General features: G+C 44.5%; 1 protein-coding gene and 1 non-coding gene across 2 annotated transcripts; one reads left to right on the forward strand and one right to left on the reverse strand.

Moving 5' to 3' along the window:
• Positions 1-3,154: 3,154 nt before the first annotated feature.
• LOC130359856 (U2 spliceosomal RNA) lies at positions 3,155-3,343 on the reverse strand. Its single transcript, XR_008890484.1, has one exon. It is a non-coding gene; the product is annotated as a U2 spliceosomal RNA (small nuclear RNA).
• An 11,778-nt stretch (positions 3,344-15,121) lies between these two features.
• On the forward strand, positions 15,122-63,089 carry LOC130357709 (aquaporin-2-like). Its single transcript, XM_056560437.1, has 4 exons — positions 15,122-15,499; positions 55,997-56,161; positions 61,780-61,860; positions 62,816-63,089. Exons 1-4 carry the CDS (start codon positions 15,140-15,142, stop codon positions 63,014-63,016), a joined length of 807 nt encoding a protein of 268 aa, XP_056416412.1. The 5' UTR covers positions 15,122-15,139; the 3' UTR covers positions 63,017-63,089.
• Positions 63,090-144,179: the final 81,090 nt, after the last annotated feature.

Here is a 144,179-nt window from a genome sequence, read left to right on the forward strand (position 1 = left end):
CGGGGGTCACTACGAAAGCAACTGAGCATACATCGTGGCATTTGCGCCAGTGACTCGGAGGGACTACCTGCCTCCATCTCCACTGCATACTGCCACGGTGTGTCTGGGTCCTCTGTCTCGACTTCCTTATAACCTTCCAGCTCCTCTGGCTGCTCCTGCTTCTCCTCTCCTGTCTGAGGCTAGAAACACCGGCCATCTCATCCAACCTAAACTGTGCTCCGCTCTGCCCCTCATCATCCTCCTCCTCCAGTTCAGCCCCCACAGGGCTCATGTAGCCTTGAGATGTAGGCACAACATCTCCATTGCCGTGACCAGCCATGGTTTCAATCATTTGTTGTAGGAAATGTAGGAGTGGAATTACGTCGTTCATGGTGTAATCCAGGCGACTCAAATAATGTGGCTTCCTCAAAGGGCCTCAGCAAACGGCAGGTGTCATGTATGAGCTGCCACTGGTTTACATTGAAGTTACACAGGGGAGTACTCCTATCTGCTTGGATCATCAAGAAATCGGTGATGGCTGTTCTTTGTTCGTATAGTCTGTCCAACATATGGAGGGTGGAATTCCAAAGTGTGGCAACGTCACAAATAAGACTATGTTGTGGGATACCGTTCTGACGCTGCAGCTCAAGGAAGGTGTCCTTGGCGGTGTACGAGTGGCTGAAGTGCATGCACAGTTTCCTTGCCATTTTCAGGATGTTTTACAAATGGGGTGAAGACTTAAGGAAGTGCTTGACAACCAGATTCAACACGTGTGCCATGCAGGGCGCATGTTTCACACTTCCTTGTCGCAGCGCGGACACAATGTTCTTCCCGTTATCGTTCACATGGTTCCCATTTCCAGATTTCGTGGAGTAAGCCATACTCGAATTTCTTTACGAATGAACTTTAGCAGTTCCTCCCCTGTGTGACTCCGTTCGCCAAGGCAAACCATGTGAAGAACAGCTTGACACCGCCGTTCCCTACACACATGGTATGATGAAGGGCCACAGAGATTTGGCCGTGCAGTGGAGGCCGAGGACATGGTGGAGGATGAGGAGGTGGCGTCGCACACTGTAACAGGACCAACTGCCTGGGAGCGAGAGCGTGGAGGAGGAAGCGGTGTGACCTGTCCAATTTGCTGTTGTGGCTGTGCAGGAACCACATTTACCCAGTGGGCCGTAAAAGACAAGAGTTTTGTCCCTGCCTGTAGTTACAGCTCCACACGTCGGCGCTGCCGTGCACTTTTGAACACACAGACAGGCTCAAGGACTGGCCCACCTTCTCTTGTACAAACTTATGCCGGGCTGGTACTGCCTTCTTCTCAAAGAAATGACGGCTTGGGACTCTCCACCTCAGCTCGGCACAAGCCATCAATTCTCTGAAAGGTGCAGAGTCCACCACTTGAAAAGGGAGGGACTGCAACACCAGAAACTTGGACAGGAGCACATTCAACTTCTGCGCCGTTGCATGAGTGGGCGCATACTGTTGTCTCTTGTACATGGCTTCGCCGATGGATTGTTGGTGGAATGGCTGACTAAAAGCGGGAGAAGCAGGTGCGACAGAAGGAGGTTTTGACACAGCTCCCTTCGGCTGAGGTGTTGGAGCCTTGGCTGGATGAAGGAGGGAGCGGATAGCCACTGGGTGATGCAGCAGGCTGGACCACTACATCAGAGCCACGGTTCTCCCAGGCCGCTTTATGGTGGCAAAGCATGTGTTGCCACGCTTCACCTTCTGCCGACAGATCTTGCATGTGGCTACGTGAACCTCCTCTGGATGCCTTATGAAAAACTTCCGCACCGCCAAGTAGCTGATTTTCCCACCCGCAGTCCGCACTAATTGACTGCTACTGGCGCCGTTTCCAGGAACCCCTGTTCCACTACCTCCCGGAAAGGTAGGTTGCCGCGAAGCAGGTGGTCTCCCCCGGGCACGTTTGGCTCCTGAATTTCCACTCCTGCCACCACGCTGACTGCCAACCGTGCTTCCTCCTTGCTGCCTCAAGGGCAACCTGCAACTCTCTTCTCCAGATAATGATGAAGCCCCTTTTGAACCCGGCTCCCAATTGCGATCGGCTTCATCATCAACAGTTGTGTGCACGTCACTGATGTCCTCCTCAGGTTCCTCAACAGTGTCTGCTTCAGGACCCTGAACACTTGCAACATTGCCTCCCACGTCACTCTCCGCAACACTACTTGGCCGCCTAGCGGAGCAAGCAGCGCATGTCTCCTCCCCTTCTTGGCTGTCCAGTAGCTGCTGACTGTCCTCTATTAGATCGTCCTCAGTAAATAGTGGAGCTGAACCCACAGCATAAGATACTTCTTTAGGAGAGGGAACAGCATAGGACAAAGGCAATGGGAGGACACAGACTGCTCCCGGGCAATGCCAACTGAGGGTTGTGTCTGAGGAACCCACCGACTGTTGACTGGGGGTGTCAGATGTCACTTGTGATGATATTTTTTTTTTTTTTTTTTTTCTAAAGCCGAGGAACGTGCTTTCGATTCACCCAAAGTGCAAGAAAAAGTGCAAACGTGTTACACTAAAAAAAACGTGCACAAAGGATGCGGTCTATCGCAAGCCCTTCTCCGATAGGAGAGAGGCCCCCCAACAAACCTTACCCTTCGCCTCCGGACCAAAAGGTACCTGCGAGGTTCCAGGTTCGATGTCCCTTTTCGCCGAAGCTACTAGGGGACCACAAATGCTCCCGGCATCCCCCTTGGCGTTAGCCAAGGTATCTGCCCGCAGAGCCGATTACGGTAGGTACCCTGCCAAAGCAGGAGTACCTGGGGTGTTTGCAGGGAGGTGCGGAACCTAATGGCCACACACACCTCCCCTAGACCGCCAGGAGGGACACCCAGAAGGGCTACCGCATCCTGACAAATCCTGTGAACACACAACACGCAAAAAGTGACACAGTGAGACAAAAAAGAAATAAATAAGTGAATGTGTGCAGATATACTGCCCGGACATCCGGCCGGATCTATAAAAATTTCTCTGATCCTAGCCAGAAGGCCGGGAATCAAGAGGTGAGTGCCACAAGGTGAAGAGATTATGGTGCCCGTGCTTCAACTCAGTGAGTCTATTCTCCCAGTGAGTTTCGGCACCTCGGGGTCACCACTCCCCGAGGCACAAAAGTACCTCGGCTCTAGACCCTCTCAGCCTCATGGCGAGACCCGGAGGGAACAGATCACATCGGGGCAGCCGTCGAGCTGATTCCTCAGAACCAGCCCCGGAAAGCCCTGGTACACCTGCATCCTCCATGCAGCACCCATCCCCACCAGCCCCATATCGGCGTTACTGTCCACCGGCATGAAAAACTGATAAGAACAGATACTACACTTGATCTTAGCCAAAAGGCCGAGAAAGCGATGTCACTTGTGATGATATGGATGAGCGTGTTAACCAATCCACAACAGCAGATGGGTTGCTGGTGGAGACACGACCGCTGGCTGATAACGGGAGCTCATGCCTCTCGCTGCGACTCCTGCTGCCACTCGCCCCAAGTCTGCTGCCAACTCTGCCTGAAGTATTTAGGCCTCTACCACTCCTCTGTGTACGTCCTGGCACTTCTCTGCCTGACATACTTAGTGCGTTTATGAGGGTATTACAAAACGCTACATTACTCTTTAAACAGTATTTGTCTAGAACAGCAGCAGGTGATTACTTACGGCTGTCCTTTCACAGTATGTAGGCCCTTGACAGATTAACAGGTACTAAATGGTACAATACTTGGATTTACCTATGCAGTATGCACTGATGAGGGCAGTAATATGCCTAACTATTAGCAGAAAAAAAATCTGTATTTTTATAAAACACCAGCCGGTGGATACTATTGTTTGGACTTTGACGGTATGGAGCACCTTGACAGCTTAACAGGTACTAAATGGTACAATACTTGGATTTACCTATGCAGTATGCACTGATGAGGGCAGTAATATGCCTAACTATACGCAGAAAAAACTCAGTAATTTTGTAAAACACCAGCCGGTGGATACTATTGTTTGGACTTTGACGGTATGGAGCACCTTGACAGCTTAACAGGTACTAAATGATACAAACCTTGGATATACCTATGCGGTATGCACTGATGAGGGCAGTTATATATGCGTAACTATACGCAGGAAAAACTATTAAAAAAAAAAAGCCGGTGAATGGTATTGTTTGGGCTTGCACAGTACGTAGCCCCTTGACAGATTAACAGGTACAAAATGGTACAAATGCACTACAGTCCACTGAACAATCACGTATTTCTGAACAGAAGCAGGACCCAACAGTGCAGCACCACAAAAAAAAAAAAAAAAATCCAGGGATTAAACCCTAAATTGCACTCTATCACACAATTCTGAGCAGCAGAAGATTTGTGGAGCAAATAAAAATAAACTCAATTGGGCTGAAAAATGAGGAGATAAGATGCTTCAGAAAGTTCAGGCAGCTTGGAGATCTGTATGAGGCAGCTGACAGCTATCTTCCCCTCTCTGCTGCAATGCTCAATAACGTGAATAGGAGGTTTAGCTATCAATGATCCTTCTCAGAGTAACAGCAAAGCACTCTGCACTCCTGCCTTTCCCTAATGCTGATGTAACTAGCAATTGCAGTGTAACGCTGTGGTATGAGCTATTCACACACATGCAGTCCCGTCCTCTCCATCTGAGTGCATAGATGAAATGAAGAGAGGCAAGATGGCAGCCGATTATATAGGGCCTGTGACATCACAGGGGTCAGTGAACACTGATAGGCTGCATCTCACATGTGATTCAGGGTCAGCCCACCTACCTTCATTCCCGCCCTCCCATAATCCCCTGCCCCATGTACTCACATGTGGATCCACCATCTTAGGTCTCCAATAGCCTGGAACTCTGTAAAATTGAGTTTAATGAAGTGATTCGCGCGATAGAATCGCAGCGATATTCATATTCATTGTGAATCAAATTTTTCATGAAATTCAAAACGAATTCGGGTTCGTCAGCTTCGATTCGCTCATCTCTATTCAGAACCTCTGTAAAATCAGCCACTCCAGTGCAAATCACCAATTTAAGCCCCAAATGTACATAGTGCACTCTCACTCCCGAGCCTTGTTGTGCGCCCGCAGAGCATTTTACACGTACATATGGGGTATTTCCATACTCAGGAGAAATTGCGTTACACTTTTTTTTTTTTTCCCTTTTACCGCTTGTGAAAATAAAAAGTATGGGGCAACACCAGCATGTTAGTGTAAAAAAAATTAAATAAATTACACTAACAGGCTGGTGTAGACCCCAACTTTTCCTTTTCATAAGGGGTAAAAGGAGAAAAAGCCCCCCAAAATTTGTAGTGCAATTTCTCCCGAGTACGGTAATACCCCATATGTGGCCGTAAACTGTTTCCTTGAAATACGACAGGGCTCCGAAGTGAGAGAGTGACATGCGCATTTGAGGACTAAATAAGGGATTGCATAGGGGTGGACGTAGGGGTATTCTATGCAAGTGATTCCCAAACAAGGTGCCTCCAGCTGTGCTAAATTCCCAGCATGCCTGGACAGTCAGTGTCTGTCCGGAAATGTTGGGCTTTGTTGTTTTGCAACAGCTGGAGGCTCCGATTTGGAAACCCTGCCACACAATACACTTTTCATTTTTCTTGGGGGGGGGGGGGGAAACAGTGTAAGGGGGTGTATATGTAGTGTTTTATCCTTTATTATGTGTTAGTGTAGTGTAGTGTTTTTAGGGTACATTCGCACTGACTGTGGTTTACAGTGAGTTTCCCGCTAGGAGTTTGCACTGCGGCAAAAAACTTGCCGCAGCTCAAACTTCAAGCAGGAAACTTACTGTAATCCCGCCAGTGTGAATGTACCCTGTACATTCACATGGGGGGGGGGGGAATTTCCAGCTGTTTCAAAACTACAACTCCCAGCATGTACTGACAGATCGTGCGTGCTGGGAGTTGTACTTTTGCAACAGCTAGAGGCACAATTGTTGGAAAACCTTCGGTTAGGTTCTGTTACCTAACTCAGTTTTCCAACCAGTGTGCCTCCTGCTGTCGCAAAACTACAACTCCCAGCATGTACTGACCACCAAAGGGCATGCTGGGGGATGTAGTTATGAAACAGCTGGAGGTACGCAACTACAACTCCAAGCATGCCGAGACAGCTGTTTGGGCATGCTGGGATTTGCAGTTTTGCACATCTGAAGAACTACAGTTTAGACACCACTGCACAGTGATCTCCAAACTGTGGCCCTCCAGATGTTGCAAAACTACAAATCCAAGCATGCCCAGACAGCAAACTGCTGTGTGGGCATGCTAGGAGTTGTAGTTTTGCAAGATCTAGAGGGCCACAGTTTAGAGATCACTGCACAGTGATCTCCAAACTATAGCCCTCCAGCTGTTGCAAAACTACAAATCCCAGCATGCCCAAACAGCTGTCTGGGCATGCTGGGAGTTGTAGTTTTGCAACATCTGGAGGGCTACAGTTTAGAGACCACTGTATAGTGGTCTCAAAGTTTAGCCCTCCAACTGTTGCGAGGCAACTCACCGGCTTCCCGTAGGAACCAGGGAGCCGGATCGCCGTCCTCTTCTCCGGCTGATCCTCGCAACCGATTTTCACCTCCACCGATGGGTAAGTGGACTTAGTCGCCTGTCCTCCTCGATTTCCTCGTTCTGCCCGGCCTATTGTGGGTGGGCAGAATGGGGAAACGGGGAAACCGAAAGTTAACCCCCCCGCCCCCGATCTGCTATTGGTCGTCGCTTCTAGACGACCAATAGCATGGATAGGAGGGGCGGCACCCCTGCCACCTCACTCCTATCGCTTCAGGGGGATTGTAGATGTCATGGACAATAGACCCAATACAATAGTCACCATAGACCCGTATGACCCGGAATAGCCGCAGATCACTAGTGTGCATTCACACGTCGCGTCATGGGTCCTTAACCCGTTAAGGACACGACATACTGGAACGTCATGTGTCCGCTCCCAATCTATAACGCGGGGCCACGGCGTGGCCCCGCATCATAGCGGGTCGGGCCCGACCTCTAACAACGACCGGGACCCATAGCTAATAGCGCGCGGCATTGATCGCAGTGCTGCGCGCTATTAACCCTTTAGACGCGGCGTTCAAAGTTGAACGCTGCGTCTAAAGTAAAAGTGTGCCGGTTAGCTCAGTGGGCTGTTCGGGATAGCCGCGGCGAAATCGCGGCATCCCGAACAGCTTACAGGACAGCAGGAGGGTTCCTACCTGCCTCCTCGCTGTCCGATCGCCGAATGACTGCTCAGTGCCTGAGATCCAGGCATGAGCAGTCAAGTGGCAGAATCATCGATCACTGGTTTCTTATGAGAAGCCAGTGATCAATGTGAAAGATCAGTGTGTGCAGTGTTATAGGTCCCTATGGGACCTATAACACTGCAAAAAAAAGTGAATAAAGGTCATTTAACCCCTTCCCTACTAAAAGTTTGAATCACCCTCCTTTTCCCCTAAAAAAAAAAAACCACAGTGTAAATAAAAATAAACATATATGGTATCGCTGCGTGCGGAATTGTCCGAATTATGGTCAATGGCGTGTGCGCGAAAAAATTCCAAAGTGTATTTTTGGTCACTTTTTATATCATGAAAAAATTTATAAAAAGCAAAAAATGAGCCCTCATACCGCCCCATACGCGGAAAAATAAAAAAGTTATAGGGGCCAGAAATTACAATTTTAAACTTATTAATTTTCCTGCATGAAGTCATGATTTTTTCCAGAAGTACGACAAAATCAAACCTATATAAGTAGGGTATCATTTTAACCGTATGGACCTACAGAATAAATATCATGTGTCATTTTTACCGCAAAATGTAATACGTAGAAACGGAAGCCCCCAAAATTTACAAAACGGCGATTTTTTTCCCCGTTTCACCGTAGATTTTTGGGCAAAATGACTGACGTCATTAAAAAGTAGAATTGGTGGCGCAAAAAATAAGCCATCATATGGATTTTTAGGTGCAAAATTGAAAGAGTTATGATTTTTTAAATGCAAGGAGCAAAAAAAACGAAAATGCAAAAACGGAAAACCCCCCAGTCCTTAAGGGGTTAAGGGGTTAATACAAGTCAAGTCCAGCAAGTTAGTCAAGTCCAAGTAACTACAGTCTAGTGCAGGCTGCATACAAGTCACGTCAGTCATATACAGCATAATCAACTCTAAGTCCCAGCAAGCCGATAAGCTTCCCAAAGTTCACCCTGCATCTCCTTCCTACTAATCTGAGCTGTAACAGATTGTACCATCTTTCTAACCTCAGTAAAGCAAACCAGTTATCCGTAACCTTGCGTCGGAGTAATTATTTGCCCCGTGCCTGGCACAGCAGAAGCTGGTCTACCTCTGGTGGTGTATAGGTTAACCATGCCCTGGCGTCATGAAATGGTTAATTGCCCTCATACTCCACCACATATGTAAAAGGGGGAAAAGTCTTGGGGGTATATAGAGCAGTCTGTAGGAGAAATGGGGGCAGTCTGTGACAGAGAGTGAAGCATAGAGGCAGTCTGTGGCAGCATGGGGTACAGCCTGGCAGACAGGAAGGCATGGTGAAGTATTCTGTATGAGAAAGAGATGCCCTGGCATGGGATACAGTCTGGCAGACAGCGAGGCATGGTGGGGAATTCTGTATGCTAAAGAAGTGCCCTGTGGCATAGGGTACAGTGAGGGAGAAAGAGGGGGCATCAGCTCAATAGTGGGTAGCACCTCTACCAAGAAGCACAGTCTGCTTATGACAGATTGGAAATTGCAGATTTGGGTCTGGGACAAGGGCACAGGCATCTGTGAGGTGGCACCAAAAACGGTTGCATTTAATTACCTATCTCTAGTCTTGACACTGGTCAGCACCAATGATTGCTAGACCTAGATGCTTGCCCTTGTAGTCAGAGTAGACTGTTCTACTGCTCACTAGTCATTATCTATGGTTATTCTGCTAGTACGACGAACCATTGCATGAAACATTTAGCATTGATTCACTAAGGGACTTCAGGTGAAGTGATTTAATATAATTATGCAAAACTGATTATAGATTGTAGTGAAGGTTCCAGTGAAATGCGCGATAATCAGGGAATTGTAGGTGAGATTCATTTACCAGCATCGCAATCACAAATCAGATTACATTACATTTTACTCTTTGGTAATTCTGAGACACATCATTTCCATATGCTTGATTCAGACTAATACTATATTGTGCTGGATATCTGTCCTCTGTGATACTAAAACTTGCAATGCATATTTTTAGTTAAGGTGTTGCTGTTCAGGATAGTTAACGGCGCTGTTAACCCTTGTCACTCGTGACGCCAGGGTGAGGGTTAAATACTGTAATCTTGACAGGCCTATTGCCACCCTTCCCAAGAGCAATAGGTGATGCAGAAATAAAGGATTGTCCACAACCACTGTTAACTGAAAACTTGCAGGAACTTTTACTGAAGAATTTCTGTATATGCAGCAATAGTAACAGTCCAGATAACAGAGTCTGACGATTGGCAGTTGGTTGTGATCAAATAAGCTCAATTTAGCTTCTTAGGGATTATATAGCACAGATCCGCTGGATTTAAGGGTGCGTTTAGGTCCAGTGGTCTTGCGGTGAGTAGCGGGGAATTGTTTAGTCTATCCGCTATGTTAGAGGCAGAGGCCGCAAGGCTTTGGCCTAGTAAACCGTCTTGTAAGCTGCGGAGGTCCTACCTCTTCCAGAGTCAGCAACCCAAGAGAGGGATCAAGATGGCTTCAGGTCCCTTATATGGGCAGGGGCTGGCAGTTTTGGATTGGTCCATAATAACTGTCACTCACAGTTACAGTGCATTGTGGGTGAACACATCATGGGAACCTCCAAAGGTCCTGTAGCAAAACCATAGAGTTCTCATCTAATCACGTGACCCGCAGGTCCTGCTACGCTTGAACAGGTAGGCAATTAAATATATCCATATATCTATACTTATGTGAACTTCTATATAGTCATTGACTAACTGAGGGGTGACAAAGGGATAACTACAGAAGAGGGACCCCAACATTCTAGGGACTCTGACTATGGGGACCTCTGCAAAGGTAACGTATGAAATACGGTACCGGGACACCACATATATATTGTGCTTAAGCCCATCATTACAGTTTATCCGTGGAAATAAAGCTGGTCTGGGCTCGCAAAACTTTAGGGAGCAGAGCAATGATGTCAGCTGTGTCAATGATGTTGGAAAAGGCATGAATACAACCAAGAGCACAGTAACTATGTGAGAAGAATGCCCCAGGACTACTTGCTCCTAATTTACATACAGAATGGGACAACTTTAAAACTAATTTTATCCAGGATCACTGTCGGCACTCGAAATTTTAAGATATGGTAAGAAAGCTGATTTTACCCAACATAACATGTTGCCAATGGTTATACAGTAAAATCTCCCAGAGCAGCTGGAACCAAGGTGATTGGGTGATTGGTGGGGGTCCCAGCAGTTGGACCCCCCACAAGAAAAATGGGCTGCTTATTCTTAAATGTCTGTTTTGTCTGTCTGGCCCTGCCTGTTAGTCACTTATATAATTGTGTATACTTTTGACTATGTCCCATCAGTGCTGTAGCACTGATATCTTTGTATGGCCGAGTAAGGGGTCGTCTGGGATTGGGGAAGCAGGTCGTCAGGTGGTAGGGGGGCCCAGGGCAATTTTTTGCACCGGGGTCCCCAGGTTTCTAGCTATACCCCTGCTGAAGGGAGTACAGTATTCATCATTTAGAAAGATTTTTGAGACTTTTTTTCCCAATAGTGGACATCTCTCAATAGCGGAAACTTTTTTATTTCCCAGATTTGGGATACATAAGTATCATTATCTGTGTCACCCACACTACACTCCTGTATCAACAGGTTAGTGCGGGTGAAACTAATAAAGGTTCCCCTTAAAATCTCTAGAAGAAGTACATGATTTGTTGGTTTATTGTTATCCACCTTCTACCACAGCATGATCCGGCCATGGATCCCGCTGAGGTACCTCTGGCAGAAGTTTCAGATCTTTCCTTCGTCGTGGCTCAACTGTCGCAGCAGTCAGCCCATCAGGCGCAACAACTAAATCAATTGTCTGTCTTGATGCAACAGCTTCTTGCCGTACAGCAGCAACAACAGCAACTGCAGCCGCAACCTGCTCCTGTTTCTCCACCTGCTCCTGCAGCTCTCTAGGACCCTAGGTGTGAATTCTACTTCTCCTTGTTTGACCACTCCGGTCCAAGTTTTCACTCCTACCAAGACTTCTTTTTTTGCTTTTGCCTTTTTAGACTCTGGTTCTGCTGGTGACTTCATTGATGCCTCCCTGGTCCATAAACATCTGCTTCCAGTGACTCGCCTTTCTAAGCCCTTGTATATTACCTCTGTTAACGGACAAAATCACTGTTTTCTGCCTATCCAGCCTATAGCTGTCTCTTCATCTCTGCCTATGCTTGGTCTGCCTCTTCCATATCAAGACTATTCAGACCTATTCTGCGAACAGCAGGCTGAGATCTTTCTACCGCATCATCCCTACGACTACCCTATTGACGTACAGCCTGGAACCACGCTTCCTCAAGGAAGTATCAATCCATTATCTGTTCCAGAGACTCAAGCCAAGGCAAAATATATTCAAGAGAACCTACAGATGGATCCTGACAAACTGACTGCAGTATTGGTTTGGTCTCATCCTGCTGGTCTAGGGGCTAGTCAACACTTTTTGGGATTTGCCAATTATTATTGTCAGTTCATTCCACATTTCTCTTCCTTGGTTGCTCTGATTGGGGCTCTCCCTAAGAAGAACTCTAACCCCAAGGCTTGGCCTCCTGAAGCCGGTCTGTATTTATTCAGATCATAAGAATCTCCTACATGTCCAGTCTGCTCAGCAATTGAACCCTTGCCAGGCTAGATGGTCTTTTTTGTTTTCCACATTTAATGTCTTCATTCATTTCCGCCCTGCTAACAAGAACATCAGAGCATATGCTCTTTCCAGGTCTTCCTGGATTGGACTCCATGCCAAGGCATATTATTCCTCCTGAGCGATTGATCTCTGCAGCTCCTGACGATCTTTAGCAAGTTCCCCCTGGGAAGTCCTTTGTGCCTATTCAACTGAGACGTAAAGTCTTGAATTTGGGGCATTCTTCTTTGCTGTCTGGTCACACTGGAATATGAATGATGTTTCTACTAATCTCCCAGCATTACTGTTGGCCACACCTTGAACACGATGTCACCGATTTTGTCCGTTTCTGTGTTACCTATGCCCGTGACAAAACTCCTCGCCAGAAACCTGCAGGACTCTCACAGCCTTTGCCCATTTCGGAAACTCCTTGGTCTCACATAGCTATGAACTTTTTGAACTGTAACATCCAGTGCTGGCCGTGAGCGCTCTCCTCACCAGCCGGTGGGGCCCGAGATTCACATCGCGGGACGTGCTCGCATGCGAATCCCAGCCGGTCACTCACCTCTGCCCTCTGCTGTCCTGTCTGTCCTCCCTCAGCACTGGCGAGCATGCCCCCACCTCCTAGGGCGCACGCACACCGGAGCTCTCTGATTTAAAGGCCAGTACACCCTGAATTATTAGTTACACCTGCATCTCAGTTATAAGTTTCTGCACCTCCCATCACTCCTTGCCGGATCTTTGTTTGCCCTAGTTTCTGAGAGAAAGCTATTCTGTGTCTTGCCTTGCCATGTTCCAGACCCCATTGTTTCCGTGACCTGACCTTGCTCCTGTTCCGCCTGCCCATTGACCTCCTGCTACAATCCTGACTTTGCATCTGTGCCGCCTGCCCTGACCTTCTGCTATCCTGACCATGAGTTGCCGTATCCCTCCTGTGCCTCGAATTCCCTCAGCCCTCTGTGTAGTCGAGTCGTGCCAGAGGTAGCGACCTGGGTGCCGCCTGCTGCAGCAAATACATCCTGCTTTGTGGCGGGCTCTGGTGAAAAACAGCAACACCTTAGACTCCACTCCCTGGCACGGCCCATGTCATCTACCACACAGGTCCAGCGGATCCACTACTACCCTGAGTGCTACAGCCTACTTCCGTGATTCTTACAGACATTAGAGAGCATTGTGGTCAGACTGGAAAGAACTCAAGAAATACTTCCTCTAGAGCATACAGCAGCTGATAACTACTGGAAGGATTAAGATTTTTAAATAGAAGTAATTTACAAATCTGTTTAACTTTCTGGCACCAGTTCTTTTGAGAAAAAAAAAAGTTTCCCACCAGAGTACCCCTTTAAGAACATGTTTGTTAGTTTTGTATAATGTAGGCAATTTGAGCACTATGTAGGGGTTAAGGCAACTTCAGGTTTACATTTAGACTTACAAATTTCTGATTGTGAGCTGAGCAATTAGCATTTATTTCAATTATGCAAATGAGCATTAAGTGTCCACAGGGTTGGGCTGAATACAAGTGTTCTGCATTTACAGCCCCTACAGCACAGCACAGCGGTTGCTGATGACATGCAAGAGGAGTGTCACGATGCCGGCTGGCAGGAGGTGGATCCTCTGTGCCAGAGAGGGATTGGCGTGGACCGTGCTAGTGGACCGGTTCTAAGTCACTACTGGTTTTCACCAGAGCCCGCCGCAAAGCGGGATGGTCTTGCTGCGGCGGTAGTGACCAGGTCGTATCCACTAGCAACGGCTCAACCTCTCTGGCTGCTGAAGATAGGCGCGGTACAAGGGAGTAGAAAGAAGCAAGGTCGGACGTAGCAGAAGGTCGGGGCAGGCAGCAAGGATCGTAGTCAGGGGCAACGGCAGGAGGTCTGGAACACAGGCTAGGAACACACAAGGAAACGCTTTCACTGGCACAATGGCAACAAGATCCGGCGAGGGAGTGAAGGGGAAGTGAGGTATAAATAGGGAGTGCACAGGTGAACACACTAATTGGAACCACTGCGCCAATCAGCGGCGCAGTGGCCCTTTAAATCGCAGAGACCCGGCGCGCGCGCGCCCTAGGGAGCGGGGCCGCGCGCGCCGGGACAGGACAGACGGAGAGCGAGTCAGGTACGGGAGCCGGGACGCGCATCGCGAGCGGGCGCCACCCGCATCGCGAATCGCATCCCGGCTGGAGACGGTATCGCAGCGCACCGGGTCAGTGGAGCTGCCCGGAGCGCTGCGGTAGCGAGAGTGAAGCGAGCGCTCCGGGGAGGAGCGGGGACCCGGAGCGCTCGGCGTAACAAGGAGTCATAGTGGATGGAAATTCCAAGGAGGCTATGGGCTCCGCTCAATGTGCTCATCTGCATATATGAAAAAAATGCTAATTGTTTAGCTCTGCTGGAGCCTTCCCCTGTTGCTTCTAGCAAGAGAACAAAACTGTTGCATCAAACCCACCCAACCATTATCATAAGTTCTGCTGTTTAAGCACATTTCTTTATACCACCCTCCTCGAGGTGTAAGTTGTGCCAAAAATGTGTTGCAGGATTTAGTAAAGAACAGGTGATGCTCGTAAAAGAGTTGCAATTTTGACACATCTACTTCATAAGTGTTGGCATTGAAACATGCACCAGATTATGGCACAACAAGACACAAAATTTTAGCACAGCAGCCTTAGTAAATCTGGTGACTAACCTCCATGGCAGCTGAACAGAGTTGTTGTTGATGAAAGAATTTATTAGTTTAGCATTGGACTGTCTAGCATTTTTATAGACAATTCCAAATACAGACAGAATGAGAATATCCCAATGGACGGTATTGTGTACATTGCTTACAGACCATTTAATAGTCAGTAGATCCATGTTCTGATGGACTGTAATTGTCATGCATGTGCTCTCACTCAGTTTGTGTCTAATACTTCATACACTGTAATATCCATGATTCACATGAATCAGTCATATTACAACATTTACTGTGTAATGTATATCATATTCCGAGGATTCAGAGTCATCATAGAATTGTGTATAAGGAGGATGTAGTTAATATCACATGGATTGTTATATCCATTTCTTTTTATCCAGCAGAGCAACCGGTGAGTTATTATATCCATATAAATACAGGAGGAGTGACTATTGCAGCCTGGAGCTGGAAACTTTCTGCCTGCCATGGATAGGAGCTATCATTTTCTGAGGACTGGGTGCCACCCCTTGTAACTCTTGCAATCTTTTTTGCCTTGTATATAATTTGTGCAGGATTCGTGCACATATCATTTATTGAGATCACAAGAAGACAAACATTTGAAAAAAGGAACAACCAGGTCATCTTTCCTCATTTGTACATTAACCATTCACGATGAAAGAGATGTGCACTGGGCCCTTTACCAGGGCATTTGCTGGAGAACTCATTGGTACTTCGATATTTGTCTTTTTTGGCCTGGGTTCTGCAATGAGTTGGCCGTCAGCACTTCCAACTGTTCTGCAGATTGCTTTTACTTTTGGCCTGGGCATAGGGACTCTTGTTCAAACCTTTGGGCACATCAGTGGTGCCCATCTCAACCCAGCCGTTACTGTAGCTTTCCTGGTGTCATCACAGATCTCCTTCTTCCGTGCAGTTTGCTACGTTTGCGCACAGTTGCTGGGAGCAGTTATTGGAGCTGCTTTACTCTATCAGTTCACTCCTGAAGATGTTCATGGTAGCTTTGGAGTCAATATGGTAAGTTTTTTCATTACTAGTTTACCTCTGGGGGGGGTTAACAAGCAATATGGTATCATCAAACATAGCAACGTATCCTATTAGTAATAGCTAGTCTTTTGCGTTAAATTTGAAGCGACTTTGGGTTTTTATAGATGCTTCTTCACTTTTAGTCAATAGGAAAGGGGGCGTTTATTGTATATTACCTGCATTTTATATTAATAACCAGTAATTTATTATTTTAGTACTTTAATTGTCTGCTACTGTTTATGTATTTTATTATCTAAGATGCATGATATAACAAACGGAAGAGCGGAGAGCACTTCAAGTGCAGATTTCTATATGAAACAGCAATTCCTGTCACAACACAACACCCACCTAGTCAGATTGCTCAAATTTAGGAAGCTTCCGCCTGGTCCTCCCTGAACCTCTCACTGCTTGGAACGGGACACAAAAATAGCGTGTGTGCAGAACCATCTGCACCTGGAAGAACTGGATCTTTCCTGCATGTATGGCCTGATAAAGGATCCAGTATGGGTCCGAAACAACTTGCTTGATTTTGCTGTATCCATTAATTAATGGACTTCTGTTGCACCTGTAAAGGCTGCTTATCGATCAGATACATACATAGATCTAGATCTAAAACAAACTTTATGGATGAAGATTAGGTAAACATACTAGCCCCATACTGGCATAGTTTGAAGAGTTGGGACCAGTTTAGTGTTTACCTTGGACTTGTCTACTTATTTGTACTTCTAGAAGGTTTATAAAGCTTCTTTAGATGGCAAGATTTACAGGGTTGTATATATCAATTATGGGGCTATGGCTGCTGTTTGTTAAGGTTAAGAGTTAAATGCTCACATATGTGCCCACATATATAAGGACTAATAAATCTTCGATGCTACTTTGTTATTAGACAGTTCCCTAGTATGGTCAAAATGTCCTTTGCAAAAAACAATGGAGTGTGATGTGCACAAAAGGATTCCTACTTTGGGGGGCTGTTGTGGTCCATGTGGGAACCAATGACAGAATATATGGTAGGTGGAGGTCCCTAAAGAATAATTTTAAAGAATTAGGTGCCAAGCTGAAAGTAAGGACCTCTAAGGTTGTATTCTCTGGGATACTGCCTGTGTCATGCGCATCACAGGAAAGACAGCGGGAGCTTAGGGAGCTAAATGCATGGCTTATGTCTTGGTGTAAGGGGGGGAAGGGTTTTGGTATTTAGAGCACTGGGCTGACTTTTCATTGTGGTAAAATGGATCTGGTAATTTCTAGGAAGGAATTGTTGTCAAATACGGATACAGATGATAGATGGGAAATTTTCAAATCCACACAATGACTATACAGCTAAATTTAATTTCTGTAGGGAAAAGTATAAACAATGAATACTTAATCCTTAATTATAGCTGACAACTGATGTTAAAAGACCAATAAACAAAATTGCATTTAAAAAATAAAAATTTGAGGGGTTAGCTATAGTATTTAAACATTACAAAAAGCTTAATAAAGTCTTTAAAAGTGTAATAAAACAGCAAAAATTCACAATGAAAGTGCGATGGCCAAAGAAAGCAAAACAAATCCCAAATATATTTTTTTAAATATATAAATGCAAAAAAAACAATGACAGAACATGTAGATTTATATACACCTGAATAATGATAATGGGGAGGTGGTCACTGGCGATCAAGAGAAGGCAGAGCTACTGAATGGGTTTTTTATTTCTATATACACAAATTAAGAGAAAGGAGCTGACGCAGGACGAGCCAGTGCTGGTAACACATCATGTAATGTACTCAACTGGCCTAATGTAGATATGGTCCAAGGTAAATTAAGTAAAGTAAATGTAAGCAAATCTCTAGAACGGGATGGATTACACCTAAGAGTTCTTAGAGAATTAAGTTCAGTAATTTCTGTACCCTTGTTCATAATATTAAGCGATTTTCTGGTGCCTAGTATTGTGCCGAGGGACTGGCGCAAGGCGAATGTGGTTGTCAAACCAACCTAATTTGCTTTTATGAAGGTGTGAGTAGAAGCCTTGATAGAGGGATGGCTGTGGATATAGAGGGAGATTTATCAAAACCTGTGCAAAGGAAAAGTTGCCCAGTTTCCCATAGCAACCAATCAGATTGCTTCTTTCCTTTTACAGAGGCCTTGTTAAAAATGAAAGAAGTGAGCTGATTGGTTGCTATTGGCAACTGGACAACTTTTGCAGAAATTAGCATAAGCAAAAATTAGCATGCCTGTCTCACACAGTAGTATTAGAGCCTTCTTTACACCACAGAAGCTGGAAGCAGAGAGGGATGATCACTGTGATGTGTACTGTGAAAAAAAAAAAAAAACAAATATTCATAATTGCGAATATATAGTGCTATATTCGTGAATATTCGCATATTCGCGAATATGCGATATTCGCAAATAAAATTTGCATTGCGAATATTCGAGAGCAACACTACTGTTCAGTTTTGGTCACGAGTTCATAAAAAGGGACGTTGCAGAGCTGGAGAAGGTGCAAACATGCACAACTAAACTAATAGAGGCATGGAACACCTTAGCTATGAAGACAGATTAAAAGAATTACATTTGTTTAGTCTTGAGAGGAGACATTTAAAGGGGTTGTGCGCTGCCCTGCAGTTCGGAGCTCCGCTCACAGCGTCCGGAAGTTCATTACTTCGAACTCTGTGTGCGGGCTTCCGTGTTCGCGGCCGGCAGGCGTGACGTCACGCCCGGCCCCTTCATGACGTCTCGCCCGCCCTGTCAACGAAAGTCTATGGGAAGGAGGCGCGACGTCACGAGGGGGCGGGCGAGACGTCACGAAGGGGCCGGGCGTGACGTCAAGCCCGGCGGCCGCGAACACGGAACGCTGTGAGCGGAGCTCCGAACTGCAGGGCAGCGCACAACCCCTTTAAGGGGGATTTGATCAACATATATAAGTATTGTAGGGAACAGCTCACATGGTGGGGGTCGGCAATGATAATATTTACACAAGCAGTTGGTTTCAAAAGGATGTTTATTTAAGTGATTTTCAGAACAAAGCACAGTGCAAACAAAAACAGCAAAACCTAAGCCTGTCCGGTTCTAACTAAACATCAGGATACCCCATTATCCTATTGTGGGCCTAATGTCTGTCTCCAAGCAAACTTACAAAAGTGTCCATAGAATAAAGTTCAGACCTGGTGGGTTTTTAGCTGCAGTCCTGTTTGTGTCTGTTTCTCCTCTGTCTCTTCAGCAATCAGCAGCCACCCAACCTCACCTGCGGACACCTTGAAATAGGGAAACCCATAGTGGACCAGGGGTGTGGACTGGAGCACTCCCACATCCAACCTGTCATCCAGTCCAGGTAATCCAGCCCATGAAACTTTGCACGAGCCGTAGCAGACTCTGCTAGAGCAACATATATCCTTCGGAATTTCCTTTATCATGCCTGTCTGAGAAAACCAGGCAAAATGATACACCCCATCCACCACTTTCCCGTACACTTTACCACATATCTTCCCCTCCCCCTCTTCTTCAGACCAAAGGTCTGGGGATTTATGGTGAACACACAGTACACCCTGGACAATGCATCTGCATTCCTCTGTAATTTTCCAGGTCTACGTTACCACTTTAAAACTGAAATTTTGTAAGGATTTTTTTTCATCCAGGCCAGAGGAGCATGGTCTGTCACCAACACAAATTCTCTACCCAGCAGATAATATTTCAGGGACTCCAATGCCCACTTGATGGCAAGACACTCTCTTTCCACTATGGCATAATTTTCTCTGCCGGGGTCAGTTTCCTACTCAGGTACATTACTGGGTGTTCTTCCCCATTTATCACTTGTGACAGGACTGCTCCCAAACCTGTATCAGTCGCATCCATCTGGAAACTGTTTGCTGAAATCTGGGGAAACAAGCACTGGCTGTTCACACAGGGCAGACTTTAGGATCTGAAAAGCCTGTTCTGCCTCTGGGATCCACTTCACCATTACTGACCTACCACCTTTTGATAAGTCTGTCAATGGTGTAGCAATTGAGGCAAAGTTGGGCACGAACAGACGGTAGTACCCGGTTATGCCAAGGAAGGCCTTCACCTGTTTCTTTGTTAATGGCCTGGGCCAGTTCTGTATCGCCTCAATCTTATTCTTCTGGGGTTTAACCAGCCCTCTACCAATAATATTTTTGCTTCCTCCAGACCCACTGCACATTTCTTAGGGTTTATGGTTAAGCCTGCATCACTGATGGCGTCTAACACTGCCTGTACCTTGCAGAGGTGACTTTTCCAGTCAGACGAAAAAATGACCACATCGTCCAGGTAAGCAGCGGCATAATAACGATGTGGTCTCAAGATTAGATCCATCAGCCTCTGAAATGTCTTCTCTTTAGCCTCCTTAAATAACAATATCTGCCAATAACCCTTTGTAAGGTCAAGTGTTGTGATGTATCTTGCTCTCCCAAGCCTCTCAATAAGTTAATATACCCGGGGCATGGGGTATGCATCGAATTTTGAGATCTCATTTAATTTTTTGAAATCATTACAGAATCCCCAGGACTGAAGACCCTCACCCTGGCAGATCTGTTATAAATTATGCTCTGATCCTCTTGAGCTCTCTGCAGATGCTCTTTAACTATAGGCATCACCTTCGCTATCTGGTCCTGCATCTGGGCCATATGTTCAATAAAATGTTTATTTGGGGTGGCCTCGGTCTCCCAGGTTTCTTTGACAACATCTAATAAACCCCTTGGATGCCGGCCATAGACTAACTCAAAGGGTTAAAACCAGGAGTCAAGTCCTGGTGAAAAAAGTGTGGGAACTCACCCTAGATTTCCACTTAAAGGGGTACTAGACATCTTATACCCTATCCAAAGGATAGGGGATAAGATGTCTGATCCCAGGGGTCCTGCCGCTAGGGACCCCACGTTCTCCCTGCTGCTCCCGGCGTTCGTTTAGAGCATTGGGTGCAGCAACAGAGGCTCATGACTCACTGTCACGGCCCTTCAATGCAAGTCTAGGGGAGGGGGCGTGACGGCCGTCACGCCCCCTCCCATAGACTCGCATTGAGGGGGCATTACTGTGATGTAATGAGCCTCTTCCCTGCATCACCAGTCATCCGGCACGGAGCGAAGTTCGCTCCATGCACCAGATGTCTGGGATGCCGCAGCAGAGACCCTGTAGATGCCTGGGAAACTTCCCTGGTAGAGAACATGAGGTAGGGTAATAGACAGTCCTAGTTCCGGCCATCCCTTTTTACTACCTTTTTCAGCATATGCTTTAGGGTTTTGTTAAACCTCTCTACTAATCCGTCCATTTGATGGTAGTACACTGAGGTTTGGATGTGAGTGATTTTAAACAACTTGCATAGTTCTTTCATGACCTTTGACATAAAGGGTGTACACTGGTCAGTAAAGATTTCTTTAGGGATCCCTGTGTAAGAGAATATGTAAAACAATTCCCTAGTGATATTTTTGGCCATATTTCTTAAGGGTACCGCCTCTGGGTATCGGGTAGCATAATCCAATACCACCAATATATATTGGTGTCCCCTAGCAGATTTGACAATGGGCCCCACCAGATGCATGGCAATTCTTTCAAAGGGCACTTCAATAATGGGAAGTGGCACCAAGGGGCTATGGAAGTGTGGTGTGGGGGCACTTAATTGGCATATGGGGCATGACACACAGTCCTTTTCCCTTCTTCATACACCCCAGGCCCAAAAAAATCTTTGGAGGACCCTCTCTTGTATTTTGTTAGTCCCCAAATACCCACCAAACACATGATTATGAGCTATGTCCAGCAACATGCAGCAGTATGCTTTAGGCACCAGAAGCTGTTCCACAGTTTCATTGTTAACTTTGGTGATCCGATACACGAGATCCCCATTCATGGCAAAATGTGGACATTTTTGGTCAACTTCTGGTTCCTGTGGTACACCATTTATTACCATGACATTTGGCCAGGCAGTTCCCAGAGTGGGGTCTCCCAACTGTTCCATCCCAAAATTACCCTGAGTCACTTCTAGATCTAAGACCTGTTGGCCAGGTAGGGAGGTTTCTTCTTCCCCAGCTAACACCTGCAAAGGAAAAAGGTCACTACACATTTCAGGTGGACCCATATTTCCATTTTGCCCCTCATTGTTACCATTTTTTTTTCACTGGTTGTCTTACATGACCCATTGTTAACAGGGAGAGGAATAGATTCTGCCGGAGTTTCTTCTCCGGCTGTAGAAGTACCACCCTTTTCCACAACTCCCAGAAAAATGGGAAATCACGACCTAATCTAACTGCATACATACGTTGTTTTACAACCCCAACTTCGTAGGTCACAGTTCCTGAGGGAGTCACCAACTTAACAGGGGCCACAGGGTAAGCTACAATATCTCTGTGAATGCATAGCATTCTTATGTGTTTGTTTGTCACATAGTCCCTAGCCACAAGGCTGACCCGAACCAAAGTTACCAGGCTACCCAAGTCCAAAAGGGCCTTCACGGAGCAGTCATTTATCTTTACCATACATACATGTGGCTCAGTCTCTGACCCTGGAACGGCTACACAAGCAGGCCCCGCAAATAGCGACTGTCGCCGGCTAGCTTCACACTCCATGGGCTCTGAGGCAAGAGGGCAATAGGCGGCTATGTGTCCCCACTCATGACACCTCCAACACTGGGGGGGCCCCTGGTCTCTTTAGTATGGAGTCCTTTCTAGAACAGGGAAAAACCTGGGGTTCATTATCAGTCTTTTGCCCTCCCCCAAACTTTAGAGCCCTGCTCCCTTTCACACCCTTCCACACACCTCCAGCTGGAACTCTCTTACCCACAGATGTCACAGGCTTGACGGTTCTGGAAGGCGATTGTGAGGTAGTCCTCAGTCGCTATGAACCATTCCACCATGGTGACAAGCTGCTCAGCAGTCTGGGGGTCTTCTTGAGCAACACACCGTTGTAGCTCTGAAGTAATGGTCCACTACGATCTTTTCCACGATCTGGGCGGGTGTAGAAAATTCTGGTTCCAGCCACTATTGTACTAGATGAATAAGATCATACATCTGTGACCTGGCGGGTTTGTCCTTGGCGTAGCTCCAACTGTGGACATTCCTGGCACGAACAGCTTGTGTAACACCAAGGTGAGCAAGGATCTCCATTTTTAGTTTGGCATAGTCCTGGACTTCCTACTCCCTGAGGTCATAGTAGGCCTTTTGAAAGGGCTCAATCACTTCTGCCCACTCTGCAACTGGCTCTCCGTCACTCTCTCAAATACAGTGAGGTAGGCCTCAACGTCATCATCAGGTGTAATTTTTTGTAAGACCCACGGACGGCCCTCCTCACATTCACAGTCTCAGGGGGCTTCTCTCCACTTGTGAGGTCTTAGCCGCAACAGTCTCTCTGAACGCAGCAATCTGCTCCATTAACAGACGATTTGTTTCCTGCTGGTGTGCCATGGTCTGATGTTGGTTTGCCATGGTCTGCTGTTGTTGCTCCTTGGACTGCTGTTGTGCCTGTTGCTAGAAACATTTCTGCAAAAACCTTTTTTTGCTGTTGATTAGTCTGTATCAGCTGCTTTGTCATCTCCTACATTATGCCGGATGGGCCTTATGCCAGGACATATGCTTCTGGCCCTTTAAATGTCTACAAAATTCAATTGCAGCATTTTGTCATGCCGTTACCCCTAGCAACAGGGTCTGCCCACATCCTCTACCAATTGTAGGGAACAGCTCACACAGTGGGGGACGGCAATGATAATATTTACACAGGCAGTTGGTTTCAAACGTCCAAGAGGATGTTTATTTAAGTGACTTTCAGCACAAAGCACAGTGCAAACAAAACAACAAAATCTAAGCCTGTCCGGCTCTAACTAAACATCAGGAAATCACATTATCCTACTTTGGGCCTAATGTCTGGCCCCAAGCAAACTCACAAAAGTGTCCATAGAATAAAGTTCAGACCTGGTGGGTTTTTAGCTGCAGTCCTGTTTGTGTCTGTTTCTCCTCTGTCTCTCCAGCAATCAGCAGCCACCCAACCTCACCTGGGGACACCTTGAAATAGGGAAACCCATAGTGGACTAGGGGTGTGGACTGGAGCACTCCCACATCCAAACTGTCATCCAGTCCAGGTAATCCAGCCCATGAAACTTAACAAGAGAGCCGTAGCAGACTTTTCTCTGCTAAAGCAACATATATCCTTCTGGATTTCCATTATCGTGCCTGGCTGAGAAAACCAGGTGAAATATACACCCCATCCACCACTTTCCCGTACACTTTACCACAGTATATAAATGGCTCATTCAAAAAATAGGGGGAAAAACTGTTCCAGGTTAAACCTCTCAAAGGACAATGGGCACTCCCGGGTGACCTGCCTTCTTTACCATAAGAACTGTGAATTTATGGAACAGTCTACCTCAGGAACTGGTCACTGCAGGAACGGTTGAAAGCTTCAAAATAGTTAGATATATTATTAAAAAAAATATAACATTAAAGCTTATGCAGAAATATAAAATCTCATGCCTTCCACTTTATCCAGCATACCCCTTCCCTTCAACTCTTTGGTTGAACTTGATGGACGTATGTCTTTTTTTAACCATACTAACTATGTAACTATGTAATTGCCATTTGTTGAAATGCTAGTAAACTGTATTTGTGGCCCACTTTTAACTTTAAAGTCTAGTTGACCATGTAGCAGCCATTTAAACATACATTGCTCAAAAAATAAAGGGAACACTTAACCCCTTAAGGAACAAGGACGTATGAGTGCGTCCTTGGTCCGGCTCCCGTAATATAACGCGGGGTCCCATGGTGACCCCGCATCATATCACGGCGGGCCCGGCGTCATACTGATCGCGGTGCCGCGCGCTATTAACCCTTTAGCCGCGCGCTCAAAGCTGAGCCACGCGGCTAAAAGTGAAAGTAAAAACTGCCGGTTAGCTCAGTGGGCTGTTCGGGATAGCCGTGGCGAAATCACGGCATCCCGAACAGCTTGCAGGACAACCGGAGGGTCCCTACCTGCCTCCTCGCTGTCCGATCGCCGAATGACTGCTCAGTGCCTGAGATCCAGGCATGAGCAGTCAAGCGTCAGAATCATCAATCACTGGTTTCCTATGAGAAATCAGTGATCAATGTGAAAGATCAGTGTGTGCAGTGTTATAGGTCCCTATGGGAGCTATAACACTGCAAAAAAAAGTGAAAAAAAAAAGATCATTTAACCCCTCCCCTATTAAAAAAACACAGTGTAAATAAAAATAAACATATATGGTATCACCGCGTGCGGAAATGTCCGAATTATAAAAATATATAATTAATTAAACCGCACGGTCAATGGCGTACGCGCAAAAAAATTCCAAAGTCCAAAATAGTGAATTTTTGGTCACTTTTTATATCATGAAGTCCTATCAATGCAAAAATGGTACCATTAAAAACTTTAGATCACAGCGCAAAAAATGAGCCCTCATACCTCCCCATACGCAGAAAAATAAAAAAGTTATAGGGTTCAGAATATGACAATTTTAAACGTATTAATTTTCCTGCATGTAGTTATGATTTTTTCCAGAAGTACGACAAAATCAAACCTATATAAATAGGGTATCATTTTAATCGTATGGACCTACAGAATAAAGATAAGGTGTCATTTTTACCGAAAAATTTACTACGTAGAAACGGAAGTCCCCAAAAGTTACAAAACTGCGTTTTTTTTTCAATTTTGTCGCATAATGATTTTTTTTTCCGTTTCACTGTAGATTTTTGGGCAAAATGACTGAAGTCATTACAAAGTAGAAATGGAGGCGCAAAAATAAGCAATCATATGGATTTTTAGGTGCAAAATTTAAAGAGTTATGATTTTTTAAAGGCAAGGAGCAAAAAACAAAAGTGCAAAAACGGAAAAAACCCCGATCCTTAAGGGGTTAAACAACACAATGAAACTCCAAGTCAATCACCCTTCTGTGAAATCACACTGTCCACTCAGGAAGCAACACTGAATGACAATCAATTTCACATGCTGTTGTGCAAATGGAACAGACAACAGGTGGAAATTATAGGCAATTGGTAAGACACCCCCAATAAAGGAGTGGTTCTGCAGGTGGTGACCACAGACCACTTCTCAGTTACTATGCTTCCTGGCTGATGTTTTGGTCACTTTTGACTGCTGGTGATGCTTTCACTCTAGTGGTAGCATGAGGCGGAGTCTACAGCCCACACAGGTTGCTCAGGTAGTGCAGCTCATCCAGGATGACACATGAATGTGAGCTGTGGCAAGAAGGTTTGCTGTGTCTGTCAGCGTAGTGTCCAGAGCATGGAGGCGCTACCAGGAGACAGGTCAGTACATCAGGAGCCGTGGTGCAGCCCGTAGGAGGGCAAAAACCCAGCTGCAGGACTGCTACCTCCGCCTTTGTGCAAGGAGAAGCACTGCCAGAGCCCTGCAAAATGACATCCAGCAGCCCACAAATGTGCATGTGTCCACTCAAACGGTCAGAAACAGACTCCATGAGGGTGGTATGAGGGCCCAACGTCCACAGGTGGGGGTTGTGCTTACAGCCCAACACTGTGCAGGATGTTTGGCATTTGCCAGAAAACACCAAGATTAGCAAATTTGCCACTGGTGCCCTGTGCTCTTCACAGATGAAAGCAGGTTCACACTGAGTGCATGTGATAGACGTGACAGAGTCTGGAGACCCCATGGAGAATGTTCTGCTACCTGCAACATCCACCAGCATGACCGGCTTGGGTGTGGGTCAGTAATGGTGTGGGGTGGCATTTCTTTGGGGGCTGGATAGCCCTCCATGTGCTTGCCAGAGGTAGCCTGTCTGCTATTAGGTACCGAGATGAGATCCTCAGACCCCTTGTGAGACCAAATGCTGGTGCGGTTGGCCCTGGGTTCCTCCTAATGCAAGACAATGCTAGACCTCATGTGGCTGGAGTATGTGAGCAGTTCCTGCAAAAGGAGGGCATTGATGCTATTGACTGGCCTGCCTGTTCCCCAGACCTGAATTAATGCACATCCGGGACATCACGTCTCGCTCCATCCACCACAGACTGTCCAGGAGTTGGCGGATGCTTTAGTCCAGGTCTGGGAGGACATCCTTCAGGAGACCATCCACCACCTCATCAGGAGCATGCCCAGGCATTGTAAGGAGGTCATACGGGCACCTGGAGGCCACACACACTACTGAGCCTCATTTTGATTTATTTTAAGGACATTACAAGAAAGTTGGATCAGTCTGTAGTGTGGTTTTTCACTTTGATTTTGAGTGTGACTCCATATTCAGACATCAATGAGTTGATAAATTTGATTTCCATTGATAATTTTTGTGTGATTTTGTTGCAACTATGTAAAGACAAAAGTATTTTATACGATTAGTTCTTTCATTCAGATCTAGTATGTGTAATTTTAGTGTTCCCTTTATTTTTTTGAGCATTGTATATTTCCTGGTATAAAATAGTGGTGAATTTTCATATTTAGTTATAAAACTTGTATTCAGAGAGATAAAATTCTTTCCACTGTTACAAGAAGATGACAAATATATTTTTGGTTGAGCTAATAAACTGAGCCTATATCCCTCCTCTCATGCGTCTGGAGGTTGGAAATAATGTGATTTGTTCATAAGTTAATGTCTGTGAAAATATTGTTAAACTAAGAAGAAATAATAAAATCCTCACTATAAAAGATGGGAAAGAAACATTGCTGGGAGCTCAGTCTGATTATATCTTGCAGTTTTGTAAGACAACACAATTAAATCTTCTGCCGCTGCAGAGGATGAAAAGATCATTTTTAAATGCTGAAATAAAATGTGAGAGATTTAAGCAATTTTCACAAGAAAAAAACAAAAGCTAAAAATACACATAGAGATTAATTCATATATATATATATATATATATATATATATATATATATATATATATAAAAACAATCCCAAAATAAGCAGCACATCGAGGTAATTGAAAAGATGTAGGTAGGGTGCACGCATGCTGGAGCCACGGTCCACTGGTTCCTTAATGATAATCGTAGTAATATGCAGCACACCAAAATCAAGTGCAAAGTGCTTTTTATTCCATGAGGTACAAAAGCCAAGTGCAAAGTGCTTTTTATTCCATGAGGTACAAAAGCGACGTTTCGCCGGCCTCACGCCAGCATTCTCAAGTGACAATGAGTGATACAAACGGGCTTATATACACACCGCCCTTCATCAATTAGTGACATCATAAGTGTATTAACATAAATAAACAAACATCGAGAAAGACATGATCATACTTTGAATCACAAACATCGCAACAGAGTATGACATATATTCACTATTACAATCCCTCCCTGGGTGTATAACATATAGTGTACTGCTTACTGTAAAATATACGTATAGATTGCCTCCCGGGTACAGCCACGGTGTCCATAGCCTCACGCTGTGAATCTCGTGGAACGCCAGAGTCAGCGCCATTCGCGCTGTCAGCGGAGAACAACATCCGGTACGTCACTTCCGATGTGTAGAAGATCGCGATGTACGCGACGCTAGGCTTGGTGTTGCTTAGTAACAAGGTTTGTTGATCCCAGAATCCATGGAAATCAATGATAACGGTCAGAAAAGTAGCATATGTATAACGCAAACTGGGGCATCAGGTATATATAGAGAAAGATAGTTGTATAGACATAAATGGGGAATGTATCTGGAGTCACACACAGTTACATACAATGGGGATGTGAGCGCAGCATTCCTCCTGCTATTGAGGGTAAGGGTGAGAATTGTGGGACTACCCGAGTAAATCGGGGTACCCACAGTATGTGACCAAGGCAGAACCGCACAGAACTGTTGCAGGGTCTGTCCTGTAGTGCACAAATTCACCCCCCTATTGTTGCTGGTGGAAGCGCTCAAATTTCCCCCACACATAGATCCATGCACACTGACCCACAGTCTCATTACCCCATGTAATGTCTGAATAATGTCCAAGACTAAGCAGAATGTTTCTTATGGTGACGGAGGATGTATTGACGTCGTGTTCTGGCTCGGCACCGTGGCTGTCACCCAGACAGAGAGCAACCTAAATAAAAAGAGAATACATAATTAAGAATAAAATATAAAAACCAATACAGAAATAAATAGAAATTGTATCACAAATCACCCCACAAAGGGAGGTACGTTATACCCCAGCCGGGGCTTTTGTACCTCATGGAATAAAAAGCACTTTGCACTTGATTTTGGTGTGCTGCATATTACTACGATTATATATATATATATATATATATATATATATATATATATAGGGGAATATGCAAAGCAGCTCATTACACCACCTTTTCAGGTAGTGCTCCCTGGTATCAGCTTGGCTCCTGTTAAGGAATATAGAAAGCTGATCGGGATTTATGCCAAGCCAGACTACTCCCCAAAAGGGAAGTTTCTACCCATCTGCAGACAGCTGTTTCGGGGTGTTTGCCCCTCGTCAGTACAGAGCAGGGTGATCTTGCTTGGCTGTGGTGAGAGGCCTGAGGGACTGATTACAAACGGGGTGCTGCGTGCATGATCGCGGGCGTCCCCAGCTGCAGGACTCCCGCGATCAGGCATCTTATCCCCTATCCTTTGGATAGGGGTTAAGATGTGTAAGCACCGGAGTACCCCTTTAAGAATATCAGTTAATTCATGTGTATAAAGAGGCATAACTTGGTAAAATCTGTAACCAATTCCTCCCATCTACCTGAGGGGATTTGCGGTCCCCTCAGACACCAGGGCATAGGGACGATTGTTACCTCTGCATCCTTTATAGTTATTGCTAAGTTTGTTTATATATAATGTACATTTAGGATAAAGTCACCTGTGCTTTATTTTGCTACATATTTGCTTATGCATATTTACTACTGTTAGGAGTCGCGCCGTGGTCAGACATGCTGGTCGCAGATGCACTCCTCCTCCGCTTCCCGGCATACCCCATACTGTTACTTGCATCCCGCAATGCGATCGCAGCCTGATCACTGTCTCTTACCTTCCCTGTCGCCTCTGCACGCTTCCTGCTTGTCGGCGTGCGCGCCCCCGCCTCCTTGGGACATGTGCTGGCCAGCTCTGTGAAATTTAAAGGGTCAGTACACATTTAATTGGTTCTTGCTTTCCCATGACCCTGTAAGTACAGGCACTTCCTTTTGACCCTTGCCAGATCGTTGTGCCTTATTAGCCTAAGAGAAAGTGTTCTGTTTGTGCCTTGCCTTGGCGTGTTCCAGACCCTGTTTCTACGAACCCTGACCTTGCTCCTGTGCTGCCTGTACTCTGACCTCTTGCTTTGTGACCTGACCTTGCTACTGTGCCGCCTGTCCTGACTACGAGTTGCCTTATCCATCCAGTACTGCGTTACACCTCGGCCACCTGTGTGGACAATCAGGGGTAGCGACCTGGGTGCCACCTACCGCTGCAAGTCCATCCTGATTTGCGGAGGGCTCTCGTGAAAAACAGCGGCACCTTAGACTCCGCTCCGTGATACGGCCCAAGTCATCATCCCCACAGGTAAAGTGGATCCACTACACCTCAGTCATAACACCTACCCAAGTCAATGGGTAGCAAAGTCAGCTGCAGAAATTAGGAGACATCAAAAGCGGGACTTTAAACGTTGTAAGCAGGAATCAAAAATGGTGCTGATCTAAACAGTCAGGATAAAAGATAAAAGCAGTAATTATTCCAAAGACATGCAATGTGTTTTACTGCACATGGGCAGCTTCATCAGGTGATGCCTGATGAAGCTGCACATGTGCAGTGAAATGCGTTGCATGTCTTTGGAATAAATACTGCTTCTATCTTTACATCCCTGACTGTTCGGATCAGCGCCATTTTTGATTCCTGCTTACAACTTTTGAAGTGCCGCTTTTGATGTCTCCTATATCCTGGGCAGGAAGGCTGCATATCTAAACCACATCATTGTTATACAATCTCCATTGATGTGTATGTTGGTATACAACCTTCCTGGTGAGCAGTATACTTCTTGTCTGGTCACCACCCTTGGTGTTTTTACACTATGAAGTGCTTTTCTTTCCTTCTCCAGCTGCAGAAATTAGGCAGCAAAATATGGCACGTGACCCTACCCTTAGGGTACATATTGGGAACAATACCTGACATATATAGTAAGCTCTAGTGTATATGCTATATGGCACACTTCGGAGCCATAGAGAGATGTTCACATGCCAACAATGTCTGATTCGTAGGAGTCACATGACACCCCTGTTCATCAGCTGGCACATACTTAATGAATAGTATATATGCAATGCACCAATGCACAGTCTGAGGCCAACAACGATGGAGACATCAGATACTACTTTTGGTCCCGTCTGCCGCCTCTGGTCCTGATAACTGCTTTTGGCCATAGTCTGTCATGCTCTTTCCTGTGACAAAGAAGTAACTTGAAAATTACAATTTTAGGGACACGTCCCCAAGGACTGCCCTAAACTAGAGACTACTTAACTAAATTATTAAAACTTAACTTTTATTACAACCACTTAATTATAAATTGTGCTTTTGGTACCATAGTGAAAAAATGTTAAAAAGTCCGGTCATCCACTATGTGACTACAACATAGGTCAAAGTTGCCCATATGTCTTGTGATCAGTGTCACAGTGGGAAGGTCTAGTTAAGCCAGACAGTGTCACCACCGCTGACTAGGGAAAACCCCCACCCTGTTCAAATCTTGCTATTGTGTCACTAGGATGCCGATTTATAAAAACATTATAGCCCCTCCTGCTGACGTTTCGCCAGTGTACCCTGGCTTTTTCAAAAAGCCAGGGTACACTGGCGAAACGTCAGCAGGAGGGGCTATAATGTTTTTATAAATCGGCATCCTAGTGACACAATAGCAAGATTTGAACAGGGTGGGGGTTTTCCCTAGTCAGCGGTGGCGACACTGTCTGGCTTAACTAGACCTTCCCACTGTGACACTGATCACAAGACATATGGGCAACTTTGACCTATGTTGTAGTCACATAGTGGATGACCGGACTTTTTAACATTTTTTCACTATGGTACCAAAAGCACAATTTATAATTAAGTGGTTGTAATAAAAGTTAAGTTTTAATAATTTAGTTAAGTAGTCTCTAGTTTAGGGCAGTCCTTGGGGACGTGTCCCTAAAATTGTAATTTTCATTGTTTTGCCCTGAGACACTTAGGAGTATTTGCTTGGTTTGAAAGAAGTAACTTGGTCTTAAAGGGGAACTCCGGGGGAAAAAAATGTTTTCAAATCAACTGGTGCCAGAAAGTTAAACAGATTTGTAAATTACTTATATTTTAAAATCTTAATCCTTCCAGTACTTATCTGCTGCTGTATACTACAGATATACTACAGATAAATGTGTGGAATTCTTTCCAATCTGACAACAGTGCTCTCTGCTGACACCTCTGTCTGTGTCAGGAACTGTCCAGAGTAGGAGGGGTTCTCTTTCGGGATATGCTTCTAATCTAGACAATTCCTGACATGGACAGAGGTGTTAGCAGAGAGCACTGAAAATGAATAAGCAAGAAACTAACATCTTAATCATGAGGTACTACCCAGCTGGGTCTAATATTTAATGGACAGTATCTAGTGTCTTTCTTATCCCACACTGTGTGAACATATTGAAGCCTGAAAAGGGAGAGGTGGAACGCCCTAGTGGGATTGCACATTTCACCTTGTGAATACTGGCAGGAATTTCCTATTTGTGTTTATAGTGAAATATCTTAACAGCAGTGTGAATTGGAGGGCCACAAACATGGATGGGGCAGTATTATGCACAGTGCATAGCCTAAAGGACTACTCACTAGTCACTTCTCATTTTGGTTATTTTTAGGTTTATTGGGTTCTCTTTGACTTCACAGATAGCTTAAAGGAAAACATCAGTCAAAACTGACATACTATTACCTGGGGACACAAGGATTCTCTCTTTAGTGTTCATTATGCCTTTGAGTTGTGAACTGCCCATTAACCCCCATTAGGTACAACACAGTTTGTTTGTTTGTTTTAGTTGGTGGACTTATCCTATAAAAGTTTCCATTGTACTTTGTTTCCCTGGATTACACCAAAAGTCATTTATAGTTCTTTGACTAGTGAATAGAAATACTCCCAGTCATTTCACATTTTCAGTACAGATAATAATTGGTATATGTCACAAATTAGGCTGAATTGATGGATCACACTGATAGGTATGCCAGACAGAATTTCAAGATCCTAACTACTTCCCACATTCAGCTCTAATTGAGATTGTTCTATAGTACGTCCTAATTTTAAGGTGGTATTCCAGGTTTGCAACATCACTTTATTGATGACTGTTTCCATGTCACAAGTCGCATCATAATTATAGATCCTAATAGGCTGTAGTTTCAATTACATCTTTGACTTAGTTTATTGCAGCAACTTCCATTGATAATCTCTTACAAGATAATTGGTGGGAGGTGAAAGAGCAATTACCCTTGGAATGATACTCTTAGGCTGTGTTCACATGCTACAGCTAATTACTGCATGTGTTTTGGGGCAAACAACCGTAATCTCGGTAAAAATGGCACATGTTACCGCTATTAGCATCATTTGCAAAAACACATGCAATAATCAGCTGCTGGACCACTAATTGGCCGCAGTGTGTGAACACAGCCTCAAGTCTGTTACAATGCATTGTGCCAGCACAGCCACATGGAGTTGAAGGGCTTTGTTTATTGGGGGGGGGGCTCTCTCCTTTTGGAAAAGGGTTTGCGATGGACCGCATCCTCATGTATAGTTTTTCACTTTTTGCTTGCACTTGGTTGACTTGAGAGCACATACTTCAGCTCTTCAAGTCTATTTCAATGCATTGTGTGAAAACAACCTCTGTTTCAATGCATTGGCATTAATTGTCATATCAATGAAAATTACCACGCTTAAAGGGATACTCCACCCCTTGAAATTTTATCCCCTATCCAAAGGATATGGGACGTCTGATTGTGGGGGTCCCGCCGCAGAGAACCCATGCAATCTCTCCTGCAGCACCCACTTGTCATTAGCTGGAGCGAAGATCGCTCCATGGCTGAGGACTCACAATACAGGGACCGGAGTATCATGACATCACGGCCCCACCCCCTCATGATGTCATGTCCTGCACACTCAGTGCAGGTCTATGGGACAGGCCGTGGTGACCGTCATGCCACCTTCCATAGACTTGCATTGAGGGTGTGGGGTGGGAAGTCTCGAGAGGGCGGGGCCGTGACATCACAATACTCCAGCCCCTGTATCATGAGTCATCAGCCATGGAGTGATCTTCGCTCCATGCAGCTAATAACAAGTAGGTGCTGCAGGAGAGATTGCGGGAGTCCCCAGAGGCGGGACCCCCGCGATCAGACATCTTATCCCGCGATCAGACATCTTATCCCATTTACTTTGGAAACAGGATAAGATGTCTAGGGGCTGAGTACCCCTTTAAATGAGCCTGTGTGCTTGTAGTGCACAGCTAAGGGAAATGTACTCTTTTCCTTATGGAGGTACAGATACCTCCATAGGGAATAGAGTTGTAGAGTCGTTGGTTGTAAGGGTAGATATAGTCAAAATATGCAGCCTCTTACCATGTTTTTATTTGAAAGTAGTAAAGACCCACACTGTTATCTTTATATCACATATACCTAGGACTCATTCACATGGCTGGCTGTCTCCGCAATTTCATGCCCCTTCTTAAATTTATTCATCCCATTTACAAACGGTTGTAAATGGATCCTGACTGATGTTAATGGGATAATTTTACAATCCTTTGTCATCTGTTTGCACCCATTTGGTTTCTATTCTTTTTTTTACATTTATTTTTTTCAGGAATAAAGACAGCGCATGCAAAACATGAGAAATTGATATAATAAATTTAACATTGAATCCAATGGGATTCTGTTTGCATTTGTTTTTTCAAATCCGTTTTTGAGCCGTCACTACTTGCATGCTCAAAAGAGGTGTGAGCAAACGGCAAGTAGCCAGACACTAATGGACAATAACGGATATAAATGGATGCAAAAAAAAAAAAAAAAATATATATATATATATATATATATATATATATATGTATTTTATATATCTTATATATGTATTTTTTTATAGTCTCTTACAATAATAGACAAATGGCATCCTGTTGCATCAGTTTGCATCTTTTTGTATCCGTTTGTTAGTATGGTCCGTTTAGCAACAATAACGAGAGAATATCGGGACAGAAGAGAACGGCCATGTGAACGTAAGCTTAGCTGTACACGTAAAGTATTTTAGGTATAGCATTTCTCATTGTATTTAACTTTAACTTATCTATTAAGTTAAGTTTATCTGTTAAGTTATCTGTAAAATGTACTTATCTAGAAGCCCACTCATGTGCTTCTTTTATTTGCAGGTTGGTACTGAATTAATTCAGGCCACCCTCCAAAAAAACTCAAAGACAATAAATAATTAACCGAACATATGTACATAGGAAGAAGAAAAAAAAGTGGAAGGGAAACAGAGAAAATTAGTGCAGATAACAATGCGTGACAGTGGTGTTATGTTGTAGGCCTGAGGTGCCTCAGGATGTACAGGAAATACTTTACATACATTTCATTGTGCTTCAGGAGCGATAAGTTATATGCAGTCCTCAAGTCCTGCACTTTTATCACAACAGGAACACTGTTCCCATTAGCAGGAGTCCTGTAGACTAGCCCTGGTTGGTTGCTATGGGCAAACCAGGCAGTTTTTGTCCTCAGACTTATTGACAAATCCGGGCCATTGTGCCATTATTATTTGTATGATTTACCTTAACCCCTTCCCGACCTATGACATACCTGTACGTCATGGGTGGCAAGGTGTTCCCGACCCATGACATACAGGTACGTCATGAACATTACTGCCGCTACTCGCGGCATCCCGCAGCGCCCGGAAAGATGGTGGCTATCACTGATAGCCAGCCATCTTACCGTGCGACCACGGGGGGTTTCATCCCCCACCCCGCCCCAGCGATCGCTGCTATCAGCTGGTCAAATCTGACTAGCTGATAGCAGCGTTTCGTTATCAGAATACTTAGCAGCGCGGTGTGTGAGTCCCGATCACGGGGATTGGGACACACACCACTCTGCTAAGTGTCCCTGACCCGTCCCCCGGCGTCACTTACCTGTCCGAGCGGTGTCCCGAGCGGTCCCGGCGTCCTCCATGCGGTCCCGGCTGCGCTGCGTCCCGGAGGTGAGTTTGCAGCAGCAGTGCGGCATCTTCATTGGCAGCAGTGAGATCGCCGTAAAGCGATCTCACTGCTGCCTCTGAGAGTTTCAAAACTGCAACTCCCAGCATGCCCAGACAGCCTTTAGCTTTCTGGGCATGCTGGGAGTTGTAGTTTTGCAACATCTGGAGGCCCACAGTTTGGAGACCACTGTATAATGGTCTCCAATCTGTGCTCTTCCAGATGTTGCAAAACTACAAATCTCAGCATGCTCAGTCTGTCCAGGCATGCTGGGAGTTGTAGTTCTCTAACATCTGGAAGAGCACAGATTGGAGACCATTATACAGTGGTCTCCAAATTGTGGGCCTCCAGATGTTGCAAAACTACAACTCCCAGCATGCCCAGACTGCCCAAGCATGCTGAAAGTTGTAGTTTGGCAACATCTGATCCTTCAGATATTGCCGAACTACAACTTCCAGCATGCCTGGGCAGTCTGGGCATGCTGGGAGTTGTAGTTTTGCAACAACTCGAGGCACACTAGTTGGGAAACATTGTCCGTTTCCTACCTCAGTGCCTCCAGCTGTTGCAATTGTTGCAAAACTATAACTCCCAGCATGCACTGACAGACCATGCATGCTGGGAGTTGTAGTTTTGCAACAGCTGGAGGCACACTGGTTTGGAAACACTAAGTTTGGTTGCAAAGCACTTGAAAGTTTATTACTTAACTAAGTGTTTCCAAACCAGTGTTCCTCCAGCTGTTGCAAAACTACAACTCCCAGCATGCACGGACAGCCAAAGGGCATGCTCGGAGTTTGCAACAGCTGGATGTTTGCCCCCTCCCCCCAATGTGAATGTACAGGGTACACTCACATGGGCGGAGGTTTACAGTGAGTGCTGCAAGTTTGAGATGGCGCAAATTTTGCGCTGCAGCTCAAACTTCCAGCGGCAAACTTGCTGTGAACCTCTGCCCATGTGACTGTACCCTAAAAACACTACACTACACTAACACTAACCTAAAATAAAAAGTAAAAAACACTACATATACACATACCCCTACACAGCCCCCCTCCCCAAAAAATGAAAAACGTCTGGTACGCTACTGTTTCCAAAACGGAGCCTCCAGCTGTTGCTAAATAATAACTCCCAGTATTGCCGGACAGCCATTGACTGTCCAGGCATGCTGGGAGTTTTGCAACAGCTGGAGGCACCCTGTTTGGGAATCATTGGCATAGAATACCCCTATGTCCACCCCTATGCAAATCCCTAATTCAGGCCTCAAATGCGCATGGCGCTCTCTCACTTTGGAGCCCTGTCGTATTTCAGGGCAACAGTTTTGGGACACATATGGGGTATCGCCGTACTCGGGAGAAATTGCCTTACAAATTTTGGGGGGCTTTTTCTTCTTTAACCCCTTATGAAAAGTTGAAGTTGGGGTCTACACCAGCATGTTAGTGTAAAAAAAATTTTTTTACACTGACATGCTGGTGTTGCCCTATACTTTTCATTTTCACAAGAGGTAAAAGGTAAAAAAGACCCTCTAAATTTGTAACACAATTTCTCCCGAGTACGGAGATACCCCATATGTGGGTGCAAAGTGCTCTGGGGGCGCACAACAAGGCCCAGAAGGGAGAGTGCGCCATGTACATTTGAGGCGATTTGCACAGGGGTGGCTGATTGTTACAGCAGTTCTGACAAACGCAAAACAATAAATATCCATATGTGACCCCATTTTGGAAACTACACCCCTCACGGAATGTAATAAGGGGTGCAGTGAGCATTTACACCCCACTGGTGTATAACAGATTTTTGGAACAGTGGTCTGTGAAAATGAAAAATAAAATTTTTGACAGTCCACTGTTTCAAATATCTGTCAAACGCCAGTGGGGTGTAAATGCTCACTGCACCCCTTATTAAATTCCATGAGGGGTATAGTTTCCAAAATGGGGTCACATGGGGGGGGTCCACTGTTCTGGCACCATAGGGGCTTCCTAAATGGGACATGCCCCCCAAAAACCCTTTCAGAAAAACTCACTCTCCAAAATCCCATTGTCGCTCCTTCCCTTCTGAGCCCTCTACTGCGCCCGCCGAACACTTTACATACGCATATGAGGTATTTCCTTACTCGAGAGAAATTGGGTTACAAATTTTAGGGTGATTTCTCTCCTTTTACCCGTTGTAAAAATTCAAAAATTGGGTCTACAAGAAAATGCGAGTGTAAAAAATGAAGATTTAGAATTTTCTCCTTTACTTTGCTGCTATTCCTGTGAAACACCTAAAGGGTTAACACACTTACTGAATGTCATTTTGAATACTTTGGGGGGTGCAGTTTTTATAATGGGGTCATTTATGGGGTATTTCTAATATGAAGACCCTTAAAATCCACTTCCAACCTGAACTGGGCCCTGAAAAATTACGATTTTGAAAATCTTGAGAAAAATTAGAAAATTGCTGCGGAACTTTGAAGCAATCTGATGTCTTTCAAAAGTAAAAACTTGTCAATTTTTTATGCAAACACAAAGTAGACATATTGTATATGTGAATCAATATGTAATTTATTTGGAATATACATTTTCCTTTCAAGCAGAGACTTTCAAAGTTAGAAAAATGCTAAATTTTCAAAATTTTCATGAAATTTTTAGATTTTTTACCAAGAAAGGATACAAATATCAGTGAAATTTTACCAATAACATAAAGTAGAATATGTCACGAAAAAACAATCTTGGAATCAGAATGATAAGTAAAAGCATTCCAAAGTTATTAATGTTTAAAGTGACACTGGTCAGATTTTCAAAAAATGCCCAGGTCATGAAGGTGAAAATGGGCTGGGTCATGAAGGGGTTAAATGGGTACTCCGGTGGAAAACTTTTTTTTTTTTTTAAATGAACTGGTGCCAGAAAGTTAAACAGATTTGTAAATTACTTCTATTAAAAAATCTTAATCCTTTTAGTACTTATTATCTGCTGAATACTACAGAGGAAATTCTTTTCTTTTTGGAACACAGAGCTCTCTGCTGACATCACGAGCACAGTGCTCTCTGCTGACATCTCTGTCCATTTTAAGAACTGAGAAATTGGGGTATGTGCAGCTCACAGAATAAATTAGTCGAGGCTATATGGAATGTACTTACACCAAAAAAGTACAAATATAAAATAATTTGTAGAGAGAAAAAGGTACCAAAAAGCCTCTAAACTAATACCATGAATGGTACATGATGGTAAAATTACAGAAGAATAAAATCAGACTGTGCTTCACTTTATATGATGAAAAGATATTTAATATAAAATAATTACAAATAAGACATTAGTGTTAAATAATATAAATAATATGAATCAAATCAAAAACATAAATTGATACCTTCTTACACAGGGCCCTTGTGGGGAGGTAATATGTAATAATAGTAGTAAAATTATTAAAAATCTGCTTATATAGTACAGTCTTTCGCTAATCCAACATTGTATAAACCGGCATAGTTCACTTTTTGTAAAGTGCACTCCGTGATCATATGTATTGTAGAATTTCAAGATTTTTAAAGACAGCTCATGTAGTCGTATAGTTACCAACTCCCATAGATGGTGTAATTGTATGGCTGGACGTCCGAGAGGCAGATGACAAGTACTGTGGAGGCTGTGTCCAGCGCTGGCATGCACTTACGGTGACGGGCCCGGTTGCCACAGGCCTAGGAGAAGTCGCCGATCACGGAGGTAGATGGATTACTCCGGAGATGGAAACAAACTTGGAGACAGATGGATCTGCTCCGGGGACAAAGCAAAGCCTCGTGGAGGGTCTCTCGGCGTCTCTCGGCATCTGATGATGGTAAAGCAGGTAAAATGCAGCCAGGTGTAGAAGGAGGATATAACGGAGCTTAACAGGAGTGGTATCGGAGGTAGGAAGATGAGGTTGGTGGATTGCGGTAGTCGTGCGGTTATAGTCTCTTTCTCTAGACGCGTTTCAGGGTACTTTATGAACGACCCTTTCCTCAGTAGAGATATCTTTAACAGTGAAGCTCAAAGACCTTTTATACATGTTACCTGCCTAATTGTAACAGGTGTGTTTCTGTTTAGATCTGTCACAAATAGCAGAATGGAACAGAAACCAGAGGGTTATTGCATCTTAATAGAACGTTGTTCACATTTAGTATCAATGTAGATGCGTTCACAATTAAATGCAATGTCATATATATTATAAATATGGAAAATGATAAATGTAGCAAACAACAAGATATTTAGAATCAATATACAGACTAAATAAGCATAGAATATTAATCGGTTAGATAAAAAATGAATGAAAAATAAAAAATAAAATGAAATAAAATAAATGAAAAATAAATAAAATATGATGTAAAAATAAATAAAATAGAATAAAATAAAATGAAATAAATGTAAAGATAAAAAATGAAAAATGCATGTAAAATCAATATAAAATAAAATAGACAAGATTAAATTAGAGGGTGGTTTGTCACGCAGAACAAAATAGGGTGGGTCTGACTCTCCCATGGGGGCCCCAGTTATGGAAAAAAGGCCCCCATGGGGGGGGGGGGGGGGAGTTAGACACATCCTAAAGAAATCCAAAAAGTTCAAAGTTTGAGTTCAAGCCATTCGGCTCTAAAGAATTAAATTCATAAATCTTCTGACTTTCGGCCTTAGACATTTTTACAATGAAACTACCTCCTCTCCAATCTTTCTTAATGGTTTGTAGACCTGTGTAAAAGAAAGTGGTTGTTTCTTTATTATGAAATTTAGCAAAATGAGCTGATAAGGGGTGTTTTAAATTCCCATTTTTTATATTTGTTAAATGTTCAGCAATTCTGACTTTTAGTGGTCTTTTCGTTCTCCCAATGTATTGTTTCATAAATCCACACTGTATCAAATATAGATCTCCACTTGTGTGACACGAAATGTGTTCTTTAAAGGTCCATTTAAAATCAGTGGTACATGATGAAATTTCTATCATTTTTTAGGGCCCTTCACCTTCAAACAGTTAGGGCATATTCCACATCTGAAAAATCCTTTTGTGTTTAACCAAGTCTCAGAAATATTGTGGGTTTTCATAGGAGGTTTAATACTAGGTGCAATCGTTATCCCCAAATTCGGGGCTTTTTTTTTTTTTTATAAACAATAGGTGCCCGGTCTGGTAGCAATCCTCCTATATCCCTATCCTGCTTAACCATGTGCCAGTGTTTATTGATAATTTGTTCAATTTTTTATATTCGTGATTATAAGGTAAAATTAATTTAATTGTGTGTTCTGTAGAAATAGTGTCTTTCTCTTTTGGTGTGAAAAATGTGGTCCTATTCAGGAGTTTGACGTGATTAAGAGACTGGGTCAAAAGTGAGTCTGGATAATTTGTGTCTTTGAAGAGAGATATTATATCATCTGCTTCTTCCAAAAAAGTGTTATTAGACGTACAATTACGTTTTAGATGGCGAAACTGTCCTTTAGGGATATTTGTAAGCCAACTAGATAGATGGCAACTAGTATAATCAATAAAGATATTTTTTATAGTTGGTTTTTTATAAGTATGACAATTTAACCTAGTTTTATCCGGACTCACTTTTATCTCCAAGTCAAGAAAAGTGATAGATTGTGCACTAATGTGTGAGGCGAAATTGAGAAAGTGATTGTTAATATTTAAATTACCAATAAACAATTCTAAATCAGTGGTAGACCCATCCCAAATTAAAATAATGTCATCAATATACCGTCTCCAGAGCACCAGACCTGTGCCAAGGTGGGGAGTGAGTGTGTCCTCTTCCCAAGATGCCACATCCCTTTCAATATGAACCCAAACCAACTGAATTTGTACACACGAATCTCAAACCACAATCTTGGTTTTACCCAAAAAACATGATGGGTCCGGATATTGTTACCTTTAAAAATTTAGTAGAAAAAGACAGACAATTAAAAAACAGTCACAAACAAAAATCGAATATTAATCATGCAGAAAAGAAAGCAATTCAGGAATTACAGTCGAATAACGAAATCACAATACGTCCCGCCGACAAGGGGGGAGGTATTGTAATTTTAAACACCAATGATTATGTAAATGAGTGTCAAAGACAGCTAAATGATACCACATATAAAAAACTAACAAAAGATCCTACCATAGAATTTGACACCCAACTTTTAAATATCTGTAAAAAAGCTCTAGAGGAGGATATCCTCAATGACAATGAATACAAATTTATCTTGAGCACTCAGGAAAAACTTCCTGTATTTTACTGTCTGCCCAAGACACATTAGCCTAATTAGCCTCTCGGGTAGACCCTTTATATCTGGGATTGGATCTATGACCTCAAATCTGTCCCAATATGTGGACAAATTCTTACAAAATATAGTACAAAGTACCAGATCCTATATCAAAGATACCACTCAAATAGTCAATATTGTTGAATCTTTCAAATGGTTCGACAAACATATCTTGGCCACCTTAGATGTATCATCACTCTATACAAACATACGTCATAATCTAGGTCTGGCAGCAATCCAAAAATTCTTAACTAAACACAATCACAAATCTTCACAGATTGAATTAATTCTCACAGCTATTAATTTCATTCTCACTCACAATTATTTTTACTTCAATGGTGACCATTATTTACAGTTAATCAGTACCGCGATGGGCATGAGATTTGCGCCAAGTTATGCCAACCTGTTTATGAAATCTTGGGAAGAGAACACCATCAACCCCCTCCTTGGCGCAGGTCTGGTGCTCTGGAGACGGTATATTGATGACGTTATTTTAATTTGGGATGGGTCTATCACTGATTTAGAATTGTTTATTGGTAATTTAAATATTAACAATAACTTTCTCAATTTCACCTCACACATTAGTGCACAATCTATCACTTTTCTTGACTTGGAGATAAAAGGGAGTCCGGATAAAACTAGGTTGAATTGTAATACTTATAAAAAACCAACTACAAAAAATAACTATATTGATTATACTAGTTGCCATCTATCTAGTTGGCTTACAAATATCCCTAAAGGACAGTTTCGCCGTCTAAAACGTAATTGTACGTCTAATAACACTTTTTTTGGAAGAAGCAGATGATATGATATCTCTCTTCAAAGACAAAAATTATCCGGATTCACTTTTGACCCAGTCTCTTAATCACATCAATCTCCTGGATAGGACCACATTTTTCAGACCAAAAGAGAAAGACACTATTTCTACAGAACACACAATTAAATTAATTTTACCTTATAATCACGAATATTAAAAAAATTAACAAATTATCAATAAACACTGGCACATGGTTAAGCAGGATAGGGATATAGGAGGATTGCTACCAGACCGGGCACCTATTGTTTATTTAAAAAAAGCCCCGAATTTGGGGATAACGATTGCACCTAGTATTAAACCTCCTATGAAAACCCACAATATTTCTGAGACTTGGTTAAACACAAAAGGATTTTTCAGATGTGGAATATGCCCTAACTGTTTGAAGGTGAAGGGCCCTAAAAAAATGATAGAAATTTCATCATGTACCACTGATTTTAAATGGACCTTTAAAGAACACATTTCGTGTCACACAAGTGGAGATCTATATTTGATACAGTGTGGATTTATGAAACAATACATTGGGAGAACGAAAAGACCACTAAAAGTCAGAATTGCTGAACATTTAACAAATATAAAAAATGGGAATTTAAAACACTCCTTATCAGCTCATTTTGCTAAATTTCATAATAAAGAAACAACCACTTTCTTTTACACAGGTCTACAAACCATTAAGAAAGATTGGAGAGGAGGTAGTTTCATTTTAAAAATCAGTTTAAAAAAATTCAAAAAGTCAGAAGATTTATGAATTTAATTCTTTAGAGCCGAATGGCTTGAACTCAAACTTTGAACTTTTTGGATTTCTTTAGGATGTGTCTCACCCCCCCCCCCCATGGGGGCCTTTTTTCCATAACTGGGGCCCCCATGGGATAGTCAGACCCACCCTATTTTGTTCTGCGTGACAAGCCACCCTCTAATTTAATCTTGTCTATTTTATTTTATATTGATTTTACATGCATTTTTCATTTTTTATCTTTACCTTTATTTCATTTTATTTTATTCTATTTTATTTATTTTTACATCATATTTTATGCATTTTTCTGTTCCATTCCGCTATTTGTGACAGGTCTAAACAGAAACACACCTGTTACAATTAGGCAGGTAACATGTTTGAGCTTCACTGTTAAAGACATCTCTACTGAGGAAAGGGTCATTCATAAAGTACCCTGAAACGCGTCTAGAGAAAGAGACTATAACCGCACGACTACCGCAATCCACGAATCTTCCTACCTCCGATACCACTCCTGTTAAGCTCCGTTATATCCTGCTTCTACACCTGGCTGCATTTTACCTGTTTTACCATCATCAGACGCCGAGAGACGCAGAGAGACCCTCCACGAGGCTTTGCTTTGTCCCCGGAGCAGATCCATCTGTCTCCAATTTGTTTCCATCTCCGGAGTAATCCATCTACCTCCGTGATCGGCGACTTCTCCTAGGCCTTTGGCAACCAGGCCCGTCGCCGTAAGCAAATGGCAGCGTTGGACACTGCCTCCACAGTACTTGTCATCTGCCTTTCGGATGTCCAGCCATACAATTACACCAACTATGGGAGTTGGTAACTATACGACTACATGAGCTGTTTTTAAAATCTTGAAATTCTACAATACATATGATCACGGAGTGCACTTTACAAAAAGTGAACTATGCCGGTTTATACAATGTTGGATTAGCGGAAGACTGCACTATATAAGCGGATTTTTAATAATTTTACGACTATTATTACATATTACCTCCCCACAAGGGCACTGTGTAAGGAGTTATCAATTTATGTTTTGGATTTGATTCATATTATTTATATTATTTATATTATTTTACAATAATGTCTTATTTGTAATAATTTTATATTAAATATCTTTTCATCATAGAAAGTGAAGCACAGTCTGATTTTATTCTTCTGTAATTTTACCATCATGTACCACTCATGGTATTAGTCTAGAGGCTTTTTGGTACCTTTTTCTCTCTACAAATCATTTTAAGAACTGTTCAGAGTAGAAGAAAATCCCCATAGCAAACATATGCTGCTATGGACAGTTCCTAAAATGGACATAGGTGTCAGCAGAGAGCACTGTGGTCATGATGTCAGCAGAGAGCTCTGTGTTCCAAAAAGAAAATAATTTCCTCTGTAGTATTTAGCAGCTAATAACTACTGGAAAGAGTAAGATTTTTTTTATAGAAGTCATTTACTAATCTGTTTAACTTTCTGGCACCAGTTGATTTATAAAAAAAAAGTTTTCCACCAGAGTACCTCTTTAAAGAGTACCTATAACCAAATAAAACTTTTAATATAGTGTTCCTTGTGCAATTAGCAGACACTTTCCCATTCCCTTGCTTTTAAAATTCTCAACATAAATATGTTTAAAATGTAACAGAAATAATGTCCACTAGGTGGCTCTGTTCTGTTCCTTGCCACAATAAATTCAGTGAGTATGGTTTCCTCCCACCTTGGCAGAACCAGAAGCTGCACAAACTGAAAGCTGAAAAGAGCCTCATTGAAAGCTGCAAAAAGCCTCACTAAAACATGCATAGAGCCTCACTGAAAGATACACAAAGTTTGAGGCCTTCTATTTATCACAGCACTGCAACAATGTGAGGGTGGAAGTGGTCCCCTAGCAGGCTTCAGTGATGTAATGCTTGTTGGGAAATGCCCACTTTCTCCTGCTGGAAAATTGCATTATGTGAGCAAGAATAAAGGTATGATACAGAGCTTTTTAAAGCTCTGAAATTTTTTTTAAGGGTGGGAGGAGTGTTAGGAGTAGTTAGGAAACATATCCTGAGTTAGTTTAGAAACGTTTATTTGGTGACAGGTACTTTGTAAAGAGGTACAAAAGATATTCTGGCAAAGGTTTTTTTTTTTTTCAAAGTGCAGACTACCTTAATCAAAAAAACAAACCTTTACTTACCTCCAGCCCTCCCCCAGTGTCTCGCGTATCGCTGCTGTGGACTTAACCCCTGGTTGTATGTCAACGATTTTAAGATTTATGTTAATCTTACATACAGTACTACTTTAGATATTTTTCATGTATGAGTCCTAAGTAATGTATGCAACATGATTTAAATCTCTGATTTCTGTAGATTACTTTAAAAAAAGTAAATCCAGTTCTGAACTTTTTAAGAACATTTCTGTGTCTGTTGAATCCTAAAAAATAGTTTGGGGTTCATAGAAAGAGTGACAGATTTATGATAAAAGATAAAGACATTTTGTCGTGGTTGGCTAATAGCTGGGGCTGTCTTTAATGTGGGGCAAAAGTTAAAGCCCTGGGCCCTGTTATTCCTGGGAGGCCCAAAGCAGCAAGCCATTTAGCTAGAGCAGCTGGCCGCCACCGCCAGTCCAGGCAGGGCCCTCGTAGGAGCCGGAGGCAAAAGCTAAAGTCACTCCACCTCCAGCTCTCATTCATTGCACCAACCCAACGTCTTCAGTCCGCTTGAATGAGAGCATGAAATACCTTTCAATCCTGTGCAGCGGATCCTCCCCCAACTTACGAGCGGTGCACCGCAGTACAGATACGTCGGCCGCGTAATGATGTTCCCAAAATCACAAGGCCGGTGCATCACTAAGTTCTACGTCATTAGGTGGCCGCCATTTCTGTACGGCCGTGCACTGCTCGTCATCTAGGGGAGGAGCCTCTGCCCGGCTGCAAAAGGTATCTCTGCTCCAATGCAAATGGACTGGGGACACCGAGTCAGAGGCGGTACAACTTTAGCTTTTTCCTCCTGCTCCTACAGCAGCAGCATCGTCCTCGATGAAGTGTGGTGCACTGTTGGCCACAGCCATATGGTAAGTGAAGGGGACTATCTGTGTACTGGGGGTGGGGAGTCTAATATAAAAATATGAGGGAACTACCTGACTACTGGGGGGGTCTAATCTGAGGGTACTACCTCCCTATTTGGGGGGCTAATCTGAGGGGACTATCTGTTTACGTAAAGGATAAGTATTAGAAAGAAAAACGTATCCCCTATCCGAAGGAAGTTTTAGATCTTGGAGGGTCCGAGCACTGGGGTCCCCCACAATCTCCAGTTTGGAGACCCTTTTCTCCAGCACAGGGGCACGTCACAACCCCCGCCCGAAGTGGAGGCCACCACACTCTCTACATAAAGCTCTAAGGGAGAGCCGAAGATAGTCGAAATGTCCTCCCATAGAGCTATATGAAGGGGGTGTGGCAGCCTCTGCTTCGGGCTGGGGTGGTGACATGCCCTTGTGCTGGAGAACAGGGGCTCCAAACAGGAGATCACGGGGGCCCCCTGCAATCTAAAACTTATCCCCTATTCTTTGGATAGGGGATATGTTTTTCTTCATGATACTTATCCTTTAACTCCCTACCTACATACTAGGCTACCAAACTTACTGGTTGCCTACCTACGTATCTGCCTACCAATGTACCTGGCTACCTAACTGACTACATACCTGGCTGCGTAACAACCTATCTACAGTACCTACATAACTTCCTAGCTACCTACCTACATACCTGACTACCAACCTACATTACGTTAGCGTTGTTACAATTTGGAGGACTATAGATTGGGAGATTGTAAAGAGAGTGGGTTTAAGTTGGAACATTTTCCCTGGGGCTCATGTGATACTAGTTGCACCCCTGGCTGCAAGACTAGGGATGCACCGAAATTTTGTCTGCCGAAAATTATCAGCCGAAAATGCCCCTTTTCGGCATTTTCAGCTGATGCATTTCGTGGCCTAAATGACACAGAGCGTACAGGTACGCTCTGGGTGCCAGCGACTTAGCGCACCAGAACACGCCTGGATGCCCTGAGTCCCGCCACGGCTATGACGCAAGTGCAAGAAATGCGCTCGTATCATAGCCCATGGGTCCCGGCTGCTTTCAGCAGCAAGGGACCCGCTGGTAATGGTGGACATCAGTGCTGATGTCTGCCATTAACCCCTCAGATGCCGTGATCATTATTGATCACGGCATCTGTTGTGGTTCCGGTGGCTGTTACGATTATTGTTGGGCGCGAATATTTATCATGAATATTGCATATTCGCAAATTCATGAACATAGCACTAAATATTCGCAATTACGAATATTCACATTTTTTTTCACAGTACACATCACAGTGATCATCCCTCCCTGCTTTCAGCTTGTGGTGTAAACAAGGCTCCAATACTAGTTACTGCGCCCGAAAATTTGCATATGTGAATATTCGCATATTGATCCCTCCCTTCTTTTAGCTCTTATCACGCGATATTGCGCATGTGCATGCAAATTTTATGGTGAATGCACATGTGCATGCAAATTTTATGGCGCATAATAAAAAAAGGGGCGCAAATATTGCGAATATGGGAATATATGACGAATATTCGTCCATATATTCCCAAAATATTGTGAACTCGAATATGGCCTATGCCGCTCACAGCCGCTGGGATTAGATCAGTTGAAATGGCAGCCGGAGGTCCCCTCACCTGCCTCCTGCTGCCAGCCTGGTGTCTTCTTCTCTGGTCTGCAATCGAGCAGACAAGAGAAGTAGATCACAGATAACACTAATCTGTATCTGCAATCTAAAGATTGCAATATATTGTCCCCTGTGAAGACTATAAAAGTGTTAAAAAAATGTGAAAACAAGTTTTAATAAAAGGGAATAAGCCCGTTCCCCAGGCTGTGCCTGTGTGTGTGTTACTACTGTGGATGACTATATGTAAAGTGCATGTGTGTATCTATACCAGTGTTTCCCAACCAGGGTGCCTCCAGTTGTTGCAAAACTACAACTCCCAGCATGCCCGGACAGCCAAAGGCTGTCTGGGCATGCTGGGAGTTGTAGTTTTGCAGCCTCTGCAGGCCTCCTGTTTGGGAAACACTGATCTATTCTATCTGTGTGTTAATATAATGCATGTGTACAGTGTGTTGTGTGTGTATATAATGCTTGCAGTGGCGGATCCAGGGGGGGGGGGGGCGGGGAAATTGCCCCCCCAGATTAATTTCCCTATCACTTTTAAGGACATCCCTATTAAGAACATCCCATGCCCCGGTTAGCCCACTGACGTCCCGTGCGTGCGCCCATTGGAAAGCAATGCATAGGAGCGGTGCAGCGAACAGGACATGCGCTGGCCAGCATGGTAAGTGACCAGCGGCACATCAGCTTCAGTGCTCCGACCACCGCTCCTCCAGTCCCGGGACCTACTGCTATGGTGGCCGGACCAGAGGAGCAGTGGTTGGAGCACTGAAGTAGGGCAGTAATCAGACATACAGCCTCCAGCCATACACTGTATGGCTGGAGGTGGTATGTCTGTGGGGGAACATACTGCACCTAATGTGGGGGAACTACAGCCTAATGTGGGGGACTGTACAGCACCTATTGTGGGGAACTATACTGCCTAATGTGGGGGAACTATACTGCCTAATGTGGAGAACTATACTGCCTAATGTGGGGGAACTATACTTCACCTAATGTGGGGGACTATACTGCACCTAATGTGGGGAACTATACTGCACCTAATTTGAGGAGCTATACTGCACCTATTGTGGGGAACTATACTGCCTAATGTGGGGGGAACTATACTGTACCTAATGTGGGGGACTATACTGCACCTAATTTGGGGAGCTATAATGCACCTAATGTGGGGAGCTATACTGCACATAATGTGGGGACTATACTGCACATAATGTGGGGGAACACTGCTAGCCTAATGTGGGGGGAACTATACTGTACCTAATGTGGGGGACTATACTGCACCTAATTTGGGGAGCTATAATGCACCTAATATGGGGAGCTATACTGCACATAATGTGGGGACTATACTGCACCTAAAGTGGGGAACTATACTGCACCTAATGTGGAGAACTATACTGCCTAATGTGGGGGAACTATACTTCACCTAATGTGGGGGACTATACTGCACCTAATGTGGGGAACTATACTGCACCTAATTTGAGGAGCTATACTGCACCTATTGTGGGGAACTATACTGCCTAATGTGGGGGGAACTATACTGTACCTAATGTGGGGGACTATACTGCACCTAATTTGGGGAGCTATAATGCACCTAATGTGGGGAGCTATACTGCACATAATGTGGGGACTATACTGCACCTAATGTGGGGGAACACTGCTAGCCTAATGTGGGGGGAACTATACTGTACCTAATGTGGGGGACTATACTGCACCTAATTTGGGGAGCTATAATGCACCTAATATGGGGAGCTATACTGCACATAATGTGGGGACTATACTGCACCTAATGTGGGGGAACACTGCTAGCCTAATGTGGGGAGAACTCTGCTGCACCTAATGTGGGGGGGGGGGAACTCTGCTGCACCTAATGTGGGGGGGAACTGTGCCGCACCTAACGTGGAGGGAACTGTGCTGCACCTAATGTGGGGGCCTCGTATCGACGTTCGCTCACGTCGTGCTCCCAGAGTTAAAGGGCTGAACATCAGGGGGGGGGTCTCCATGTCCATTTTGCTTGGGGCCCCCAAATTCCTTCAAATGGCCTTGATCTGTCTGTAGTGTGTGTCTGTAAATGTATGTACAATATGTAGTATGTGCCTGTAAGTGTATGTCTGTAGTGTGTGTCTGTAAGTGTATGTCTGTAGTGTGTGTCTGTAAGTGTGTGTCTGTAGGTGTATGTCTGTAGTGTGTGTCTGGCAGTGTGCTGTCTAACCTTATGCAGGGAAAATTGCTTGCCCAGGGTCCAATCAAAATTAAAGACAGCCCTGGGTATAGCTATCCTCATCCAAATTATACTATATATTATAGTATATTATAGTGTACTTTACTTATATATAGGTTAAAAGCAATATTTTGGTTTAACAATTACTTTATGCCTCTTTTTGTAAATCTTGGCCTCTTTACTTCTAATCAATCTCCATCCTTGTTCATCATGTCATCCAATATGATGTGTGCCCAAGTAGGAGTCCCAATCCTTAATGCAGAATAATAAAGACGTGGTACACTGTTTTTGTAGATACGTCAATGTGAAATTTATTAAGCAATCCAAAACAAGGTAACGTTTGGTTCAATGAGGACCTCCCTCAAACCGGATTGCTGCAGAGGCTGTGGATGGAAAATGTAGAATGGCTCATAGCAATGTGAAAGCCATATGGAAGGGCGGCCTATGGTTGCTGGAGTGATTACAGGCCGCCCTTCATATGCCTGGCTAACAGATGTGGACAAAACTGTTGGTATCCTTCTGTTAAATACAGAAAAACCTGAAATAACTTAACACTGCCAAAAGTAATAATTGACAAAAATTTACTGTAAAATTAAGTGACGGAAATGAGTCATTGCTTTTGAACTGTGGTTCAACTGAATCACTTTGAAAAACAAAATAATAAAACTGTTCTGGACAGAAATGATGGAGCCCCAAACTTAATATTTTGTTGCACAACCTTTAAAGGCAGTCACTGCAATCCAGTGATTTCTGTAACTCTCTATGAGACTTCTGCACTTGTCTGCAGGTATCTTGGCCCACTCCTCATAAGCAAACTGCTCCAGCTGATAGCTATGGCTCATAGAAGGCTACTTTAGATCAGCCCAATGTTTTGCTCTTAGCCATTTTTGGTTGTTTTTAGCGTTCCCACACAATGCAGAAGGAGCAGGGGATTGACACCAATCTTCTACTTGTCCTATCTGCACTTCCTAGATTTTGTTCCAGTAGCTGGGACACAGATGATGCAATCCGCAGGATGTCCAGATTGGGGCTGGAGTGTACCAAGGACAGGTAAATATCCTATACCTGCAGAAATCCAAGGCTGCTTAAGTAAATAAATGTGTTTCCAGATCTACTCTAGAATGATCTCCAATAAATGGGGTTTGGTGCGGAATACATGCCTGAATCCTCATTAAACCCCAATTCCAGTGCTGCAAAGATCACACTACCAAAGTGTTGTAGCGGAACTTCCAGCAGAAATTGATTGTGACTGGAAGATTGAACATGCTGAATCTTCTGGCGAAATGTGACAGAGAAGTCCCTGCTGGTGAAGAACCAGGTAGGCTGCCAGGCATCACCCTGGGATTCAAATCTCCTATTGACACACCCCAAACAGCCGCTGATCCTCTGTGGGGCACTTCAGATCCATGCCACGAGCTGCCCTCAGCATACACTACCACCACCATCGTGTGCTGGGTAGCATCCATAGCTGTTCACCAGACAATGGACATTGATTGTACATGCCAGCTCAGAGTGCCTGGAAACCCTCTGCAATCAGCCTTATCTGCTGGTAATATTTGGGAGCTGTCAGAAATCACTACAGGATTGAAATCTTTAGCTGCCCGAAAGCAATTAAATCAGCTGATCTTCTCCAGGTGGCAATTATGGATCATTTCTGCTTCATTTACCAGGGAACAGGAAGGTTGCGGATCCACAGAGAAATTTTTTTTGCAGAATTTCCTTACAGAATCTCTGTAATGTGTATGGGGCCTAACTCTACACAAAACACCAACAGTGGTCCCTTAACTTACAATGGCCTCAAGTTACAATATTTTCAACATACAATGGTCTTTTCTAGACCATTGTAACATGAAATTAGGCTCAACATATAATGCTATGGACAGTCCATGCCCCCTGAGGGGGCTAGTGGGGTCTAGTGGGTAAGGTCTGGCACCCTGAACAATAATATTGTTTGTTTCTTGTTGCATTGACATTGTCACATAGGATTTATATCACATTATGGTACATGCCTTTGTATGACCAGTTATTTAGATTATTACAGTCCATGTGCTGCTGATCTATATCTTATGCAATTAATATTCCCAGTTCCTTTACCCACCCATCTGTTGTATTCTGGTGCCTTTTTTCTGCTTTTTTCTATTACATTTTCTCTGTGATTGTATGTATTTTTCTAATAAATTGGTTTATTTTAAGTTGTTAATATTGGTGTTTTGTGCACTAATTTATTTTCTAATCAGAGTTGCTAGTTTGTAGTGCACATTTACTTACGTTTTCCTTAAGGTAATATCTTTTGGTGTTCACAGTCTAGAATGTGGGAAATGTGTCAATGGCTAGAAAAACTGACCAATCAGAATGGACATTTTAAAACCCCTGTATTATTGAAGTGCATGCACTGACTGCGCTGTCTAGCAGCGCCTCCCTATAGTACAGGGAGGTACTACATGTTCTGTGTGTACTGTGCAGGACCCTAAAGAAGCTCCTGTCCTGTGATTTCCAGCCTCCATCAGCTTTTTCTTACTTTTATACGTAATGGCTTGCTTTATCTGTTTTAGTTATCCTCTTATTTTTCTTCAATCCTCACTTTTTTCTATTTATGAATGACATTTTAGAACCAATTACGAGGTTTCCATACAGTTATGGTTTTAACATACAATGGTTGTCCTGGAACCAATTACTATTGTAACCTGAGGGACTACTATACTTTTAAAGGCCTGTTGTTTCCACTTGAACGGAGCTGATGCTTCTTTCTTATCACATACAACCCTTTAGTACCATAGTATGATGACCAATTTAATTAAATTAGTCATACTATGTTCCATAGTATAGAAAATGGCTGCTGCATTATTAGCACAAAAAGGGCAAGAGATAAAAAACAATCATTTGACTGTTAACAGCAAAGAGTACAGTATTATACAGCTCTAATTTATGGCTGATTTGTATACTTGCATAAACACAGTGACCATAAGTCAACGATGAAGGGTGGAAGAGTTTAGGAGAGGTAAAGGGAGTGGTCACCTCATAAATACAGAGTACTCATAACAATAAATCAGAAAGTTCTCTATTAGCAAAAGCATATACAGTATCAACATAGGATGGTCAGTAATAATTTAAAATTATATAGAAATTAAAGAGAAATAATGAGTAGCTTTTAAATGTTACAGGTCTGACTTAAAAGTTGATTGTGGATGGAGCTTGAAGCATGGGCAGGGCTAGGGAAGGACATTCTGGGTCCACTGAGCACCTTGGACTGCATATGCCTCTTTGATCCTGTGTGTTATAGGGACGTTTTGAAGGACGGCCCTTCTGAATAAAAGAGGGGCTGCTAAAGGAGGAGTTAATTCTGGGGTTGCCCTGCTGCCACAGGGAGAAAACCTACCCAGAAAAGAACTTGGCCAGGACTGTCCTGCTGCTGAAGATAGGTACTGCTACCATCAAGAAATCATGTGGGACTTCCTTTTTATGGTATGAAGCAGCTGAGGAGGAAGGGGCATTGATAACTTGGTTGCCACTATAGGCAAGGACTGAGTGTGGCTCATGAGTGTGGGCGGTCAGGTTGCACGGCAGCCATACACTTGAAGTACACCAGAGAGTTAGCTAGCCGCCATAGGGACCAAGCTGCAGGCAAGATGTGGACAACCAGTGCATCTTCAGCACCATGCTGTAGTATTCTGTGAGGTAGAGAGGGCCCCCTTCGTTACCAACAGAGGCACATCATTTTTCATTGGGTGGTTGTCCTGGCATGGACTAACCCGAGACGGTCTCCTAAGCGGTTGAGATCCTTTACCAGTCGAGTTAGGGCATTAAGTTGTTAAATTGGTGTGTTTGGTATAATAATTGAATGTACTAAATAGCCACTGTGCTTGGCCTTCTGTCTTGCACTCCACCCTGCCCACACGATCCTTAGGTTGAAGCTGACTGCTAGACCACTGGGTGAAACTTAATGGGTCGCCTAGATATTACCCTTAATCTCCACAAAAAAAATATGGACTTTGCTGCAGGAGGATCTTCAGGTTGAAGTCTTTAGAATAGTTACCAGTTGGCAGTTGGATGCATATCAGGACAAAAGTAAGACCCGATTGGGAGAGTGAAACAATATTGAAACCGACTGGGTTCAAAACAAGGAGATATCAGAAATTGTGTCCAATTGCAGAAATGGGACATAGTCAGGAGAAGCCTGGATCACTGTCCAGGAGTAAGGCAAAAGACAGAAAGAGAAATACCAGGAGTGGCCTCAGATGGTAACAGACATTATGATTAGGAAGAGGCCTCAGACTGAACCAGAGGGTACAAGGAACAAGACAAGGAACAGACCAGGAATTTAGACCAGGAGCAAACCAAGAATAGACCAGAACTCAGAACCTGGAACCCCAGGACCATACCAAGTAAGGAGCAGGAGCAGATCAACTTGGTACCTGGAGAACAAAGCACAACATAAGCCATCAGCAGGCAGTACCAGAAGAAGTACCACAAGTACCAGACATAATATTGGATGTCTGGACCAGGAGTAGTACCACAATTACTAGACATTGTATCTAAATCAAAGCCAGAAGGGGCCAGAAGTCTTAAAACAGATACCAGGTGTATTATTCAAGGATGTTGGTCAGAATATTGTCAGGAGTAGCCAGCAATCTGAACAAGGAGTAGTACCAGGAGTACCAGGCATACTTAAAGGTTAATGGAGCATAGTTGGAAGCAAGGAACAAAAGACAAACAGAAAGAAACAGCAATGGGCTGTATAGAAACTGCTATAGAAAGATTGCGCATTATGGCAACTGCCATGTTTTTTTTTCCCATTTAATGCATATTAATCCCCAGTATTCCTGTAGTGACATCTGTTTCATCCAAGCTCTGCTGCATCCATACATTTTATTACTGCAGCTTGGTATGTTATGTGTTATGTGTAACCGGAAGGTTTCTAGGTTACATTACCTCCTATGAACTACGTGGAAAATGTAGGTTGCATTCGGAAACCATATCAGTGGAGAAATAGGCTCAAAAGGCTGGAAACCAATGCATGCTGCATTAGTTTAAACATATATACACAAGGCATACACAAGAAGCCCACAATTATTCTTTAATAATAGCATTTGCTGCAGACTGGCTTCCAGACTGGCTCTTTATTGCTCAGAAATACAGGAACAGACTAACCCAATCTTTAGGAATCAGCTGCACGCTTTTCATTCTCTCAGAAATTTTCAGGGGAGTTGTATATCTATCCTTATTTAGGCCTTTAGCAATTCAAAGGTATTATTTGGTTATATGTCCTCTTGTAATGATGAGGTGACTCTGCTGCCCTTGTCCCAGTCTACACAGCAAAGCTAAAAAGTCAATTGCTAAAGAAGAAAATGTGAGCCAATTGTGTGGGCTGTATCAAAACTAAAATATATATCATATGTGACAATAAATCAACATTTAATATAATAACTATAACAAAACCCTGATTTAACAATATGTCATTTTCTCACAATACTTTGAATTGGCTCCATTCCATAGCATTTGTAAGCATTTATATTGACAGTATCCATTACTAAAAACCATTCACTACCTCAACATATTTAGTTTTGAGACTATATAATTACAGAGCAAGTAAATTGTTTTATTTTGATAAGAATGTAAATGCTTATCTGTAATATAATACTACAACATGGATAATTCAATGAACGTTATTAAATTAAAATATTATCTAAATTAGCCTCTTTTTCTCTGCAAATAGGAAAACAGTACGTAATGTATTCTCAAATTTGTTAATGTTAGTCTTCATGTTTCTGTATTTCCAGCCTAGTAATAATGCAACGGAAGGGCAAGCTGTAACTGTGGAAATCATCCTGACCCTACAACTAGTGCTCTGCATTTATGCCTCTACTGATGACAGGCGGGATGACAATGTGGGGTCTCCATCACTTTCTATTGGGCTCTCTGTTGTACTGGGTCACTTAGTTGGGGTAAGTGTTGTTATATATTTTTGCTTGTGATCATCATTATACTGTACATTGCATTGCTTGCTTACTATAGCAAAGAGATCATAACCAAGGTAACATTCTGCAAATGTTGTGAGACAAACAGTAGGACCCAGAAGATACAGAGAGATTTTCTAAAATATTACAAGCTATTAATATTATAAAATGCAATAAAACCTAACTGCGAAAGCACAAACATCTTTGAAACCAATTCTGAAACATATGAGACTTTTTTCCATACTGGCCTGAGGTCAAGTTCTGACCCTGCTTTAAGCCTGATGTAACAGAAATCAGGATAATTCTGACCAGACAAAGCAGTTGGGTCATGTGACCAGTAGAGCATTCAGACTACCAGAAAAGGACATGCTTTTATGTGTAACATTGTGGTCATTCCTGTGTGGCTGACTTCCTCTAGCTACAAGATTAAATCCCAGTTTAATTCTCCTTCTTTATCTGTGTTTCCCCATGTATAGTGTGCTGACATATATCTTGCTGCACATAGGACTGAGAGTCCATCCTATCTGTCTCTGCAAAGTCTGGTGCATCATGGGAAATATAGGATGCACTATGAAAACCATACTAGATGGGAATTAAGACTCAAGATGGCAGACAAACCATGCATGCCATGTGAACTAATATAGGTATACAAAAGGTGCACACAAATGCCCTTATTTTATTATTCAATCATAGTCTATGCTACAATATATAAGCAAAAAAAAAAAAAATCCCAGTAAACCTGGAAATGAAGTCCTATTATTGATGGTCTGAACTGCCACAATTGCATTTCTTTTTACTGTCTTATAAATTGCATGCAGCAAACTATAATAACTATACTTTTGACCCCCCCCCCCCCCCGCAAAAAATTGCATATAAGTGATTGATTTTCTATCATGGGCACCTATAACTCTTTTGCTGGATTACCAGCTTTCCGTCCTTGGAATACTCTTGGTGAATACTAGCCACTATATACCACAAGCACATCCCAAGACCTACCATTTTGGTGTTTCTCTGAGTCAGTTGTCTATTTATTAGAAGACAGCCCTTGTCAAAATTGCTCAGATCCCTAAACTTGGGCCATTTTCAACACATTAGTATAAAAAAGAGACTGTTCACTTGCTGTCTAATATATCCCACTGTTTAAAAGGTGTGTTCTCATAAATAATCGGTGTTATTCACCGCATCCGTTAATGGACTGGCTGATCACTGAACATACATACATTTATTTATTTATACGTACATAATGCCAAAACATTGTTGTAATAATATGACTAATAGAGGTAATAGGGCCGGCGAGCTAAATCTTTTTCAGAACTTTATTTATGCTTCAGTTGCTTAACACTAAATGAAGGCAATTAGGTAGAAACTCCTAGAATTGTGCAATACATCCTTCTACGTACTACTACAATCTAACATCTCAGTGTTGTGTAAGATAATTCACAACATGTTAATGGCTCAGAACGTGATCCCAGAGACTGAGTATTGACATAATTATTGATAAATCATGCACGTTCTTGGATACCTCGGGCATGTGAATAAAAATGCATTAATAGTGTATGACTGTATAAACTATTCTGTCCATGATACATCACACAGTATGAGATCCGAGCAGATGGAATCCTGGAGGAGAGATAAGAATTTACATGTCAGATCTTCTTTGAAGCTGCCATTAACTTTTACAGCCCATAATAACTCTATATCACTGCTCCCAATTTATCTTGCTATTGATATTCTAATTCTAATAAACACTACTATATTTTTCTTTGATGAGACGGAAAGGGAAAAATATTGGTCTATAGCTTAGAGCTAATAATTTTGATATTGAGCTACTGATCTTCTTGCTTGTTTCCAAGCATTGAAAAGTAGGAAAGCTTTTAAAGGTGTTCACCTAACAGCCAAGTGATCACCTATGGTTCAAATGTAATTTATTTATCAATACCACTGCAGCTTTAATTCACTTGAGCAAAAATACTATTCTTAGAGTGTTATAGTCTTAGATTATACAATAAAAACAACAATATATTAAGTACACTGCTCAAAAAAATAAAGGGAACACTAAGATAACACATCCTAGATCTGAATGAATGAACTAATCGCATGAAATACTTTCGCCTTTACATAGTTGAATGTGCTGACAACAAAATCACACAAAAATGATCAATCAATGGAAATAAAATGTATCAACCCATGGAGGTCTGGATATGGAGTCACACTCAAAATCAAAGTGGAAAACCACACTACAGGCTGATCCAACTTTGATATAATGTCCTTAAAACAAGTCAAAATGAGGCTCAGTAGTGTGTATGGCCTCCACGTGCTCATATGACCTCCCTACAATGCCTGGGCATGCTCCTGATGAGGTGGCGGATGGTCTCTTAAGGGATGCCCTCCCAGACCTGGACTAAAGCATCCGCCAACTCCTGGACAGTCTGTGGTGCAATGTGGTGTTTGTAGATGGAGCGAGACATGATGTACCAGATGTGCTCAGTCGGATTCAGGTCTGGGGAACGGGCAGGCCAGTCCATAGCATCAATGCCTTCCTCTTGCAGGAACTGCTGACATACACCAGCCACATGAGGTCTAGCATTGTCTTGCATTAGGAGGAACCCGGAGCCAACCGCACCAGCATATGGTCTCACAAGAGGTCTGAGGATCTCCTCTCAGTACCTAATGGCAGTCAGGCTACCTCTGGCATGCACATGGAGGGCTGTGTGGCCCCCAAAAGAAATGCCACCCCACAGCGTTACTGACCCACCACAAAACCGGTCATGCTGGAGAATGTTGCAGGCAGCAGAACGTTCTCCACAGTGTATCCAGACTCGGTGTATGTCACATCTGTCACATGTGCTCAGTGTGAACCTGCTTTCATCTGTGAAGAGCACAGAGTGCCTGTAGCGGATTTTCCAATGTTGGTGCTCTCTGGCAAATGCAAAATGTCCTACACGGTGTTGGGCTGTGGACGTCGGGCCCTCATAGCACCCTCACGGAGTCTCTTTCTGACCTTTTGAGTGGACACATGCACATTTGTGGCCCGCTGGAGGCCATTTTACAGGGCTCTGGCAGTGCTCCTCCTGCTCCTCCTTTCACAAAGGTGGAGGTAGCGGTCCTGCTTCTGGGTGGTTGCTCTCCTACAGCTTCCTCCACGTCTCCTGATGTACTGGCCTGTCTCCTGGTGGCGCCTTCATGCTCTGGACGCTACGCTGACAGACACAGCAAACCTTCTTACCGCAGCTCACATTGATGTGCCATTCTGGATGAGCTGCACTACCTGAGCCACTTGTGTGAGTTGTAGACTCCGTCTCATGCTACCACTAGAGTGAAAGCACCGCCGGCATTCAAAAGTGACCAAAACATCAGACAGGAAGCATAGGAACTGAGAAGTTGTCTGTGGTCACCACCTGCAGAATCACTCCTTTATTGGGGGTGTCTTGCTAATTGCCTATAATTTCCACCTGTTTTCTGTTCCATTTTCACAACAGCATGTGAAATTGACTGTCAATCAGGGTTGCTTTCTGAGTGGACAGTGTGATTTCACAGAAGTGTGATTGACTTTGAGTTGCATTGTGTTGTTTAAGTGTTCCCTTTATTTTTTTGAGCAGTGTATAAGATTTTCCCACCATAGTAACTCATAAATTAATGGGACATGCAATCATTTCTGAATAGTAAGGGTCTCACAGCTAGGACCCCTACCAAGCACTGGAGCTTCTTTACAGTGTTTCTCTGCAAATTCATGCTCCTCGCCACCCATTGTGCAGGTAACTAGAACACAGCCCATTTCACTTGAATAGTACAGTTACTTGAAGTAAATGAGTAGTGACAATAGCCGGTGGAAACTGGACTGTAACCTATGAGAATGTTATGGCCAGAGTTGAGCGAGCCGAGCCCCCCCAACCCTGATCCAAACTTCGAGGGGTTCTCTGCTTGCAGAACTTTTGAAAATTGCCAGGTTTGGCTCGGCCGAACATGGCAATGTTGGGTCTGAGCTGTGCCCGCAGCTAGACAGGAGTGCTTGCTGCATGGAGTTAGGGCTCCAGTAGCAAAAAAAACAACTTTTGACATGTCAATCCTGAGACCCTCTGCGATCCTTAATGACAGGACGGGAAGCAGGCGGCATTGCACTAAGCTCAGATCTCTCTGCCAGCCTGGGAGCTCAGCTTCACTTCCCCGGCCTGTCATTAATGATCCCAGCCTCATGCGGTGAAAACAACTTTTGACATGTCTGATTAACATGTCAAAAGTCGTTTCTTGCTGGGCTGAGCCCTATGCCCCAGACCAGCAAGGAAAGTGTTAATTAGCACTGCAGAGCACTTATTAACTCTTTGGTGAGTGGGTTGTATACAGCATACAGCCTTTTCTGTACACTGTATACAGGAGAAGACCACTTACTGACCTTCATCTTGGCCCATCGGTCTTCATCTGTAGCACCACCTCTAATGATGATGTCAGTAGAAGACCGAAGGACCAAAATGAAGGCTGGTAAGTATAGGTCTAGGAATGATGGGAGATGTAGTTAAGCAGCAGCGAGCCTCCAGTTTTGCTAGGGGGGTTGTAATTTAACAACAGCTAGAGGCTCCCTGTTTGGGAATGCACTGCCACAAAGGGTCTGTTCACATTATACATTTTTAACATGCCTTTAAAAAACAAAAAGGCATGCTAAAAACGCAAATGCTAAAAATGTGAACAAACCTATTCTTACCAACCTTCATGTTTGTCAATCAGTCTTTTTCTGTAGCCCCGCCTCTTATGATATCATCATTAGAGGCAGGGGTACAGAAGAAGACCGATGGACTAAGTGATCTTCTGTCTAGAGTATACAGCATAGCACAACTTTTGACATGTCAATCAGACATGTTAAAAGTTCTTTTGATTGCATCGGGTCTCAGTCCTGAGACCCCCTGCGATCGCTAATGACAGGCTGGGGAAGCGAGCGCATTGCTAAGAGAGATCTGCCGGCCAGGGAGCTTAGTGCAATGCTGCCTGCTTCCCAGGCCTGTAGTTAAGGAGGCATGGAGGATCTCAGGAGTGAGACTCAGTGAGATCCAGGCAATGTGGCTTAAGATGCAAAAAGTTTGCCACGAACCGACCACTTTTTAAAAGCTTGCTCATTTCTAGCTATGGCCAAGAATAGGTCAATTGCATTCTAGAATACATTCATATTTAGAAAAAGGTAAAGGATCATGGTTTGAAAAACAAATTGTAATATACTGAATATTAATGTGAAATTTTGTATTAATAGAAGGGAATTTATTGTTCAGGACTCTCTCCTACTAGCCAGAACAAAGACTGGCTTCTCGCTGGAGGAGTCGTGATGTTCTTGTATCACATGGACAGAATACTGATTTCCATGTGAACTCTGAAATGGTTCTTTGGTACCAAATATGACAGAAATTTGTCTATGAAATAAAATACTTGCTTCATCTACTTGTAACACATTACTAGGCCAGAGATTATACATTTATCTTTGTGAATAATGATAATGAGTAGCGTGTATAATCTGTGGGTAATGATTGAATTGCTAACAGGGTGACAGACAATAACATCAATATCATTTTCACTATATGATGCAATGTTCCAAATATAAACTGCACTTTTGTCCTTGAATTTAGATTTATTTTACTGGCTGTTCAATGAATCCAGCTCGCTCATTTGGACCAGCTCTGGTTGTTGGAAATTTTAACACGCACTGGGTAAGGCACATCTAAACCTTAACAGTATGATAAGAATGATAATATCTAGCAATCCTGGATAGTATTTTTATTTTTTTTGCTATGTGTTTCAATTCTGCACCAACAAAGAATTAAATAGTACCTGTCACCAAACTAAAGTTTCAATATCTTGTTCCTTATGTAATTATAAGACACTTTGCTATTTACTTGCTGTTAAAATTCTTAATTATGTGTTTTTAATGTGATTGAAAAAGGGCCATTAGGTGGCTTTGTTCTATTCCCTTCCGCAAGTCAAACAGTTAGTTTGGACTCCTCCGAGGCTGGCAGGAGGCCAAACTGAGGAAGTGCATGCGGGGCATGGCGGGGCATAGCTTTCACAGGCTTCAGTTAAGTCGTGCCTGCTGTGGAACACCCCCTTTTTCCTGCCGGGAGCTCACACAATGTGAGCAAGGGGAAAGGTATGATACAGAGCTTATTAAAGCTCAGAAGGGCAGAAGGGTTAGGAGTAGTTAGGGAATATAATCTGAGTTAGTTTACAAAATATGGTTTGATGTCCGGTACTCTTTAAAGGGATGTATCACCTACATTTTAACTGATTATGGCAAGATGCTGAAATGAATCTGTTTTCATTTTCTGATTGTATTTTTTGTTAGTTTACTTTTTATTTCTTTGTTCATTATTATGGGAGCTATCATCTTGCCTGAGCTCTTTTAACAACATTTAGAGATACATTTTACAGCAGGGCCCATGGACCATAGACAACAATGGAAAGGACCTGTCCTAATCGAATGCATTGGAAATGTTACTGGGTGTGCTCTGTGACCTTTTCAGCTTTCATTCTACAGGGAGGGGGAGGCTGAGCTTTATCTATTGTGAATGGTGTCTTATCTATTAATTAGTGTCACCTTTGTACTCTGTGATGAGATACTAATCTGTCATCTCAAGTTTATCTTAACATATTCTTTTTTTTCTTCAGATCTTCTGGATTGGACCTTTGGTGGGGGCTATCCTAGCATCCTTGATCTATAATTATGTACTATGTCCACAAGAGCAAAGCTTCTCTGAGAAGTTGTCTGTCCTCCTAGGACGAATCCCAGCTATGCAAGAAGAGGAAGAAGATTGGGAAGAAAGACAGGAACAGCCTAGGAGAAAGTCTATGGAACTTCAGACACTGTAACCACTACAGCTATTGATAGATAGAAAAGAACTGTCACGTCAATCTAACTTATCATATAGAAAATTGTAGTAGCAACAAGATAGGTTTAAAAATCTCAAAAATGAAGGACATACATTTTTTTTTCATGTAAAATACAGACTTGTTCCAAATTTGTACACATGTTGAAAATGGTGTGTGAACAATGAGTGCCATGTCTCATTGACGCAGTGCCTCTGGTGGGGAAAAGGTAATCAGCAAGTGATAGCAATATTAGGTGCCATGGATTACTATGCTCTAATGCTTTAAGAGGAGTAAAAAGCTATGTCCACCTTTGCATCTATTCTTTTGTAATGCTCCAATGTTTGTAAAATGACAAAGCAACTTTGCAAATAACCTTTATAAAAATGTGTTTTGTGTGTGTGTATTACAATATATATATATATATATATATATATATATATATATATATATATATATTCTTTGTCCCTTTTTCCATTTTAACTTACTAAATGTATGAAAGGAAGAAGTATAATTTGCACTTTTTTCTTTTGCTTCATTTTTCTTTGAAGCAGTAATACAAATTGGATATAGCCTTTAATAACAAATGAATACTAACTAAACTGAACTTTTTTTTAAACTGGGTTGACCATATTAGTTAGAATTGGCATTTTGTTTAACCTCCATTACTGCATTGCAGCCCCTCAGATGTGGGCACGTTGTTCAGGTTTCTGGATATAAATTCAAAGTGGTGGTTTTCTGGTATATAGCTCTATAAGTGGCTATAAGTCATTAGGAGAGATAAGGTAATAAGCAAGTGACAGCAATATTAGGTGCCATGGATTACTATGCTCTAATGCTTTAAGAGGACAAGATCTGCTACAGTATATGACACCACTGTCCATCCTCTGGAATAGTTGTCCTGTGTTCTGCCTTAGGTCACAGACTTTCTTCTTAGTTATTCAGCTATTAGGGCATTAAGCAGAAAACATGGGTTTTCAACATATGGATTAACTATGGATTTTTAACATAATAAATTGAATTTATCACATTGCTGTCTTTCTACATTAGAATATTATGCAATGGTAGAAAAAAAGCCAAACCAATAGGAACAATAGAAATAGGGACAATATAATAGAAACCATAGGACCTTGGTGTGTTTTAAGAAAAACTGCAACTGGAAACTTAACTGTCCAGTGATGTCTAGAATAAAACTGGTAAAATTTTATAACTTCAAACCTGCAACCCTTTTAGTATTCTTTCTTAAAGGGGTACTCCAGTGCTTAGAAATCTTATCCCCTATCCAAAGGATAGGGGATAAGATGCCTGATCGCGGGGGTCCCGCTGCTGGGGACACCCATGATCTTGCACGCCACACCCCGTTAAAATCAGTCCCCGGAGCATGTTCCCTCCGGGTCTCATTACTGTCGATCATGGGGCCGGATCGTTGTGACGTCAAGGCTCCGCCCCTTGTGACATCTGTGAAGCTGTGAAGTGGAAGTGTATAACTTTTGGCACTGATCATTGTTCACTGTATAGTGCAGTTGCCAAGCAGCTGATTGGTGGCAGTGCCCGGTGTCAGATACATCTTTAAGCATATGGTTCTGGAATACTCCTTTTAGTAGTCAGGTTAGTCCTGCTTAATGATTGACAACTCTCTCTATAAGCAACTTTATACACAGATAGCTGTATCTTTTGATGGCAGCATCAATTGGATGTTTTCAATATGTTCATGAAATTCTAAAGTGGATTTTATTTAGAGTACAATGTGCACATTATGGATATTATGACAATCTTAGACATTAAAGCGTAACTACATTCATGCTCCAGTGCCAGGATATCTATTTAAATTTCCCAGAAACTTCATAGCCCGAGACTTGCTTGAGTCTACAGCGATCATGATATGGATTTGCCAGAATATCATAAACTTACATGAGACTTCATCGCTGTAGTCTCAGGCAAGTGAATGAATTAAAAAAATTAAAGCAGATAATACTGACCTTATCCCCAATTAATTGTATGTGTTGTTTTTAAGCGCATGATACATATGCCAATAAAGTGGGATAAGATACTATACCCCCACTATTAATACATGTAGAGAGTGGATGCTCCAAATGATAATATGTAAATAATGAGCATATAGTATATGCAGTTTTAAACTCCCTTTGAGCACCTTTTTGTTTGTTTATACATTTAATACATACCAATAAAAGTTATGTTTTAGGGGATCCCATCATATAGGGATATCTGTACCCCGGGCCATGTGCTCAGGGGTAATTGTGTTCTATAGTGTCTCAGATCCTGGATTTCCCTTAGGGGACATTTGTGTGTGTCAACAAATAAAGTGTACAATTGTTCACATTATATAAGGTAGTCACAGGTGCATGAATTAGCATAAATTGGTTGTCACAATATAATAACAATATGAATAACAGTGATTATAAAACGCTTTTACAAAATCGTGCATTGAAATCCACACTAAGACACCATTGGAGCGATATATAATAAAACATCCGTGTTTGACATATTGTTATACAGTGCATAAAAGTGCCGACTTTCGCATAAAAACATAACAGGGGGAGGAGCTAGGGGAGTTTAGGTAACATCCTACTCACCAGACTGCATTGATAAACAAAATACATCACATAAAGAACGCTATGATAACATCTGATCTCTGTATTGGAACAGGCCGGGCGCATACCCCCAGTCATGTGACACTTCTGTGACACGTCATGTGATTCAAAAGTCATGTGCAGGCACATAACGCACCGTTCGGGTAATGATGGCTAAGGTATGATAAGGAGGTATTCAATGATCTTGCGCATGCGCCCGTCTTTGGCCTCTCTCACAACGTCATAATAAATAAGGAAAAAACTATCACAAATGTCAATATTGAGGATCCACATCCATGCAACCCATTCATGCGAGTAATCTCCCTAATCCCAGGCACACTACACAACCACAGCTCCAATTACTCGTTGCCTACTGTAGGAATTTCAGACATACTGTGTCACAGTGAATGACTCCCTATCGGGGGCACATTTCACATCCGACGCAGGTGCCCATTCAGGATTGGCTATTAGCACATTGTTGGAGAAGTGCCACACATACATACTACATGCGAGGACCCAAAAAAATTGCAAGACAATATATGATATTAAGCCATCCATCATGTTATTAGTATCCAATACAGAAAGAAGATGTTGACAAATAACCGTAGTCAACACCCTCTGCTTCTCCACCTGAAAAAAAAAAGAAAAAGTGACAGATTAATTTCCAACATACACAGGTCTAATGCAGACAGAATAAACCTGTGCATTACATATACTATGCGTTATTTCAAAGTCCACATTGATCCACTTCAATTCTAGACGCTTGAGGACACTGATTCTGCCCCCCCCCCCCCTGTTTATGAGGTGGAACATGAATGATCTAATAGCATGAACATCAGGGCACTTTCTAAATGACTAGCTTCCGTAAAATGTTTTGAGACAGGTAAATAAAGTTTTTATTCAGATATACAGTTCAAGTAAAATCTCAATTTAAATTCTTTACCCGTCGTAGGGTACACAAAACTCCCCCTTTCTGCATATAGGGACAATTTATGCATCCATGGGATGGGAAAGACCCTTTATTGGCTGTAGTAATATATTGTTGTCTCTCACCCTTTAAGGAGATGTCCGTTTTGACCAACTTGTCTCAAAGGTTTTGTGATCTTCTGTAAGACATTAATAGTGGATCAGAAAATTCTGGTATATTTTCTCAAAATAGACCAATGTTTTCTCAAAACTTGGCCTATTTGACCAGACACCTCACTAAAGGTGGAAACAAAGGGCATTCTATATTCTTTTTCCTTGTTTTTTTCACAGCTCAACAACTTAGCTATATCCTTTTGTTTGACCTCATTCATTTTCATGGTTATTAATTTCTTGGGGTAACCCCTCATCATGAACCCTTGTGCCATCTTCATCAGTTCAGGTTCTAAGTTCTTGTTGTCAGTAATGATGCGTTTTGCCCTGGTCATCTGGCTCAGAGTTAAAGACCTTATTATCTGCCTCAGGTGACCACCATCAAAACGCAACTTTGAATTACAATCAGTCATTTTCACATGTAAATTAGTATGCACTTGACCATTGATAAAACTCACTGAAGTATCCAAGAACTGTACCGACTCATGAGAATATGTTAATGTAAATTGTATTTTATGAGTCATCTGGTTTAGGAAAACGTGAAATTCCGATATAATTCCTGTACGCTCCCTGACCAGATCACGAAAATGTTGTCTATGTATCACCACCACCAGCACATGGCTGAAGTGGTGGGACACATAGATGACAGACTCCTCATGGTGGGCGACAAATATATTAGTGAAGGTGTTGCATTCGCACTACATTCGTCTCCATAGCGGTACCATTGATTTGCAAAAAAAAATTGTCATTGAAAAGGAAATAATCTTTTGTTAATACTAATTTTGATAAGGAAATTATAAAGTTGCCTTTGTCACTAGGTAGGTCATGCTGAATCATTGACTTGATAGCCTGTACACCCTCACTGTGCTCAATGGACATATACAGGCCGACAACTTCCAGCAATGCAGCTATTGCCCCCTCTGGAATCACAATCTTAGAAATTTTGCATAAAAAATCAGCTGTATCGCGAATATATGATCTTGCATTCACAGCATATGACCTGAGTACCTGATCCAAGAATACCGAGATATGGCAGGTGACTGACTCCCTTCCGGAGACTGGACTGGTTATCTGTGGGAGCCCTTGACCCAGGCTTGGCCAGCTTGCACCCACATTAATCATTGGGAGTATGGTTCTCTTTTGGAATATGTCTCTCTATCTATCAATCTATCTATTTATCTATCTATCTCTATTAGCTGCAAGCCTTCATACAATGGACCAAATGCACACCAAGGAAAGTGATCATGCAAAAACAAATGGCAGCACAAACAACAGATTCCAAGATCACAAAATTCAGATCACACAACATTTTTCTTGTTATGCATGTTGTACTGGATTATCTCAGAAAAAGTATAAGTTAATAGATGATTAAAACAGATACCCCCTAGACAACATTGAGTGTCCATATACATCCTTACCATCTGGGATTAAATGCACCAAGGCATACATCCCGAAGCATTAGGGGATTATGAAGCACAGGAGCTGCACTCGCTTCATAAGCGCTGAAAGACGGCTACTATTTGTAACCGAGACATCACCACTAAGGACGGGCACCGGCAATACTTCATTAGAAGGAAAAATAAAAAGGTTACCTCTGTGTGCTCATCACAACCCTGCAATGTGATCATCAGGCTTCGGTGAGTTAAAATTAACTGTCTCCAGATCGACGTTCTAATGATGTAGGATCCACCAGTACAGCGCTTATCTCACTGTTCAATGCTATCTAATGATTGCATATAAAAGTCCCCTATGGGGACTTAATAAGTGTAAAATAGAACATTAAAAAAAAAAATTTTTCATTATATGTAAAAAACATCCCCTAATAAAAATGTAAATCACTGTCCTTTTCTTATTTTACAAAAAAAATAATTAAAACTGAAAAAAAAAAACCATATTTGATATTGGCACGTGTAGAATTGTCCGAACTATCAAAATGTAATGTTTAGGATCCTGCACGGTGAACATTGTAAAAGTAAAAAATACCAAATGCCAAAAATGCTATGGGAAAAAAATGGAAAAGAGAAGTGATCAAAAAGTCCCATCAAAGCAGAAATGGTACAAAAAAAGATAAACACTACAGATCATGAGGCAAAAAATAAGCCTCTATACAGCCCCATATTTGGAAAAATAAAAAGAAATTGCAGTTTTAGTTTCAATTTGCCCCTACAAATAATTATTTGTTTTGGCGTCCATTTTACGGTAAAATGAAAGATGTCATTACAAAGTACAATTGGTTGCACAAAAATACAGCCCTTATATGGGTCTGTAAATGGGGAAATAAAAAGAGTTATAAATGTAAAAAAAAAAAAAATGAAAATGCTAAAATATAAATTGGCTATGCCCTTAGGGGGTTAATGCTGTATACAGTACAATACAACATAATCAGTTTCACATTGACGTTCATTGTAAAAAAATAAAAAATAAAAAGAATTGTAATGTATAAGTTTTTTAGACGTACACAATAGCGTAGTTGGATACAAAATGCATCAGCCAGGGTTGCACTGGCCTACCAGGGTACTAGAGGTCCCTCCAATAGGCGCAGGCTCTGATAATATTACACTCCTCTAATTTAACAGAGCACAAAAGGTTCAGCAGAACACAACCTTGTTTGAAGCTAACATTGGAACTACGATGGTCTGTATTTTGAGTTGATATGCAAAAAACTTAATACATTTTTAATATTATATGTAATATGTGAAAATGAGATTACATTGAAATTAAAGGGGTATTCCGGGCAGATTTTTTTATCCCCTATCCAAAGGATTGGGGATAAGATGACTGATCGCGAGGGGCCCGCTGCTGAGACCCCCCACGATCTCCCTGCAGCACCCGCATTCTATGCTGGTGCTGAATCTCCAGTTTCGGAAACCTCCAGTTTTGGAAACCTCCATCACGCCCCCTGGAGGGGGCTTGGCATGACGTCATGTTCCCAGTCCTGGAAACCCGGAAGTTTCCGAAACTGGAGATTCAGCACCCGCATAGAATGCGGTTGCTGTAGGGAGATCACGGGGGGTCTCAGCAGCGGGCCCCCTGCAATCAGACATCTTATCCCCTATCCTTTGGATAAGGGATAAAACATTTTTGCCCGGAATACCCCTTTAGGGGTAGGGGATCTTATGTACACAGGCTCTCTATCGATGAAAGTGTGCCCCTTCTCAACAACTCCCTATACAGTTACCTATTCACCTCTCAGTTAATCTTATTACATGTACTGCTATTTCACTTTGTGCTTATATTTGTGCTTGCATGTCACTACATAGTGTCTATAGCTAAAAATCTTTATAGGGTCTATGTAGAGGGGAGGGGACCATTCAGGGTTATTGTCCATTGAATCAATCTCTAGGCATATAATAATTATCTATGACTTTCTCTGGAAGAGGACAAGACCAGTATAATATTTACTGCACTACATGCAATGGATGAACTGACCTGGACACTGCTGTCAGCAGAATAATTAGATGTCCACAGAATCTGCCAGAAATCTAAGGGAAGAAACAAGAATAAAAACTTGAATTTCTTACTCTGCATTTCCATTGGTTATGCTCTTCAATAAGTGGCACCACAATATTTGTCACAAGAAAGAAGGTTGCAGCAGCACTCTTGGTCAAAAAATGGAGGCTCATTGCGCACTTCTTGATCAAAACGTGTCCCCCCCATCCACCACGCGGAGGTGGCCTCATTTCAGATGGGACCCTAACACTCATTTATTAAATTGATAGTGGATCCAGCATGTCACCAAATCAGAGGCCCTATGCCCAGCATAGATGAGGGAAATTAGTGTTGCAAATGAGGACCAAGAGTGCTGTTGCAACCTTCTTTTATTTATACTTTGCATTTGCCACAGCAGCGTGCACCCGTGTATTAGGTAGTTGTGCTGGCTATTTTTCTTTTTGCACCACATTATTTGCTGCCACTTATGTTTAACACTATTTGAAGAGCACAGCCTTTTGGTCACTAGCTTTTAGAAAAAGAAGTAGTATGTCCCTTATGCACTTTCTATATTTTAGTCAATACCCTTAAAGAGTACCTGTCATTAAAGACACTTTTGACCTAATGTCCTAGAGATAAAGTTTTGATGAACAGGGATCTAGGTTGTCACGATGCCGGCTGGCAGGTAGTGGATCCTCTGTGCCAGAGAGGGATTGGCGTGGACCGTGCTAGTGGACCGGTTCTAAGCCACTACTGGTTTTCACCAGAGCCCGCCGCAAAGCGGGATGGTCTTGCTGCGGCGGTAGTGACCAGGTCGTATCCACTAGCAACGGCTCACCTCTCTGGCTGCTGAAGATAGGCGCGGTACAAGGGAGTAGGCAGAAGCAAGGTCGGACGTAGCAGAAGGTCGGGGCAGGCAGCAAGGATCGTAGTCAGGGGCAACGGCAGAAGGTCTGGAACACAGGCTAGGAACACACACAAGGAACGCTTTCACTGGCACAATGGCAACAAGATCCGGCAAGGGAGTGCAGGGGAAGTGAGGTGATATAGGGAAGTGCACAGGTGAACACACTAATTGGAACCACTGCGCCAATCAGCGGCGCAGTGGCCCTTTAAATCGCAGAGACCCGGCGCGCGCGCGCCCTAGGGAGCGGGGCCGCGCGCGCCGGGACAGAGCAGACGGAGAGCGAGTCAGGTAGGGGAGCCGGGGTGCGCATCGCGAGCGGGCGCTACCCGCATCGCGAATCGCATCCCGGCTGGCAGCGGAATCGCAGCGCCCCGGGTCAGAGGACGTGACCGGAGCGCTGCAGCGGGGAGAGTGAAGCGAGCGCTCCGGGGAGGAGCGGGGACCCGGAGCGCTCGGCGTAACAGTACCCCCCCCCTTGGGTCTCCCCCTCTTCTTAGAGCCTGAGAACCTGAGGAGCAGACTTTTGTCTAGGATGTTGTCCTCAGGTTCCCAGGATCTCTCTTCAGGACCACAACCCTCCCAGTCCACTAAAAAGAAATTTTTCCCTCTGACCTTTTTGGCAGCTAGGATTTCTTTGACCGAGAAGATGTCCGAGGAGCCGGAAACAGGAGTGGGAGGAACAGATTTGGGAGAAAAACGGTTGAGGATGAGTGGTTTGAGAAGAGAGACGTGAAAGGCATTAGGGATACGAAGAGAAGGAGGAAGAAGAAGTTTATAAGAGACAGGATTAATTTGACACAAAACTTTGAAAGGACCAAGATAGCGTGGTCCCAACTTGTAGCTAGGGACACGGAAGCGGACATATTTAGCGGAGAGCCATACCTTGTCTCCAGGGGAAAAAACGGGAGGGGCTCTTCTTTTCTTATCCGCGAACTTCTTCATGCGTGATGAAGCCTGTAAGAGAGAATTTTGGGTCTCTCTCCATATGATGGAAAGGTCACGAGAAATTTCATCCACAGCGGGCAGACCAGAGGGCAAGGGAGTAGGGAGGGGGGGAAGAGGGTGACGGCCGTACACCACGAAAAATGGGGATTTGGAGGAAGACTCAGAGACCCTGAAGTTATACGAGAATTCGGCCCATGGGAGGAGATCTGCCCAGTCATCCTGGCGGGAGGAAACAAAATGTCGCAAATAATCACCCAAGATCTGGTTAATTCTTTCTACTTGTCCATTGGACTGAGGATGATATGCAGAAGAAAAATTTAATTTAATCTTGAGTTGTTTACAGAGAGCCCTCCAGAATTTAGACACGAATTGGACGCCTCTATCCGAGACAATCTGCGTAGGCAACCCGTGAAGACGAAAAATGTGTACAAAAAATTGTTTAGCCAACTGAGGCGCAGAAGGAAGACCAGGAAGAGGGATGAAATGTGCCATTTTGGAGAATCGATCAACGACCACCCAAATAACAGTGTTGCCACGGGAAGGGGGTAAATCAGTAATAAAATCCATACCAATCAGAGACCAAGGCCGTTCGGGGACAGGCAGAGGATGAAGAAAACCAGCGGGCTTCTGGCGAGGAGTCTTATCCCGGGCACAGATAGTGCAGGCTCGCACAAAGTCCACAACATCCGTCTCCAGAGTCGGCCACCAATAGAAGCGGGAGATGAGTTGCACAGATTTCTTGATACCCGCATGACCTGTGAGATGGGAGGAGTGACCCCATTTGAGGATTCCGAGGCGTTGGCGAGGAGAAACAAAGGTCTTTCCTGGAGGAGTCTGCCTGATGGAGGCAGGAGAAGTGGAGATCAGGCAGTCAGGTGGAATGATGTGTTGCAGAGAGAGTTCAACTTCTGAGGCATCCGAGGAACGAGAGAGAGCATCGGCCCTAATGTTCTTATCGGCAGGACGAAAGTGAATCTCAAAATTAAATCGGGCAAAGAACAGAGACCACCGGGCCTGGCGAGGATTCAGCCGTTGGGCAGACTGGAGGTAGGAGAGGTTCTTGTGGTCGGTGTAGATAATAACAGGAGAACTTGATCCCTCCAGCAGATGCCTCCATTCCTCAAGTGCTAATTTAATGGCTAGAAGCTCTCGATCCCCGATGGAGTAGTTCCTCTCCGCTGGAGAGAAGGTCCTAGAGAAAAAACCACAAGTGACAGCATGCCCGGAAGAATTTTTTTGTAGAAGAACAGCTCCAGCTCCCACTGAGGAGGCATCAACCTCCAATAGGAAGGGTTTGGAAGGGTCAGGTCTGGAGAGGACGGGAGCCGAAGAAAAGGCAGACTTGAGTCGTTTAAAGGCGTCTTCCGCTTGAGGAGGCCAGGACTTGGGATCAGCATTTTTTTTGGTTAAAGCCACGATAGGAGCCACAATGGTAGAAAAATGTGGAATAAATTGCCTGTAATAATTGGCGAACCCCAAAAAGCGTTGGATAGCACGGAGTCCGGAGGGGCGTGGCCAATCTAAGACGGCAGAAAGTTTGTCTGGATCCATCTGTAGTCCCTGGCCAGAGACCAAATATCCTAGAAAAGGAAGAGATTGGCATTCAAACAGACATTTCTCAATTTTGGCATAGAGTTGGTTGTCACGAAGTCTCTGAAGAACCATACGGACATGCTGGCGGTGTTCTTCTAGATTGGCAGAAAAAATTAGGATATCGTCCAGATATACAACAACACAGGAGTATAACAGATCACGAAAAATTTCATTGACAAAGTCTTGGAAGACGGCAGGGGCGTTGCACAGGCCAAAGGGCATGACCAGATACTCAAAGTGTCCATCTCTGGTGTTAAATGCCGTTTTCCACTCGTCCCCCTCTCTGATGCGGATGAGGTTATAGGCGCCTCTTAAGTCCAATTTAGTAAAGATGTGGGCACCTTGGAGGCGATCAAAGAGTTCAGAGATGAGGGGTAAGGGGTAGCGGTTCTTAACCGTGATTTTATTAAGACCGCGGTAGTCAATGCAAGGACGTAGGGAGCCATCTTTTTTGGACACAAAGAAAAATCCGGCTCCGGCAGGAGAGGAGGATTTACGGATAAAGCCCTTTTTTAGATTCTCCTGGACGTATTCGGACATGGCAAGAGTCTCTGGGGCAGAGAGAGGATAAATTCTGCCCCGGGGTGGAGTAGTGCCCGGGAGGAGGTCGATAGGGCAATCATAAGGCCTGTGAGGAGGTAGAGTCTCAGCTTGTTTTTTGCAGAAAACATCCGCGAAGTCCATATAGGCCTTAGGGAGACCGGTTACTGGAGGAACCACAGAGTTACGGCAAGGGTTACTGGGAACCGGTTTTAGACAGTTCTTGGAACAAGAGGACCCCCAGCTCTTGATCTCCCCAGTGGACCAATCCAGGGTTGGGGAATGAAGTTGAAGCCAGGGAAGTCCAAGGAGAATTTCCGAGGTGCAATTGGGGAGGACCAAAAGTTCAATCCTCTCATGATGAGATCCGATGCTCATAAGAAGGGGCTCCGTGCGGAAACGTATGGTACAGTCCAATCTTTCATTATTTACACAATTGATGTAGAGGGGTCTGGCGAGACTGGTCACGGGGATGTTGAACCTGTTGACGAGAGAGGCCAAAATAAAATTTCCTGCAGATCCAGAGTCCAAGAAGGCCACTGTAGAGAAGGAGAAGGCAGAGGCAGACATCCGCACAGGCACAGTAAGACGTGGAGAAGCAGAGTAGACATCAAGGACTGTCTCACCTTTGTGCGGAGTCAGCGTACGTCTTTCCAGGCGGGGAGGACGGATAGGACAATCCCTCAGGAAGTGTTCGGTACTAGCACAGTACAGGCAGAGGTTCTCCATACGGCGTCGTGTCCTCTCTTGAGGTGTCAGGCGAGACCGGTCGACCCGCATAGCCTCCACGGCGGGAGGCACAGGAACAGATTGCAGGGGACCAGAGGAGAGAGGAGCCGAGGAGAAGAAACGCCTCGTGCGAACAGAGTCCATATCTTGGCGGAGTTCCTGACGCCTTTCGGAAAAACGCATGTCAATGCGAGTGGCTAGGTGAATAAGTTCATGTAGATTAGCAGAAATTTCTCGTGCGGCCAGAACATCTTTAATGTTGCTGGATAGGCCTTTTTTGAAGGTCGCGCAGAGGGCCTCATTATTCCAGGACAATTCTGAAGCAAGAGTACGGAATTGTACGGCATACTCGCCAACGGAAGAATTACCCTGGACCAGGTTCAACAGGGCAGTCTCAGCAGAAGAGGCTCGGGCAGGTTCCTCAAAGACACTTCGGATTTCCGAGAAGAAGGAGTGTACAGAGGCAGTGACGGGGTCATTGCGGTCCCAGAGCGGTGTGGCCCATGACAGGGCTTTTCCGGACAGAAGGCTGACTACGAAAGCCACCTTAGACCTTTCAGTGGGAAACAGGTCCGACATCATCTCCAGATGCAGGGAACATTGGGAAAGAAAGCCACGGCAAAACTTAGAGTCCCCATCAAATTTATCCGGCAAGGATAAGCGTATCCCAGGAGCGGCCACTCGCTGCGGAGGAGGTGCAGGAGCTGGCGGAGGAGATGACTGCTGAAGCTGTGGTAGTAACTGTTGTAGCATAACGGTCAGTTGAGACAGCTGTTGGCCTTGTTGCGCTATCTGTTGTGACTGCTGGGCGACCACCGTGGTGAGGTCAGCGACAACTGGCAGAGGAACTTCAGCGGGATCCATGGCCGGATCTACTGTCACGATGCCGGCTGGCAGGTAGTGGATCCTCTGTGCCAGAGAGGGATTGGCGTGGACCGTGCTAGTGGACCGGTTCTAAGCCACTACTGGTTTTCACCAGAGCCCGCCGCAAAGCGGGATGGTCTTGCTGCGGCGGTAGTGACCAGGTCGTATCCACTAGCAACGGCTCACCTCTCTGGCTGCTGAAGATAGGCGCGGTACAAGGGAGTAGGCAGAAGCAAGGTCGGACGTAGCAGAAGGTCGGGGCAGGCAGCAAGGATCGTAGTCAGGGGCAACGGCAGAAGGTCTGGAACACAGGCTAGGAACACACACAAGGAACGCTTTCACTGGCACAATGGCAACAAGATCCGGCAAGGGAGTGCAGGGGAAGTGAGGTGATATAGGGAAGTGCACAGGTGAACACACTAATTGGAACCACTGCGCCAATCAGCGGCGCAGTGGCCCTTTAAATCGCAGAGACCCGGCGCGCGCGCGCCCTAGGGAGCGGGGCCGCGCGCGCCGGGACAGAACAGACGGAGAGCGAGTCAGGTAGGGGAGCCGGGGTGCGCATCGCGAGCGGGCGCTACCCGCATCGCGAATCGCATCCCGGCTGGCAGCGGAATCGCAGCGCCCCGGGTCAGAGGACGTGACCGGAGCGCTGCAGCGGGGAGAGTGAAGCGAGCGCTCCGGGGAGGAGCGGGGACCCGGAGCGCTCGGCGTAACATAGGTGTTCAGACCCCCACTGATTGCTAGAACAAAAAAAGAAGAAGGGTACTGCTGAGTGCTTCTCTCCCTATTTTGTTGCAGGAGACGGTCTCCTGTCACAGGGAGAAAGAGAAAATAGCGTTAGCGTGTGCTTCTTTTTGATGGTTCTAGTGATTTGTGGAGGTTCATTCTGCAGCTAAACCTCTATCATTCGCTGTAAAATCTTTCTCACGTAAAGAGAGATTCCACTTCATGCCTCCCATGGCTGGCTGCGCATTCAGAGGAAAGGAGATAGTGCTGCTTCATTCTTCAGAATAGGAGTCTTGGCATGGGGGAGGAAGCATTGTCTATGAAGATAGAAGATGGACGTTACAATGCACTGAGAGCTTGGGAACACCCAAAATGCACCAAGATCCTGATTAGTGTTGCTCGCGAATATTCGCAATACGAATTTTATTCGCGAATATTCGCGAATATAGCGCTATATATTCGTAATTACGAATATTCTTTTTTTTTTTTTTTCACAGTACACATCACAGTGATCATCCCTCTCTGCTTCCAGCTTGTGTGGTGTAAAGAAGGCTCTAATACTACTGTGTGAAACTGGCGTGCGAATTTTCGCATATGCGGAAATTAGCATATGCAAATTTTCGCATATTCAAATTTTAGCTTATGCTAATTTTGCATATGCTAATTTTCGCATGTTATTTTTGCATACGCGGATTTTCGCATATTTTCGCATATGCAAAAATAAAATGAGAATATTACGAATATGCGAATATTCGCAAATATATATGACGAATATTCGTCCATATATTCACGAATATTCGCGAATTCGAATATGGCCTATGCCGCTCAACACTAATCCTGATTAGCATATTAAAGAAAAAGGAGACTATCGCCAAAATAAAGGCACAAATGAGGAAAAAGTAAGTATGAATTTCATCAGTGTCATCCGCACTACAAACCTATTCCAATAGGTTAGTGCCGGTGATGCTGATGACAGATTCCTTTAAGGATGTTACAGTGTGGTACATGTTCTTTTTTTAAGTCAATTGTTGTCTGACTGATAGTTTGAAACTCCTGGGCCCCAGTGTAATATGCACCTACCATATGGTATTATAAGACTGGTGCATTCCTATGTGACAAAGGGATTTTTGGGCCAGATCAGACACTATGGCCTGGTTATCATTGTTACCTCTTTAGTGTTGCCTCATATGCTCTACAGCTTGATCTGTACAGAACAGGAGAACATGGGTTAACTGGCTTTTTTTTGGCAGATACAGTTTGGCAGATACATTTTTTAGACACAAATAGCCTCCAGAGAAAAATGCAGTACTGTTTGTTATGTGAAATGTCTATACAAATGTGTCTTTGAGTGTAACTGGAAAGTCTTCTGCCATTCCATTGAACCATAACATAATTAAATTCCCATATACACAAAGCATGACTAAACATGTACACCAGAACCCAGCTCATGAGTGAAGGAAGATAAATAAATATGAGACCCATAAAAAGGCCTGATGCTAATGCAAATAAGACAGAATGATTAAAGCAAATAAAAATCAAATAACTGGAAAGTAAGACAGCACAGAGATTGATAAATGTTAAACCAATAAAGCTTAAAAACACATAGGCCTTGATTTAGAAAGAGTGGAGTGTAGATTTCTTTGTGGGTTTTAATTCCCTACAAAAAATGTTTCCATGGTATTTACTAAGGTTTCCCTAGATTTTCCACTTTCCGTACACTTTGCTTTTTTTTACACATGCTCTGATCTGTAGGGTTTTCCTCAGCTGAAATCCAACACATTTTCTGTGGAAACCTTAGTAAATATGTTGGGTTTTTGTAAAAATGTTGGGGACACACCCATTTTCTGTGACCGTGCCCCCTTTTCCAGATGACCACACCCCTTTTTCAGGTTTTCGCAGTAAAATGGAGATTTGGTCGGGTTTTTTTCATTTCTGGCACAATGAGACATAATTCTGGTGCAATGAGACATAAACTTTCACAATGCGCCAGAATCTGGCACACAACCTGACACGACATGTCAGGTTTACAATAGTAAATGAGGGTCATAATACTTTGTTCCGAAAGCTCGGAGCGGGCGGGGGGGGAAGTCATGACACCATGGCCACACTCCTCTTTATACCACACCACGCCCCCTCCCATAGACTTTCATTGGGGGAGTGTGGCGCAACATCATGAGGGGCATGGCTGTGATGTCACGACCCCCACCCCCCACACCCAGCATTCTAAACAAACACTGGTGCGGCATCCAGCTGCAGGAGCCCCGTGATCAGACATCTTATCCCCTATCCTTTGGATAGAGGATAAGAGGTCTAGGGACGGAGTGCCCCTTTAAAAAAAGATCGCTGTGATGGACACTAAGCAGTGAACAACACAAATAGGAGTAGGAGCGCACATATTTAATAATTTTAGTAAAGCAGCAGAGAGCTTTCTGCATTTGTTCTGTCAGTCCAAAATCTGTTTTAATTGGAAGATAAGTGTGTCAGTTTTTACTGTTTTACACTCCAGTTGAAAACATTTTTCTTTAAATCAACTGGTGCCAGAAAGTTAAACAGATTTGTAAATTACTTATATTAAAAAATCTTAATCCTTCCAGTACTTATCAGCTACTGAATACTACAGAGGAAATATTTTTATTTTTGCTCTTGAAGCTTGCTTTTCTGAGTGTTGCTGTGTAAGAGGGGGCGTGAAAGAGGAGTTACAAAAACAGGAGTTTGAAAGCAGGAGGTTGAGATCGCTGTGAGTGTTAATTTCTGAACCCACAAGGTCTACAAAAAATTTTAAGTGTAATTTTGACTGTCTGTTTTTTCCTATACATTTGTGAAGTCCAATGTACATCCTGTTCAATGTATGCAATCCTTGAACAACAGTTTGAGGGTGCATATGGTTGTGAAAGATGTGTGCTAGTTGTCCGTTTGGAAGCCCAGATACTGCATCTAGAGGGGCGACTGGCAACAATGAGAAGCATTAACAACATGGAGAGGAGTCTCGTGCTCACTGAGCAGGCACTCTCGGGAATAGAGGTGGGGGAGGACAGTGGGACGGAGTTGCAGGACAGTCAGGCAGTTAGCTGGGTTACAGTTAGAAAGAGGGGTAGGGGAAAAAGTGTCAGGGAGGCTAGTCCTGAACTGGCACACCCCAACAAGTTTGCCCGCTTGGCAGATGAGGGGGATGCCATTACAGAGCTAGCAGAACTGCAGCAGGATACCGCCTCTGACCGCCAGGGGGGTGTCTGCTCCAGTAAGTAGGGAGGGAGGAGTACAGGGCAGACAGGTACTAGTGGTGGGGGACTCAATTATTAGGGGGACAGACAAGGGCAATCTGTCACAAAGACCGGGATCGCCGAACAGTGTGTTGTCTGCCTGGCGCACAAGTTCAGCACATCACGGATCGGGTTGACAGGTTGCTGGGCGGGGCTGGAGAGGACCCAGCTGTCATGGTACATATTGGCACCAATGACAAAGTAAGAGGTAGGTGGAGTGTCCTTAAAAATGATTTCAGGGACTTAGGCCGCAAGCTTAAGGCAAGGACCTCCAAGGTAGTATTTTCTGAAATACTGCCAGTACCACGAGCCACACCAGAGAGGCAGCGGGAGATCAGGGAGGTAAACAAGTGGCTCAGAAGCTGGTGTAGGAAGGAAGGGTTTGGGTTCATGGAGAACTGGGCTGACTTCGCTGTTGGTTACCGGCTCTACCGTAGGGACGGGCTGCACCTCAATGGGGAGGGTGCAGCTTTGCTTGGGGAGAAGATGGCTAGAAGGGTGGAGGAGTGTTTAAACTAGGGACTTGGGGGGAGGGAACCTACAGCAAAGAGGGGGAAGATAGTGTAGATAGAGAGGTGGGAATTATAAATGTACCTGGGGGTGGAGCGGAGGGAGGGGTTAGAATAGTTAATAGGAATAGGCTTCATAGGAAAATAAAACTTACACCCTTGAATCCAATTAACCCCAATAACATAAAGGATGGAAATGTAAAGTGTATGTTCACAAATGCCAGAAGCCTAGCAAATAAAATGGGGGAGCTTGAGGCCTTGATACTGGAGGAACATATTGATATAGTTGGGGTCACTGAGACATGGCTGGACTCCTCACATGACTGGGCTGTTAATCTGCAGGGGTTTACATTGTTTCGCAAAGATAGAATGAACAGAAAAGGTGGTGGAGTCTGTCTGTATGTAAGAAGCGGTATGAAAGTCAGTGTGAACGATGCCATAGTGTGTGATGATTTTGAGGAGGTGGAATCACTGTGGGTAGAATTACAAAAGGAGGGAAATACTGAAAAAATAATATTTGGGGTAATCTACAGACCCCCTAATATCACTGAAGAGATAGAAGTTCGGCTTCATAAACAAATAGAGAGGGCCGCCCGGGCAGGTACAGTGGTAATAATGGGAGATTTTAACTATCCAGATATAGATTGGGGTCCGGGGTTGGCTAAAACTACAAAGGGGCATCAATTCCTAAATTTATTGCAGGATAATTTTATGCGCCAGTTTGTGGAGGACCCAACAAGAAGTGATGCCTTGTTGGATCTGATCATATCCAACAACGCAGAGCTGGTTGGTAATGTAACTTTGTGGGAAAACCTTGGTAATAGCGACCACAATATAGTTACTTTTGACTTAAAATGTAGAAAACAAAGACAGGCAGGGAAGGCAAAAACATATAACTTTAAAAAGGCAAACTTCCCTGGGCTGAGAGCTGCACTACAGGACATAGACTGGGGGAGGTGTTGTCAAATACTGATACAGAAGGTAAATGGGACATCTTTAAATCAACTCTAAAAAACTATACAGCTAAATATATACCAAAGGGGAACAAATATAAACGATTAAAACTAAATCCTACATGGCTGACAAATGATGTTAAAAGAGCAATAAACAACAAAAAAATAGCCTTCAAAAAATACAAATCTGATGGGTCAGATATAGCATTTAAACAGTACAAGGAGCTTAATAAAATCTGTAAAAATGTAATAAAAACAGCAAAAATTCAAAACGAGAGACAGGTGGCCAAAGAAAGCAAAACTAATCCTAAATATTTTTTTAGATATATATAAATGCAAAAAAACCAAGGACAGAGCATGTAGGACCCATTAATAATGATAATGGGGAGGTTGTCACAGGCGATCAAGAGAAAGCGGAGCTACTGAATGGGTTCTTTAGTTCTGTATATACTATGGAAAAAGGAGCTGACATTGGCCAGGTCAGTGCTGGTAACACATCATGTAATGTACTGAACTGGCTTAATGTAGAGATGGTACAAGGTAAGTTAAGTGATATAAATGTAAGCAAATCTCCAGGGCCAGATGGATTGCACCCAAGAGTTCTTAGAGAGGTAAGTTCAGTAATATCTGTACCCCTGTTCATGATATTTAGAGATTCTCTGGTGTCTGGTATTGTGCCAAGGGACTGGCGCAAGGCGAATGTGGTGCCAATCTTCAAAAAGGGCTCTAGGTCTTCCCCAGGAAACTATAGACCGGTAAGTTTAACGTGCATTGTGGGTAAATTGTTTGAAGGACTTATAAGGGATTACATACAGGAATACATAGGGGATAATAGTATTATAAGTGATAACCAACATGGGTTTACTAAGGATAGAAGTTGTCAAACCAATCTAATTTGCTTTTATGAAGATGTGAGTAGAAGCCTTGACAGAGGAATGGCTGTGGATATAGTGTTTCTGGATTTTGCTAAAGCATTTGATACTGTCCCTCATAGACGTCTGACAGGTAAGTTAAGGTCTTTGGGTTTGGAAATTTTAGTTTGTAACTGGATTGAACACTGGCTCATGGATCGTACCCAGAGAGTGGTGGTCAATGATTCCTACTCTGATTGGTCCCCGGTAATTAGTGGTGTACCCCAAGGTTCAGTACTGGGCCCACTGTTGTTTAATTTATTTATCAATGATATAGAGGATGGTATTAACAGTTCTGTTTCTATCTTTGCAGATGACCCCAAGCTTTGTAGCACGGTACAGTCTATAGAGGATGTGCATAAGTTACAGGATGACTTGGATAGACTAAGTGTCTGGGCATCCACTTGGCAAATGAGGTTCAATGTGGATAAATGTAAAGTTATGCATCTGGGTACTAATAACCTGCATGCATCGTATGTCTTAGGGGGGGGTTAAACTGTCAGAGTCACTGGTAGAGAAGGATCTGGGTGTACTTGTAGATGAAAGACTACAGAATAGCATGCAATGTAAGGCTGCTGCTTCCAAAGCCGGCAGGATATTGTCATGTATCAAAAGAGGCATGGACTCGAGGGACAGGGACATAATACTCCCCCTTTATAAAGCATTGGCACGGCCTCACCTGGAATATGCTGTTCAGTTTTGGGCACCTGTCCATAAAAGGGACACTGCGGAGTTGGAAAGGGTGCAGAGACGCGCGACTAAACTAATATGGGGCATGGAACATCTTAGCTATGAGGAGCGATTAAAGGAGTTACAATTGTTTAGTCTTGAGAAGAGACGTTTAAGGGGGGATATGATAAACGTATATAAGTATATAAATGACCCATACAAAAAATATGGAGAAAAACTGTTCGAGGTTAAACCCCCCCCCAAAGGACGAGGGGGCACTCCCTCCGTCTGGAGAAGAAAAAGTTTATTCTCAAGGGGCGACACGCCTTCTTTACCGTGAGGACTGTGAATTTATGGAACGGTCTACCTCAGGAACTGGTCACAGCAGGAAGAATTAACAGCTTTAAAACAGGATTAGATACATTCCTGGAACAAAATAACATTAATGCTTATGAAGAAATATAAAATCCCATCCCTTCCCCAATATCCCGCCACACCCCTACCCCTTAATTCCCTGATTGAACTTGATGGACATATGTCTTTTTTCGACCGTACTAACTATGTAACTATGTAACTATGTAATACAGAGCTCTCTGCTGACATCTCTGTCCATTTTAAAGAACTGTCCAGAGTAATAGAAAATCCCCATAGCAAACATATGCTGCTCTGGACAGTTCCTAAAATGGACAGAAGTGTCAGCAGAGAGCACTGTGCTCGTGATGTCAGCAAAGAGCACTGTGTTCCAAAAAGAAAATACTTTCCTCCTTAGTATTTAGCAGCTAATAAGTACTGGAAGGATTAAGATTTTTTAATATAAGTCATTTACAAATCTGTTTAACTTTCTGGCACCAGTTGATAAAAAAAAATAATAACGTTTTCCACCTAAGTACCCCTTTATTGTTATTTGGGAGAGAATGACATGTTGGTATATTGTTGTGGCCAGATGAAGGGGGCGTTATTGTTAACTTTGGAGACTAGAAAAGGTGGTAATGTTCCACAGGAAGTTCTTTTCTTTTTTAATTTCTTTTCTGTCTGACCACAGTGCTCTCTGCTGACACCTCTGTCCATGTCAGGAACTGTGCGGAGAAGGAGCAAATCCCCATAGCAAACCTATCTTGCTCTGGACAGTTCCTGACACGGACCGAGGTGTCAGCAGAGAGCACTGTGGTCTGACAGAAAATAAATTCAAAAAGAAAAGAACTTCCTGTGGAACATACAGCAGCTGATAAGTACTGGAAGGATTAAGATTTTTAAATAGAAGTAATTTACAAATCTGTTTAACTTTCTGGCACCAGTTGATTAAAAAAAAACAATAATTTCCACCGGAGTACCCCTTTAACTATGAAAAATCATAAATACTAAACATTACCACTTTTTCTAGTCTCTGAAGTTAACAATAACGCCCCCTTCATCTGGCCACAACAATATACCAACATGTCATTCTCTCCCAAATAACATTAAAGGGATACTCAGGTGGAAACCATTATTATTTTTTTTAATCAACTGGTGCCAGAAAGTTAAACAGATTTGTAAATGACTTATATTAAAAAATCTTAATCCTTCCAGTACTTATAAGCTGCTAAATACTAAGGAGGAAAGTATTTTCTTTTTGGAACACAGTGCTCTCTGCTGACATCAGGAGCACAGTGCTCTCTGCTAACACTTCTGTCCATGTTAAGAACTGTCCAGAGCAGCATATGTTTGCTATGGGGATTTTCTATTACTCTGGACAGTTCTTGGACAGAGATGTCAGCAGAGAGCTCTGTGTTCCAAAAATAAAAATATTTCCCCTGTAGTATTTAGCAGCTAATAAGAACTGGAAGGATTAAGATTATTTAATAGAAGTAATTTACAAATCTGGTTAACTTTCTGGCACCAGTTGATTTAAAAAAAAAAAGTTTTTCACCATAGTACCCCTTTAACAATCTGTACAATTTAAAGGGATACTGACACCAATAAACTGGGTTATAGTGCAGGTGAACAGGAGAAGACTGAGGAGTAACTTACAGAAATCTGTCCAGTAGTTCAGAAGCTATTGTCCTCTTTACGTTAAATGCTGATGCGGATTACTGTGCAATGGAGGCTGGTTGCACTTTCCAACCTCCTCCTCTATGCAGTGCAATGGCCACCCATTATTTGAATATTCATGAACATGCACTTTAACGTCCTAGTGACATGAGAATGTGCAGTCATGTGAGCGCTCAGCTATTGTGAAGAGCAGAGCGCTCATGTGACTGCAGGTTCTCACGTCACTAGGACGAATGGGTACATATGGGTACATCATGAATATTTAAATAAGAGGTGGGTATTGCACTCCTGAGAAGCATGATCAGTCTCTATTGTGCAGCAATCCAGATCTGCATTTAAGCTACAGGGGACAAAGTGGAGATTTATCAAAACCTGTGTAGAGGAAAAGTTGACCAGTTGCCCATAGCAACCAATCAGATCACTTCTTTCATTTTTCAGGGGCCTTTTTAAGAATGAAAGATGCAATCTGATTGGTTGCTATAGGCAGCTAGTCAACTTTTCCTCTATGATAAATCTCCCAAAATATCTTCTGAACTACTGGACGGATTTCTGTAAATAACCCTGCATTCTACACCGGTTCACCCCCACTGTACCCAGTGTATTGGGTTTAATGTGGTAACAGGCTGTCAGTTTCCCTATAAGCTACCTAATACTTTTACAATGGATAATGTCACAAATCTTTTAAAAAGGATATAAAAACCTTCTCCATCTATACTACAGGGTGGACCATTTATATGGATACACCTTAATAAAATGGGAATGGTTGGTGATATTAACTTCCTGTTTGTGGCACATTAGTATATGTGAGGGGGGAAACTTTTCAAGATGGGTGGTGACCATGGCGGCCATTTTGAAGTCAGCCATTTTGAATCCAACTTTTTTTGGAAGAGGATCATGTGACACATCAAAATTATTGGGAATTTCAAAAGAAAAACTGTTATGTGCTTGGTTTTAATGTAACTTTATTCTTTCATGAGTTATTTACAAGTTTCTGACCACTTATAAAATGTGTTCAATGTGCTGCCCATAGTGTTGGATTGTCAATGCAACCCTCTTCTCCCACTCTTCACACACTGATAGCAACATCACAGGAGAAATGCTAGCACAGGCTTCCAGTATCCGTAGTTTCAGGTGCTGCACATCTCGTATCTTCACAGCATAGAGAAATGCCTTCAGACCCCAAAGATAAAAGTCTAAGGGGGTCAGATCGGGAGACCTTGGGGGCCATTCAACTGGCCCATGATGACCAATCCACTTTCCAGGAAACTGTTCATCTAGGAATGCTCGGACCTGATACCCATAATGTGGTGGTGCACCATCTTGCTATGGGTGTCAGGTCCGAGCATTCCTAGATGAACAGTTTCTTGGAAAGTGGATTGGTCGTCGTGGGACAGTTGAATGGCCCCCAAGGTCTCCCGATCTGACCCCCTCAAACTTTTATCTTTGGGGTCATCTGAAGGCAAATGTCTATGCTGTGAAGATACGAGATGTGCAGCACCTGAAACTACAGATACTGGAAGCCTGTGCTAGCATTTCTCCTGCGGTGTTGCTATCAGTGTGTGAAGAGTGGCAGAAGAGGGTTGCATTGACAATCCAACATAATGGGCAGCACATTGAACACATTTTATAAGTTATTTACAAGTCAGAAACTTGTAAATAACTCATGAAATAATACATTTACGTTAAAACCAAGCACATCATTGTTTTTCTTGTGAAATTCCCAATACGTTTGATGTGTACCATGACCCTCTTCCTATTGAAAAAAAACTAAAGTTGGATTCAAAATGGCCAAAATTTCCCCCCTCACATATACTAATGTGCCACAAACAGGAAGTTAATATCACCAACCATTCCAATTTTATTAAGGTGTATCCACATAAATGACCCACCCTGTACTATATATCCTAAATATGAACTTGACATACCTCCACCTTATTTTCCAGCATTAGGAGGCTATTTTAATAGTGTCTACTAAAACAATGGAGACCAAGATTATCCCCCAACTTAAATGGGCACTGTCATTAAAATGTATTTTTAATATGTTGTAGCTTGTATAAAATGTATTAACTTTTCAATATACTTCTTAAAAAAAAAAAAAAAAAAATATATATATATATATATATATATAATTTTTTTTTTGTTTTGTTTAAAAGATACCTCAAGTTTTGGCCTCCAGGTCCTGCCGCATTCCTGGTCTCCCGGCCGCAGCAGTTTGGACTCCTGCTGGTCTGGCAGAGTCCAATCTTAGGATGTATGGGTGGGACCTGGTCTCAGAACTTCAGATGACGTTGTGGCTGCCGGGGAATGCCCCCTCAGGAGTGCTGGAGCTCACACACAGTGAGCGGAAGAAGCTGGGAAATCAAGGTGAAAAAATAAAATATATAAACATATAAAAAATAAAGGCTTGGGGTGGGTTCATTGGGGGGGGGGGAGGAATGATAAGGGAGACACACACAAAAAAATGTAACAACAAATACTCCTTAAAGGGGTTGTTCCATCTACTTAATTAGCTTTTATGCTATTTATGTAACTTCCACTGACTTTAATAGGAGTTACGCAAACAGTGTAGCCTTGCAAACATTGTAGCCCCACTATTTACGGAACTCCCGGAGTTAGTCTGTGTGGGGCTATGCCATTTGCATTGCTCTCATTTACTTTCCCACTTGGGCTTCTTTCCCGAAAAGCTCTGGCCGCCAGGCTGCAGAAACAAAATGAGGAGATGGGACTACCCCTTGAATAAAAGATTAAAAAGGTTTTGCACTAGCTGATTCTGCATTATATTACAAATGTATTTACTTCAAATGATGGCTTACTTCTCCAAATGAATTAGACTAAATTACAGACCTAGAAAAAGCTGCTGAATTGCCCATAGCAACCAATCAGATTGCTTCTTTTATTTTAGAAAAGGCATCTTAAAAATGAGAGAAGTGAGCCAACTCTGCAACTTTTCATCTGGACAGGTTTTAATAAATCTCCCAATAATTATCTTTTAATCTCAAATTTTTAAAAGGAAGTAGGGTGAACAACTCTCTACCCACTGTCTGAAACCTATGCTACTCGTAGAAAAATCTTAAAGGGGTTAACCAGCAAAAACTTTTTTTTACAATATCTGTGCCCAGGCTTCTTTGCTGTCCACTGCACATGCGCCGCTACTCACTGCACCCGATGCAAAGAAGCTATGACGCTGGTCAAGGTTCAGCACGTCATGAATAAGAGGTGAAAATTGATAAACACGTTTCGAACTGCACAGTTTTTAATCATGGCACAATTGCTGGGTTTCTTAATCATATCACTGCAGGCTGCTCTGTAACCCCCTCTCATCTGTTTTCATGCTGCAGTCTGACAGGACCGTAGTGAGCACAGAGGAGTGCTAGTCACACCCTGACTTGCTGGACTTCATCACTCCTTGTACTTCAGCTTGGACAAAGATGATGCTGAAGCTGGACAGGATTTTGTTGTGGATGGTATGGGGACCCCTAGTGGTCTATTTATTTATAAGCTATAATTTCTATAAAAGGAAATACAGTTTTCTTATAAAGTATATTCGAAAGGTTCATACTTTGGTTAATGAGTAGTGTGACAAATGAATAAATGAGGTACATCTGGGCCATTGTATTTTGGTCAGTATTTTTAGCAAAAACCATGACAAAGAAAAAAATATAAGGAAAGGTTTTCATGTAAGTTTTTTTTTTTTCTGTCAGTTTTTGGAACTATGCCACTGCAGTTTTTGAGACAAAGCCAGAATTGCATTCAAAAGGAATAGGTCATATAAAGGAAGGACTTACACTTCTCCTCCCTTATGGATCCACTTCTGACTTTGGCTCAAAAACTGCAATGGCATATTTCTAAAAACTGGCATGAAAAAATCTGTGTGGAAACCTAGCCTAATGGAAAGGTTTTCTTTTTTTTCTGTGTTTTGGACACACTCCTGGTTTTGGCTAAAATACCGACCATATGCATACAATAATACTAAGCATGAACTGGTACATTACTGTTCTTTTTGCATGGACGTAATCTTCTAAATCACTCATTCATCATCATCAAAAAAAAAAAAAAAAAACACAAAATAAACTACAAAACATCTTATGTTTAAACTCTATTAAACAATTTCCACATAAGATTAAAGTGATAATAGACAGATAGATCACTTATTAATATTTTATCAGGGATGCCAAGCATAGTTCACATTTACTGTAGATGTCAGGACATGTAGCAAGTTGTTGTTTTCTTTTTTCTTTTTTTTTCATAAATGATGCAATAAATATGACGGATTTAATGGAATTCTTAATAAGCACATTGCTGTTGCATTCTTTCTATAAGTATGCAACAATAAAAAGTTAATGTGTAATAAGGCACAAGAAGATCATTTGAGAAAATATATTGTGTTGCCTTACTTTGGATGCGTGGCCTAGTTTAGTTCCAAGGAAAATATTTCAAATGAACGGTTGAACCTGCCTTAAAGGGGACCTGTCAGGACATTTTACCACTCTAAACCGCCACCAAACTTTTTTAGACTACTCAACGAGATTTTTATTTTTTTTACTTTAAACTTTTATTACAAGACTGGGAAAAATGTGTAATTTATTGGGGACTCTTTTTATTAACTATTTTCTTTTTTCTTTTTTACATTTTTAAGTCATCCCAGGGGACCTGTATAAGTACTCTTTTGCTTGCATATAAGTACTGTTACGCCTAGCGCTCCGGGTCCCCGCTCCTCCCCGGAGCGCTTACGGCGTCTCTCTCTCCGCAGCGCCCCGGTCGGTCCCGCTGACCGGGAGCGCTGCACTGTCATGGCCGTCGGGGATGCGATTCGCACAGCGGGACGCGCCCGCTCGCGAATCGCATCCCAGGTCACTTACCCGTCCCGGTCCCCTGCTGTCATGTGCTGGCGCGCGCGGCTCCGCTCTCTAGGGCGCGCGCGCGCCAGCTCCCTGAGACTTAAAGGGCCAGTGCACCAATGATTGGTGCCTGGCCCAATTAGCTTAATTGGCTTCCACCTGCTCCCAGACTATATCTGATCACTGCCCCTGCACTCCCTTGCCGGATCTTGTTGCCTTAGAGCCTAGTGAAAGCGTTACTGTGTTTGTCCATACTGTGTACTTGACCTCCTGCTTTTGCCTTATTGACTACGATTCTTGCTGCCTGCCCCGACCTTCTGCTACGTCCGACCTTGCTTCTGTCTACTCCCTTGTACCGCGCCTATCTTCAGCAGTCAGAGAGGTTGAGCCGTTGCTAGTGGATACGACCTGGTCACTACCGCCGCAGCAAGACCATCCCGCTTTGCGGCGGGCTCTGGTGAACACCAGTAGTGACTTAGAACCGGTCCACTAGCACGGTCCACGCCAATCCCTCTCTGGCACAGAGGATCCACCTCCTGCCAGCCGGCATCGTGACAAGTACACTGCAATACTATAGTATTTCAGTGTACTGTCAGATCGGTAACCTATTAGCAATAGTGGATTTTACATAGTGGCAACAGAAGCCCTTAGAAGGCCCTAGAAGTGTGGCCAACAATAAGACAATCCTGCTGCTGATTGCTGCCAGTAGCCGCTATATATAAAGCTGGCTCAGCTCCATACTCTACGAGCATTCATTTGCCATAAAAGAATGGCAGATGTTGCAGAGAGATTAAAATAGCTGTTGCTATAGGGCATTAACCAGTGACAATTCATCTGGGCATTGACAGTATCAGTAGCTGAGTTTTCAAACCTCCCCATTCATAAACACACCTTGTCTTTATGTCACTTAAAGAAATATTGTGCAAAAATATTTTTGGGAAGCAGCTCTGTGTCTTCTCTCTCATTAAAACAAATTTTTGCTATTGCACTCCTTATGGTAAATGAAAAATATTTCTAATATACTTTGTTAAAAAAAAAATGAAGTTTTCTATGTTTTATTTGTGCTTAAAAAAGCTCTAGAGCACATTTTCCCCCAACTCATATACAGACTTTCGACTAAAGTCCGAGCACAGGAAGTGCCACCTGGAGTGCTGAGGTGGGGTGGGGGGGGGGGGTGTTCAGCCAACAGCATATGTTGATGTGTGAGAGGAGCTATGATTGGATGAGGCTGGACAACCCCCCCCCCCTTTCAGCACTCCAGGCGGCACTTCCTGTGTTCGGACTTTGGTCCAAAGTCTGTGTATGAGTTGGGGGAAAATGTGCTCTTGAGCTTTTTTAAGCACAATTAAAACATAGAAAACTTCATTTTTTTTAAACAAAGTATATTAGAAATATTTTTAATTTACCATAAGGAGTGCAATAGCAAAAATTATTTTTAATGACAGTGACCCTTTAATTGAGTGCCACCTTGGGACAAAAACATCAAACACATAGGCCTATATTTTCCAAGACATGCGCTTCATCTGCCAGTCCAATTTAAACACAATTGATCACGGTGAGATTGCTAGAACCCTAAATTTCCCACCCACTTAAAGTAGTAAAATGTAACTTTTATTATGTGCCTTCTAAAGATATACAAAAAACCTTAACCCATTGGTCTCATTGGTGTGTATAGATCAAGATAAATTCATAGCATGCTACTGCAAGCAATAATATGCATATACAACTGTGTTTGGGTGTTGTTGCTGCAGTCCACATACACCTACTATTTGCACACTAGGACCATGCAGTGGATTATTAAAACCAAAACACAATTACTTACATTTTGCCACACACTGTGACTTTATTAATGGCTATGGGCAAATGGCAGTCGATGGCTAGGTTCAGACTGAGGCTGGAATTCCACTGAGGATTTTCTAGCAAAAACGCCATAAAAACGCTCAATTTTCCACACAGAGTTTTCTCAGGAAAAAAAAAGCGCTGCGTTCAGACGTTAGCTGCAAGTCAATATTAAACTGCAAAATGTCAGATCCACTTGGCATTTTTCAGTTTGGCTTTTTTTTTTTTTTTTTTTTTTATCCTTTTGGCGTTTTTCAGCTATTTTGGGCTCAGAGGCTGGTTTTCCAAAACGACCTACAAAGCCTAGTTTGGCATTTTGCCCAGAAGTCATGGTGTTTTCCTCCCATAAAAGTCAATGGGAGAGCAAAAACGCCAAGAAAAACGCCATGTTGGTTTTAACTTTGGCATTTAAAGTAATTAAAAAGATACAGTAGTGATGGAAAAAATTGTATTTAACAAAATGTATCTTTTTCATAACAAAATTTTTATTACCGTATATACTCGAGTATTAGCCGACCCGAATATAAGCCGAGGCCCCTACTTTCACCCCCAAAACCTGGGAAAACTTATTGACTCGAGTATAAGCCTAGAGGGGAAAATACATCATCCCCCCTTTCATCATCCAGACCTCCATCATCATCCCCTGTCAACCCCCCGTCATCATCACCCTCTGTCAAACCCGCCCTGTCATCATCAACCCCAGTCTATATCCCCCTGTCATCATCCAGACCGCCCCCTCCATAATCATATAGGTCCCCCTCATTGTCTACTCACCTCCCCAGTTCTTTTGGTCCTGTTGCTTAGTAGCTGCAGGGACCGCCTGCATTCTGGTGGGGAGGGTGAGCCGGTCCGGGCCATCCATCTTCACCAGGAGCCCCATTTCTCCGCTCTGGGATGGCCCCAGACTAGTGATGCTGCATTGACGCCGCCGCGCTGGGATCAGCTGCAGCGGTGTCTGTCAATGCAGTATCACTAGTCGGATGGTCAATGCAGCGAAGATGGACGGCCCGGTCAACCCCTCCCCCAACGGTATATATTTTTTTCCACTTGAGTATAAGCCGAGGGGGGCATTTTCAGCACGGAAAATTGTGCTGAAAAACTCGGCTCATGCATGAGTATATACAGTAATTTTAAAACAGGGATCAATTTATGTGTACGGGCAATAAAATATAGCTGACAATAATAAAAATGTAGTGTGTGTTTTTCCCTTTTTATTTTATTTTTTCTTAGGTAGTACTACTACTCACAGCAAGGAACACATTGTTCCATGAAGGGAGTAATAGTACCTTTACTAATTGACAGATCGCCCCGGGTTCCGTTGCGATCCTTCTGTATAATTTATAGATGCAGCCGCCCACTCTTCTATGGTCCCCTTCACTGCCATATATACACCTATTCATATTTCCCGCAGAGAGATGTGATTGGCCAGATGATTCCAGCCAATCACAACTCTCTGTGGGAAATAGGAATAGGTGTATAGGTCAGTGCAGGGGACCAGAGCGGCCGGAGTACAGAGCAGAGATGCGAGCGCTGTAAAGAGCCGCTCCACATCTCTGCTATACTATGGACATACTATGGACATGTCAGGAATAACACCCGGGGCGATCTGTCCATTAGTACAGGTACTACTACTTCCATCATGGAACAGTCAGTTCCATGCTGGGAGTAGTAGTACTACTTAAAAAATTTAAAAAATAGAGGAAAAAAAAGTGAAACACACACACACTTTATTAAAAATTAATAAAAATTTTGTTAGAAAAAATACAAATTTTGCTAAATACATTTTTTTCCATCTCTACTGCATCCTTTTTTTTTATTTTTTTTGGTACCCAAGAAATTTGGAAAAAAAATGCCAAAGGCGCCAAAAAGGGCACATTCCACACAAAGGTAAAAACACCTGAAAAAAATGCCAAAACACAGGGAAAAACAATGGCAGTTTTTCTGGCAGTTTTTCTGGCATTTTTAAGCCTAAAAAAATGCAGTGCAAAAACATCAATGGAATACTAGCCTTAGGAAGCTCCAAATGGAAAGGTTAATTCTTTTGGAGGTGGCACTTCAGCGGTGGAACATTCGCCAATTAAATTTTTGTGTGTACTGTGAAGGGGAATCTCGTTGCCAGTATCGGAAATTCAGACTGAAATTCCTAAGTGGAAATCCAGTCGGAAATTCCGTAGTGTGAACCTAGTCTAAATGTTGTGCTGGTCCTCCATCTATTAGTTTATTAACCCCTTAAGGTCCACGGGTTTTTCCGTTTTTGCACTTTCGTTTTTTCCTCCTCACCTTTTAAAATCATAACCCTTTCAATTTTGCACCAAAAAATCCATATGATGGCTTATTTTTTGCGCCACCAATTCTACTTTGCAGTGACATCAGTCATTTTACCCAAAAATCTACGTCGAAACGGGAAAAAAATCATTGTGCGGCGAAATTGAAGAAAAAACGCAATTTTGTAAATTTTGGGGGCTTCTGTTTCTATGCAGTACATTTTTCGGTAAAAATGACACCTTATCTTTATTCTGTAGGTCCATACGATTAAAAGGATACACTACTTATATAGGTTTGATTTTGTTGTACTTCTGTAAAAAATCATAACTACATGCAGAAAAATGTATACGTTTAAAATTGTCATCTTCTACCACATATTTTTATATTTATTTTTATTTACATGGTGTTTTTTTTTTATGGGAAAAGGGGGGTGATTTGAACTTTTATTAGGGAAAGGGTTAAATCATATTTATTAACTTTTTTTTATACTTTTTTTTTGGCAGTGTTATAGCTCCCATAGGGACCTATAACACTGCACACACTGATTGCCAGCACTGTTCACTGCAAAGCCATAGCTTTGCAACGATCAGCGTTATCAGCGGTCGATTGCTCAAGCCTGAATCTCAGGCTTGGAGCAATCAATCACCGAGGGGACATGCCGGAGGCAGGTAAGAGGACCTCTGCTCGTGTCCCAGCTGATCGGGACACCGCATTTTCACTACGGTGGTTCCGATCAGCCCCGCTGAACAGCCGGGCAGCTTTCACTTTCGGTTTAGACGCGGCGTTCAACTTTGAACGCCACGTCTAAAGGGTTGATAGCGCACGGCATCAGATACATGCTGGGACCAACCCGATATGACGCGGGGTCACCGTGAGCCGGCCAGTGGAAAACATTTTTTTAAATCAACTGGTGCCAGAAAGTTAAACAGATTTGTAAATTATTTCTATTTAAAAATCGTAATCCTTTCAGCACTTATCAGCTGCTGTATACTACAGAGGAAGTTATTTTCTTTTTAAATTTATTTTCTGTCTGACCACAGTGCTCTCTGCTGACACCTCTGTCCATGTCAGGAACTGTCCAGAGCAGGAGAGGTTAGCTATGGGATTTGCTCCTGCTCTGGACAGTTCCTGACATAGACAGAAGTGTCAGCAGAGAGCACTTTGGTCAGACAGAAAAGAAATTAAAAAAGAAAAGAACTTCCTCTGGAGAATACAGCAGCTGATAAGTGCTGGAAGGATTAAGATTTGTAAATAGAAGAAATTAATAGCAGTTGATTTATAAAAAAAATTCAGCCAGGGGGGCGTGGCCTGACGCATGCTGTGAGCTCTCTGTCCGGGACCACGGTGCTGGAGGCGATTTTACCCTGATATGGGAAGAAGATATAGGGGCAAAAAGAAGAACACTGTACCTCCCTCCTCAGGGCATCAGCCAGGCACGATCACGGCCTACTTTGACCCCCTGTCGGCACCTGCCCCCCGCGGCCTCCTGTCTCCCCGCCGCCATCTCTCCCTCCTGTTGCGGCACCAGCCTTGCTATACTGGCGTGCGCGCAAGCTGCAGCTCACATGGAGCCTGCAATGATGCGCCCTTGAGCTGCACAGACCTCACCGGCCACCCTACCTGTAGACCTGTCTCCCTCACAGCCTGCCAAACTCCCTCTACATCTGCCTCAATGCAAGGAGGACGTCGCGGCTCCGCTTCTAAGGTACGTGGTGGGTCCGGGAGAGGCAGCCTCCTCTCTGCGCATGGCAGAGAGTAGAGGCCCCCTGACTGCTGTACTGCCTCTACCCATGCCTCAATCACTGGGCGCAGCACCCGCTCTACTGCCAGCTCCCTCAGCCCCACTACCTCTCCAGGGAAGCCCTGTTCCAGCAGCCGCCATGTCGGACAGTCCTCAGGCCTCCACACACCAGCTCCAGCCTACTAACATTGCGGCCGTTTCACCCTCCTGTGCCGCACGCCACCCAGGTGACCGGCCATCACAGCTGCCCTCATCCTATACTGCAGTGGTCTCTGCCTCTGCCATACCTGAGGGGCATAGGGGATTCCATAACCACAACTCACCCCTGAGCTCCTGTGCTATCCTCCAGGGGACTGCTGCCAGCAATATCCCTCCAGTCCTACATGAAGCCCCTGTTCCTGGTCCACCATCCAAAGATGTGACAGACTGGGCCAATGAAATGTACTCCGACTCTAATGAGGGGCCCAACGACTCAGCCCAGGACAGTGACTCCCCGGAGTTTTGGGGCACAAGTCCTCCTGCTAAAAAGGCCCTATTTAAAACACCCCTCAAAATATCTCAGCCTTCTGCTACGGGCTCTGGACACTCGTCCTCAGATAATACTCTTACCAACTTGAAGCGCCCGGTGAGGCACTCTCACAACCCGGACCGTGCCTCTGCTGCACACTCTCCGCATCCCAGTCCCAATCTGCCATCTCCTGAGGCTGCTGTCCACACCCTAAAGCAATTTGCAGAACTTCAGGCGCTCCTGGCACTACTGCCCACCAAATCAGATATGCAATATCTAGCCTCTGACCTGCGGACAGCCTGGAGACAAAACTTGAATCCTATGAATGCTGATATTTCTCACCTCCAGGGCAGGGTGAATGACCTCGAGGACTTTCGCTCTTCTGTCACCTCTCAACTCTGTTCACTGACAGATACCACAGCTGCATTATCCTTGCACCAATCTGAGGAAATAGAACACCTGGATGATCTGGATAACAGGAATAGAAGGAATAACATTAGAGTCAAGGGCCTCCCTGAAACTGTTCCTCCTCAAGACCTGTCTCAAACTCTCCAAAGACTGTTCAATGAAATCCTGCAAAGACCGCCTGATACTCATCTTGAGCTTGACAGCAGCCCACCGTGCACTCAAAGCGAGGGATCCAGACCCCAAGAGACGTAATTTGCAGAGTCCACCATTTCCTCATCAAGGATGAGATCATGAGGAAGGCTAGAGACTTGAAAAATACCACCTATAATGGCACCCCTGTTCGCTTGTTTCCAGACCTATCCCTCCGCACGCTTAAACTGAGGCAGCTTTTAAACCTCTCCTTGCCATCCTACAGGACGCATAGATTACTTACAGATGGAGTTTTCCTTTTTCCCTCACCGCACGTTATGGCTAACGAATTTGCGATATTTTGCAAATATATGGACGAATATTCGTCATATGTGTGCTAAATTCGCATATTCGTAATATTTGCAGCATATTTTCGCATATGCGAAAATTCACATGTGCGAAAATTCGCATATGGGGAAATTAGCATATACTAAAATTAACATATGTGAAAATTCGCATATGGGAAAATTTGCATATACAAAAATTAGCATATGTGAAAATTCGAATATGCGAACATTTGCTAGCAGTGTGTCTTCATGTGGTGGTGCTCATGTACTATAAAGACATTCAGATGTATACAAATCCACTTGATAAAGAAGAAAGTACAGGCAATTCACCCCATTGATGTAACTTCGTGTTTATTGCTGGGGCATGCAGGCAAAGCGGCTCTACACCGCACCGGGATTTCGAGGGCTCGATATCCCGGTACGGCGTGGAGCCGCTTTGTCTGCATGCCCCAGCAATAAACACGAAGATACATCAATGTGGTGAGTTGCCTGTACTTTCTTCTTTATCAAGTGGACAGTAGTATTAGAGCCTTCTTTACACCACACAAGCTGGAAGCAGAGAGGGATGATCACTGTCTTCCCCAGGAAATTGTTTGAAGGACTTAAAAGGGATTACATACAGGAATACATAGGGGATAATTGTATTATTAGTGATAACCAGCATGGGTTTACTAAGGATAGAAGTTGTCAAACCAATCTAATTTGCTTTTATGAAGAGGTGAGTAGAAGCCTTGACAGAGGAATGGCTGTGGATATAGTGTTTCTGGATTTTGCTAAAGCATTTGATACTGTCCCTCATAGATGTCTGACAGGTAAGTTAAGGTCTTTGCGTTTGGAAATTTCAGTTTGTAACTGGATTGAACACTGGCTCATGGATCGTACCCAGAGAGTGGTGGTCAATGATTCGTACTCTGATTGGTCCCCGGTTATTAGTGGTGTACTCCAAGGTTCAGTACTGGGCCCGCTGTTGTTTAATTTATTTATCAATGATATAGAGGATGGCATTAACAGCTCTGTTTCTATCTTTGCAGATGACACCAAGCTTTGTAGCACAGTACAGTCTATAGAGGATGTGCATAAGTTACAAGATGACTTGGTGTGTGGGCATCCACTTGGCAAATGAGGTTCAATGTGGATAAATGTAAAGTTATATATCTGGGTACTAATAACCTGCATGCATCGTATGTCTTAGGGGGATTAAACTGTCAGAGTCACTGGTAGAGAAGGATCTGGGTGTACTTGTAGATCACAGACTACAGAATAGCATGCAATGTCAGGCTGCTGCTTCCAAAGCCGGCAGGATATTGTCATGTATCAAAAGAGGCATGGACTCAAGGGACAGGGACATAATACTTCCCCTTTATAAAGCATTGGAACGGCCTCACCTGGAATATGCTGTTCAGTTTTGGGCACCTGTCCATAAAAGGGACACTGCGGAGTTGGAAAGGGTGCAGAGACGCGCGACTAAACTAATATGGGGCATGGATCATCTTAGCTATGAGGAGCGATTAAAGGAGTTACAATTGTTTAGTCTTGAGAAGAGACGTTTAAGGGGGGATATGATAAACGTATATAAGTATATTAATGGCCCATACAAAAAATATGGAGAAAAACTGTTCCAGGTTAAACCCCCTCAAAGGACGAGGGGGCACTCCCTCCGTCTGGAGAAGAAAAAGTTTAGTCTCAAGGGGCGACACGCCTTCTTTACCGTGAGGACTGTGAATTTATGGAACGGTCTACCTCAGGAACTGGTCACAGCAGGAACAATTAACAGCTTTAAAACAGGATTAGATACATTCCTGGAACAAAATAACATTAATGCTTATGAAGAAATATAAAATCCCATCCCTTCCCCAATATCGCGCCACACCCCTACCCCTTAATTCCCTGGTTGAACTTGATGGACATATGTCTTTTTTCGACCGTACTAACTATGTAACTATGTAACTATGTGCACTGTGGAAAAAAAAAATTAAAAAAAAATTAAAAAAAGAATGAATATTGGTAATTGCGAATATATAGTGCTATATTCGCGAATATTCGCGAATTCGCTAATATGCGATATTCGCAAATAAAATTTGCATTGCGAATATTCGCGAGCAACATTTAAACAGTACAAGGAGCTTAATAAAAATCTGTAAAATGTAATAAAAACAGCAAAAATTCAAAATGAGAGACAGGTGGCCAAAGAAAGCAAAACTAATCCTAAATATTTTTTTAGATATATAAATGCAAAAAAACCAAGGACAGAGCATGTAGGACCCCTTAATAATGATAATGGGGAGGTTGTCACAGGCGATCAAGAGAAGGCGGAGCTACTGAATGGGTTCTTTAGTTCTGTATACACTATGGAAGAAGGAGCTGACATTGGCCAGGTCAGTGCTGGTAACACATCATGTAATGTACTGAACTGGCTTAATGTAGAGATGGTACAAGGTAAGTTAAGTGATATAAATGTAAGCAAATCCCCAGGGCCGAATGGACTACACCCAAGAGTTCTTAGAGAGGTAAGTTCAGTAATATCTGTACCCCTGTTCATGATATTTAGAGATTCTCTGGTGTCTGGTATTGTGCCAAGGGACTGGCGCAAGGCGAATGTGGTGCCAATCTTCAAAAACGGTCTACCTCTGGAACTGGTCACAGCAGGAACAATTAACAGCTTTAAAACAGGATTAGATAAATTCATGGAACAAAATAACATTAATGCTTATGAAGAAATATAAAATCCCATCCCTTCCCCAATATCGCGCCACACCCCTACCCCTTAATTCCCTGGTTGAACTTGATGGACATATGTCTTTTTTCGACCGTACTAACTATGTAACTATGTAACACTAGTTATGGCGCCACATCTTCTGTTCTCCGACGACCTGTTGACCTCCATCAGTTCCTGGCGACCTTCAAACTGCCGAAGCCTCCACTCCCAGACTGGGACCGTCTTTTCCTGCCGATGCCCAAGCCTGCATTGATGGCTCCTGAAAGACATCCCAACCCACCAAGACGCCGGGACTTTCCTACCCGAGACCCGACACCGTCTACCCGGAAACCTAACACCTGACCTGGACTACTCACCATTGTTTTTCAGCCCTCTCTGCTTCTGTGGTCCTAGCCACGAACACTTGAATTCTGACCACGCATTAGACAGAGTCCTTTGATGCTTCATTTGTTCCGCATGTTGTTGTTCTGTAACGTATGCCTTTGTATCTCCTATTTGCCCCTGTCATACTTTTTCTGCTCACTTAGTTCTTCTTCCCACTCTCATGCTAAACGTATCTATCAGCCTCATACATACCTCAGGTGCCATGCACGCTATACTCTAGTCGCCTCCTCACCGTCGCCCACGTTGCGATTTGTCGTTTCCCTCAGTGGTAACGCCTGAATGCGCCCTATGTCTGGCGCTTCTCCCACTATTCCCCCCACTAGTGTATTGATTAGACTGGTCCTGATCCTCTCTCCGGCCCTTATGGCCCCCTCTACTAGACCCCACGTATCCATTCCCTAATGGCTGCTTCTTCTTTCTTTGTGCCTCCTGTGTTTCTTACTACTTACTGTTCGTTTCTTCTTTCCCCTTTTCCGCAGGAAGATGTACTCTACTCCGTCTAGACCGCGCAGTTTGGCGACTCCGGGCTCCTGGGACACCCGCGGTAAGCTGTTGCCATCATTGATCTCCCACCATGCAAGCTGACATTAAAATTGCCACCCTTAATGTGAAGGGTTTTAACACTCCAGAAATACGGGCACAGGCTCTGTACTCCTTTCACAAACAGAAAGTCCATACAGTATCGTTACAAGAAACCCATTTTAAAGTAGTACATGTACTCAAACTCTCTTATAAATACTATACTAACTGGCTACACAGTGCTAACCCGGAAGCCAGGACAAAAGTGGTTTCTGTTGCTTTTCACAAGTCTCTTCCCGTCACGATTGCCTCCTCTTTCTCCGATCCCCAGGCTAGATATATATTTGCCAATTGTGTGCTCGCAGGCCAGACATTCACGGTAGCATCCATCTATGCCCCTAATCATAATCAGATCCCCTTCCTCCTAGGTGTCCTTGATGCCCTGGCGGACTTCGCTGTAGGCCCCATAATCCTGAGTGGGGACTTTAACCTCCCCCTTTTTCCCCAGGTGGACACCTCGTCTGGACACTCGGGAATCTCCCACTCCAAACTCAGGGCACTAAGACAGAAACTCCATTTGCTCCAGCTGAGCGATGTGTGGCGGTCTTTTCACCCTCAGGTTAGGGACTATACCTTCTACTCCTTCCCTCAACAATCCTACAGTAGTCTTGACTACATATTCTGCCCCCACCACCACCTGCCCTCTGTCTCCCGCACAAGCATAGGCACCCGAACACTTTCTGACCATGCTCCTGTCTTTTGCTCCCTGGCCCTCCCCTCTCTCTCCAAGCCTCACTCCACGTGGAAACTCAATGAAGCCCTACTTCGCGATCCCGTATGCCTCTCTGATCTTAGGGAATCCATAGCATTTTTTAAACAAGATCACGCCTCTGACTCTTCCTCTCCTTTCACTAAATGGGAGGCACTGAAATGTGTCCTCAGAGGTACGTTGATAAAACATGGTGCGAAGCTGAAGAGGGAGAGAAAGGCCAAGATGGAGTCGCTCCATCTTCTCCTATCGGACTTAGAGACAAAACATAAACAGTCACAACAAGATAGTGTGTTTTGGGAAATGGTGCGGACCCGTAGTGACCTACTAGCCCTGATGTCTTCCCAACATAGATATTATACTCAGTTGACTGGCCATCTGTTTTATGAGTGGGGGAACAAATCAGGCAGGCTCCTTGCTAGAGCCCTCCGAGAAAAGAGGTCCTCCTTGTTTATCCCTACCATCAAATCCCAGACTGGTACCCCTTGCTCCCTTACACCCGACATCCTAAAAGCCTTTCGACAATACTACTCTGACCTGTATAACCTTCCTAAACCACCCCACCTACAGACCAGTGACGCTACTACACTTTCCCTGTCTCAATATATTTCTGACACTGCACTGCCCCAACTGCCATTGTCGGCCATCGAGGACTTGGAGAGACCGTTCACGGACAAGGAACTGGATCTAGCTATTGCCTCCATGCCTAATGGCAAGAGCCCGGGCCCCGACGGCTATTCAGCTATTCCTGAAGGCCTTCAACAGCATCTCTGCCAACTCCCCTCCCTCACAATCCTTCCTGAGGGCATACATCACTGTACTTCCTAAGGAAGGCAAGGACCCCATGCTCTGCCATAGCTACCGCCCCATCTCCCTAATTAATTTGGACACAAAACTCTTTGCGAAATTAATAGCAAATAGACTGGCGGGTCACATGAGATCCCTGATTCACCCGGATCAGGTTGGATTTGTGCTTGGGCGTGAGGCTAGAGACAATACTCTACGTACATTCTCTGCAGTCCACTATGCCCGGAAACATAACATTCCTCTACTGCTACTCTCCTTAGATGCTGAAAAAGCCTTCGACCGGGTGAGCTGGGACTTCATGTCAGCCTCGCTGGCTCAGATTGGCCTTGGTGACACCATGCTGTCACGCATAATGGCTCTATACTCCCAACCACAAGCACAGATCCGTGTTAACGGCCAACTGTCGTCACCGTTCAATATTTGCAGTGGCACGAGTCAGGGCTGCCCCTTGTCTCCCTTGCTATACGTTCTTTGTATGGAACACTTGCTCATCCGCTCGAACCATGATATCAGGGGGTTGCTCATGCCTCTGTGCCATTGCAAGTGTTCAGCGTTCGCTGATGATTTACTGCTATACCTTTTCTCCCCCCTTGTCTCTCTTCCCTCACTCATGTCCTCCATACGCCAATTCTCTGCTTACTGCAACTACAAACTAAACCTGACGAAATGCGAGGCCCTCAGCATTAACATACCTCAACAACTACTTAACTCTTTGCAGTCATTTTATCCATTTAAATGGCAACCACGATCGCTTAAGTATTTAGGAATCCAAGTACCTGCTATTTTGACTGATACGTATAAGCCGAATTTTCCTCCCCTCTTACAATCCCTAAGGGCAGACCTGGCCAGATGGGAGCGCAGAGACTTTTCCTGGCTGGGTAGAGTGAACATTTTAAAGATGATTGTCTTACCACGACTCCTCTACCTTTTTTCTTTTTTACCTCTCCACGTTCCCCAGACCTCTTTTAGGGAGCTCTCTGCGCTCCAGTCTGGCTTTGTCTGATCCCACAAACACCCCCGCTTGGCGAGACACGTGTTAATCAGACGCAAACAGGAGGGTGGTTTGGCCCTTCCTGACTACACTTCTTATTATATTGCTGCAGTTCTGACTCGGGTGCTTGATTGCTCCCACCGGTGTACCGGGAAGCAGTGGGTAGAAATGGAGGGCCTTATGGTGGGATGCGACCCTGCTGCATTGCTGTGGCGTCCCCAACTCCTTGCTTCTGCAACGCCGAAACAGGAACTACCTCCGGTTCTTCACTCTGTTCTCCAGGCACACCGCTTCTATATGAAGCGTTCCTACCTTTTCCCCCTGACGGTCCCCTAACGCCCTTATTCGACAACCCGACCTTTCCCCCGACGGCCTCGAGAACCCCGTTTCTGACTTTCACTAGACATAGCAACACCATTCTTTGCTCTCTCCTCACGCCGACATCCCTGAAACCCCTGTCAGAAATCCTGCCAGACACGTCCCCTACCCAGACACATCTTTTTCAATATCGACAACTGACCCACTACTACCATACTATGAAACTCAAGTTGAACCTTCACCGCCCACTGTCCAAGTTTGAGGGCCTCTGCGTTATGTCCACCCCAATAGCTCACACAATTAGTGTCCTCTACTCTTTACTGTTAGATGCTGCTACTAGCCAACCTTTACCCTTCAAAGCGAGCTGGGAAAAGGAATTAGCTTGCCCGATCTCGGAGCATGACTGGTGGAAAGCATTTTCTAACTGTCACAGATCCTCTTTCTCCTGTAAGGCACATTAAATCAATTATAAAAATCTTACAAGGTGGTACAGAGTCCCCGCTTTACTTGCCTCTTTCTACCCTGGCTAATCAGACAAGTGCTGGCATTGCACTGCTTCTAAAGGTGCAATGCTACACATTTGGCTGACCTGCCCCTCACTGACTGACTTCAGGTCCAAAGTCCTAGATGCTATTGCCCATATCACATCGATCAGTTTACCACCCACACCGGAGGTTACCCTACTCTCTATTCTACCCCCATCCTCTCCTAGAGACTCTTCCCGTTTGATTTCATTTTTATTACTAGCAGCTAGGGCCATAATCCCCAGATTGTGGAAGTCCTCCACACCACCCTCCATCTCCTCCTGGTTCCAGGAGGGGACCCATCTCCATAGAATGGAGGAATTATCAGCGGACTCACCACACCGCCTGGCGAAATACACCTCAACCTGGCTACCGTGGAGCACGTTTGTGTCTTCAAGAGACTACAAATCTATGCACACCTCCCCATGATCGGTCTTTGCTCATCTCCTCAGTTCTATACACAGCTCCCACATTGACTTTCTAATACCCCTTATTGCCCGTCCTCCCCCCTATGTGATGGCTGCCCAATATCGTCGACGTGTCACGGGGGTCCGGACCTCTGCCGCCTGCCGTGGTGAGTTCTCTCTTGTTAACGTCTTCCTGCATCTCTCCCCTCTCTCTACCATTCTTTCCCTGCTCTTCTCCTCCCCCTCTATCTCTCAGTGCCTCTCCCCCCCTTTTTTTTATTTTTCTCTTTTCTTCCTCTTTTCTCTCCCCCTACTCCCAACGCTCCACCTTAGTTACCTGCTCACTAGGTTATTTCCCTTTTTATTTTTTTTTTATTTTTGAATTGTTGTGTTCTTCGTTGTTAGTAAGCACAGGATGCCCAATGACAGTATCAGTAGGTAACTAGGCAGTTACTCCCAATATGGGCACCCTCTCTTCTTGCTGTGTCACAATTCGACTGTATATGTGGGTATGTGCTTGCACTGCCTTTGTTCCAAGCCTGAGCCGCAGCGTGAACTTCCTGGGAAATTTGTTTGTTGCTGACCCCATTTGTCCTTACCTACTCATTCACTTTACACTACTGTAGCCGTATGGCCAGGCTCTCCATATAAGTCCATATATGTTGTCTAACACTGCTGACTTGGACACTGAATTCGTACCATCCACTTACTTTTTCGGCACAACTCATTTGTACCTGTTTTCAATGCATGTGTTTGTTTTGTTTTGCGAATAAAAACTTAATTTGTAAAGAAAAATGTCAGCCAATCAAGGAATCATTTTCACAATGTTAGTCTTTTTTTTTTTTTTTTTTTTTTTACACAAAAGTATTCACCATCACATACAGTATGCCAGTCTATAAAACACGTTTATTGATATGAAATGCTCAGAATTTTTTAAAAGACACATGCTTATTTTGAACTGTCCATGTGCACCAATTATTTCTCTTTTTTTACAGGCTTTACTAATAATACATCTGCCTGAATGTTGTAGTCAACAAATTGTTTTGGTTTCTGATCATTCAGTTTCTCTCCAGTACAATGCTGCCCCCAGTGTTCTCATGAAGTCACTGCATGCTGTGCTCTATTTATAGTGTAAGTCACATGCAGATTCCAAGCGGTCAGCTCAGATGGTAAAGCCAAGTCTGAACTTTTGAACAACAAGTTACTAACTCAAACAAAGCTAAAAGCTGATGTCACTTATGCACAATACTCTTAATGAAAGCAAATAAAATAGCAAAACCTCTCCCATCATTGCTATGTCAACCAAAAAAAAAAGCCTCTTTCTCGTCTTAAATATAACCTAAACAAAGTCATCACGTGGATCTAAGACATACACTGCTATGAAACGAACAGTAAGTTCCTAGGAACTAATGATATCCTATAGACGAAATGCAATAGGATATATTTATATACTCTAGGTCAGGGGTCCTCAAACTTTTTAAAATGGGGGGCCAGTTCACTGTCCCTCAGACCGCTGGAGGGCTGGACTATAGTTAAAAAATAAAAAAAACAACTATGAACAAATTCATATGCACACATATATCTTATTAGTGGGGTAGTCCACTTTAAGTATGCACAGTTTCCCCCACATTAGATGGGCAGTACAGTCCCCCCACATTAGGTTGGCAGTATAGATCCCCCACATTAGGTTGTAGTTCCCCCACATTAGGCTGGCAGTATAGTTCCCCCCACATTAGGTTGTAGTTCCCCCACATTAGGTTGGTAGTATAGTTCCACCACATTAGGTTGGCAGTATAGTTCCCCCACATTAGGCTGGCAGTATAGTTCCCCCACATTAGGTTGTAGTTCTCCCACATTACGTTGGCAGTATAGTTCCCCCACATTAGGCTGGCAGTATAGATCCCCTACATTAGGTTGTAGTTCCCCCACATTAGAGTTGGCAATATAGCTCCCCCACATTAGGTTGTAGTTCCCCCCCACATTAGGTTGGCAGTATAGTTCCCCCACATTTAGTTAGCAGTATAGTTCCCCCACATTAGGCTGGCAGTATAGTCCCCCCCCCACATTAGGTTGTAGTTCCCCCAAATTAGGTTGCCAGTATAGTTCCCCCACATTAGGCTAGCAGTATAGGATCCCCCACATTAGGTTGTAGTTCCCCCACATTAGGGTTGGCAGTATAGTTCCCCCACATTTAGTTAGCAGTATAGTTCCCCCACATTAGGCTGGCAGTATAGTCCCCCCCCCCCACATTAGGTTGTAGTTCCCCCAAATTAGGTTGGCAGTATAGTTCCCCCACATTAGGCTGGCAGTATAGGATCCCCCACATTAGGTTGTAGTTCCCCCACATTAGGGTTGGCATTATAGTTCCCCCACATTAGGTTGGCAGTATAGTTCCCCCACATTTAGTTGGCAGTATAGTTCCCCCACATTAGGCTGGCAGTATAGTTCCCCCCACATTAGGTTGTAGTTCCCCCACATTAGGTTGGTAGTATAGTTCCCCCACATTAGGTTGGCAGTATAGTTCCCCCACATTAGGCTGGCAGTATAGTTCCCCCACATTAGGTTGTAGTTCCCCCACATGAGGTTGGCAGTATAGCTCCCCCACATTAGTCTGGCAGTATAGATCCCCTACATTAGGTTGTAGTTCCCCCACATTAGAGTTGGCAGTATAGCTCCCCCACATTAGGTTGTAGTTCCCCCCCCACATTAGGTTGGCAGTATAGTTCCCCCACATTTAGTTAGCAGTATAGTTCCCCCACATTAGGCTGGCAGTATAGTCCCCCCCCCACACACATTAGGTTGTAGTTCCCCCAAATTAGGTTGGCAGTATAGTTCCCCCACATTAGGCTGGCAGTATAGGATCCCCCACATTAGGTTGTAGTTCCCCCACATTAGGGTTGGCAGTATAGTTCCCCCACATTAGGTTGGCAGTATAGTTCCCCCACATTTAGTTGGCAGTATAGTTCCCCCACATTAGGTTGTAGTTCCCCCACATTAGGTTGGTAGTATAGTTCCCCCACATTAGGTTGGCAGTATAGTTCCCCCACATTAGGCTGGCAGTATAGTTCCCCCACATTAGGTTGTAGTTCCCCCACATTAGGTTGGCAGTATAGTTCCCCCACATTAGGCTGGCAGTATAGATCCCCTACATTAGGTTGTAGTTCCCCCACATTAGAGTTGGCAGAATAGTTCCCCCACGTTAGGTTGTAGTTCCCCCCACATTAGGTTGGCAGTAAAGTTCCTCCACATTTAGTTAGCAGTATAGTTCCCCCACATTAGGCTGGCAGTATAGTTCTCCCCCCCCCCCCACATTAGGTTGTAGTTCCCCCAAATTAGATTGGCAGTATAGTTCCCCCACATTAGGCTGGCAGTATAGTTTCCCCCAAATTAGGTTGGCAGTATAGTTCCCCCACATTAGGCTGGCAGTATAGTCCCCCCCCCCACATTAGGTTGGCAGTATAGTTCCCCCACATTAGGTTGGTAGTATAGTTCCCCCACATTAGGTTGGCAGTATAGTTCCCCCACATTAGGCTGGCAGTATAGTTCCCCCACATTAGGTTGTAGTTCCCCCACATTAGGTTGGCAGTATAGTTCCCCCACATTAGGTTGGCAGTATAGTTCCCCCCACATTAGGTTGTAGTTCCCCCACATCAGGTTGGCAGTATAGTTCCCCCCACATTAGGCTGGCAGTATAGTTCCCCCCACATTAGGTGCAGTATAGTTCCCCACATTAGGTTGGCAGTATAGTGCCCCCCACATTAGTTTGTAGTTCCCCCACATTAGGTTGTCAGTATAGTTCCCCCCACATTAGGCTGGCAGTATAGTTCCCCCACATTAGGTTGGCAGTATAGTTCCCCCACATTAGACTGGCAGTATAGTTCCTGACCCATTAGGTTGTAGTTCCCCCCACATTAGGTTGGCAGTATAGTTCCCCCCACATTAGGTTGTAGTTCCCCCACATTAGGTTGGCAGTATAGTTCCCCCCACATTATGTTGTAGTTCCCCCACATTAGGTTGGCAGTATAGTTCCCCCCACATTAGGTTGTAGTTCCCCCACATTAGGTTGGCAGTATAGTTCCCCCCACATTATGTTGTAGTTCCCCCACATTAGGTTGGCAGTATAGGTCCCCCCACATTAGGTTGTAGTTCCCCCACATTAGGTTGGCAGTATAGTTCCCTCCACATTAGGTTGTAGTTCCCCCACATTTAGTTGGCAGTATAGTTCCCCCCACATTAGGCTGGCAGTATGTTCCCCCACAGACATACAGTGTATGGCTGGAGGCTGTATGCTTGTGTACTGACCCACTTCAGTGTTCTGACCTCCGGTCCAGCCATAGCAATAGGTCCCAGGACCAGATGTCGGAGCACCGAAGCTGATGTGTCACTGGTAACACTTACCAACGCATGTCTTGCTCGCTGCTCCGCGCTCCGTTGCTATGGACGCACGCACGGGACGTCAGTGACGTCCCTGTGTGCGCTACCTCCCGGCGGTCCTTGAATGAGGTTTTGGATGAAAATTGCATAAACTCTTTAGGGACAGAAAATAGTTACTTTTTAACCATTATTCTTGCATTGATAAACTTGCTTTGAATACGTATTGATCCCAAGATAAAGACAAGCAATTTTTCTGTCTAAAGGTGAATTGATTGACCCTTAAAGGGGTATTCCGCCCCTAGACATTTTATCCCCTATCCAAAGGATAGGGGATAAGATGTCAGTACGCCACGGTCCCACTGCTGGGGACCCTCCGGTATCCCCGCTGCAGCACCGCGCTATCATTACAGCACAGAGCGAGTTCGCTCTGTGCGTAATGACGGGCGATACGGGGGACGGAGCAGCGTGACGTCATGGCTCCGCCCCTCGTGACATCACGGCTCGTCCCCTTAGTGCAAGTCTATGGGAGGGGGCGGGACGACCGCCATGCCCCCTCCCATAGATTTGTATTGAAAGGGGCGGGCCGTGACATCACGAGAGGCGGAGCCGTGACATAACGATGCTCCGGACCCTGTACCGCCCATCATTACGTGCAGAGCGAACTCGCTCTGTGCTGTAATGATAGCGTGGTGCCGCAGTGGGGATCCAAGGGGTCCCCAGCAGCGGCACCGTGGTGATCTGACATCTTATCCCCTATCCTTTGGATAGGGGATAAAATGTCTAGGGGCGGAATACCCCTTTAAGTCCTTTAAAGTGGTACTCCAGTGGAAAACCTTTATTTATTTATTTATTTATTTTTTTGCAACTGATGCCAGAAAATTAAACAGATTTGTAAATGACTTCTGTTTAAAAATCTCCTTACAGTACTTATCAGCTGCTGTATGCTACACAGGAAGTTGTGCAGTTCTTTCCATTCTGACCACAGTGCTCTCTGCACCCACCTCTGTCCATGTCAGGAAGTCTAGAGCAGAAAGAAATCCCCATAGCAAACCTATCCTGCTCTGGACAATTCTTGACATGGAGAGAGGTGGCAGTAGAGAGCACTGTGGTCAGACTCACATGTTATTCAATGCACCATGAATGGATGGCAAAGTGATGGTGCATGCTTATGAGTTGAACCCACATCATCAGCATCATCAGCATAACATACAGTGGACACGCCTGCTGTAATTCATGGGACCGGCGCTAGGTCTGATCGTGGATGTTTAACCACTGAGATGATGCAGTTAATGCCAACTGTGGCAGCTAAGTGGTTAGAGAGAGAGAGAGAAAGATGAAGCACATGGGGTGTCTTCATGTTTCTATGACAGCTGGGGACCAAGTAAATACCCCCAGATCTGTCTACCTTTGTATACTTATTAGAATGGCTGTCAGTTTTACACTCACAGCTATAATACACTGCAAAATAAAAGTAATGCAGTGAATTATTGAAGCAATCAAAATATTGCCTGGTCCCATAGTTGGACTTAAAGGGGTACTCTGGTGCTTAGACATCTTATCCCCTATCCAAAGGATAGGGGATAAGATGCCTGATCGCGGGAGTCCCGCCGCTGGGGACCCCCGTGATCTTGCGCACGGCACCCCGTTTGTAATCAGTCCCCGGAGCGTGTTCGCTCCTGGACTGATTACTGACGACAACAGGGCGGGCGGCGTGTGATGTCACGCCCCCGCCCCCGTGTGATGTCACGCTCCGCCCATCAATGCAAGCCTACGGGAGGGGGCGTGATAGCTGCCCCGTAGGCTTGCATTGAGGGGCGGAGCGTGACATCACACAGGGGCGGGGGCATGACGTCACATTACGCCCGCCCTGTAGTCGCCGGTAATCAGTCCCGGAGCGAACACGCTCCAGGGACTGATTACTAACGGGGTGCCACGTGCAAGATCACGGGGGTCCCCAGCGGCGGGACTCCCGCGATCAGGCATCTTATCCCCTATCCTTTGGAGAGGGGATAAGATGTCTAAGCACCGGAGTACCCCTTTAAACACATGTAAATGGAAGAGCAATAATGTTTACAGAAAAAAAAAAGTTATTTTTTTTTCATGTACAACACAAAAAACTTTTTATAAGTGTTTTCATTGTAGAAAACCAGCAAAAACAATAAAAATAGAATATTGCTATAATCCAACCCTCTGATAACTTTTTTATAACTTTTTGTTAACTTTTCACTAACAGTTAAAAGTAATTTATAGCAACAAACTCAAAAACTAGGAACAATTGCAATTTATCCACCTTACTCCAAAAAATGTATCAAAGTTGTACAATATATTATATGTATCCCACGATAGTACCATTAAAAAAGTACTTGTGCCCCCAAAAACAAGCCTCTCATATATATTACTTTTGAAATGTGGAGCTAAAAAAAAATTGCAAGCTTAGGAGTAAACTGTCTGTGCGCCTAATTTGTGTTCCTGACCTCCTGCTTGTGACCTGGTGCTTGTGACCTGGTGTTTACTCCATTACCGCCAGCCTCCTGACCTTTTGCCTGTGACCCTACTACTCTACTTTGCTGCCTGCCCTTCTGACCAGTGCTTTGTCCTGATTACGATTTATCCTCTGTGCCAAGTTATATCTGGGCAACCTGTGAGGATGGATCGTGCCAGGGGGAGTGACCTGGGTGCTACCTGCCGCAGCAAGACCATCCCCCATTGCGGTGGGCTCTGGTGAAAACCAGCAGCACCTTTGACTCTGCTCCCTGGTAGGGTTCAGACATAGTTCTCACAGATCAGCAGATCCACTACCCTGCCGCCTAACAGGCTGTAGTCCTTCCCTTACAATGACTGCTCTTTTTCAGCCCCTTTTGGCAAGTAACTCACTCCTAGTTTTTCCACGTTTTCTTATGTAAGCATGTCCCATCTATTTCTTTCTATTTCTACTAAGATGATAGATAAATAGATAGATACAAAAAGGGAGGAAAGCAGCACGTCATATAACAGTATGGTGAGTGGTGCCAGCAGAGTCCGGACCTCGGTCTAGGATCCATGTTTAAACAGAAAAAAATTGAATGTCCGCAGCACACAAATGGTGAAAAAATCCAGTGGTTTATTCCAAACAAAATGTGAGTGTCAGTAGCAACGTTTTAGCCAGCTCTCCTAGCCATTATCAAGCTCAGTACATAGTGCAAATACACACCTTAAATAGGGGTACTCAATCAGTACCAAAATGTGTCAATTAGCCAACAATTAAGTGAAAAAAAGATCATAATAACAATCAAAATTATCGCAGTGTACACATCACACTACATATTTAATACAGTGCGTCATATATATCCGACCTTATACAGTGATCGTTAGTGAGTTATACAGTGTCCCCACAAAATTAAAATAGGTACATGATTACATCGTTCATCATCACCTAATACAAAGTTTAAAAAGAAAACTAGCAGTTACTATGGGCGCTTCCACTCATCGGGACCCACGTTTATGTAGACCGCTTGTAAACAAAGTGAAAGTGCTTGCGTGTCTCTCACACCAAACGCGCAAATCAGCGCACACATTAAACATGATGTCATATCCCCCGAGATGTACATGCATGCAGGGCGTGCTGGTGACTATGGCAACCAGGCTCAACTGTAGTGTGCATGCCCAGAGTCTCACTGTTTCTATAGAAGCCATGTTAAGTAAGGGAGCAATGCCAATAAGTGCAAAAGAAAAAAGTAAAGTATAAATTGCAATTCGCAGCCTCTTTAGTGGTCCCCATGGCATATGGGAGCTAACACCCACTGGGTCTATAGCAATTAGTGTATTGCATATCAATAGGTGCCGGAACCAGGATTTCACTCAGGTAAGTGAGCACCTGGTCCCATTGATCTGGAACCCCCCTGTGCTCTGTAATAAAACGGTTGCCAAGGGAGATCACCAAACCAAAAAACACCAATATTCCCTCAGGATACGTGTAGACACAGGTGTTAACCACAGTTGCTCATTAGAACAATAAAAAGGAGAAATAAATGAATAAAAAGTAAAAAATAATAAGTAAATGAATAAAATAATAATGAAAAACATATTTGAAAAAAATTATAAAGAATAAAAAATAAAATACAAATAAAATACAATAAATAAAATAAAAAATAGACATAAAAAAATAGTTGTCCTCATAGTCACTAGTAAATGCCCGAAAGGTCACGCCCCTGCACAATTAAACCAAATCCCACATGATATGATAAATACAAATATTTTATTAATAAACGCACACAAAGAGAAAAAGCAAAGTCCAGTGAGTGTGAAGGATTCCCATAGATTCACTGCAAGAAAAAGAGAGAACCAAAATTAACGATCACTGTATAAGGTCGGATATATATGATGCACTGTATTTAATATGATGTGTGATGTGTACACTGTGATAATTTTGATTGTTATTATGATCTTTTTTTCACTTAATTGTTGGCTAATTGACACATTTTGGTACTGATTGAGTACCCCTATTTAAGGTGTGTATTTGCACTATGTACTGAGCTTGATAATGGCTAGGAGAGCTAGCTGAAACGTTGCTACTGACACTCACATTTTGTTTGGAATAAACCACTGGATTTTTTCACCATTTGTGTGCTGCGGACATTCGATTTTTTTTCTAAAAATAAATAGAACATTCTTTTATAAACATTGTAGATATAGAACTTACACATTCTTCAGCTATTCATACATATTGACTAAAAATCTCCTAACAATTAAACATAAGAAGACAGTGCCCATTAGAGCATACATGAAGATACTTATTCATGTGACCAGCCAAAAGTCATTACAAAGGGGATTATTCTGCTTCATGAGACATTCACCCTGTCAATATAGATGCCAATACAAATATAAAGTGCGCCTCAAGGAATGTGCGGAATTTAATAAAGAAAACAACTAAATGAAGTGGTTGTAGAAATCAAGTTATATACATATGTGGTTCATGAAATGTGCCACCTAACTGCAATTAAAGAGAATGATAGTAAAAAAAAAAAAAGATACTGCTCCAGGGCAAGCCAAAACCTATGGGGAAGATGTATTATTCAATGTACACCAGTATTTGGTGGAGAAAATGTTGTGAATTGTTTTTGACTTTTCTGTCCTTTATACCGCATCTGCAAGTGGGTGAACCTTTGTGTCAAAAGAGTCTGGTCCACCATATCCACCAGATTTACTATATTTTACACTATTGAATGGCATAAACCATAGTGTAAACCTATGACAGCTCAAAGTTCATGTAGATTTCAAAGGTTTCAGCATTTTTAGTAAATCTACCCCCCCCCCCATGACTGTTAAGGTTGAGATGTTTTTCCACCTACTAGAGCAGAGAGCGACAAAGCAATGCTGTCTCACTTTAGGGGACCCAAGTTTGTTGTGATGTGTTACTTACCATGTAGACTGCAGCTTATCTCTGGGCAGGGACGCCATCAGGGGCCTGGACCAGGTGCACTATATACAAGGGCCCACAGCTGTCGGCTGTCACACTCCTCTTATACTCCAATGATCATGAGGCCTGCAACCTCCCTCTGCCCTGCCTGGTCTCTACAGGGCCTAGCTGCTTAACCCCTTAAGGACCAAGCCCATTTTCACCTTAAAGATCGGACCATTTTTTGCACATCTAACCACTTTCACTTTAAGCATTACTAACTCTGGGTTGCTTTTACTTACTTACTAACTTACTAAGATAGTTATTTTTTTCATGACATATTCTACTTTAACCCAGTGGTAAATTTTCATATTTTTTTCTTTTTACTTTGAAACTCTTTGTTTGTAAGGAAAGTTGATTTGAAGGGCCTTCATATTAGAAATACCCCATAAATGACCCCATTATAAATACTGAACCCCTCAAAGTATTTAAGATGACAGTCAGTAAGTGAATTTAGGTGTTTCACAGGAATAGCAGCAAAGTGAAAGAGAAAATTAAAAATCTTTATTTTTTACACTCACATGTTCTTGTAGACGCAATTTTTGAATTTTTACAAGAGGTAAAAGGAAAGAAATCCCCCAATTTCTCTCGAGTAAGGAAATACCTCATATGTGTATGTAAAGTGTTTGGCCGGCACAGTAGAGGGCTCAGAAGGGAAGGAGCGACAATGGGATTTTGGAGAGTGAGTTTTTCTGAAATGGTTTTTGGGGGGCATGTCATATTTAGGAAGTCCCTATGGTGCCAGAACAGCAAAAAAAAATTAATAAAATAAAAACACTAAAATGCTGGGGTTACCCCAAATTTTTCATTTTCACAAGTGGTAGTAGGAGAAAATGTCACTTTAAATTTGTAAATACATTTCTTTGGATTAAGGACATAACTCATATTTGACATAAACTGATCTGCGGGTGGACACCAGGTCTCAGAAGAGCAGGATCGCCATTTAGCTTTTGAAGAATTTTGTCAGGGGCTTTGAGCGTTTACAGAGCTCCCCTCAAGTGCAATCATTTTGGAAACAACACCTCTCAGGGAACATAACAAGGGGTACAGTGAGTATTTACCCCTCAAAAGGTGTTTGGAACATTGGGCCGTAATATGACAAAATAGGGTTTTTTTCACAAAAATGCTGGTGTTACCCCATATTTTTCATTTGCACAAGGGGTAATAGGAGAAAATGGCCCCCAATGTTTTGACCCCATTGCTTCTGAATATGGAAATACCCCATATGTGGACGTAACATGCTGTAGGGGTGCACTACAGGGCTCAAGAGTCATAGAGCTATATTTGCATTTGAGGCCTATGGCATATCAGTAGCTGACGGTAACATACATTCAGCAGAAAATAAAAGAAAGGAACACTCACATTCCACATGGTACACCCCCTGGGGAAGGTGTATAGGGGGGAACTGGACATTTGGAAGGACAGGTGTTCACTAAATTTATTTTCCCAGAATTAATGAAGTGTACTATGGGGGGAGAAATGAAAATTACAATTTGACTACCGATATGCTCAATTTTTTCCCAGAATCATGACCCAGAGTAGAGATGAGCAAACTTTAGAAAAATTTGATTCAGCTGATTTGCCGAATTTTCCCCAAAAAATTAGGTTTGATCCAAATTTATTTGCGGCGAATCTACATTAAAAACGTCTATTTCTGGCCTAGAGAGAGCATCAATAGGGGTGTAGAACACTTTGCTGTGTTCTAACAAACATATGGACTGTGCTGGGGTAGTGAAATAACACTGTTATTACGAATTACATGCAGATTACAGGCATCGCTTTCAGAATCACTGTCGCAGAACGGCACAATGACAGAGCCTGGAGATGGCATCAGTATGAGAAGACCATATAGTGGCTGAATGACACAGCGTGGAGGTGTTGGTAGAAGGAGGAGACCACTGAATGACACGGTGTGGAGGTGTTGGCAGCATGAGGAGACCATATAGTGGCTGAATGACACAGCTTGAATGAGGCTGAAGCATAAGGAGACCATATAGTGGCTGAATGACACAGCAAGGAGATGTTGGCAGCATGAGGAGACCATATAGTGGCTGAATGACATAGTGTGGAGGTGTTGACAGCATGAGGAGACCATATAGGAGGAATGTTTGCAACTGGGGAGAAGTGCCTTAAATCTGTTTGGCACTATCCATATTTGTGAAGTGTTGGTGTGACCCCATGGTCAATCTACTCTCATGCATCAGGCATTGGTGGTTGGAAATCCTGGCTGATACATGCCTGATTCATCTTTTTGTGGACAGTCAAGTTCTCCTTGGGGTGAGTATGGCCCCGGCCACACTAAGCACCCACTCTGATGGCACACTACTGGCCGGGCAGGACAGCTTTTCCGGGGAAAACTCCATTAGTTCCGGCCACAAATTATGTTTGGCTGCCCAGAAGTCCAGCGGATCTTCAATGTTTGTTGGCATGGGCATGTAAAGGTATGCCACCACCTGCTGGTTCAGGTCCTGCTCCAGGTCTACCTGCTGCTGATGAGTTGCTTCACTATGTGGGTGAAGAAAGCTACTCATCAGTGACTGTAGACTCAGGCTGCTGCTGATGGAGCTGGTACTGCTCCTGCCACCCCTCCCCAGCAGCCATGGCCATAGAAGGTGAGCGCTGAGGGTCCCCCGATTCAGACATGCGAGAGGATGGATATACTGAGGCACCATGGGATGCCTCAGTAGTAGGTTATTTTGTCCTCCCTCTCAGTGGGTGTAAAAAATTCCCCTATTTTGTGGTGGTAGCAAGGGTCCAATAAGGTGGAGTTCCAGAAGTCATCCCGCTGCCGAATGGTGACAATTCGGCTGTAACTACACAAGCAGGTGAGCATGCATTGTGCCACTTGTGCAAGTGACTCGGAGGGACTCCCTGCCTCCATCTCCACTGCATACTGCCACGGTGTGTCTGGGTCCTTTGTCTCGCCTTCCTCATAACACTCCAGCTCCTCTGGCTGCTCCTGCTCCTCCTCTACTGTCAGATTACTAGAAAAAATGCCCATTTGGCGAAACCTAAACTGTGCTCCACTATGCCCCTCCCTCTCCTCCTCCAGTTCAGCCCACACAGGGCTCATGCGGCCGTAAGATGTAGGTGCCACGTCTCCATTGCCCTGACCAGCCATCATTTTCAACATGTGTTTTAAGAAATGAAGCAGTGGAATGACGTAGTTCATCCCGTTATCCTGGCGACTTACTAATAATGTGGCTTCCTCAAAGAGCAAACGAAAGGTGTCATGTATGAGCTGCCACTGGTTCACATTGAAGTTACACAGGGGAGTACTCCTTTCTGCTTGGATCATCAAGAAATCGGTAAAGGCTTTTCTCTGTTCGTACAGTCGGTCCAACATATGGAGGGTGGAATTCCAACGTGTGGTATGCGAGTTACTGAAGTGCATTCAAAGTTTCCTTCCCATTGTTAGGATGTCTTGCAAATGGGGGGAACACTTCAGGAACTGCTTCACGACCAGATTGAACATGTGAGCCATGCAGGGCACATGGCTCAGCCTTCCCAGTCGCAGCGCATGCAAAATGTTCTTCCCATTGTCAGTCACCAAGGTTCACATTTCCAGTTTTCGTGGAGTAAGCCATGCTCCGATTTCTTTACAAATGACTTTTAGCAGTTCCTCCCTTTTGTGACTCTTTTTGCCAAGGCAAACCATGTGAACAACCGCGTGACACCGCCATGCTCTGCACACATGGTATGCTGAAGGGCCACTGAGACTTGTCTGGGCAGTGGAAGCTGAGGACACAGTGGAGGATGAGGAGGCAGAGTCACACACTGTTACAGGACCAATGGGCTGAGAGCCTGGAGGTGAAGGCAGCATGACCTGTCCAAGTTGGGGTTGTGGCTGTACAGGAACCACATTCACCCAGTGAGCCGCAAAGGACATTTATTGTCCCTGACCGTAGTTATAGCTCCACGCGTTGGCACTGCCGTGCACTTTGGTACACACCGACAGGCTCAAGGACTGGGCCACTGTTACGCCGAGCGCTCCGGGTCCCCGCTCCTCCCCGGAGCGCTCGCTTCACTCCCTCCGCTGCAGCGCTCCGGTCACGTCCTCTGACCCGGGGCGCTGCGATCCTGCTGCCAGCCGGGATGCGATTCGCGATGCGGGTAGCGCCCGCTCGCGATGCGCACCCCGGCTCCCCTACCTGACTCGCTCCCCGTCTGTTCTGTCCCGGCGCGCGCGGCCCCGCTCCCTAGGGCGCGCGCGCGCCGGGTCTCTGCGATTTAAAGGGCCACTGCGCCGCTGATTGGCGCAGTGGTTCCAATTAGGGTTTTCACCTGTGCACTTCCCTATATTACCTCACTTCCCTTGCACTCCCTTGCCGGATCTTGTTGCCTTAGTGCCAGTGAAAGCGTTCCTTGTGTGTTCCTTGCCTGTGTTTCCAGACCTTCTGCCGTTGCCCCTGACTACGATCCTTGCTGCCTGCCCCGACCTTCTGCTACGTCCGACCTTGCTTCTGCCTACTCCCTTGTACCGCGCCTATCTTCAGCAGCCAGAGAGGTGAGCCGTTGCTAGTGGATACGACCTGGTCACTACCGCCGCAGCAAGACCATCCCGCTTTGCGGCGGGCTCTGGTGAAAACCAGTAGTGGCTTAGAACCGGTCCACTAGCACGGTCCACGCCAATCCCTCTCTGGCACAGAGGGTCCACTACCTGCCAGCCGGCATCGTGACAGTAGATCCGGCCATGGATCCCGCTGAAGTTCCTCTGCCAGTTGTCGCTGACCTCACCACGGTGGTCGCCCAGCAGTCACAACAGATAGCGCAACAAGGCCAACAGCTGTCTCAACTGACCGTTATGCTACAACAGTTGCTACCACAGCTTCAGCAGTCATCTCCTCCGCCAGCTCCTGCACCTCCTCCGCAGCGAGTGGCCGCTCCTGGGATACGCTTATCCTTGCCGGATAAATTTGATGGGGACTCTAAGTTTTGCCGTGGCTTTCTTTCCCAATGTTCCCTGCATCTGGAGATGATGTCGGACCTGTTTCCCACTGAAAGGTCTAAGGTGGCTTTCGTAGTCAGTCTCCTGTCCGGAAAAGCCCTGTCATGGGCCACACCGCTCTGGGACCGCAATGACCCCGTCACTGCCTCTGTACACTCCTTCTTCTCGGAAATCCGAAGTGTCTTTGAGGAACCTGCCCGAGCCTCTTCTGCTGAGACTGCCCTGTTGAACCTGGTCCAGGGTAATTCTTCCGTTGGCGAGTATGCCGTACAATTCCGTACACTTGCTTCAGAATTGTCCTGGAATAATGAGGCCCTCTGCGCGACCTTCAAAAAAGGCCTATCCAGCAACATTAAAGATGTTCTGGCCGCACGAGAAATTCCTGCTAATCTACATGAACTTATTCACCTAGCCACTCGCATTGACATGCGTTTTTCTGAAAGGCGTCAGGAACTCCGCCAAGATATGGACTCTGTTCGCACGAGGCGTTTCGTCTCCTCGGCTCCTCTCTCCTCTGGTCCCCTGCAATCTGTTCCTGTGCCTCCCGCCGTGGAGACTATGCAGGTCGACCGGTCTCGCCTGACACCTCAAGAGAGGACACGACGCCGTATGGAGAACCTCTGCCTGTACTGTGCTAGTACCGAACACTTCCTGAGGGATTGTCCTATCCGTCCTCCCCGCCTGGAAAAACGTACGCTGACTCCGCACAAAGGTGAGACAGTCCTTGATGTCTACTCTGCTTCTCCACGTCTTACTGTGCCTGTGCGGATGTCTGCCTCTGCCTTCTCCTTCTCTACAGTGGCCTTCTTGGACTCTGGATCTGCAGGAAATTTTATTTTGGCCTCTCTCGTCAACAGGTTCAACATCCCAGTGACCAGTCTCGCCAGACCCCTCTACATCAATTGTGTAAATAATGAAAGATTGGACTGTACCATACGTTTCCGCACGGAGCCCCTTCTTATGAGCATCGGATCTCATCATGAGAGGATTGAACTTTTGGTCCTCCCCAATTGCACCTCGGAGATTCTCCTTGGACTTCCCTGGCTTCAACTTCATTCCCCAACCCTGGATTGGTCCACTGGGGAGATCAAGAGTTGGGGGTCCTCTTGTTCCAAGAACTGTCTAAAACCGGTTCCCAGTAACCCTTGCCGTAACTCTGTGGTTCCTCCAGTAACCGGTCTCCCTAAGGCCTATATGGACTTCGCGGATGTTTTCTGCAAAAAACAAGCTGAGACTCTACCTCCTCACAGGCCTTATGATTGCCCTATCGACCTCCTCCCGGGTACTACTCCACCCCGGGGCAGAATTTATCCTCTCTCTGCCCCAGAGACTCTTGCCATGTCCGAATACGTCCAGGAGAATCTAAAAAAGGGCTTTATCCGTAAATCCTCCTCTCCTGCCGGAGCCGGATTTTTCTTTGTGTCCAAAAAAGATGGCTCCCTACGTCCTTGCATTGACTACCGCGGTCTTAATAAAATCACGGTTAAGAACCGCTACCCCTTACCCCTCATCTCTGAACTCTTTGATCGCCTCCAAGGTGCCCACATCTTCACTAAATTGGACTTAAGAGGCGCCTATAACCTTATCCGCATCAGAGAGGGGGACGAGTGGAAAACGGCATTTAACACCAGAGATGGACACTTTGAGTATCTGGTCATGCCCTTTGGACTGTGCAATGCCCCTGCCGTCTTCCAAGACTTTGTCAATGAAATTTTTCGTGATCTGTTATACTCCTGTGTTGTGGTATATCTGGACGATATCCTAATTTTTTCTGCCAATCTAGAAGAACACCGCCAGCATGTCCGTATGGTTCTTCAGAGACTTCGTGACAACCAACTCTATGCCAAAATTGAGAAATGTCTGTTTGAATGCCAATCTCTTCCTTTTCTAGGATATTTGGTCTCTGGCCAGGGACTACAGATGGATCCAGACAAACTCTCTGCCGTCTTAAATTGGCCACGCCCCTCCGGACTCCGTGCTATCCAACGCTTTTTGGGGTTCGCCAATTATTACAGGCAATTTATTCCACATTTTTCTACCATTGTGGCTCCTATCGTGGCTTTAACCAAGAAAAATGCTGATCCCAAGTCCTGGCCTCCTCAAGCAGAAGACTCCTTTAAACGACTCAAGTCTGCCTTTTCTTCGGCTCCCGTGCTCTCCAGACCTGACCCTTCCAAACCCTTCCTATTGGAGGTTGATGCCTCCTCAGTAGGAGCTGGAGCTGTTCTTCTACAAAAAAATCCTTCCGGGCATGCTGTCACTTGTGGTTTTTTCTCTAGGACCTTCTCTCCAGCGGAGAGGAACTACTCCATCGGGGATCGAGAGCTTCTAGCCATTAAATTAGCACTTGAGGAATGGAGGCATCTGCTGGAGGGATCAAGATTTCCTGTTATTATCTACACCGACCACAAGAACCTCTCCTACCTCCAGTCTGCCCAACGGCTGAATCCTCGCCAGGCCCGGTGGTCTCTGTTCTTTGCCCGATTTAATTTTGAGATTCACTTTCGTCCTGCCGATAAGAACATTAGGGCCGATGCTCTCTCTCGTTCCTCGGATGCCTCAGAAGTTGATCTCCCTCCGCAACACATCATTCCACCTGACTGCCTGATCTCCACTTCTCCTGCCTCCATCAGGCAGACTCCTCCAGGAAAGACCTTTGTTTCTCCACGCCAACGCCTCGGAATCCTCAAATGGGGTCACTCCTCCCATCTCGCAGGTCATGCGGGCATCAAGAAATCTGTGCAACTCATCTCCCGCTTCTATTGGTGGCCGACTCTGGAGACGGATGTTGGGGACTTTGTGCGAGCCTGCACTATCTGTGCCCGGGATAAGACTCCTCGCCAGAAGCCCGCTGGTTTTCTTCATCCTCTGCCTGTCCCCGAACAGCCTTGGTCTCTGATTGGTATGGATTTTATTACTGATTTACCCCCTTCCCGTGGCAACACCGTTATTTGGGTGGTCGTTGATCGATTCTCCAAAATGGCACATTTCATCCCTCTTCCTGGTCTTCCTTCTGCGCCTCAGTTGGCTAAACAATTTTTTGTACACATTTTTCGTCTTCACGGGTTGCCTACGCAGATTGTCTCGGATAGAGGGGTCCAATTCGTGTCTAAATTCTGGAGGGCTCTCTGTAAACAACTCAAGATTAAATTAAATTTTTCCTCTGCATATCATCCCCAGTCCAATGGACAAGTAGAAAGAATTAACCAGATCCTGGGTGATTATTTGCGACATTTTGTTTCCTCCCGCCAGGATGACTGGGCAGATCTCCTTCCATGGGCCGAATTTTCGTATAACTTCAGGGTCTCTGAATCTTCCTCCAAATCCCCATTTTTCGTGGTGTACGGCCGTCACCCTCTTCCCCCCCTCCCTACCCCCTTGCCCTCTGGTCTGCCCGCTGTGGATGAAATTTCTCGTGACCTTTCCATTATATGGAGAGAGACCCAAAATTCTCTCTTACAGGCTTCTTCACGCATGAAGAGGTTCGCGGATAAGAAAAGAAGAGCTCCCCCCGTTTTTTCCCCTGGAGACAAGGTATGGCTCTCCGCTAAATATGTCCGCTTCCGTGTCCCTAGCTACAAGTTGGGACCACGCTATCTTGGTCCTTTCAAAATTTTGTGTCAAATTAATCCTGTCTCTTATAAACTTCTTCTTCCTCCTTCTCTTCGTATCCCTAATGCCTTTCACGTCTCTCTTCTCAAACCACTCATCCTCAACCGTTTTTCTCCCAAATCTGTTCCTCCCACTCCTGTTTCCGGCTCCTCGGACGTCTTCTCGGTCAAGGAAATTTTGGCTGCCAAAAAGGTCAGAGGGAAAAATTTTTTTTTAGTAGACTGGGAGGGTTGTGGTCCTGAAGAGAGATCCTGGGAACCTGAGGACAATATCCTTGACAAAAGTCTGCTCCTCAGGTTCTCAGGCTCCAAGAAGAGGGGGAGACCCAAGGGGGGGGGTACTGTTACGCCGAGCGCTCCGGGTCCCCGCTCCTCCCCGGAGCGCTCGCTTCACTCCCTCCGCTGCAGCGCTCCGGTCACGTCCTCTGACCCGGGGCGCTGCGATCCTGCTGCCAGCCGGGATGCGATTCGCGATGCGGGTAGCGCCCGCTCGCGATGCGCACCCCGGCTCCCCTACCTGACTCGCTCCCCGTCTGTTCTGTCCCGGCGCGCGCGGCCCCGCTCCCTAGGGCGCGCGCGCGCCGGGTCTCTGCGATTTAAAGGGCCACTGCGCCGCTGATTGGCGCAGTGGTTCCAATTAGGGTTTTCACCTGTGCACTTCCCTATATTACCTCACTTCCCTTGCACTCCCTTGCCGGATCTTGTTGCCTTAGTGCCAGTGAAAGCGTTCCTTGTGTGTTCCTTGCCTGTGTTTCCAGACCTTCTGCCGTTGCCCCTGACTACGATCCTTGCTGCCTGCCCCGACCTTCTGCTACGTCCGACCTTGCTTCTGCCTACTCCCTTGTACCGCGCCTATCTTCAGCAGCCAGAGAGGTGAGCCGTTGCTAGTGGATACGACCTGGTCACTACCGCCGCAGCAAGACCATCCCGCTTTGCGGCGGGCTCTGGTGAAAACCAGTAGTGGCTTAGAACCGGTCCACTAGCACGGTCCACGCCAATCCCTCTCTGGCACAGAGGGTCCACTACCTGCCAGCCGGCATCGTGACAGCCACCTTCTCTTCCACAAAATTGTGCAGTTCTGGTACTGCCTTCTTCGCAAAGAAATTATGACTTGGCACTCTCCACCTCGGCTCAGCACAAGCCATCAGTTCTCTGAAAGGTGCAGAGTCCACCACTTGAAAAGGGAGGGACTGCAGCACCAGCAACTTAGACAGGAGCACATTCAGCTTCTGCGCCATTGGATGAGTGGGCGCATACTGTTGTCTCTTGGAGACTTGTATACAGCTCAACAGTCGGGAAATAGGAGGAGGGGAGGGCTACAGTGCTAGCTGGGAGCAGAGGTTAAGCAAGGAGCCTACAGATGTGGAACTCCCTGGAGCTGTCTAATCCTGCCTAAAAGTTAGTGTGTGTGTGTGTGTGTGATCATAGGTCATGAATCACCTAAAAGTGTGCATGTGTCTCTATCTGTGCAATATGTATGTATCAGTGTATACACTGTGTAGAGCACTATGGGCATATATGGGCATATGGGAGCTCTCTTCAGGGGAAAGCTGGGTGACAGTGCAGGACTCACAGTACTTCTCCAGCTTTATATGTACTGCCTGTCACCCAGCTTTCCCAGTCTTCTGAAGGGGATAACTGTCTAGTGAAGCAGTCACATTGGAGAGAAGACATGTATTGAAGTACCAGATGTCACACTAGTACTCTAGTAGTGCATGACTTACAGAATTTCACCAGCTTTAGAGGTCTAGGCAGGATACTAGTGTGACATCTGTTACTTCATCTCTCCAATATGGCTGCTTCACCATACGGACATTCCCTTTAGTAGACTGGAAAAGCTGGGTGACAGGTAGTCTATAAAGCTGTGGAAGTACTGTGAGACTTGCACTGTGTACTGTCAGTCACTCAGCTTTCCCAGGCTCCTGAAATACAAGATGTGATGGGCTGCTTGTCCTCCCTCTAGTTGTCACTATTATGGCAGCTGAGTTGTCTCCCTACCTCCACTCTTATCACCCCTTTCAGCATGCTGCTCAGTGCCCCTTCTTCCTTTGTTTCCCTGGCAGGTACTGTGGAGCTGGAAAGGGTGCAGAGACGTGCGACTAAACTAATATGGGGCATGGAACATCTTAGTTATGAAGAGCGATTAAAGGAGTCACAATTGTTTAGTCCTGAGAAGAGACGTTTAAGGGGGGATATGATAAATGTATATGAGTATATTAATGGCCCATATAAAAAATATGGAGAAAAATTGTTCCAGGTTAAACCCCCCCAAAGGACGAGGGGGCACTCCCTCCATCTGGAGAATAAAAGGTTTAGTCTCAAGGGGCGACACACCTTCTTTACCATAAGAACTGTGAACTTATGGAACAGTCTACCTCAGGAACTGGTCACAGCAGAAAAATTTAACAGCTTTAAAAAAGGATTAGATACATTCCTGAAACAAAATAACATTAATGCTTATGAAGAAATATAAAATCCCATCCCTTCCCCAATATCGTGCCACATCCCTACCCTTAAATTCCCTGGTTGAACTTGAATAACATATGTCTTTTTTCAACCGTACTAACTATGTGACTATCTAGGTATAGAAATAGAGATATCATGCAAATGTCCAGTACCGCCACTGATATCGATATCGGAACATCCCTGCTTTCTACTGTGAGGAGCACTTACTTGGGCTCTAACTACTGTGGGGACTATTAGGGGGTAACTACTATGTTGGGGCATTTTTAGGGCCAAACTAATGTGTCAGAGCACTATTATGGAGGTAGCTACTGTATGTGTGGGTAATATTGGGGGCAATTTACTGTACTATTATAGGAGTAATTTACTGCACTATTATAGGAGTAAATTCTATTTGAGAGGCACTATTATTGTGTGGGGCACAAATGGGAGCATTATAACTGTATGAGGTGCTATGGATAGAAAGTTAATATAGGTGTAGGATGCAGAAAAAGTGCAGAGCCTAACATTTTTGACAGATTCTGGATGTCACATGGATGTAACTGCAGTATATAGTGACTGTAGGAAATAATGTTGGTTTGTTTATAGTGTAATAGTATGGCAGCGTTATTCAGTCATTAACCCCTTAACAACAATGGATGTAAATGTACGTCATGGTGACGTGGTACTTAACACACCATGACGTACAATTATGCGCCGCCATGACCATGAGCAGCGGATCGGTGCTCGTGACATGCGCGGCAGGTCCCGGCTGCTATCAGCAGCCAGGGACCCGCCGGTAATGGCGGACATCCGCGATCGCACGGATGTCTGCCATTAATCTCTCAGATGCCGTCAACAATACAGATCACAGCATCTGCGGCAGTGCAGTACTTTGAATGGATGATCGGATTGCCTGCAGCGCTGCCGCGGTGATCTGCCGCGGTGATCCGATCATCCAGCATGGCAGCCGGCTGTCTCCCAGGGTCTTCTGCTCTGTTCTGAGATCGAGCAGACCAGAGCAGAAACATAGAAACATAGAATGTGTCGGCAGATAAGAACCATTTGGCCCATCTAGTCTGCCCAATAATCTGAATGCTATGAATAGTCCCGGGCCCTATCTTATATGAAGGATAGCCTTATGCTTATACCATGCATGTTTAAACTCCTTCACTGTATTTGCAGCAACCACTTCTGCAGGAAGGCTATTCCATGCATCCAGAAGATCACCAATAACACTGATCAGTGCTATTATCTATGCATAGCACTGAACAGTATTAGCAATCAAATGATTGCTATGAATAGTCCCCTATGGGGACTATTAAAGTGTAAAAAAAAAAAGTAAAACAGTGTAAAATAAAAAAGTAAAAAAATTTGAAAAATCCCCTCCCCCAATAAAAAGTTAAACATCATTTTTTCCCGTTTTACCCCGCAAAAAGCGTAACAAAAAAAAAAAAATTATACACATATTTGGTATCTCTGTGTGTGTAAAAGTCTGAACTATTAAAATATATTGTTAATTATCTCGTACAGTGAACGGCATAAACATAAAAAAATTTAAAAAAATGTCCAAAATTGCTACTTTTTTGTCACATTTTATAAAAAAAAAAAAAGATAATTAAAAATTAGTAAAAAGTAAAACCTAAGCAAAAGTGGTACTGATAAAAACTACAGATCATGGCACAAAAAAATTAGCCCTCATACCGCCCCATATAAGGAAAAATTAGAAAGTTATAGGTGGTCAAAATATGGCTATTTCAAACATACAAATTTTTTTTTTTAATGGTTTGAGATTTTTTTTTTAAGCGGTACAATTATAGAAAAGCATATAACATGGGTATCATTTTAACCCCTTAACGAAGCAGGACGTATATTTAAGTCCTGCGCCGGGTCCCGCTATATGAAGCGGGATAGCGCCGCGATCCCGCATCATATCGCGTCGGTCCCTGCGCTCATCAACGGTCGGGACCCGCGGCTAATACCACACATTGCAGATCGGGTGATGTGCGGTATTAACCCTTTAGAAGTGGCTGTCAAAGCTGACCGCCGCTTCTAAAGCGAAAGTGAAAGTGACCCGGCTGCTCAGTCAGACTGTTCGGGACCGCCGCAGTGAAATCGCGGCGTCCCGAACAGCTTGCAGGACACCGGGAGGGCCCTTACCTGCCTCCTCGGTGTTCGATCGGCGAATGACTGCTCCGTGCCTGACATCCAGGCAGGAGCAGTCAAGTGCCGATAACACTGATCACAGGCGTGTTAATACACGCCTGTGATCTGTGTAAAAGATCAGTGTGTGCAGTGTTATAGGTCCCTATGGGACCTATAACACTGCAAAAAAAATGTTAAAAAAAAGTGTTAATAAAGGTCATTTAACCCCTTCCTTAATAAAAGTTTGAATCACCCCCCTTTTCCCATAAAAAAAATAAAACAGTGTAAAAAAAATTAAAATAAACATATGTGGTATCGCTGCGTGCGTAATTGTCCGAACTATAAAAATATATCATTAATTAAACCGTACGGTCAATGGTGTACGCGCAACAAAAATTCCAAAGTCAAAAAAAGCGCATTTTTTGTCACTTTTTATACCATTAAAAAATGAATAAAAAGTGATCAAAAAGTCCGATCAAAACAAAAATCATACCGATAAAAACTGCAGAACACGGCGCAAAAAATGAGTCCTCATACCGCCCTGTACGTAGAAAAATAAAAAAGTTATAGGGGTCAGAATATGACATTTTTAAACGTATAAATTTTCCTGCATGTAATTAGGATTTTTTCCAGAAGTGTGACAAAATCAAACCTATATAAGTAGGGTATCATTTTAACCGTATGGACCTACAGAATAATTATAAGTTGTAACTTTTATCGAAATATACGCTGCGTAGAAACGGAAGCCCCCAAAAGTAGCAAAATGGCATTTTTTCTTCGATTTTGTCGCACAATGATTTTTTTTCCGTTTCGCCGTGCATTTTTGGGTAAAATGACTAATGTCACTGCAAAGTAGAATTGGCGACGCAAAAAATAAGCCATAATATGGATTTTTAGGTGGAAAATTTAAAGGGTTATGATTTTTAAAAGGTAAGGAGGAAAAAACGAAAGTGCAAAAACGGAAAAACCCTGAGTCCTTAAGGGGTTAATCATATTGACCCACAGAATAAAGAAAAAACATAATTTTTACCGGAAAGTGTACAGCGCAAAAACAAAACCTTACAAAATTTGCTATATTGCAGTTTTCTTTTTAAATAAGTGATGTAATTACAAAGTACAATTGGTGATGCAAAAAACAAGCTCTCATATGGGTCTGTGGATGGAAATATAAAATAGTTATTATTTTTAGAAGGCGGGGAGGAAAAAAATAAAATGAAAAAATAAAATGGGCCTAGTCATTAAAGGGGTACTCCGGCCCTGAGACATCGCGGGGGTCCCGCCGCTGGGGACCCCCGCAATCTTATATTCGCCACCCACCTGTTTGAGCTACATGCCGCGGTGGCGAATACAAGATTGCGCTGGTCCTCATCGGCGGGACCCTCGCGGTGAGACATCTTATCCCCTATCCTTTGGATAGGGGATAAGATGTCTCAGGGCCGGAGTACCCCTTTAAGGGGTTAAAGGGGTACTCTAGTGGAAAACTTTTTTTTTTTTTTTTATCAACTGATGCCAGAAAGATAAACAGATCTGTAAATTACTTCTATTAAAAAATCTTAATCCTTCCAGTACTTATTAGCGGCTATATACTACAGAGGAAATTCTTTTCTTTTTGGATTTCTTTTCAGTCATGACCACTGTGCTCTCTGCTGACACCTCTGTTCATGTAAAGAACTGTCCAGAGCAGGAGAAAATCCCCATAGCAAATATATGATGCTCTGGACAGTTCCTGACTAGTGATGAGCTGCAGGGGCCATATTCGAATTCACAATATTTCGCCAATCTATGAACAAATAATCGACCTATGTTTGCAAAATTCGCATATTCCCTCTCTTTTTTTTTTCCATGCGAAATTTGTGATGAAATTTGCATAATGTGCAGTTATATCTTCCACCTAAAATATGGGAGGGATCAGTGTCCAGTCTGGAAGTGCCGATATTTGCATAAATATTTGCATAAATGCGCATAAAAAAAAGAATATTCGTCATTACATTACATATATCACTATATACTAAATATTTGTGAAAATGCGAAGTGCCGATATTCGCGGTGAAAATTAGCATTTTGAATATTCGCTTTCAACACTGTTCCTGACATGGACAGAGGTGTCCGCAGAGAGCACTGTGATCGTGACAGAAAATAAATCCCAAAAGAAAAGAACTTCCTTTGTAGTGTACAGCTGCTAATAAGTACTGGAAAGATTAAGAATTTTAAATAGAAGTAATTTACAAATCTGCTTAACTTTCTGGCACCAGGTAGTAATATGTGATCAGGGTGTAACTGATTATTTGTCTCCTTTATAGAGGTATCATTGGTAAAATTGGTCTTAATACTTGGATTTACTCACATATTATTTGTATATGGTGCTGTGTGGTGTCACTGTGTGGTGTTACTGTATAATAAGACGTTGCTGTATTAGTTGTCTTTTGTGTAGTGGTATTTTTTTTATGTTGGTATTAGAATACTGTGGGGTTGAGGGGGTCCGAGTTTTGTGAGCAACCCCGTCTATAGTAGTTAATCCGCCACTGCATGTATATAATCTATATTTAAATGTGCTGATATATATATATATATATATATATATATATATATATATATATATTTGTTCAAATGATCAGTGGGGTCTCAGCAGCCAGACCCCCACTGGCAAAGATTGAAAAAAGTTGTATCCATTAACAGGCCAACATCTGTCCATAATGCTGCACATATTTTCTGCTCCACTATTTAGTGACGATATACTAGAGGACAGTCAACAGCCACTTCCCAGCCAAGAAGTGGAGGAGACATCTGATGCTTCCTCTGCTAGGCGGCCAAGTAGTGATGAGGAGAGAGTCGTGGGAGGTAGTGTGGCTCCTGAAGCAGACACTATTGAGGAACCTGAGGAGGACATCAGTGACTTGCAGACACAACTCGATGATAAAGAAGCCAATCACACTTGGGAGCTGGGTGCAGAAGGGGCTTCATCATCATCAGGAAAAGAGGGTTGCAGGTTGCCTGTGAGGCAGCAGCTGAGCCAGCAAGGTGGTAGTATGGTAAGCAGTCAGCATGGTGGCAGAAGTGGAAAGTCTGGAGCCAAACGTGCCCGGGGTAGACCTCCTGCTTCGCGGCAGCCTACCTTCCCGGGGTTCCTGGAGTCGGCAGCAGTATCAGTCAATCAGTGCGGACTGTTGGTGGGAAAATCAACTACTTGGCGGTGAAGCATATTTTCATCAAGCATCTGAAGGATGTTAATCTGGCCACATGCAAGATGTGTCGGCAGAAGGTGAAGAGTGGCCAGGGTCCCAATGTTGGCACCACAGCCCTTCGTCAACATAGGCATCATCACCATAAAGGGGCCTGGGAGAACCATAGCTCCGATGTGGTGGTCAAGCCTGCTGCATCACCCAGTGACATGCCACTCCCTGTTTCTGCCAGCCAAGGCTCCACCACCTCAGACAAAAGGAGCTGTGTGTCATATCCTCTTTCTGTCACTCCAGATGCTCCTGCTCCTCCTATTTCGAGTCAGTCATTCCACCAGCAATCCATCGGCGAAGCCATGTCCAAGAGACTATAGTATGTGCCCACTCATCTAATGGCGCAGAAGTTGAATGTGCTCCTATCCAAATTTGTGTAACAAAAGGTGGGCCAGCCCTTGAGCCTGTCGGTGTGTACCAAAGTGCACGGCAGCGCTAACGTGTGGAGCTGTAACTACAGTCAGGGACAATACATGTTCTTTACGGCCCACTGGGTAAATGTGGTTCCTACACAGCCACAACAGCAACTTGGACAGGTCACGCCGCTTCTGCCTCCACGCTCTCAGGCCGTTGGTCCTGTGACAGTGTGAGACTCTGCCTCCTCATCCTCCACCGTGTCCTCAGCCTCCACTGCACAGACAAGCCTCAGTGCCCCTCCAGCATACCATGTGTGCAGGGCACGGCGGTGTCACACTGTTCATTACATGGTTTGCCTTTGCGAACGGAGTGAAACAGGGGAGGAACTGCTAAAAGTCATTCATCAAGAAATCGGACCGACAACGGGAAGAACATCTTGTCTGCACTGTGACAAGGAAGCCTGAGACATGCACCCTGCATGGCACACGTGTTCAATCTTGTTTTCAAGCCGTTCCTGCAGTGCTCCTCCAACTGCAAGACATCCTAACGATAGGAAGGAAACTTTGCATGCACTTCAGCCACTCGTACACCGCAAAGCACACCCTCCTTGAGCTGCAGTGTCAGAACGTATCCCCCAACATAGTCTGATTTGCGACATTTCCACATGTTGGAATTCCACCCTCCATATGTTGGACCGACTATATGCACATAGAAAAGCCATCACAGATTTCTTGATGATCCAAGCGGATAGTCTCCCCTGTTTAACTTCAATGTCAACCAGTAGCAGCTCATACATGACACCTGCCATTTGCTCAGGCCCTTTGAGGAAGCCACCTTATTAGTCAGTCGCCAGGATTACGGGATGAACGACAGCATTCCACTGCTTCATTTACTACAATGCATGTTGGAAACGAGGGTTGGTCAGGGCACTGGAGACGTGGCGCCTACATCTCAAGGCCACATGAGCCCTGTGGGGGCTGAACTGGAGGAGGAAGGGGAGATGTACAGTTGAGCACAGTTTACGTTTTGCGAGATTGGCGGCTCTTCTAGTTATCTGACAAGAGAGGAGGAGCAGGAGCAGCAAGAGGATCTACAGGGTTATGAGGAAGGCGAGACAGAGGACCCAGACACACTGTGGCTGTATGCTGTGGAGATGGAGGCAGGGAGTCCCTCCGAGTCACATGCACACATGGCATAATGCATCCTTGCTTGCGTAGTGACCGCCGAATTGTCACCATTTGGCAGTGGGATGACTTCTGGCTCTCCACCTTGTTGGGATCTTGATACCGGCACAAAATGGGGGCCTCTTTTACACCCACTGAGAGGGAGGACAAACTGACCTACGTAGTCAGTTGGCCGATTCCTATCGGCGACATGGTCCATCCACTTGCAGGTCTGACTCGGGGGGCCCTCTGCACTCACCTTCCTTTGCCATGGCTGCTGCGGAGGGGTGGAGTGGCAGGAGCAGTACCAGCTCCATCAGCAGCAGCCTGAGTCTACAGTCGCTGATGAGTAGTTTTCTTCACCCGCATAGTGAAGCAACTCATCAGCAACAGGTAGACCTGGAGCAGGACCTGAACCAGCAGGTGGTGGCATACCTTTACAGGACCATGCCAACACACGTTGAAGATCCGTTGGACTTCGGGGCAGCCAAACTTAATTTGTGGCAGCAAATAGCAGAGTTTGCCCTGGAAAAGCGGCCGGGGCCATAGTAACCCCAATGAGAACTCGCCTGTCCACAAAAAATGTGGAGAGACTGACCTTTGTGAAGATGAATCAGGCATGGATCAGCCAGGATTTCCACCCACCAATGCCTGATGCATGAGAGTAGATTGACTATGGTGCCACACCAACACTTCACAAATATGGATTGTGCCAAACAGATTTAAGGTGCTGCTCCCCAGTTACAGACATTCCTTCGCATCAGACCCCAAGTAAGTATTGAGGATATGCATTATGTAAAACTTAACTTTTAATAATATTCTTAGCATAAAAGTAAAATATATGTACTCAAAAATGTTTTGAAATCAAACAAAAGGAAAGGTGTGTAAAAAACACCATGTGCCACCTACACCACCAGGTATTTATGTGATGCAAAGACCTCTAAAAGGGAAGGGAACAAAATATGGACCATTGTAACCGGTAAGGCCCTACTCCCTTCTTGGCAAGTGTTACTCGCCCTAAAAGGGCAGCCCCACACAGGAACCTCTCGCTATTTCCCCCTACAAACACTGCCATTTTTCCAGGGTTTTTAGGTGGGAATAAAGAGAGTTTCCTGTGTGGGACCACCCTTTTTAGGGTGAGTAACACCTGCCAAGAAGGGAATTAATAGGGTGAGAGTAGGGCCTTACAGGGTCCACCTGCTACAATGGTCCATACATTGTTCTCTTCCACCTTTTTGAGGAAAGTGTTACTCATCTTAAAAAGGGCGGCCCCACACAGGAACCAATCCCTATTTCCACCTAAAAACCCTGGGAAATGGCAGTGTTTGTAGGTAGAAATAGGGAGAGGTTCCTGTGTGGGGACGCACTTTTTAGGGCGTGTAACACTTTCCAAGAAGGGAATTAATAAGGCAGGAGTAGGGCCTTACAGGGGAAGTTTTTACCCCCACCAGTTACAATGGACCATACTTTGTTCCCTTCCACCTTTTAAAGGTCTTTGCATCACATAAATATTTGGTGGTGTAGGTGGCACGTGGTGTTTCTTGCACACCTTTCCTTTTGTTTTATGTAATGCATATCCTCAATACTTGTGCACGCTAACACTTTTGCAAAAGAGACCGTTTTCTTCTGCCCGCCTGCCTCAGCTACTATTCTGATCCTGCCACCCGCCTGATGCCACACATCTGATGCCAAGTTCTCCTTTTTTCACCCACCTTCGTCACTGGGTACTGGTATTGCCACCCACCGCACTACTCTGTCACCGGTCACTTTCAGGACTCCTGATGCTGCTGCCACCTCTAGGCTGTCTCATTTTGCCACCATATGTTCTCCTCATGTTGCAGCCCCCTCCAGGCTGTGCCATTCAGCCACTATATGGTCTTCTCATGCTTCTGCCACCTCCACGCTTTGTCATTCAGGCATTATATGGTCTTCTCATTCTTCTGCCACCTCCAGGCTGTTTCATTCAGCCACTATATGGTCTCCTCATGCTGCCGCCACCTCCACGCTTTGTCATTCAGCCACTATATGGTCTCCTTGTCACGATGCCGGCTGGCAGGAGGTGGATCCGCTGTGTCAGCGAGGGATTGGCGTGGACCGTGCTAGTGGACCGGTTCTAAGAGGCTACTGGTTTTCACCAGAGCCCGCCGCAAAGCGGGATGGTCTTGCTGCGGCAGTAGCAACCAGGTCGTATCCACTAGCAACGGCTCTACCTCGCTGACTGCTGAGGAGGCGTGGGACAGAAGGACAAGGCAGAGGCAAGGTCAGATGTAGCAGAAGGTCGGGGGCAGGCGGCAAGGTTCGTAGTCAGGATGGATAGCAGAAGTTCAGGTACACAGGCTTTGGACACACTAAACGCTTTCACTGGCACAAGGCAACAAGATCCGGCAAGGGAGTGCATGGGAGGAGATCAGATATAGTCTGGGAGCAGGTGGAAGCCAATTAAGCTAATTGGGCCAGGCACCAATCATTGGTGCACTGGCCCTTTAAGTCTCAGAGAGCTGGCGCGCGCGCGCCCTAGAGAGCGGAGCCGCGCGCGCCAGCACATGACAGCAGGGGACCGGGACGGGTAAGTGACCTGGGATGCGATTCGCGAGCGGGCGCGTCCCGCTGTGCGAATCGCATCCCCAACGGCCATGACAGTGCAGCGCTCCCGGTCAGCGGGACTGACCGGGGAGCTGCAGGGAGAAAGACGCCGTGAGCGCTCCGGGGAGGAGCGGGGACCCGGAGCGCTAGGCGTAACAGTACCCCCCCCCTTAGGTCTCCCCTTTTTTTTGTCCGGTGACTGCCTCCCCTGGGATGAGGACACCGGGAAAGAATGGATGGTTTCCTCAATGGCAGGCAGTACAGCAGGAGTGGGAATGGGGAGGGAGGGCAGAGGGTGAAGCTTGGCACGGGGCAGGGAGACACAAGGACGGGAGCCATGAGGAGACACAGAGGCTTGCCTGATGGGACTGGGAGGGGGGGAGAGGCACTTCCTGTGGCAGGCAGAGTCCCAGTTCTTTATCTCCCCGGTGGTCCAATCAAGGGTGGGGGAATGAAGCCGGAGCCATGGCAGACCGAGGAGGACCTCAGAGGTACAGTCGGGGAGAATGAAGAACTCAATCCTTTCGTGGTGGGGTCCGATAGACATCAGGAGGGGTTCTGTGCGGTAACGCACGGTGCAGTCCAATCTGGCTCCGTTGACCGCGGAAATGTAGAGCGGTTTGACGAGACGGGTCACCGGGATGCTGAATTTATTAACAAAGGACTCCAAAATAAAATTCCCGGAGGCACCAGAGTCCAAGCAGGCCACGGCTGAGATGGAGGAGTTGGCTGTAGGAGAAATCCGCACGGGCACCGTGAGACGTGGAGAAGAAGACTTAGAACCAAAAGATGCAACACCCACGTGAGCTGGGTGCGTGCGTGCGTTTCCCAGGCGTGGAGGACGGATAGGGCAATCCACCAAGAAATGTTCAGTACTGGCACAGTACAGACAGAGATTTTCTTCTCTACGGCGATTCCTCTCTTCCTGGGTCAGGCGAGACCGATCCACTTGCATGGCCTCCTCGGCGGGAGGCCCAGGCATAGACTGCAAAGGATGCTGTGGGAGAGGTGCCCAGAGATCTAAGTCTTTTTCCTGGCGGAGCTCTTGGTGTCGCTCAGAAAAACGCATGTCAATGCGGGTAGCCAAATGGATGAGTTCTTGGAGGTTGGCAGGAATCTCTCGTGCGGCCAGCACATCCTTGATGCGACTGGATAGGCCTTTTTTAAAGGTCGCGCAGAGAGCCTCATTATTCCAGGATAGTTCAGAAGCAAGAGTACGGAATTGTATGGCGTACTCGCCAACGGAAGAATTACCCTGGACCAGGTTCAGCAGGGCAGTCTCAGCAGAAGAAGCTCGGGCTGGCTCCTCGAAGACACTTCGGACTTCAGCGAAGAAGGACTGGACTGTGGCTGTGGCAGGATCATTGCGGTCCCAGAGCGGTGTGGCCCAAGACAAGGCCTTTCCTGAAAGAAGGCTTACTACGAACGCCACCTTAGACCGTTCTGTAGGAAACAAGTCCGACAACATCTCCATATGCAGGGAACACTGAGACAAAAATCCACGGCAGAGTTTAGAGTCCCCATCAAATTTGTCCGGCAGGGACAAGCGGAGGTTAGGAGCGGCCACTCGCTGCGGAGGAGGTGCAGGAGCTGGCGGAGGAGATGGTTGCTGCTGTAGCAGAGGCAGAAGTTGCTGTAACATGGCGGTCAACTGCGACAGCTGCTGTCCTTGTTGGGCAATCTGCTGCGATTGCTGAGCGACCACCGTGGGAAGATCAGCGAGACTTGGCAGCGGCACCTCAGCGGGATCCATGGCCGGATCTACTGTCACGATGCCGGCTGGCAGGAGGTGGATCCGCTGTGTCAGCGAGGGATTGGCGTGGACCGTGCTAGTGGACCGGTTCTAAGAGGCTACTGGTTTTCACCAGAGCCCGCCGCAAAGCGGGATGGTCTTGCTGCGGCAGTAGCAACCAGGTCGTATCCACTAGCAACGGCTCTACCTCGCTGACTGCTGAGGAGGCGTGGGACAGAAGGACAAGGCAGAGGCAAGGTCAGATGTAGCAGAAGGTCGGGGGCAGGCGGCAAGGTTCGTAGTCAGGATGGATAGCAGAAGTTCAGGTACACAGGCTTTGGACACACTAAACGCTTTCACTGGCACAAGGCAACAAGATCCGGCAAGGGAGTGCATGGGAGGAGATCAGATATAGTCTGGGAGCAGGTGGAAGCCAATTAAGCTAATTGGGCCAGGCACCAATCATTGGTGCACTGGCCCTTTAAGTCTCAGAGAGCTGGCGCGCGCGCGCCCTAGAGAGCGGAGCCGCGCGCGCCAGCACATGACAGCAGGGGACCGGGACGGGTAAGTGACCTGGGATGCGATTCGCGAGCGGGCGCGTCCCGCTGTGCGAATCGCATCCCCAACGGCCATGACAGTGCAGCGCTCCCGGTCAGCGGGACTGACCGGGGAGCTGCAGGGAGAAAGACGCCGTGAGCGCTCCGGGGAGGAGCGGGGACCCGGAGCGCTAGGCGTAACACTCCTCATGCTACCACCACCTCCACACTGTCATTCAGCCACTATATGGTCTCCTCATGCTGCCGCCACCTCCACGATTTGTCATTCAGCCACTATATGGTCTCCTCATGCTACCACCACCTCCACGCAGTGTCATTTAGCCACTATATGGTCTCTTCATGCTGCCGTCACCATAACAGTGTATCATTCAGCCACTATATGGTCTCCTCATGCTGCCGCCACCTCCATGCGGTGTCATTCAACCACTATATGGTCTCCTCATGCTTCGGCCACCTCCAGGCTGTGTCATTCAGCCACTCTATGGTCTCCTCATGCTTCTGCCAATTCCAGGCTGTGTCATTCAGCCACTGTATGGTCTCCTCATGCTGCCGTCACCTTATTGCTGTGTCATTCAGCCACTATATGGTCTCCTCATGCTGCCGCCACCTCCAGGCTGTGTCATTCAGCCCCTATATGGTCTCCTCATGCTGCCGCCACCTTCAGGTTTAGTCATTCAGCCACTATATAGTCTCCTCATGCTGCCGCCACCTCCACGCTGTGTCATTCAGCCACTATATGGTCTCCTCATGTTGCCGCCAACTCCAGGCTGTGTCATTCAGCCACTATATGGTCTCCTCATGCTACCACCACCTCCATGCTTTGTCATTTAGACACTATATGGTCTCCACATGCTGCCGTCACCTTAATGCTGTGTCATTCAGCTACTATATGGTCTCCTCATGCCGCCGCAACCTTCAGGCTATATCATTCAACCACTATATGGTCTCCTCATGTTGCCGCCAACTCCAGGCTGTGTCATTCAGCCACTATATGGCCTCCTTATGTGTCTGCCACCTCCAGGCTGTGTCATTCAGCCACTATATGGTCTCCTCATGCTGCCGCCACCTCCAGGTTTTGTCCTTCAGCCACTATATTTTCTCCTCATGCTGCGTCACCTTAACGCTGTGTCGTTCAGCCACTATATGGTCTCCTCATGATGCCACCACCTCCATGCTGTGTCATTAAGCCACTATATGGTCTCCATATGTTGCCGCCAACTCCAGGCTGTGTCATTCAGCCATTAAATAGTCTTCTTATGTTTCTGCCACCTCCAGGCTGTGTCATTCAGCCACTATATGGTCTCCTCATGCTGCCGCCACCTCCAGGCTGTGTCATTAAGCCCCTATATTGTCTCCTCATGCTGCCGCCACCTCCAGGTTTTGTCATTCAGCCACTATATGGTCTCATCATGCTGCCGCCACCTCCATGCTGTGTCATTCAGCCACTATATGGTCTCCTCATGTTGCCGCCAACCCCAGGCTGTGTCATTCAGCCACTATATGGTCTCCTCATGCTGGCGCCACCTCCAGGCTGTGTCATTCAGCCACTATATGGTCTCTTCATGCTGCCGCCACCTCCAGGTTTTGTCATTCAGCCACTATATGGTCTCCTCATGCTGCCGCCACCTCCACGCTGTGTCATTCAGCCACTATATGGTCTCCTCATGTTGCCGCCAACTCCAGGCTGTGTCATTCAGCCACTATATGGTCTCCTTATGTGTCTGCCACCTCCAGGCTGTGTCATTCAGCCACTATATGGTCTCCTCATGCTACCACCACCTCCATGCTTTGTCATTCAGCCACTATATGGTCTCCTCATGCCGCCGCAACCTTCAGGCTATATCATTCAACCACTATATGGTCTCCTCATGTTGCCGCCAACTCCAGGCTGTGTCATTCAGCCACTATATGGCCTCCTTATGTGTCTGCCACCTCCAGGCTGTGTCATTCAGCCACTATATGGTCTCCTCATGCTGCCGCCACCTCCAGGTTTTGTCCTTCAGCCACTATATTTTCTCCTCATGCTGCGTCACCTTAACGCTGTGTCGTTCAGCCACTATATGGTCTCCTCATGATGCCACCACCTCCATGCTGTGTCATTAAGCCACTATATGGTCTCCATATGTTGCCGCCAACTCCAGGCTGTGTCATTCAGCCATTAAATAGTCTTCTTATGTTTCTGCCACCTCCAGGCTGTGTCATTCAGCCACTATATGGTCTCCTCATGCTGCCGCCACCTCCAGGCTGTGTCATTAAGCCCCTATATGGTCTCCTCATGCTGCCGCCACCTCCAGGTTTTGTCATTCAGCCACTATATGGTCTCATCATGCTGCCGCCACCTCCATGCTGTGTCATTCAGCCACTATATGGTCTCCTCATGTTGCCGCCAACCCCAGGCTGTGTCATTCAGCCACTATATGGTCTCCTCATGCTGGCGCCACCTCCAGGCTGTGTCATTCAGCCACTATATGGTCTCCTCATGCTGCCGCCACCTCCAGGCTGTGTCATTCAGCCCCTATATGGTCTCCTCATGCTGCCGCCACCTCCAGGTTTTGTCATTCAGCCACTATATGGTCTCCTCATGCTGCCGCCACCTCCACGCTGTGTCATTCAGCCACTATATGGTCTCCTCATGTTGCCTCCAACTCCAGGCTGTGTCATTCAGCCACTATATGGTCTCCTTATGTGTCTGCCACCTCCAGGCTGTGTCATTCAGCCACTATATGGTCTCCTCATGCTACCACCACCTCCATGCTTTGTCATTCAGCCACTATATGGTCTCCTCATGCTGCCGTCACCTTAATGCTGTGTTATTCAGCTACTATATGGTCTCCTCATGCCGCTGCCACCTCCACGCTGTGTCATTCAGCCACTATATGGTCTCCTCATGTTGCCGCCAACTCCAGGCTGTGTCATTCAGCCACTATATGGTCTCCTCATGCTGCCGCCACCTCCAGGTTTTTTCATTCAGCCACTATATTTTCTCCTCATGCTGCCGTCACCTTAACGCTGTGTCGTTCAGCCACTATATGTTCTCCTCATGATGCCACCACCTCCAGGCTGTGTCATTAAGCCACTATATGGTCTCCATATGTTGCCGCCAACTCCAGGCTGTGTCATTCAGCCACTAAATGGTCTCCTTATTTTTCTACCACCTCCGGGCTGTGTCATTCAGCCACTATATGGTCTCCTCATGCTGCTGCCACCTCCAGGCTGTGTCATTCAGCCCCTATATGGTCTCCTCATGCTGCCGCCACCTCCAGGTTTTGTCATTCAGCCACTATATGGTCTCATCATGCTGCCGCCACCTCCACGCTGTGTCATTCAGCCACTATATGGTCTCCTCATGTTGCCGCCAACTCCAGGCTGTGTCATTCAGCCACTATATGGTCTCCTTATGTGTCTGCCACCTCCAGGCTGTGTCATTCCGCCACTATTTGCTCTCCTCATGCTGCCGCCACCTCCAGGTTTTGTCATTCAGCCACTATATGATCTCCTCATGCTACCACCACCTTCATTCTTTGTCATTCAGCCACTATATGGTCTCCTCATGCTGCCGTCACCTTAATGCTGTGTCATTCAGCTACTATATGGTCTCCTCATGCCGCCGCCACCTCCACGCTGTGTCATTCAGCCACTATATGGTCTCCTCATGCTGCCACCAACTCTAGGCTGTGTCATTCAGCCACTATATGGTCTCCTCATGCTGCAGCCAACTCCAGGCTGTTTCATTCAGCCACTATATGGTCTCCTCATGCTGTTGCCACCTCTACGCTGTGTCTTCAGCCACTATATGGTTTCATAATACTGATGCCACCTCCAGGCTCTGTCATTGTGCCGCTGATCCGCATTTCATTCTATCCCAGCACACATTCTATGCATATTACAGCAAGGCAAATTGTTCTACACCCCTATTGAGGCTCTCTGTAGGCCAGAAATAGCCATTTTTAATAGCGATTCACCACAAATAGATTTGGACAAAACAATTTTTGGGGGAAAATTCGGCGAATGGGCCGAATCAAATTTTTCAAAAATGTTCTCCTCTCTATTTATCAGTGTATCAAACCCACCCCTGTGCAGTGTCCTTTTTGTCTGGGAGCTGAATGACACATAAATGCAGGCAACTCATTGGATATCCTTGGATCATGTGATAGCTTCAAGGTATGCAGGGTATACCCTGACATCATCTAACTGTCCTAGTACTTCCTCCTTACATGTATGCGTCAAAATGCCATGTGTTTCCTATCCCTTTTGCTATTTTTGCGAATATTGCTAGCCTTGCGCAAGCTGAACCTGGCAATGTTCGAAAGCTCGGCAGGCCATTGTGCCAAAAATATCCACAATGCTTTAAATGGACATTCACTTGCTGTTACTGTATTCTGCTGTGGTGTTTTCAGATGTGTAGATTTACCCTCATAATTTGTGCAATATGCTCGACCAAATTATAGTTGAGTCTCAACTATGACTATATTTACACTAACAATAGAATATGCTAAACTACAGATGCAGTTTTTATCAAGTTTATATTGCGTCGTAAGACAAACTTGCATTGTTAGTCTGTCTCGCCTAGTGCTAGCTCAAGATAGCATTTGCCGTCTGAATATTCAGACTCCTTCTGATCAAAACTTTTGACATATCTCTACTAGTGTTGCTCGCGAATATTCGCAATTCGAATATTATTCGCGAATATCGCATATTCGCGAATTTCGCGAATATAGCGCTATATATTCGTAATTACGAATATTCTTTTTTTTTATTTTTTTTTCTTCTTCACAGTACACATCACAGTGATCACCCCTCTCTGCTTCCAGCTTGTGTGGTGTAAAGAAGACTGTAATACTACTGCGTGAGACTGGCGTGCGAAAATTTGCATATGCGAAAATTAGCATATGCTAATTTTCGCGTATGCGAATTTTCACGTATGCTGATTTTGTATATGTTAGTTTTCACATATGTTAATTTTCGCATACGCGAATTTTCGCATATGCGAAAATAAAACGACAATATAATGAATATGCGAATATTCGCGAATATATGACGAATATTCGTCCATATATTCACGAATATTCGCGAATTCGAATATGGCCTATGCAGCTCAACACTAATCTCTACAACATGTCAAAAGTATTTTAAAGTGACAGTGCCAATTTAAAGTAGTGCCGGAAAGTTAAACAGATTTGTAAATTACTTCTACTTAAAAATGATAATCCTTCCGGTACTTATCAGCTGCTGTATACTACAGAGAAATGTATTTTCTGTTCGAATTTATTTTCAGTCTGACCACAGTGCTCTCTGCTGACACTCTTTTTTTATTATAAAGATACAAAACAATTCCAAAAAACAAGAACACAAAACAAGCTTAACCAGCTACAACAGAAATGTAAAATAAAATAAAACCCTGCCTAACCGGCCAGCCCAGCTTTAATAAATTCTAAAATATACCAAACTACAACTATACTATACCTATACACCTAAGCAAACTATGAAATTCACACTCACACACATAACATAAAAAAATAAATAAATTAAAAAATTAAAAAATTAAATAAACAAAAATTAGCTCAACTTGGCTAATTAAATGAAATAAATAAACCAACATAAAATTCAGCACCACCTGGCTATAACTCAAAATCATCCGTACTTGGGAAAATAAATAAATAAATAAATAAAGCAACAGAAAACATAACACACGCATAATCTCCAAAACTAACAAAGACACACACACATATATTGAGAATGAAAATAACAACAGCACAACTTGGCTTATCAAAAAAAAAAAAAAAAAAAAATTAAATTAAAAGCACACCTCTGCTTTTTAAATAAAAGTTATATATACACAGACAAAAAACACCTATATACAATAATAATACTACATAACTACAACTGGTCCGACTGCCCTTTTCTTATGGCTAATGCAACAATATAAAACAAAATACATGACACAATATACCAACAAATAAATAAAATAAAACATTAATATAAAACAATATACATAGCACAGCATACATACAAATATAATAAATGTGCCTCACAAAAATACCTACAAAAACCCAAAAATAAATCCTACACTGAAACTGTGCCCTCTCCCACACCACCCCTCCTGTACATGGGTCAGTCCATAACCATTCGTACAGTTCTTAAGTCCAGTCCTTAACTGACCCATGTCAAATCCCTTAAGGAAGAAAGAGAAAAAAAGAAAATAAAAACACACCCACAAATACCCCCTCCCCACCTAGCACTCCAACCAACCAACTAAATACAACCTTACATACAAGACCACAACCCAATTTAGGCCCAAGTTCAGTGCATGTAAGCCCTTCATACCATATCAGCTGAAAACAAAACAAAAAGCTATGGTGCACATGCAACAGCCCACCACCAGGGAGAAGGATGGCAGATCTGATACACTGAAGAAATTTAAACTCCTTCCCTAACTCCCCCTACTAATCTCCCTAATTCTATCCCTTCATCAAACTGACCCTACTATCACCCTATCTCTATCCCTGTATGCCTGTCCTTAACCAAAATAAAGGGACTCTACCAAAAAGGTCTAGTACCTAGGGCACATCAAAAGAAAACCCTCTCCATAGGAGAGAAGCCCTACTGGTACCAAGACTGCCATACTCCAAAGACCTGATCTTCCCGAGGTCACCGTGATGTTCCTACAGACCTCAACTTCGGAGAGGACTTTCTGCTGGGTTGACACTAAACACCGTGCATTCCACGTGTGATACTTAACCACTAAGCTAACTAAAAATAAAGTGCCCCGATCTCGGCCACCGAGGGTCCTGATTGCCCCATAAGCCCACTCCTGATAGGTAAGGCCGGCAAGCTGACTCCAGCCAATGGAAGCACCCACCCGGTTGTAGACCCCTACGTTAAAGGGACAATGAAGCAGGAAGTGGTCCATGCTTTCCAGCGTGTCCACACACTCTTCTCGGGGACACCCCCGGTCATCAGAGTTCCTGTACTTCAGGTTGTCCCTTACACCTAGCTTCCCCTGAAAGCAGCGGCAGGCTAAGTCCCAAAACTTCTGGAGGATCCTTTTCAAGCTTAAAAGATACAACCCCACCCTCAGATCCCGACCTGGGCAGTCCCTGAGCACCAGAGGCTTCTGGAAGTGGGTCAACAGAACCCGTTTGTCAAGGAACTGCCTTGACTGGGTCCTGATCTCCCACACTCCCAGACCCCACCGACGTAACGCCTTCAGAGTCGGGGTAGCGTAAGCCGGAAGATATCCATGGGGCGTACGGAGGTCCTTCACTTGCCCTCCTCTCTCCCATTCCTGGAAGAAAGGCCGAAACCATTCCCTGCAGGAGAGTACCCACGGAGAAGCCCTCTCTTTC

This window comes from Hyla sarda, chromosome 2 (genome assembly GCF_029499605.1).
Source record: "Hyla sarda isolate aHylSar1 chromosome 2, aHylSar1.hap1, whole genome shotgun sequence".
In the NCBI taxonomy this organism is placed as follows: domain Eukaryota; kingdom Metazoa; phylum Chordata; class Amphibia; order Anura; family Hylidae; genus Hyla; species Hyla sarda.

Excerpts from the sequence above, each read along its gene's own strand:
- LOC130357709 (XM_056560437.1), top strand. The coding sequence starts at position 15,140 with ATGAAAGAGATGTGCACTGGGCCCTTTACCAGGGCATTTGCTGGAGAA. Across the intron at positions 56,162-61,779 it reads TACTGGGTCACTTAGTTGGG|ATTTATTTTACTGGCTGTTC; the intron begins GTAAGTGTTGTT and ends CCTTGAATTTAG. Across the intron at positions 61,861-62,815 it reads GAAATTTTAACACGCACTGG|ATCTTCTGGATTGGACCTTT; the intron begins GTAAGGCACATC and ends TTTTTTCTTCAG.